Source organism: Mytilus trossulus, chromosome 8 (assembly GCF_036588685.1).
Source record: "Mytilus trossulus isolate FHL-02 chromosome 8, PNRI_Mtr1.1.1.hap1, whole genome shotgun sequence".
Taxonomy (NCBI): Eukaryota; Metazoa; Mollusca; class Bivalvia; order Mytilida; family Mytilidae; genus Mytilus; species Mytilus trossulus.
The window spans coordinates 50,455,160-50,556,882 of NC_086380.1; the positions used below are offsets into that span (position 1 = coordinate 50,455,160).

The 101,723-nt window shown below is 32.5% G+C and overlaps 3 protein-coding genes across 3 annotated transcripts in view; 1 reads left to right on the forward strand and 2 right to left on the reverse strand.

The window, feature by feature from the left end:
• The window catches only part of LOC134681964 (uncharacterized), a 9,754-nt gene extending 6,719 nt beyond the window's left edge, over positions 1–3,035 (reverse strand). The window contains exons 1-2 of the mRNA XM_063541593.1: positions 2,292–3,035; positions 1,238–1,268 (exon numbers count right to left, since the gene is read on the reverse strand). Of these exons, the coding sequence (XP_063397663.1) occupies positions 1,238–1,268; positions 2,292–3,032 (772 nt within the window). The 5' untranslated portion in view covers positions 3,033–3,035. The remainder of the gene's footprint in view (positions 1–1,237; positions 1,269–2,291) is intronic.
• Positions 3,036–45,482: 42,447 nt separating this feature from the next.
• LOC134727739 (probable serine/threonine-protein kinase pats1) lies at positions 45,483–75,876 on the reverse strand. Its single transcript, XM_063592126.1, has 8 exons — positions 75,795–75,876; positions 67,552–67,809; positions 59,188–59,418; positions 57,736–57,845; positions 57,174–57,366; positions 51,386–51,519; positions 48,458–49,630; positions 45,483–45,524 (listed from the first exon to the last, which is right to left on the reverse strand). The coding sequence occupies exons 1-8, from the start codon at positions 75,874–75,876 to the stop codon at positions 45,483–45,485; spliced, it is 2,223 nt and encodes a 740-aa protein (XP_063448196.1).
• Positions 75,877–78,691: 2,815 nt separating this feature from the next.
• LOC134681965 (uncharacterized) lies at positions 78,692–80,211 on the forward strand. The gene is made up of 2 exons (XM_063541594.1): positions 78,692–78,887; positions 79,112–80,211. The coding sequence occupies exons 1-2, from the start codon at positions 78,779–78,781 to the stop codon at positions 79,309–79,311; spliced, it is 309 nt and encodes a 102-aa protein (XP_063397664.1). The 5' UTR covers positions 78,692–78,778; the 3' UTR covers positions 79,312–80,211.
• Positions 80,212–101,723: the final 21,512 nt, after the last annotated feature.

Genomic DNA, 101,723 nt, shown 5'->3' on the forward strand with positions numbered 1-101,723 from the left:
ATTGGTTTTAGTGATGCTCGACATATTTGAAAATAAAAGTCGAACAAAGCAACTTAAACAGTGATGGTAATATCCAATCATATGAATTAATTGTTTCCCCAATGAGTTAGTTAACCTTTTTTTTACCACATTCGATGGATATCTGCACGTATAAACATATAAACAAGTGACAATTCTACGACAGATCCATTCATTGGATCACCAGTGAAGGTGATACATGGCTTAAAACACATATTATATTCATAAGTACTCCAAATATCAACATAAGAGTGTTCAATATGCAAACTTGCGGAAGCGAATTTGTGTTCTTCTCTCGCCGGGATTCGATCATATGCTATAGGGATATCGAGACAACACCGCCTGCACTGTGTCCAACACTCAAGATCACTCGGCCACATAGACCGAACAAAACAGTCAGCTTTCGGAGTCCTAGTATTACCTTTCCTCGTCAGTAGAATCTAGAGTTGTAACACAGTATATGTAGATGGACTTGATTGCAGATTTTGCATTGTTGTGCTGATCTTTAGAGCAATTATAAATATAATATGTGTTTTAAGCCGTGTATCACCTTCACTGGTGATCCAATGAATGGATCTGTCGTAAAGTTCAGACGTATTCCATAAATATAACTATTCCTGTGACTGCATCTTACGATCCTTTACGATAGATAAATAGCCAACAGCTTTGATTCGAGTTCAAATGATGAGTCTCATGAAGAGGAAACAGGACCGGGTCGCGCGTACTTTTTACTTGTAAGTCTTATCTCGCCCAGAATATGCTTAAAATAAACTCTTTATATAGCGAAGTTAGTTAAAACTAGAATATAACACCGCAACAGCTACTAAGTATAGAAGTCTGATATCCTTAAGTAGCGCATAAGATTTAATTTCGATTTTATGCTCTGTTTCCTATGTGTAGGCCTCTGATGATTAACATATCTTTTTTTGTAACTTATGCATGCTATGGCTACTGTCGTTTTCAACTTATGATGTTTAAGTTGTTGCCGTCTTTCTTGTTACTAATAAAAAATGAACAACTTTGCTTCTAAATGTATGTACGATTTGAAATAACAGTAAGTTCAGTTTTCGAATAATTTTCATAAATAGTCAAATTTACTTCAGGTACTTTTAAAGTCTTAGAAGTAAAGATACCAAAATGTTCGTCTGATCTGTTCATCAATTAGATTGGAACATATGTTAACTATGTTACTACCGTTGTCTTTATTTAAATTTTTTACCTGTACAATTTGATTGACATTCTTTCTGTGCCTGAAACGAAAATGCACTCAAAATGGTTTGGTATCATATTTCGCATATCATTAACATGTAAATAACCCATCACAGCTCAAACACTATCTTAAAGCGTAACCATCAGTTGCTTCAAGAACATTTTAATTGCTCAAGTTTTTTTTTTTCATTCAAGTCTTATGGGGGTTTGTGGTAAAAAAGGGAGGACTGTACTATATTCAAGAACTTATCTTAAGAAATGCACTGTTGCTATTTTAGAAAGGTATCTCAAACTCAATCGTCTTCAACCTCCTTCTTTTGATTTTTTTTAGCTTTTTTTATTACTACTTATGCTCACATATTCAAATCACAAGCCCAATATCATATTCAACTCCATAGAAATTATTCTTTTATGTTTACAAAATATTTTTAGAGAAGGTACACCATTTGTTCTGTATAAATACTATTCGCTTAAAAGAGGCTTTGTATCGGGAGTAGAGTCCGATAAGGTTTACATTATCAGCACCATTTGTCATAAGAATTTACATTTTATTAAAATATAAAGGAAGCTACTATTATCAACATATATAGAGATTCTTACATTGATACCAGTGGATTATCGGATTTATCCAATCGAGATAGTTAAATTATCAATTTTAAAGTCCGGGCCGCCTCGATAATCCACGAGTAACTATGTAAGAATCTGTTTCTTTAATGATTTAAAAGACATTTTCTTTTTGTATTAACCGAAAACCCCCTTCGAGTGCCTTTCACATTGCACGAAGTTGTCAATTTCATTAACACTTGTTAGCATATTTTGATTCATCCAGTTAGCTAAAAAGGTCACGACCCTTAAAACCATCCAATGATCTATTGAGATCACCAGTAACCACACGTTGATTAAATTTTTTTTATACAATGGGTTCGGAAAGGTATAAATTTCCATAGAATTAGAGAAACATATATATCAATAATCTGAACTGGTGGAAAGACGTCTATACAACAGAACCAAACGATATAGTTAGACATATATTTGTATTAAATGACACCAAAGATGTAACTCACCTTGTCGAAGAACCATAGCCGAGAACATTTGGTATCATGATTAATTCCTTTGTCACAGACCCAGTTTAAAGCGTTAACTGCCTTTGAAATGGACACTACACATGGAGATCGATCACAAATCTCTCCAATTTCAATCTGAAAGAGGTTTGATACATTCATTTTTCGGTAGCTCTTTCCAACACTGCTAAGATAGATTGTCAAAACAGCCACTAAAGTCAAGGTCAAACATTCTTGGATACTCGCAGCAATATCGAGAGAGATGAAATGCTTAGACAATTCGTGTGTGAGGTAGATGATGACTCTCTTATCCTCTACTATTATTCGTAATTCGGTTTGTCCATCAACACATAAGACGGCTGAGCAGTGGTACAATAATGGACAGTCGTTCAGTTCCTTGATGGGCCAGATACCACTTATCGCACCAATAAGTTTAAAGGACAATGCTGAGGGTATGGACGATTGATGTAATCGATAGACCAAAGATATTGTCCTGTTTGAAAACGATTTGTCATCCAGAAATGACATCTGCATCTTCTCTTTGACTGTGCATGGAACCAAAAAATAATCTAAGTGTACATTACTCTTGCCTGAGTATCGTTTTGGAAGAACCAACACATCTAGATGTATGAGAACTTGAATTACGAACTCTTTGAAGTCGTCATCGGGTATGTCAGTATGGAAACTTTTTTGCTGCCACAGTTTCAGGAGATCTTCTTTGTATATCTTTCCAGTATCCGTCATGTTTCTAAGGATTTTTCTAAGAGTTTCATCCGCGGGCCAAAACATTTCATCCGTGACAAATGACCTCAGGATGTTGACCAATGCAGGAGGATAAAGAATGATGAAATTGTTAAGTTCTGGTTGATTAAAATACATGATTTTTCCCAACGCGTGTTGTGTTAAGAGAAAATCGTCAAGTTGTTTGTCAGACAGCGCAAGATCTCCATTCATCTTGTTTGCCTCAGCTAAATGTGATTTAAATATAATATTGACATTATCTTTTTTCATATTGGAGATCAAAAGCTCGAGAGGAACCCAGATCATAGGCCGTCGTAGTCCCCAAGATGGCTGATTCTGGGCAATACTGACAAGTTGGTTTTTCAAATTCTGAATTTCCTGGTCGTTTTGGTCTGTACCGTTGATGAAGAAAACTGGATCGAAGACAAAGTGTGTCTTCCTTTCATGGGTACCAAACATGTCTGTGACTTTCTTTGCAAACTCTTTTTTCATTTTCTCCTGTAAAGTCTGGAAGTAATATATAATACTAAAGGGAAACGTGAAGTGATAACGTTAACTTTATTGTACTGAGAAAGATGCTGGCGGATGCGGGTGCATGTTAAGAAGTAATTTATCAATTATCAATTTGTCAAATCGTTTATAAGTAATATAATAAAATACAGAAGCTGCGACAGACCATCAATCATTTACATTCATCTGAGGACTTTCAAAATGCTGCTATTAATAGGAAATGAAGACTTTACTTTTCTATTATCAACGAGATTGCATCCAGTGTCGTACACGTACTTAGCATACACACGCTTGCATTTCAAAGTATCGACAAACCAACTTACAGACCTGAATAATGTGAGTAGAATTTATCACTACAAATCTGTGGACTAGATATTAAGTTCTTCTGTTCAGTAGAAATAGCTGAGAAATATATCATGATATTTTAAGTTAATTCAACAATTTGAAACATTCCAATAGCGGCAAACAGAAAAAAGGTGACCTACGGATCCAAAATCCACTCGCGTTATAGTAGGGTGCCCAATATCGAAAAAGGCGATTAGTTAACGAGTTTAAGTTAACGGATAACACACGGCTATATTTATATGCAAACGATTGGAAAATCATTATATTTTTTTATCATGAATGTCGTCGTATGCTCCCGTGGTCACGTTTTTCAAAATTTTGTGGTTTCGTAGAGTACTCTAAATTCGAGTGAACAAAAATTTGTTGTTATTATATTGCAATATTGCTGTCCATTGTCATGATTGTATTATACAATGAATCCTGACATTAAAAAGAAGGCTGATTTACTATGCGGGTATATAGATTTACAATTTAAAGTGAACATATGGTCAGTTTTGGTGGATGCGGTCAAATAATTTTGTTGTACAAGTCAACTGGAGGCATCAAAACTACTTAAATTTTGTTACGTATCAGTATTTTAAGTAAAAAGAGGACAAAAAATTCATGCTGGCACCCTTAATTTAGGCGAACAAAAATTTGTTGTTATTATATTGCAATATTGCTGTCCATTGTCATGATTGTATTATACATTGAATCCTGACATCAAAAAGAAGGCTGATTTACTATGCTGGTATATAGATTTACAATTTAAAGTTCACATATGGTCAGTTTTGGTAATGTGGTCAAAAATTTTGTTGTACAAGTCAGCTGGAGGTATCAAAACTACTGAAATTTTGTTATGTATCAATGTTTTGAATAAAATGAGAACATGCTGGTATCCTAAATTTATGCGAACAAAAATTTTTTGTTATTATATTGCAATATTGCTATCCATTGTCATGATTGTATTATACATTGAATCCTGACATAAAAAATATGGCTGATTTACTATGTGGGTATTTAGATTTATAAATTAAAGTGCATATATGGTCAGTTTTTGGTGGATGCGGTCAAATAATTTTGTTGTACAAGTCAACTGGAGGCATCAAAACTACTGAAATTTTGTTACGTATCAGTATTTTGAGTAAAAGGAGGACATGCTGGCACCCTTAATTTAGGCGAACAAAAATTTGTTGTTATTATATTGCAATATTGCTGTCCATTGTCATGATTGTATTATACATTGAATCCTGACATTAAAAAGAAGGCTGATTTACTATGCTGGTATATAGATTTACAATTTAAAGTTCACATATGGTCAGTTTTGGTAATGTGGTCAACTAATTTTGTTGTAAAGTCAGCTGGAGGAATCAAAACTACTGAAATTTTGTTATGTATCAATATTTTGAATAAAATGAGGACATGCTGGTATCCTAAATGTATGCGAACCAAATTTTTTTGTTATTATATTGCAATTTTGCTGTCCATTGTCATGATTGTATTATACATTGAATCCTGACATAAAAAAATATGGCTGATTTACTATGCGGGTATATAGATTTACAAATTAAAGTGCATATATGGTCAGTTTTGGTGGATGCGGTCAAAAAATTTTGTTGTACAAGTCAACTGGAGGCATCAAAACTACTGAAATTTTGTTACGTATTAGTATTTTGAGTAAAAAGAGTACATGCGGGCACCCTTAATTTAGGCGAACAAAAATTTGAAGTCATTATTTGAATGAATTAAACTATTGCTGATTGTGGCTGCATAGTTCAAGGATGTATAACTAACAAGGACGTATACACCTAACATCAAATATACTTCTTTTCAAAAATATACATTATATGATTGAATTTGATCTCGGAATATATATATTCAGTGCCTGTTATCATTGTAACCGATATTGTTTTTATAATAGATAGATTGTCAGATAACAGATAAATTTGTGTTACGTTCTGTGCGTACTTATTTTCAAATATTTGTATTTAATCCTGTTCATAAAACGGAAGTATTAATTTTCAAATTGCTTTATTTTCGATGTTTTTACTACGAAACAAAGATATTAAAAATATTATTTTTTTAAATCAACGAAGAGCGGTCCTGATTACAAGTTAACTTAGTGTTGAGCAGACCAGTCAAAAGTTAACTTGGGAACAGGTCTGGTTTTGATCGGATTTGTCCAAGCAGAAGTTAACTTTGTGGCAGGACCGGTTTCCAAGTTAACTTATGTTAACTTTATGACAGGACTGGTTCCAAAGTTAACTTATGTTAACTTATGACAGGACTGGTTCGAAGTTTACTTATATCAATAGCGGACCTGTTTCCAAGTTAACTTTTTGGCAGACATAAAAACAGTCCTAGGACCAAGTCCGCTTTTCAAGTTAACTAGATTTTGGTCCTAGGACTGGTCAGAGCAGTCCTATATTCGGTCACAGGTTAACTTTGACCAGTCCAAATGACTGGTTATCAAGTTAACTTGCTGTACAGGTTAGGAGTGCACCCATCTGTACCTCATCATACAGACCATCTTCATCACGTAAAATAAAATTATTGCTTTCTGTTTTATTTGTTAAAATGATACTTATCCTTTAGCTTAAAAATCAAATTTATCATATAACGAAAGCTGAAAAGATTTATATAATTTAAGTATTTCATGATTTTAGTAACTTAAGGCTATTTTTTTAGCTGAAATTTACCACATTTTGAACAAAGGAAAATTTATTACATGTTACTTTCACGGGATGTTTACTCTGAATACATCAATAACACATGGTTCATATATGTGCCAAATATTTTTTGTGTAATGTTAATCGGTGAGAAGAAAATAGCAATTTAAAACACACTAATTTTTTAAAAGTCATTAACTTCATTTCTATTTTTTGCTTGTTGTATGGTCAAATTGTATATTTGGAATAGTCCAGTTAGTTTGAAGATCGTTGTTTTGTAATTGGAAATATTTTTTGTTGGTTTTTATAACTTTAATTGTGTTTTTTTTATTGATAGTTTTGTTATAATTGTAATATACAAATCAAATCCGTCGGTCCCGTTTCAGACCCGGAATATGGCACATATTGAACTATGCCCATCAAGCCAGAAACGAAGTAGGCATAAAATACAATTGGATAAGTGTGTTATTATATGTCAGGTTCTTCTGCTGAATTGCTTATTAATAAGCGAGAAATAAGCTTACACAAAAGCTTTATCGAGGCTATGGGAACACGGACAATTTTAAATTTATTGAATGATGCTTCAGACCTAGACCATTTTCGAACTGATGATTACAAAATATTGAAGCATCATTCTTGCTTCTATGTTTCAGGACATATATAGAAGGTCGTCAAATTCCTGCCTGGATAAAGTGTCTTTGAGTCAGTGAGATCAAGCAGGCCTTAATCAGATTTCTTGGGGAATCGATTGTTCAGCATCATGATAGATCAACAGTTACTATGATACATGAGGAGGTCATAATTATTCTAGCTAGAACTTCCAAGGACCCTAAATCAGCTCAGAAAGAGTATTTAGATTTAAGAATTATTTAGTACGCCCGATTACGTAGATACTCGCATGATTTTACATATGCATGCTATTCATGTAGACAAAGAGATAGGTGTGAAAGGAATCAAGGGTATGATAATAACAAAGTCACAAAATACAGATGTTCTAATCTTATGCGTTTCTAACATCCACTACATGCAGCATACACATGAGCTATGGTTTCAAACAGACGCTATAACTTGTATACAAGATTTTCGTATCTATATAGATATAGGAAGGTGTTGTTTGAATGCCAATGAGACAACTCTCCATCCAAATAACAATTTAAAAAAGTAAACCACTGTAGGTCAATGTACGGCCTTCAACACGGAGCCTTGGCTCACACCGAACAACAAGCTATAAAGGGCCCCAAAATTACTAGTGTAAAACCATTCAAACGTTAAGACCAACGGTATAATCGATATAAAAAACCGAGGAACAAGAAACACGTTTAAATTATATAAATAAACGACAACTACATGTACTGTATACCTGTCCACGAAATATGTAAAAGTCTCGGGTTTGTCATTTGTAACTTTCTACCATGCTGTTACATGATGCGATACAACGTATTGGACCCTGTTTAGGATCAGTAAGCGCACTTTTTTTTAGTCTTGAAGGACACCCCAGATGATTTTACCGATTTGTCAAACCTTTCTAATTGTGACATCGCTGACCCTAAAGATGAAGATCGTGATCTTGTTGTCAGGTTGAATAATCTCAAGTCAAAACTAAAAATGGATCACTGTGATCTAAACATTTTGAGCGTAAAATTGGCTACAATTTACAATTTATCCCTTGACAAACTTCCTCCTTGTGAATCTACTTTTAAACAATATGTAATAATAGTTTCACTCCAGACGTAAATTTGATGTCTTCCCATATAGAAGAACTACATTAACATTCTCCTCTTCAAAATGGGCATTGATTTGTTCCTTTCTATCTCGAAGGTCATATGTCATCCTAATTTCTGCAATATTTAGTTTCTACTTCTAAGTGGAACTCTGTGTTTTCAAAGGGTTGCATTTGCTTCGAACAAAATATATCATGTATAGATGTATGCCCTTGTCAGGCAAATGACATATATCAAAACGTAAATACTCGTGTGGTTGTAGTTAGACACATTGATGACGACCAAGATGACGATGTATATAGATTTCATTTTGCTGTATTTGCCTTATAAATCATTGTTTGCTATCGATCGAAAATAACGCAGTCCATAATGTTTTCTAAACAATAAATAAAACATCTACTCAATTTTGAAATCGTGGGAAATAAAGTAATGATCTATCTAGTGGGGAAAGATATGTTAAAAAAATAATAATAAATAAACCTGCTTTATGTTCTTTGACGTTGGCCGGGGAACTACAGGAGACCATAGAATGTAGTGTAGGTAATACTAGCCTCGATCATAATTTTCTGTTTGCATTTGTTTTTCTTTTTCGTGTTTTGCCACGCTGAAGTCTGCTTGTCTTTAGATTATAAGTTTTTAATGTGCCTTTGGTTTCTCGCGCCTATTTTGTTTGCAATTGTTTGTAAAATACATTGGTGCTGTACATAACCCTCTTCCTTATTATATTTTTGGAATACTTGTAATCCTTATATCCAATTGTTGCTCATTTATTCATCTATTCATGCAGGATAGGGTGTTTTACCTGTTTCTAATACATGTTTTGTTTTCAAAACTTTTACCCCTCCCCTTTTTTCTCTGTTTGCAGTAATTTTTAATTCTGTAAAGCAAAGCTATACACAGTTCTTTTAAATTCAACCAAATTCGATGTTAATTTCGAAACAAATCATTTATATATAATCGTTAACACCCAATAACAGAACTTTTATTTTTACCTAGTAATTGACGAACACCTTACTATCAAAAGACGTGAAAATCACATTTTTTCTTCTTCGACAAATGACTTAAGTTAAGATCTAAAAAACATCTTTAGATCGTACTTGTACCGAACTTAATACAAAAAAAATAAATTTAGAAATTGAAATAGGTCAAGGTCACTGTTATTTTTAAATATAACAGTGACCTTGACCTATTTCAATTTCTAAATTTGATTTTTTTTGTATTAAGTTCGGTATCTTAAAGTCATTGTTGGCGATAAAAATATAAAATAAGTTCTAAATGTAGATACAAAAGATATTTTTCTATAAATTGGTTGTTTTTATTTTGCTCAAAACGCATATATGTAGGAGAAACAAGCTATCTAAATGTGACTGTGCATTTTTCTTGATTTTTTGCTTTGACCTTTGACCCTGATTTAAAAAAAAAACGTGACCACGGCAGACAAAGACGACAACGCTATTTCGACGAGGCTATTCTCCTCTTTCCAACGATGTAAACTATAGCCGTGTGTTATTCCGTTCAGGCAAATCGATAACATTTGTTGATTGGGCACCCTACAATTATTTCTCACCACTAAAAAGCAGCTGACTTAATACTAGGTATGATCTATAGTACCTCAGGAAGGCATTATAGCAATATAAGTTGAACTAACGGATGAACCAAAAACGAACAAGGTGAATGTGACATACGGATTTCTAGTTTATAAAGAGCACATCGTATAATGTTTTTAGAAACGACATGAATAATGCAAAACATTAAACGTAATCATCAGCATTTTTTTAGTAACCACCAATTATGTACTGCTTTAAGAATGATTTTTTAAAAAATATATAAAGGTATTTGTGAGTGTATCTTTTTTCTCTGTAATACAATAGATTCGATAACAATCACTTATTACTACATGTTCACAAATAAATGCTTACCTCCGGAAGCAGGTCGCTATGGGTTGCAGCGAACAAGATCATAGGCATAACATCATTATCATCAACACAGTAGGTAAGTATTGAATTGACCCAATGCCTCACAATAGCTAGAACAAAAACATGAACACTAAAATTAATATAATTGATATAGGAAGATGTGGTATGAGTGTCAATGAGACAACTCTCCATCCAAGTCATAATTTACAAAAATAAACCATTACAAGTCAAGGTACGGGCTTCAACATGGAGCTTAGGCTCACCCGAACAGCAAGCTATAGAGGGCTCCAAAAATTGCTAGTGTAAAACCATTTAAACAGGAAAACCAACGGTCTAATCTATATAAAAAACATAACAAACGACAACCACTGAACATTAGATTCCTGACTTAGCACAGGTGCAGACAATTGCAGCGGGATTTAACTTTTTAATGGTACAAACCTTCTCCGTTTTCTGAAACAGTAGTCTAACATCACAAAATAGAAAGACAAACTATAAAATATCAATTGGAATGACTTAACTCAATCACAAAACGAAGTGACACTAATAAACACACAATGAACGAATAAATTTGATCTGTGATACAATTTAAACACAGAGTGAATAAAAAAATAAGAGATAAATTATAAAAGTAAAAGTATAAAACAGATGTGAAATGTTACATAATTTTAGTAATCATTAAATTTAAAATCAAATACGTCATATAATACACAGGTAAATGAAAATAATTTTGTTGTTAAGTATACTTCTTCTTCTGTCTAAATAACCTTCCGTTTATGAATACCAAGAAATTATGTAAATAAAACTAATCTAAAATTTGGTAAATGTGAGGTGAATATAAACAAAAAAAACACAATTGGTGATCGATAAAAACTTGTGTTCTTCATGCACAGGTTCCGGAACATTATTTAAGGAGAAAGGACATTTACATTTGTTTTTATTATTGAAACGATAATAACGAGGTCAATTACCACGTGTTTTCGTGACATCTTCACGAGCAGCAAGATTATTGCCACCCCTTAAAGCATGTATGTACGATTTATGGAACAAAACAACAACACAACAAGATTTGATCTTTTTTGCATTTTATTATGTCTTGTATTCTTTAATACTTGTAGTCCTTTGTTACTGTATGTATCATTGTCATTTTGCTTTGCTTATTTTGTACCCTTCTCTGACATGGGACTCGAACTTATTTTAAACTAAGTTTGCCTGTGCGTATTGATGTATTTTTGTTTATTAAATCGGTTAAATGTATAGGGAGGGGATTGAGATCTCACAAAATATGTTTAACCCTAACGCATTTTTGCACCTCTGTTAGTGTTGTATGCTTTCTATTTTTAGTTCATATCTATGTGTTAGAGTTTAATGTGATTTTTAAAGAACTGGTACATAATTTTGCCAAGGGGCGAGCTGAAGCCCGCATCCAGGTGCGGGATTTTATTGTAGAACGTGGCGAAGACCAATTGATGGCTTCGGCTGTTCTCTAATCTTTGGTCGGGTTGTTGCCTCTTTGATACAGTTCCCTTTTTCATTCTGAATTTTAACTTGGAAATAAATTGACAAATTAAACATAACATTCAAAGACGCATGACTTTAATTGTAAAGGTGTAACCTTCCAACATTGTTCAATATACAATTAAACACCTGAAATTTATATGCAATGGCTATCTAGTATTTTTAAATTCCGTGAAGTTATTTAATTCATTTACAGTTTAACACCTTTTAATCTGTTACCAAAACAATCAATCTATATGTTTTTATTACCAGTGTTTGGTGTGTTGATTTATAACTCCGGTAAACTTTTAATGGCAATTTATATAAAGGCAGTCTAAATTCTTTTTGGCATATTTTTTAGTCACACATAAATACCATCTTTCAAAAACATCAAATGCAACGTATACAATACATACGAACCAATAGTGGCATTAGTCTCCCCAATCAATTTATTCCAAGAAAAACTTTTTAGTGAAGAGACAAAAATACTTAACGGAATAGTCAGAAATTGATATACAAGAAGCTCATGTAATGTATTTTTTCTTTAAGAAAATGATAAAAACAAAAAACATGTCTTGCTTCATAACCAATTGTGAAGGCTACATCAATATGATGTCTAGTTCTGCAAACAAATGCTCCAAAAAATATGGGGTGGGCGTGCAAATTTATATTTCTTTATTTGAAAGAGTTTTTTAGTCGAATGTACTACAAGTGAACGAGTGGTATACTTTTCTTTTTTTTAGAATAAGAAGTTGTACAATTTATGTATATGGTAATACCTAGGTTACTATAAAAAAGACATGATAAGCTATAATGCATTTTCAATTTGTTTGACTTATTGGTGGTTTACTCTATCGGACTTTATTGTCTGAATGTGGTTTAGGTTAATTTGTTTCAATTTTTCGTTTAACTTTGTCTGTAAACTCTTTTTGTATGAATCTTTATATATATATTTAGGAGGCATAGCAACCACTGCCATCTTTATTTTGTATCTTATGAAACATTTTCGTCATGCATATCATATATATTTTCATGACACTCGTCTATAGAGTAATGTAATAGTTTTACACCGAGGGATAGGTGTGTCTGTTTAAGAAACCTCGTCGTCCGGAAGCCGGGGGGGTTTCTTATCCAGACACGACGTATCCCGAGTGTATAAATAACTTACACCCCATTCTTAACACTATATTATAATAATCTTTATTTGTCATATAAGTAACATTATACTTGTGACATAAACAAAAGTAACAACAACAATAAAATAACTGAGTTGAACACACACATATCTATATATATACAAGTAAAACTAACTAAGAGTCCCCTGTCCTCAGCTCTAAAGACTGTTTTATAAAGGAACCTGTTTTTTTCACTTGGTTTATATTAGAAGGATTTATTAGAATTACTAGTTTTTGTGTATCAGATAGATTTGGAAACATAGGATTATCTATTGCCATGTCATTAAAAAGTTTTATACGTAAAACGTTATTAATTTGACAGTGGAGGAGAAAGTGATTTTCATCTTCTAAGGTTTTACAAGTTGGACATGTTCTATTGTCTCGAGGTATTTTTAGATATCTGCCCTTTTCAATGAGCAAATTATGGTCACTAACTCTGATTTTTGTAAATAAACGTCTAGTTTCAAAATTTTGATATTTAAGATAAAATTCTTGGTCTTGTTTGACTTTAATATTTATGAAAAAAAACCGATAGCATATTTATTGAAAATATCAAACCATGATTAATAAGATGTTTTATTACATGAAACCCCACTAGTAGCCTTTCTTTGGTTATCTTCGTTCAAACTTTGACAAGTGAGTATATTTTACAAATTTCAAAGTTGTTTTACATATTCCCGTTTAATCCATGTGCTAATATGGATCAGTAGGTAAGGTTGACTGTTTCGTGTATTCTTATTACAAACAAAAAATGCATCACGCTCCTTGTATACAGTTGTCAATATAGACGGGTATAAGACTGACGACATTTTGTGACAAGCGTTAGATTTGGTAAAAGAGACTAAAGATAAAGGCATTATTATAATTCAAATTACTTACGTGTATCAGATTAATAAAGGTAATCATAACTGTATTTTATATCTTACGGTTTAATAAAAGAAAATCTCAAACACATTATAGGAATTGATAACAACTGTCATATTCCTGACTTGGAACAAGGATTTTCTTATGTAGTATAGGCTTTTTATAGTGAGTGATTTTGTCAATTTTTACATAAAAATAAAAGTGTATCGAGTCCCTATTCTAATTTTTTCTCGCCCCTACTCATGTTATGATGTCTTTTCATTTTAAATATAACGGTTAATTTAGTAGTACACATTTTGTTGATGTCTTCTCAATTGATACAATTATAGTGAATTGTTCATTCAATATTTCTTCTCTGTCATTGTTGTTTCCTGTCTGTAGACCTGCTTTAGTCTTCAGTGGTGGCATACTTTCAGAGTTCTTTTTTATCTGAACTGGCCCTACCAATGAAATTTTTCTTGTCATTTGGCGTCCGTCGTCCGTTTTCGTCTTTGTTAACTTTTTCAAAAATCTTCTCTGAAACTACTGGGCTAAATGTTACCGAACACATGTCTTTAAGGAAGTCGCCTGACAGATTTGGTTAAACTTGGCAAAATCATCTTTGGTATTTCTAGTTTAAAAGTCTTTTTTTTTTGTGGTTGCTATCTGTTGGATAAGTCTGCCTGCCAGCCAAGATAGCCAACATGGCTAAAATTAAAACAGAGGGATAAAATCCAAATTGGTTCATGAAAACCGCTATAAATATATAATACTAGAACACACTCGTGTAATCGCGGGTCCGTGACTGAATTAAAGTACATAACTATGCGTAAGCCTTATTTTAGTATTGATATTGTCATCTGTTAAAGTCGTGCCGATTATAAGATACACAGTTTTCTCTGCTTTCAAAGCTTACTGTTTGAACCCGTCGACCTAAAACTTTTCAATTATTGGTAATATTCAGGTCCTGGAATTGAGTATATTTTAATCAACAGCATTGTCCAATAACGTTAAATTATTTGATTCACTGTGTTACGTCATGCCAACTTACAAATTGAAAACTGTACCTATACGCCTTATTTTAAGCCCAAATTTTTAGTATTCGTATTGTTATCTTAGAAAGTCTTAATAATTAAAAAAAAAACTACAATAGGGAACAATGTGACAATGATTGAATTTAAATGTGTCGACCCTCTGATTATGACCCGTGTATATAGCAAAATAAAAAACAACGTTTGTTGGTGCGCCTATCAGATGCGGAACGTACAGATAAGTTAATAGGTAACAGGTGAATATACTGTTGGTATCGGTATCGGATTTGACACGGAACTGGTTATTTATTGGCAATTTTAATTATGTGGAAAACAGAAGGGTCTGGAGTGGTGTAATTTTTTACTAAACCATTGTCCTGTATAAGCTATATATAAAGTTAAATTCTTTGATTTGTCGTTTTTACCCGATGCCGGCTGATAAATTGGACCTCGTTATTTTAGTATTATAGATATAGCGAAAACCTGAAGTGAAAAACATGTTTAGAATATTGAGTTCTACCCTTATATGATGAATTTTACCACTTTCCATGTTTGCCTATTATTTGAAATAAACAATGAATAGATAAAACTTTTAATAGCAAAATTTACCATCAAGACAAGATCTACCAGGAGGTCAAAATGTCCGGCGAAATCGTTAGTCGACTCGTTATTGGAGTTTTCGCTCTTAATGATTAGCCAATCATTGGTGTGTTTGCCAGTTATCTTGAAAACTATAAGCCATAGCTAGAATCTTTTAAAACAAAAACGGTCAGCAAGACCAGATCTACAAACGAGGCAACATTTCCGTTGTAGTAAGAAGACTGTTTAAAGTAATGATTATACTTAAATGACGACTTATTTTTTATCCTCTCTTGTGTTTTGGATAAAAAAAAAAACTAAAGAAGATAGAGATATTTTAGTCTTGAACTTTTCAAGTCTATAATGTTGTAGAGTTCCCATTGTTTAAGATACACATAGACATACATAAATGGCACGTTCTCGCTATAGTCTCTTGTTTTTTTTTATTGCTGTTATGTATTCATGTATCCTTTGAAATTTTGCAAACATCCCATAGAGCAAATGACATGGATGATTAATATTGACCATTTGGTATATAGTTGTATTCTGAGCTACACGTACATGCAGGTCTTAAATCAATTTGTTGAATGAAATCAAATCTTTAACTACTAATGGTAGCCGTAGGAGTTTCACCGAAAATTTTAGCGAGGATTTCTTGGCATACAAAAACTGTTTGCTATTTTCTTTCATGTCTAGCTTCTATCCTATTGTCAACATAATTGTTGTGTGATTTCGTTACTTCAGTCGTTATTGATTTTCATAGTTGTTTCCATTTTTTTCCTTATAGTCCGGGAGTTAGAATCCCCGTTTTTCAATGCTTTAGAATAGAGACATATGTCACATACATGTATGACTGGGATAAACAAAAATACATTCAAGCAAAGGAGTATATAAAGGATTATTTTTGTATTCAAAATAGATGCTTAATTTTTTTTTCGCTTTTGGAAATTCCTAAAAATGTTTTTTTTTTAATATCTTGAAACAATTTGTAGTGAAAATTATTTTTAATTTCATATGTCAGACATACACATCAATGAATGTGTTTGGAGATAGATGTTTTTGTGTTCTGTTAAATTGTTCCTTTTAAAATTGTTATACGATGATGACTGATGTACACATATTTTAACTATTTTATTTAATGTGTGTGTTTAGTTAACGCATCAATGTAAATATAACGGAGTTTGATGAGACTGTCATCAAAGTGACAGGTTTAGCGCTTTAAAACCAGGTTTAATCCACCATTTTCTACATTTGAAAATGCCTGTACCAAGTCAGGAATATGACAGTTCTTGTCCATTCGTTTTTGATGCGTATTGTTATATGATTTTGCCATGTGATTATGGACTTTCTGAATTGATTTTTCTCTAAGTTCAGTATTTTTGTGATTTTACTTTTTTCATATGCTCATGATATTTAAAAATTCTCAATTTCTATTATTATGAATAAAAAATTACTCTGTTTGCGGGATGTAGAAGCAGAGGTTTCCATAAACTCCGCTCGTCACACCCTGTGGTCAAAATTCATTGTTATTCGTAACAATAGATCTATTCAATTTACACTTGTTTCAGAAATAGAAACTATGAAGTATAACAATAGAGCTGGGTGTAAGGTTTAATGAAAGCTATTCTAGGGTTTTACAACAGGAATTAGTTAGGTTAATAATAAAATTAAAATATTTGTATGTATCCAAACAAATGTTCATGAAAGATAATTAAATATAAGGTTTCATTATATGGTATTGATTGTTCATTTACTACTTGACATCCAGTTAGAACTATTCATCCATATCAAGAATCAAATCAATAAGTGAAGTGAACATTATTTGCTTTGTACAAAAACAATGTCTTGAGCATTATAGTTATATTGCTATATATCACGGGTGTTAAACTGATCACCGTAATTGCAGTTACGGTGATCCAAACATGGCAGAGCCCAAAACAGGTAAAATCGTCTTTTTGTAATTTCTCCGTGTTCACGCGTTGTTCTGAAGAACTACCCAGCCGCGAGGTTGATGTATATGATATTGTTGTATGTTTGTGTTCTTAATATTATTTGTGACCTTGTTACCGAAATAATAGCCATTGAAAGTTTACGAAAGATCACCTTAACTCCAAAACAAGATAGTCGTAACTTGTGGACAAATAAATTGAGAGTTAATTGTAACTATATAAAATATGTCTATGATCATAGTACTTGATTTTGTTAGAACCCGCTGCTAACGGAATATTTAATTTAAAAAAATTGTGTAAAGATAACAACAAACGCGTAAACAACATTCGTGATTGAAATATTTTTTCAACTTAAAAACACCATTTGCTTAAGTTTACAATTTATCTATATTATAATTAAGCAGAACAATCAGATATCTAGTTTAATTTTTAACTGTGAATTTTCGTTGTTATAAAGTCAATCTATAACCTTGATATATAAAAACGCTAGAATCTGAAGCGAGATGATGTATCAAATATTTTTGCTTTATATGTTTTTAAGACAAAATATTTATCTCAAACACGCCCTTACATAAAAAGGTGCACTCGGTTTTCTCTTTTTGATGCAATTGTTGCCCATTTTTTTTTTTTCTTGAGTCACATGATGAAATGGCAGCAACGAAAATTAAGGAATACATAGATTGCTATGTTCTCCGTTGTCTTATTTTTCTTTTTTTTAAATCGGAACTTATGGATGTTTTAAGGTCCAGCTGACACCTATATTGTCGACTTGCTATATACTTGTTCTGCTTAATTATGTTATATATCAATTGAAAACTTATGCAAATTGTGTTTGTACAATAAAACATTTCGATATTTAATAGAAAAGTTGTCATTTTATTTGTTTCTATTAACTCTTAAAATGTTTGTTCAATGTGTTAATATAGTTAAAAATGTAGTAAGTATTATCGCCTTCTCTACCAAAAACCATCGATTCCTTTGTTCTATTTCAACTGGGTTTTTGCCTGTTCTGCATTTTCAAAATTTTTACATGACAACCGATCAGACAATAGTTTCAAAGTGACTGAATGCAGACAAGTACATTAAGTAATGTTCATTAATAAGCTAGTAGATACATTTGTCTTTTAAAATACAACTGGCATATAAGGATCGAAATGGTGCTTTGTGGATAAATTTATCTGTTTACAAGAGCTAAATTGTCAGCGCGCCATCCCTACAATGGCTTTCATTTTAACGATTGTTAAAATGAACAGGCATAATGCCTAAAATGGGGAAATAATTTTTACGAAATAGAATCCTGACGGTTAAGGTTTATGACCCCTTCTGTAGCCATGTGAATTATAAAATTTTCAATCAGCAATAGTATCAATCAAGCAAGGATAAGGAATAATAAAGATGTGTCATTTTGTACATATACCAAGGGGAAACTCCGTGCTAAGCTTTATTTTTAAATTGTTTCATTGCATTTTTTAGCAAAGGGGAATTGAGGCAAATAAAACCAAGCTTTTTGTAGAAAATTCACAGCCTTTCCCCTTGTACTCTCGTATTTGGCAATTCGGTGCTTGATGAATAGAATTTTATTGCATGCAATGCTAGCAATGTTTTCATCAAAACAAGTTTATAAACTAAGTTATTAGCTAAAACAAATATAAAGATGGACAAATTCAACTACAACTTCTAGGTTGCGTTCGACAAACAAACAAACAACAATGCTAGCAAATTATAGAAAAACAAGTGAGTAATCTATATTAAAAATATTATAGCTAATATTTCTTTATTAAAGTCTGTTGATTTTTGACAAAATTCCTGATTTTATTTGCCACAAAATCCCCTGTTTCTATTAAATGCAATGAAACTATACAAAATAAAGCTTTGCACGAAGTTTCCTCCAAGTATATGTACAAATTGGCACATTTCTATTGTTCATTATCTTTGCTGTTTTGATACTATCGCAATTTGAAAAAAAAAAATTCACATCGCCACAGAAACGGTCATAAAACCATTATACACCACTTTTCAAGTTTACATACAACGTTTTAGAAGCATACTTTTCAAACAACTGAGATTGGCAATTGTGTAACATGTCTTATTTCAAATGTTTTGATTGGTCTATAAACTGTATGCTATTTTGGAATATCAAAGATTTCCTCCCGCCAAGACGATTTGTGTCAAAAAGTAATTTTAGTAAAAAAAGCCCAGCGACTATATAGAGAAAGTTACGATCATCATTAACAAGTTACTATGATCATGGCCAAGTTACGACTATCTTATAACCCAGTTACGGCTTTCATAACAAACAAAATTCTTGGAGTTACGATGATCTTCCGTTAATTTTCAAAGGCTTTCATTTCGGTAACAAGGTCGCATATAATTTAACTCATCATAGATATAAGGATTAAAATTCTATATTTACGCCAAACGCGCGTTTCGTCTTCAAAAGACTCATCAGTGACGCTCGAATAAGCAAATATTAAAAAGGCCAAATAAAGTACGAAGTTGAAGAACATTGAGGACCAAAAATATCACATTAAGAACACACATATACAACAATACCGTACATATCAGCTGAGTATTTTTTTAAAACAACGCGTTTACACGGAAAAATTACAAATAGACGATTTGTGGGCTCCGCCATGTTGGGATCACCGTAACTGCAATAACGGTGATCAGTTTAACACCAGTGATACATGAAGATCCCTAGAACATTATTAAGACTGACAAATATGTATCAAATCTTGTCGATATTTAGCTTAGTATCAAGCTAGGGGAGAGTACACGTCAGTCTTATACATTTAGGAGTCGATGAATCATATACACACCAATTTTTATGATGAAAATGTCAATCCCAATACCATTATCATGGTCTTGTTGGTTCTCGTTAAATTTCTTTTAAATACGAAGAGTTCTGCTTGCTTGTCGAACGCTTAACATGGAGACATGAGGTTTTATGATAATAAAATCAAATATTTCCGTGATTTTTTTAAAAGTTCATGGGAATTACAATTCATTTCACCAACTATAGATAGGTGGCTATGTCTTTTAAAACAACAATCAGAGTTGAAGATAGTTGTTGTCATCTAACTGTTGTGTTAATTTTGAAATCCTAGAAAAGGTCTTCGGTGTATTTCATGACTACTTGTCTACGGCAATAAACTGAAACAACTGCATATTGGCATCTCGGTGGTTAACCTTTTATTTACCACATGTTGGTTTGCACTCGATGTGACTATTATGTGCAATAGTAAAGCGTCTATGTGAGAGAAAAAAATCAAGGAACACTTTATTTTTAGAGCGTCATGTGCGCAACTCATTAGCGGAAGTGTTCGTTTTTGTATATGTGGAAAGGTCAATGTTTCCATAACAGGAACGGGAAAATCCATAAAATTAGATTCAAATTTGTTGTAGATTAATTACTATTTGAAGATTAATCCCCCAAAACATATCTTTTTTACATTTTTCATCAATGCAAAGATATTCCTTCATTGTGAAGAAACAATTAACCTTTACAAAAACATGCTAGTCTGAGTAAAAATGATAGTATTAGTCCTTAAAGTTCGAAAGTTGTTAACGAAACATGACGAAACTGATGCAATCAAGAATGGAACTCTGTTATTCCTATATAAATGTCTAGTGAATAAATATACATATTCTCTACCAACAAAAAGCTAAAAGTCAAGTCTTTTTTTTAAATTATTTCGTCTGGTTTTACGAAAATATGGTGCGTTTAATGTGCAGATAACAACGTTTTTTGATAAAGGAAAGAAGGGCTTTATATATGAACCAATATATTTGTGATCCGTGTAATCTCAAGGACCCTTTAAACACAATTATTAGTAAAGGTTATCTTATTAATTTTGCAATAAGATCTTCTGCATGTTATTTTCATTGGCACAAATATCGATTATGTCATTCTCAAATTAATACAAAACTAACTTTTTATTCTTTTCGAATGGTTACTAGTACTTGGATGTATAAATATACATACACGTTCTGCAACAGCTTACTTTCGTGATTATTTGACTAGTTATTCCATGTTTGCTTATTTTATGTTATTTTTTGTTTCAATATTTTTAATGTGTACCACCTTTGATAAGAACTTTGTATGACGATAAATTTTCACGGCTGTTTTTACATACTATAAACAATAAATTTATATATTTGTAAAATATATATTTGTATTCCTGTCACAAACTTATTCTATTCAGGCCTGTGTAAGTTATTATATTAATGCCCTTTTTTCGAAAGTTATAGTTAAAATCTATGCGTTCATTGTATGATTACTTGTTTTTCTGAATATTTTTTTTTAAAGTGAAGCTAGGTTACGGTGATGGTTAGCGCGGGTTTAAAACGTTGAAACCCGCTACATTTTTTTTTGCATCTATCCGAAGTCAGGAACCTGTGTCAGTGATTGTTGTTTGATGACGGGGTTCTTACGTGTTTCTCATTCTCATTTTCCTTTTGTTTTACACTAGTCAGTTTCCGGTCCTTCATAGTTGGCTGTACGGTGTGAGTCATGGCTTATTGATGAAGGCCGTACTTTGACCTATAATTGTTTTCTTTTTACATATTGTGACTTGGATAGAAAGATTTCTAATTTGCAATCATATCACATTTTCATATTTCTAATGAATCATTATGCTAGAAAAGTAGTAAAAATAAGTAAAAACAAGTATAATATCTAGCCAAGCAATGAAAGCACCAAGCAATTTATAGATAAAAGGGGTTAACTTTCTGTACTCGGTCATTGCATGTAATCTTGATTTTTCTTCTTAACCGGTTTATGAGATTTAAACATCAGTAAACTAGTATTTCCATGTACTGTATTTTTTTCAAAACAAAGTTTTGTAAACATTGTGTGCTGTTTGTTGTAGCTGTTTAACCTTACAGATATCAACTTCTAGATAATTTAAAGTAAAAAAAAATGCATATTGTCTTTGTATGTAAATCGTATTACTACGAATGTCTTGTAAAAGAATTAGGTAAAAATAAGCACTTAGGTAATCCCACATACAAAGACATATCATTTGACAAGAATGAGATTTTAGCAAATCATAAGTCCTTCATGGCTTCAATGAACAATACATTGAACACCCAATCGGAGGACTCACTTCGTTAGTATTGAGGGAGAGGACAGGGGGTACCCTTCTCCCTTCTCCTACCCCTCTTCTCCTTTCTCCTACCCCTCTCCTCCTTATTTTATTATTTTTAATTTACCGGACAAAAGAGATATTTTATTTTTTCATATTTTTTTCCCCCCAACTTTTTCTCCTTTCTCCTACCCCCTTTCTCCCTGTCTCCCTTACCCTTGTCCTCCCTCTCAGTATTGGATACCTAATCTTCATAAAATGCCGTACACACAACGGTATATAGCTGGCTCATCTTCATGTTCCACTAAAAAAATGTCCATTAGATTGACTAAAATTCTGTCCGCAGTGAAAGAGGGTCTTCATAAATACTGTGAAACTGTTTACTCGCGTTTTGGTATTAACCATATGTAGTTTATTAAAAATTCTAAAGAAATTCTAGATAATTTAAAATCTCGGTTTTTTTTCTGAAATTTGTTCATCAAAACTTTTGATTTTTCAACCCTGTATACCACAATTCCCCAAGCATAAAAGAAATAATCCACAATGCATTTCAACATAAAAATGGTAGCATACGATATAAATTTATTACTTTGGGATATCATAAGGCATATTTTGTTAATAGTGAAAAACAAAAAGGTGAAACATGCTACACAGAAGAACAAGTAATCAGTATGCTGGAGTTTCTTATCGACAACATATGTGTTGAGGTTGGAGGTAGACTTTTTCAACAAATTGTCGGCATTCCTATAGGAATAAACTGTGCCCCTCTCCTGGCCGACCTCTTCTTATTTGCATATGAATCTGAGTTCTTTCAGACACTCGTCAAAAACAAGAGGACCAAAGAAGCCAGATTATTTAATTTCCATAAACAATCCGAACTTTTCTGATTGGGTTCCATTAATTTATCCCCCAGATATGGGCACGGCTTCCTCCGTCTCATTTTTAGACTTGTATTTCGAATTTGACTTACACAGTCATCTCAGTATCAGAATCTATGACAAATGAGACGATTTTAATTTTTTTAAATTATAAATTTCCCCAACCTTAGTAGCAATATACCAACTTCACCTGCATATACTATATAATTCCCCAACTTTTTCGATATTCAAGAGCTTGCAGCTCCTACTCAGACTTTGTAAAACGACATTAGTGTCTGAGCAAAATTGATGAATCAGGGGTACGTAAAAGAACGTCTCGTAATTTTCTTAAAAAGTTCATCGGAAGGTACCAAGACCTTGTTTATAAATATTGCGTATCAACTTCACAAATAATACATGGTGGTCTTGATGTATAGATTCTGCGTACTGACGATGTTAATCATCTTAACAACGTGTTATATTGTTCTTTCATTTGTCTTTGTTCTATTATTAATTTAACTTTTACTGTTGGATTGTTTTCTGTGATATACATTTAACGTGGCTCGGTACTTATGCATCCCGTTAATGTGTTTGTGTTATCTTTCATTTTTGCTGGTGTGTTTTGTAAATGCGACTTTTTGTCTTTCTGTGGTTCTAATAAAGTGACTCTGTACTTTTAAAGATCCTGTCAGTATGTTATTGCTTCATAAAATGATATTATGTTATATTTCTATTATAAATTGGGGAAAAACCGTTGGACCACAAACGTCAAAATTATTCAATCAGTGGAATTATTTGTGGATTTTCTATAAATTCTATAGAAATTTAGCACTATTTTAAATATCGGACTATTTCTTAAAATATTTCTTACATACTTTTGATGTTTTAACCCTGTATGATAACACATTTGCCCACGTGAAAATTTCAAATTGCTTGTATAAACATTGAACGACAAAAATGTGTGACGTATACATTTTCTGACATCAGACATAGTAATGAATGTGTTTTTAATTTGATAGATGCTTTTGTGTTCTGTCAAATTGTTTCTTTTAAAATTGTAACACGATGATGACTGCTGTACCCATATTTCAGACACAGCAATGAATGTGTTTTAATTTGATAGATGCTTTTGTGTTCTGTTAAATTGTTCCTTTTAAAAATGTAACACGATGATGACTGATGTACCAATATTTTGACTATTTTATTTATCATGTCTGATTAATTCACGCATCATTGTAAACATAACGGAATTTGATGACACTGTCGTACAAAGTGAGAGGTTTAGCGCTATAAAACCAGGTTTAACCCACCATTTTTTACATTTGAAAATGCCTGTACCAAGTCAGGAATATGACAGTTGTTGTCCATTCGTTTTTTTATGTGTTTTGTCATTTGATTTTGCTATGATTGGGGACTTTCCGATTTGATTTTCCTCTGAGTTCAGTATTTTTGTGATTTAACTTTTTAATCAGTGTTTACTGACATCGTTTGAACTGTCAAAAATTTTAAACAAACTTATTACGCGGGAAAAAAACTTCTGTAGAAAATGTTTAAGACAGACAGGTGTGTACTATCAAACTTCCGGGAACAAGTATGCTATTATATGCAAAAAAGGTGTGTTGATTTTTTTCAGCACAAGTCAGGATAAGGTACAGTTTGACATGAAATAACTGCCACTACTTTGAACTTCAGACTTGTAGCCATTAATGCTTGAAATTGCAGAATTTAACATAGAAAGCAAAGGGGCTATGAATGAGTGGTTACAGTTATACAAAAAGAGACCACAGTTCATATCTTTCCTATGATTCAAATGTGAACGGATACTGGTTGTATTGTAAATCGGGGATGGTGCATGCTGTAGTGGCATATGAAATACATGTAATGAAATATGGAAGACCGTGCATGGAGAAAGTGGGAAGTTTTAACTATTTTATATCTAAAATTTATTGTTTACTTTAAAAATACATTCTTAACATATCGCTTGGTTTACGTGTATGATCTCTCTATTTGTTGTTCATCTCAAGACATTTCAGAGGATTATACATATATTAATAAATTTGATACACATTAGAGTGCATGATTTTGATTATTGTATGTTATTGTTAATTTAAATATTTTACATTGCTATAATGTTATACTTACATTCATTAGAAATATCTCCAGTAGGATATTCCTTCAGTGGTTCATGAAAATCTTTACTACCGTCAAACATAATGACAAATGTCCCACCGTGCTGAACAAATAACTGATGGGTCATATCATACGACCGTTGACCACCAAAGTCAACAATATCTGAAGGGGCAATCTTAATTTTGTATTGACCACTCTTAACTTCTTTCAAAATCTCTTCATGTACAGCGTATGCTTCAATTTTCTTCATATTTGGCAGACTAATTGATGGCGGTTTTTTTATTTTAGATCTGACGGTATTTGTACTCGGTAAATCTTGAGATTTTGTTAAACAAGCATCGGATAGTTGAGAAACTTTGGAACTGTAACTGGCTTCGTTCCTTATAGCCATTGAATTTAGATTATCAGTTTCAGTTGGTGATTGCGCAATGTGCTGGTCCAGGTGGGCATCAGAATTTTGACATGTGCTAGTTTCACGAGTTGGCTTACCGATTATAACTTTCGTCAGTACATTTTGACCTCTGTCTTCTACAAAATAGTTACTTTCTTATATAGAAAATTAGTAAACATATTTGAACATTTATCTGAGAAAACCACATGTATAACGAGTAAAAAATCAAAAATAAATCGAGGCAGACTATCAACAAAGGACCTGTCAAGGATATCAACAGATGGATGTAGGTAAGCAACACTTAGCAAGCCTTTTATGTATCATATTTTAAAAGTTTTTATAGTCTTTAACTCACATAATACAATTAGTAAATTGTTTTTAATAGAGACTCGTTTTCAGCATTCAGTACGCTTGGAGAAGACAATTGTTATAGTAAAAAAGTAGTAAATAAATTGAGTGAACCCAAAATTGTTTCCTTCCTATACAGACTGAAAAAAGTACTTTACCGTAAGATTTTATTTTCCATATGGACCATCAACTAGACAGGAAAACATCATGTGAGACACATTCTCATCATATAATTGTATTGGACACCTCTTCATTTTTTTTAATTCACATCTTTTTATGTGGTTTCATTTACCACAGCATGGATATCGCCATTGCTTTATTTAAGAGAGGGACGAAAGACACCAGAGGGGTAGTCAAACTCATAGATTGAAAATAAACTGACAACGCCATGGCTAAAAATAAAAAGTATACCAAGTTTAATAGCAAATCATCCTTTGATCATTTTAAATTGACTGAATCTCTCTTCAAAATCTCAACCACAGTATGCAATTGAGTACTTCTTTTTATTTTCAGTATAATTATATTCGAGGTTTCCTTTCGCATATCATTTGCTTGTTTATATTTACATGTATATCTGCCTCATTAACACCTAATAAGAATGTGATGAAATGTCCTCAGAATCTTACTTCAATGCCAAAGTGCACGTTTGAGTTTGTCTTTTTGCAGGTTTCCGTACCAAAACATGAATTTTGCGAAGTGTAAGTTTCAAAACTCACAGTTCCTCTTGTTATAGACATGGTCGTTTATAAAATACAATTAATTTATCAATTTTCGACTCAGTTTTGATTATTTAAACGATGAGTGCAGCATGATAAGTAGGAACTGCTTCACTTCTCGAAGCACTAGAATTTAACCCGGTTTTTAGTCATTTGTCGTTTTTTCAATTTTTTGCCCACATTGTGTCGACTTTATTACTACAACTGTTTGATTGCCTTTTTGGTATAATACATATTTATTCAATCATTGTCAGTTTGATAAATTGTACAACTATTTTTTTTATCGACAATTATTATACAGTTATTAAATTAATGTTTGTTAACACAGTTTGAATACAGTCCAACTACTTAATGTTTTCTTTAAGTATGACACATGCTTGCAATATAATTAATTGTATGGATGGTCAATAATTACGGTTTACAATTTTCAAACTAAATTACCTCCAAGTAAAGGAACCATCTCAAACGTTTCCAAGTTGATTCCGTTACGTCCAAAGTGCATGACTAATCCATCTGTTGATTTCCATGTAAGTGGTATTGGATTTCCAATGAGAACACTTGCTAGAGTGGACTTTCCACATGCACAACTCCCACAAAGGAATACTCTATTTTCAAACGATTCATATGTTCCAGTAGATAGAAGTTTCAGAAATTCTTCAGAGGTGCCGGCAAAGGGAAATATATTATCTAGGTTTACAAAAAGTAAAACAATATTTACTAAAAGGATTCAATTAGACGTATCGTCATTTAATTAAGTCTAAAATCACAATACAAAATTTCATACTATAGTATATAGAAATGAAAGGGTTGCCTGAAGATTAAACCGAGCGTCACTGATGAGCTGTTCGTAGATCAAACGCGCATTTGTCGTACAAAATTAAAAGCCTGTTATCTATGATGGGTGTTTTTTTATTAACATGGTTGCGGAATCGAGTGCGATATATTTGAGAATTATTGGAGAATTTCAGTCGCGATCCAGTTAAGTTTTATCCCCTTTTCAACGCTTGCATAAGATATCATATAGAATGGCCTAGAGCATTACCATGCAACATGGATTCTCGAAATGTCCATATTTTATTGTAAAATTGGAAACGCTAATGTTATGACACAAATCAAAGTTTAAAAAATCAAATTCTTTCCTTATTATCATATGATATTCACTGTATTTATTATATAAAGGCTACTTTTCAGATTTGATTCTGGCCAAATGAATGCATCAGTTTGTTTAAGTTATTCTTCTGTTTATTGCGTTACGGCTCAGAGTACTTGTCCTGTGAATACCAACTAAAGTAAGTTGTGTAATCTACAATTTTGTTTTTTAAATGACTCGAATCAAAACCATAAAAAGGGAGCAAAAGATGCAGATGGACAGTCTAACTCATCGATTGAAAATTAACTAAACAACGCCATGGCATAAAAGGAAAACGACAAACAGACACATACTAGTTTACAAGACACAACATAGAAAACTAAAGACTAAGTAACACGGACCCCACAAAAAATGGGGGTGATCGCAAGTGCTTCGAAAGGGCTAGCAGATCCTGGTCCGCATGTGACACCCGTCGTGTTGCTAATGGTATTAACCCGGTAAATAGTCTTATTCGGTAGATCACATTCGTAAAAAGGAAGATGGTTGTAGTAACGATATACGGAACATATCCGATATCATCTGTTAAACTTTTAATCCATACCGGTCAACCAACTAGTGATGGCGTCCGAAAAAATTTATGAAGGGATGATTGCAACTTCATCATTTGGAACTCTTGGTTTAATAGCTTCCTTATGAGGAGCAACCCTCTATCAAGGGAATCATGATAGGAAATACAAGCCCGGTTATATCGTGTCAATTGGGTAAAATATACTCTGTATGAAGGCGCTGCTGGAATTTTGCTACATAGACAATAACAATCAAAACCAAGGAGTAAACAAAGACTCACAAAACCAAAGGACATTTACATCAACAGTTATAAATAATAATTAAGAAGCAACACGAACTCCACTAAGAATCGGGAGTGAAATAAGGTGCTCCGGAAGGGTAAGCATTTCCTGCACTGTATACGGCACCCGTCGTGTTATTTCTTTGTTCAGGTCGGTAATGATGAAAGGTTTTTATGACTGAGGAAGAATATAAGATATTATTTCTGACACACTTTTGCAAAAATGGCCAATCAGCTCATGATGGCCACCGTAAAATGTCTTGAGTGAAGACCTTAATTTGATTGATTCAAAGCAAATTTTGAGAAAGTAGTTTTCCTCGTTCAACAAAATCAACGTACTTTGAGCTAGCTCTAGAGTAACGTATCAATTGAGACACATATACTCCATATGCTCCTGCCGCTGGGTGTTGCTACGAAGAAATGGAAAGTTGACTATAGGTAAATTAAATTCATCGCGTTTGTTCAACCTACCATCAATAGTCATTTTGATCAAAGGTCCAAATATGAAGCAGATTAATCTGTGTCGGTAGTATCTTTAATTTCAAGTTCACTTGGATATATTAAATGTAAGTGATCACTGATTCTATTATTATTTAGAAACAGTACATCATCAATATACCGAAATGTGAAATTAAAAGACTGGGCTAATTTCTTTTCTCATTTCTGTACAAGCCCTTGGATAAAAGATGATTCATGGAAACATAAAAACAAATATGCTAGTAAAGGAGCGCAATAGTCTGTTGGAAGACCAAACCTCCAAATCAAACAAATATGTTTCAATCAAACAGTCCAGCATGGCAGTGATATCCTCGTCTGTATATTTTTTCCTTGACTCTGTATGATTTTTCACAAAAAAAAAGTAAAAGCTGAATTCCCAAAACTAGATATTTAAAACGTCTAGTGCACTTTTTTTTAAGAAACAATAGCTGACGAGTTCTTTCAGTCGAATTTTAAGTTTAGTATGTGGAATAGTGGTATAAAGAGTTGAAAAATCAAAGGTTTTAATATTGGTACAATGTTTTAATGATTGAGATTTTAAATTCACCAATGACTCTTTTGAATTTTTCAGTATCTACATCTGATTAACACCACTTCTTGAATATGCCGTTCTGGAATATTTCTGAATTTCTGAACTCCTTCTTTGACTGCAGGGAGTATGACAGTAAGAACTTTAGAAAGGGGTTTAGTGGAACACTTGGAAGAACCTGCAATATACATTTCCTTATAAGGATTCTTGTGAAGCTTAGGATTCCAATATAAGAATGGAAGATCCTGGTCTTCATCCTTTGGATTAACACTACAAGAGATGAGAACCGATTTGTGGTTTCCCAGGATCTCCTGCTTCGTAGGCGTACTTAGTGTATATGTAGCAATGGATAGTTCACAATTTGGAATCTGAAATGATCTCTTTTGTCGTAAAGTTTTGATTTCAACCGACCGTTATTGTCAATTTTTAGATTTAGGTCAAGATATGAGGCAGAATAAAATATATCTCTGATATCCTTTATCTTTAGTTCGATGTGATAAATGCGTTCAATTTAATCACCAAATTTTTAAATATTTAGTGACAGAACATCATCTTTATAGTGGAAAGTGAAGTAAAAGGATATTGTTATTTTTGTCTTTTTCTTCCTAAGAAGTTCCTGTTTGAAATCAGCCTCAGAATAACAAAATCAAAGTCGGCAAGAAGAGGGGGACAATCGGTTCCTATTGGAATGCCGACAGTCTGTTGCAAAACACGTCCTCCAAACGTAACAAAAATATTGTCAAGCATCTTGATAATGTCAGTTTCAGAGAAATATTTATTGAATCAGAGTGATTCTTTACAAAGAAGTAGTTATCCCTAAATAAGACAAGATACTGGTATCTACGTTGGTCATTATTTTTTAATGAAAAAGCAAAAACCAACTCTTTCAATTTGTCTTTTAGTTTGGAATCAGGAATACTAACGTAAAGTGTAGAATGGTAAGGGTTAGGGTTAGCGTTTGACTCCGATCTACTTGTTTATAAAGAAAGTCCGATTTATTGCGTGCCATTTTCCATTTGCCTTCAATATTGTTCAGTGTTATTATTAGTTCGGCCCAAGTAAACGACGTTTTTTGTATTAGTTTATAGTATAAATGTTCAGAGAATTTAACCAAGGATGTCACTGGTTATTATACTGTTCACGGGCTCGAATCAACGCTAACAGGACCATATTTTGCTTTTGTTGGAATCCAGCAATGCGCCTATTCAGCAGGGCCAAACGTATCCGTTCCTATGGAATAGCTATCCTCTTTAAATGGCAGACGGTATGTTTTTCCAAACTTTCATTCCCGCCGAATTGTTTTCTTCTAAATAGAACGAAAATATGTTGCATGAAGTACCACTGTCGTACGACAGACAATCAATGTTGTTCATGCATCGCACTAAATTTGGTATTCGTGCGACAGTGGTACGATTATTTTTATTAAAATTGTTTATGTTGGAACCCATGTGTTTATCGCACGACAATCGAACGACTGTGGGAAGACACTCTCACGACAGCCACAAGACAGTGACACGACAAAAAATCGTAGAGCAAAAAAGGTGCATGTTCAATTTTCGTTCCACGACACACAACGGCGCCACGATGCTCAAAATATCATGGTATTGTCGTACGATGATCACAGATGACCCACGATTTTACCAAATTTCATGTCGTGGCACTGCAAAGATGTGCCGTGGACTCGTTAGGACCAGGGATTAAGTGTCATGAGGGTATATGCTGATTTTCAAAGTGAATTCTCAAAACGTAATTCAATTATCAAGCAGTAATGAGATTTACAGACAAATACGATGTTTTCTTGCCTTTATCTGCGGAGACAACAACATATCTGTAAAGACAACAATAAGACAGCTTAATTACACTGAAACACAAGGGTGTGTTGAGCTACTCCACATGTTTTTCATGATTAATTTATAGAAATGAACATGTCAATGATCGTCATGTCACCACAAATGTTTATCTATACTAGTATTATAAGACTTGAATATAAGATACAACAGGTACAGCTAGGTCTGCTTTATATACTGACAGTTATCTTACAATTGACTATGATGACGCTCATTTACTTTTTACGACAAAAGATATTATTTCAGCTTCCCAATTGTGAAATTCCAATTTATATGTAGCAACATTCCAGCAGCGCCTGCATATGAAGTATATATCAATGTTGATACTATACTTAAGGGCTTGTATTTCATTTTACAGCAAAACATTGTTAAAATCGTTAATTTTTATTAATTATAACTGTCTGTGAAAGATCGTCATGTTCGGGAAATGGACACGGATCCACAACAAATTCCACAGTATATGGCGGAAATGTAGTGATGGAAGAGAAACCTCACAGAGAGTGAAGGCGATAAATTTCGAGAGATCCTGCTGGAGTATAGAGACTTTTTCTACGATCAGACACGAGAGCAAGAAAAGGCAAGAATTGGTAGGCAAAATATCAAATTGAAAGACTGAATTCCAGTGAAAGAACCTCCAAGACGAAAACCTCTTTATATACGTCAGGCGATGGAAGATGTAATTAATAAATTGGAGTATATTAAACTAAATGAAAAGTCTAATGACCTGTGGTCTTCATGCTCAGTATTAGTGCAAAAGAAAGATATGTAGTGGCATTTGTGTGATGTTTACAGGAAATTTAATGATAAGAACTTTAAAGATGCCTAACAAATCTCTAGAATAGAGGATACTGTAGAAGCACTCAGGAGAGTCAAGTGGATGTCAGTTTTTTACCCGAGTATGGCTTATAATCAGGTGCCAATGAATCCAGCAAAAACATACTGCATGCTCTATACCCAGTGGAAAGGGGGGGTGTTATACCAAAATGTCACGATGCTATTTGGATTATGGACTGCAGGAGCTGAGTTTCAACGAATTATTAAGACATCAATGCGAAAATTGCAGTGGAATGTTCTTGTGTTGTACTTAGATAATAAAACAGTGTTTAGGGAAACATTTGATGAACATTTGGTTAATTAGCTGAAAGTCTTTCAGAGATTATCGATTGATGGATTAAAGCTCAAGACTGCCAAGTTTCCTTTTTATTCAACACGAGGTAATTATCTCGGACGTATTGTGTCAAAAGAAAGGGTGCGGACTAATCCTTCTTAGGAACATGCAATAGTCTAGATGGAGTTCCCGCAAAATGTTTCAATATTAAGATCTTCCATTGGGCCAGAAGATTTTTCTAGAACGTTTAAAAATTTGCTAAGTGTCTTTTTCTAATGCAGTTAAAAGCTCCCTGGGAATTGACACATGACTGTCAATCAACTTTCCGGTTATTGAAAGAAATTGTGTTGAGCTCTCCTGTATTTGCATATCCAGAATTAAACGGAGAAGAGTTAGTATTAGATACAGAAAAGAGTCATATTGGAACTTAAGCATTTTGGTGTTAAGTTCTAGAAGGACAAAAAAGATTTATAAGTTACGCAAGAAGATCGTTAAACAAACCTGAACGGAATTAATGTGTAACACGGAAAGAACTGTTAGCAGTATTATACTTCATTAAATTTTTTAGACAGTACTTACTTGTGTATAATTTTAGATTTAATTCGGTAATGATATCGTTTGTTTGTGGAATAGGAATTCCAAAGTACTGGAAAGGGGGAATTTTAGCGTATTTTTGTTGTTGTACATCTGGTCAGAGCCAAAGTGATTCGCCTAAAGATCCGCCACTGGATCCAACCAGGACTTGTATATTAAGCCGGGAAGACGGAACCTTATGAGAGGGAAGAAATAGTGATATGCCATTTCGGTGTGCTTTGTTTTGAACCGTTTGTAATAATTCTCTTTTGACAGTGACATTCAATAGTTAAATGGATACTAGACTCTAGTTGATTCTTATTTGTTTATTTGTATGTTGGGTTGCCCTTAAATATTCTCGTTATAATGAAAATGAGAAAACAAATTAAAGTCAAACGTTATTGCGAGTTAAAAACAAATCTGCATAACATGCAATTTTTAAGACAGGTAAAATGGTAAAATATCGTTTACTCTATCAGTATGCGAATTTTGATCTGAGAAGTTAGTCGGTCCATTAAACTCATACGATAAGCTAGTTTTTCTTTTTTTTACTCTACTGTTAAGAATTTAAGTTATGGTCAGTCTTACAAAAGATATCCCCAGATTGTTAAGTCTGTGTTCACAAAGAATGAAATTGTTTTTCATTATTCTTCGTTCATTGTTGCGCATAAAGAGTCTGTACAAAATTTTAAAACAGACAACCCATACTTGTATATGAAATAAGAAGCAATCACCCCAGTCGAACATAGCAAAACCATACATGAAATACATATGTTTAGATTTTTTAAATCATTTTACGCATTTAAACAAAATCATGAACCCATCCATCTTTGTTTTGTCTTCTAGCTTTTAAATGTGGAAGCTTATTTGAAGACATACAACAAAGACATGATCTGGCTATAACTCATGATCAAGTAAGAACACTGCCAGACATACTAAACATTAAAAAACAATTGCAATCTTAACTTATCCTTACGTGTAAAAATATGCAAAAAGCGTTTCTGTAATTACTATCAATATAGGATATTTTTACCTTAAAAATGAACACTCCCAATTACGTAAAATGATCAGTACTGAATTCAACGTAAGCATATAACTAGTTCTGAAAAAAGTTGTCAATGGAAACAGTAGATGCACAAGTTCAATGTGTGTTTATACTGTCCGTGTATGTTAAAGTTTGGTTGTTGAAAACTGCAGTAGGCGTTAATTTCACTAAATTGAAAATTGTTGTGGAAAACATAAATTCTCATTTATTGGGAAAACGTGGGAAGTTCTAGCAACAAATCCATAATCAGATATTATTTTGCTTATTAATCTTTCTATGAAATATACCAGAATTGATAATGGAAAGTTTGGTTCACAATATATACGTTAGTTTCCCTGCCATCTTGCTGGACATCACGATACAACATATATAAGCCAATATTGCACTTCGTGCAATTTAAAATATACCTTTAATTTCCTTCTCTTCTCTTCTCTTCTCTTCTTTTTCTCGTTTTTTCTTCTCTTCTTTTTCTCGTTTTTTCTTCTCAATCTTTTAAAAATATGAAGGAAGATGTTAATTCAGCTGAATGTATATGTGTAAAAATGATCAAACTAGATCATATGATATGATGTTTCAATGATAAGGAATACAAATGTTAAAAGTACAGAAAAATCTTGACATTTAAAAAAAAAAAATTGATTAGTAGGATATAACTGTATTTAATCTGAAAGATATTTACAAGTATTTATACAAAATTCTGTGGATTAAACAGTTATATTCAGAAAATATCGAAGCATACCAATAAAAAAAATCCCAAAGATACTGAACATGTCATTCAACGTCCACTACTGGAAGGATATTCGATGAGTATTCATTTGTAAGTGACAAATATTTAATTATTATAGATGACTAGTAGATCTTACGATTTAAATTGGTAAACATCTGTTACCGAGCCATTCATTATGGAATCGAGGTTTTTTATTTTCTTTTTGGAAAACGATCAGTTCAAGCCATCCAAAGAACCACAACTTTCTTGTTTTCTACTTTGTTATATAATGTTCAACTACGTTACGTGTAATACATATTAAATTAAAAAGACTGTTAAGCCAAAACTAGATAATGGCTAATTATTGTATCAATTTAACATCTCTTAATGTAAATGGCTTTGGAAACGATTTTAAACGCAAATCCATGTTTCTTTGGTTGAAAAAATTTCAGAGCGACGTCATTTTCTTACAAGAAACACACAGCATTGAATCCTATGAAACTATATGGAAAAAAGAATGGGGTGGAGGTCGTAATTACGTCGCTGTGAAATCGTAGCGCAGTCTCTCCGAATAGAATCACGCTTTGGATACGCTCTTGCTCCGATAGTACAGCGATCTTAAAGATCTTACTTCGACCTTCGTGCGCTCTCACTATGCTTCTACTACGACCTGATTTCGCCAAGACCGCACCACGATTGTTTTGAACATGTTCAAAGTTGGCCACGTTCATCACGATCTGAAAGACCTCACCACGACCGAGATACGACCTTACTGCGATCTACACGATCGTACTACGATCATCAAAATTTACATTTTTTTCAAAAATCGTACTGAGATCGTGGCCTAGTGGGACTGCGGTATTTAGCTGTCCTGAAACGGCGGAATGGAGGTGTGGTCTACCAACAACAAAGATAACTTGCTTGCCTGCTTTAAATATTCAAGTTAACTTCTTATAATACAGCCAACAAGTCTGCTCATAGTTTACTTTTGTACAGATAAGGACCGCACCAATCTGAATATCACTTCTGCAAACTTTAACAATAGGCAAACCCGATAACGTATATGCAGCTTTTGGCTAATAAGGCCACACCAATTTAATTTCTTGTTCTACGGATTTTTGGACTTCAAAAATTGGGGCGAGCGAGCGATTTGAAAATTTTAATAAAAAAATATTTAATTTGCAAATTTTTGAGGCGAAGCTTAAAAAGTAGAGGCGAGCGATTATATTTTTTTTTTGTAAACATAAAATAGTAGGTTTTGACTATATTAAAACTTGATTTATCACTTGTACCTTGACATTTCTTTAATTTATGAAATATTTTTCCCCTGTTCATGCTGTTCAACAAGAAATAATTGAATAATTAAATCTGGTCTATGTATGTGTGACTGACAATGAGACAATTCTTCATCCAAGTCATAATCAGGTTCAGAACAACCCCTTAATGTTATGAATATCCCTTTTATGAGGGGTCATTATATAAGTTATAATATATTTTTTTTGTAAAAACACTTTAAGTACAAAAGGGCTAATATTTCCCCAAAGAACTATAATATTTGGTATTAAATGGTCAAAACGTGCCCAAGAATTTTGTAATATTCCTGGACTTTAACCACGTTAACACATTTACTTTAACAGTTTAATATTATTCAAAATATGTGGACCCATCCCTCTTTTAGAAAAGTTGTTTAAAATATAATGTATTTCTCCTCTTTTTGAGTAAAACATTCTAAGTTGTCAAAGGTTTTGTATAGTAGCACTATACAAATCCTTAGTATTTCGATTTTCTTTTCTACTTCAGTAAACATGGTAAAATGACCCCTTCAAGGCCCCTTGTCTGAGGGAAGGTTGTTCCCAACCTGATAATAACAAACATATGTCAAAGTACGGCCTTTTACACAGAGCTTTTATCCCGACCAGTCAGCAACCTTTAAGGGACCACAACTTAGTTTTGTACACAATTCGAACAGGAAAACCAACGATCTAATTTATATTTCCAAACGGTAAAATACCAATGAACCACATCAACAAACGATAACGGCTGAACGACAGGTCCTTGAATAAACCTGGACAGGTGCACAAACCTGCAGCGGGTATGATCGTCACCATACATTATAATTGCAGTTGAAGGCAAATCCTTCAGAAGTTCTTTGTACTTTATTTTAACAACGAACATTTTTTCTAGGGAATACAAGTTAGGGGGAAAGAAACTAACGTTTTGTTCTGTACTGGTATTTCCGGTTATATATTTATATCGGAGCACTCCAGGTGAAATAAATTGGTTTCATGCTGAAACAAATATTCTCGCAGATATTTACAGTGTTGTGGGGGTACTGATAGGTTTAAAATCGTTATATAAAGGCTAGACTGTGATTTTATAAACAAATGTTGCGATCTTTTTATAATATTTACAAAAAAACGGTGCGGGAAATGGACATGATTTAATTTCCGGATGCGGGGAGCGGGAATATAATAAAAATAAAAAAATTCTGTTTTGAAAAAAATAGGTGCGGGCGGGTCCGTCGAACAAGGAATCAAATTGGTGTGGCCTAACTGATATAATCTGGGAATATTTAATAACTAATTATCTTTACTTAGCATAATAGATCCAGATATAATCGGGAAATAAATGATATTTTGAGCTAAAAAAAACATCTGTTGCATGTTTTTTTAAAAACTTTTTCACTTAATGGGTATATATGGGGGGAGGGGGGTCTCATATACACTTTCAAGATTTTGCAGTAAAAATAGTATCATTTTCCCCAGTTTCCTGTCCCTTGTCCCGTTTGGTGATAAAATCTAAAGAAAAAACAATTTTGCCTTGTTTTCTTTTTCGAAATTCTGACCAATATAGCGAAACAAGTAAAGTATTTACAAGTTCATGCGTATTAAGCATATTTTTACGAACAACAGCAGTTCATAATTGAAATTTAGATTCATTTCATATACATGCGTAGCTATTTTCTTTTAAAAGAATAATTTTAAGCAATTTGTCTTTGTTCGATGTAATGCTTTATTTAGATCCTTGATTCATATGATAATATAGTGTAAAATAAAAGCTAATACTAACAATGACCACTGCCCTTTCCTCGATCTTGATATCTATATTATTAACGGGAAGCTTTAGCCAAAAATATGATAAAAGAGATGATTTTTCATTTCCTATCGCTAATTATCCATTTTTAGATGGTGACGTTCTCTTGTCACCATCTTATGGTGTTTACATATATCAACTTGTACGATTCGCTCGTGTATGTAACAACATATTAGATTTTAGCTGGAGAAATTAATGAATTACTGAAAAATTATTACACCAGGGTTTTCGATATCACAAACTAGTCAAAACATTTACAAAATTCTATCATCGTTATAAGGAAATAATTCGTAAATATAACACAACATGCAGAAATATTATACGTTCAGGTTTTTCACATCCAATCTTTTACGGTTCTATTCTTTACAAAGCAGAAAAATGATTGCTTATTTTGGCTTCAAACTTGATTCAGTTATAGGGTCTTTGCATCGGAAATAAACACATTTATTTGTAAAAAAAAACGAATGTTGGCATGACACGGGTTATGTTCTTCTTATATATGTTGTGAAAGTATGATACTAAACCCCTAACGGGAGGGATTGTGCCTGGTATTCATATGATGAAGACATAACCTTTCAATCAGTTTAATTGAGGTCTGGAGCTGGCATGTCAGTGAACTGCTAGTAGTCTGTTGTTATTTATGTATTATTGTCATCTTATTTATTTTCTTTTGTTACATCTTCTGACATCGGACTCGGACTTCTCTTGAACTGAATTTTATTGTGGGTATTGTTATGTGTTTACTTTTCTTCATTGGCTAGAGGTATAAGAGAAGGGTTGAGATCTCATAAACATGTAAAACACCGCCGCAACTTTGCGCCTGTCCCAAAACAGGAGCCTCAGGCCTTTGTAAGTCTTGTATGATTTTTAATTTGAGTTTCTGGTGTATAATTCGGAGTTAAGTATGACGTCCATTATCACTATACTAGTATACCTTCTTTAAGGGGCCAGCTGAAGGACGCATACAAGTGCGGGAGTTTCTCGCTACATTGAAGACCCATTGGTGGCCTTTGGCTGTTGTCTGCTTTATGGTCGGGTTGTTGTCGCGTTGACACATTCCCAATTTCCATTCTCAATTTTAACTGTAGGACAAAATAAGTACCAAGACTTACTTGTCATGGTCACGATGTTAAGAATCTACAAATATGTAGTAGGTCAAGTCAGAGGCAGGACAGAACCCTGTACCCAGATTCTCTCGGACGCAGTGATATGTATATTTTTACTAGCCCGTCATGGCTGTTTTATTTCCGATGTAAAAAACACCTGAACTCTAAAAATTAATTGTTTGAAATTATAAATATGTGCAGAAATACACAGTTGTAATTATTATACAATATTCTTACATGCTAAACGAATTTGGTAATTGTTACTTTTGTTACTTTTTGCTTTGGATATATGTAGTTTATTGGTATTTAACTGCTTAATTCGGTGAATATCGGCTTACTATGCAGTTACAGATAAAGATCTAATGATACCTATCATTCATGTTAAAGGCTGTATGAACAAAATGATATTTTACTAGTATAAATGATTTTAACATGCAAACTGAAGAACTATACGCAACAATGAGTGCCTAGTATTTTTACAGAGATCGAACACGAATTCACGTGACAATGGGACATTAATGATACCATTTTTCAAACAGAAGTAAAAAAAAAGTTATATATCTATTTTCGATCATGAATGTATCTTTCTATAAGAAAATTTGCTATAGTTTTTATGAATGCGGTAGAGAACATTTGACATATAAAATGCACAAATCGTTCTTTGGCTTTATTCAAAATCACAGGAGCTAAAATCGTACAAACACGTTATCTGCAAAGTTTGCACGCCGCACCTAGGCTGTCTTCAAACCTCTAATATCAACTTTACAAATACAAGAAACACTGTAATAGTTTTAAACCAAAAAATATTCAAATTATAGACAATAACGTCTAATTTTGTATTTACATGGTCATGGGGTCGAAAGACATGTGTGTAAATTCTATATTGTAATTCGGCACTTATATACATTTAGCTTATATGTCTATTTTTGCCGTGGCGCAATGTGTTTTCCACCAGTAGTTTGATTTATCCCTTTGGTAACTTACTCCGCCAGTTTAATCATGTTTACATGCTCTGAAGATGATCAGATTTTGGAATAAACTATCTGAATATAGATAAAGGCAACAGTAGTTCAAAATTCATAAACCGATTGAGAGAAAACAAATCTAAGATACAAACTGAAACCGAGGGAACAGGAAATCAACGAAACAACGAAAACACTAAAGTGCAACCAAAAACAGAACACAATGCAACAAACAGAGAAACGAACTACAAATGTATATGATAACAAATAGCATTTTCCTGATTTGGTTGAGGACATTTTAAGAAAAAAACGGTGGGTAGAACCTGGTTTTGTGGTTAGTCAAGCCTCGCGCTTTCATGACAAAGTAAAATATGATACTAAAATGACAACATTACATGACAGGACTACAGTACAAATAAGTGTAAGAACATTCAGGACAGAGAAATACACACACAAACAATGCAGTAGAACATACAGATATGATTATAGCTATCATAGGTACCATGCTTATAATCTAATATGTCAGAGGCGTGTTTCGTCTACATAAGACTTATCAGTAACGCTCATGTAGAATAAAGCAAAATGGGTATTCTTGTGGCTAGCCGGACAATTTCAATAATGCCTTTTTTCCAGGCCGACCAGAAGAAAAGCTTTCTCTTATAAGTATATAAAAGCTATATTATGGGATTAAATTCTTCAAGTACGATATTATCTATACTGGTTGTTCTATTGAATACGCTGATTCCCCGTAAATATAAAAAGTTTGTCAAATGAAATATAAATAAAAGATCAGAAGAATGTCGACTTGTTTGTACTTTCTAATTAAAGTCACTTATCATTTTTACATAACATTGAAGGAAAGGTGATTTGAGGGGGTGTTCAAATGTTCCCCCTTTTTTCTATTTATGAATTTACTCAAAAAATAAGTAGTTATCAAATGTACCAGGATTATAGATTAATACGCTAGACGAGCGTACATTATGTCTTCAATGGACATCTATGAAGATCCTTAACATATAGTTTCCTTGAAGTTTTAATCCAATGAAGTCGTCGAATGATTTTGCACAACTTTTGTTTGTTCCATTATGATTTATGATTATTATTTTATCACATAGAAAATAAGAGAAAAGGGTAGACACATTTGATAATGATTTCCAACTAAAAGTAAAACGGTGTTCGCAATAGCAAAAACGTAAAAATAAATGTTAAGATAATAAATAAAATTAACATGGAGTTTTAAGCTACCCTAAAATGATATTCCCTGTCCTGAAATATCAGTGCATATTTATATAGATCTCCATTGTACTAAAACTAAGAAATAGTTCATCCAAGTGTATTTGATTTAATAGTTTTCATATGAAGTGTTGTAATGCATTTTTGCTCCATTGATATTGAATCCATTGTAACGGTAGTAGAATAAATCAGCGGTTTCTGTTTGATTTCGTGCTCTATTCCACCCAGTTTACGTACACACGCTATTGTTCTTGGATGTTGTGTTTCTTAAGTATTCACGTTCTTTCTCATTTTCTTTAGGAAATATTTACACGATCTGCAATTCTCAAAACGTTCATAGCATACACGCGTTTGGAATCCGACACTTTATCCGTGACACTTTCCGTGCCACATGACACTACTGTTGATTTAAAAAAATTGCGCATCTTGCTAGCCGGAATTATAGATACGCCATGGAGAAAACGTATCTAAATTCGTATAATGTTATAAGGGTCTTGATTTGGTGTAGGGAATTCTCATTTTTGTATAGATATATTAAATAGGACCTAATTTCCTTTTTGGAAATTTGGCGCACAAGTTATATTTCGACAGCAAGAAGGTAATGTCCTTCAGCTCAAAACACATTGAAAATTGTAAATGTAAATGTTTGTAAATGTAGCTAGGCTATAATCTATTTTTGTATTACGGGGACAATAACAATCAAAACCAAGGAGTAATCAAAGACTCACAAAACCAAAGGACATTTACCTCAACAGTTATAAATAAGGAATAAGAAAACAACACGAACTTCAGCGAAAACCAGGAGTGAAATTAGGTGCTCCGGAAGTGTACTCCATTCATGCTTAACGGATAAAAAACAATGAAATTTGATCAAATATACTTGCAACTGGAAAACATATACATTTTTAAATATACGACTGTTTCAACACAATTTTTTGAATCCAGGATCGGAGTGCTCTTGATTTCATAATTGTAGATTTTTAAATTTGTTATCATTTCGATAGATGTCACACTGTATTGAAAGTGATATTGTTCGCTGAACGTTAAAAGAGTCACGACAGTCATAATCAGATTAACTCTATTGCAAACGTCACGAATGACAATTGGAAAATGAAAACAAAATGAAAAATAATTTTAGAGTCATCCATTAAGTAATCGGACTATTGTGTCACTAGCCTGTCGCATTTTGTACTTGGCAGGACCTCCGACTCCAATCTTAATTGATTAGAATTATCAGTTTTTCTGTTCTCTCCGATCATTCCGGGTCCCTCCCCCAATGAAAAAAAAAAACCGTTACTGTATTGAACAATAGGCGTTAAACACCAACAATCAATCAATCAATCAATCAGTGTTATGTGATCAATCAATTGAGATTGTTTTGAAACAAACGAAAAGTTTTCTGCTTTTATTAAAACCGATTGGCTTTATGGTCTTTACAGATGGGTGCAGTCCTAACCTCTACACAAGTTAACTTAAAGTAGTCCTTACGACCTTATCTTATGGCTTTTACGACACGAAAAGCTTATTTCAAGATTACATTGACTTGTATGTATAGCTTAAAAATACTTTAAAAGTACATTAAAAATGAGAATTTGTATAATACACAAAATGTACTTTTTATGCTCTATTTATGCGCATTATGTTTGATGGTCTGTGCGTGCGTCCGTCCGTTTCTTCGTCCGTTCGACCGTTCGTCTATTTGTCCCGCTTCAGGTTAAAGTTTTTAATAAAGTTGAAGTCCAATCAACTTGAAACTTAGAAAACATGTTCCCTATGATATGATATATAATAGACGATAAAGGAGTCATTTCTCAAAAAATCTTAGATACACTAAAAAGATATGATATTTCTACTTTTAGTGCTAAATTAGAGATTTTATCCTATTTTCACGATCCACTGAACATAGAAAATTATAGTGCGGCATCCGTGTACTTTGGACACATTCTTGTTTGTTATTGATTTGGAATTAAGAACAATAACTCTCTTCATTACCAATCTAAAAAATGTAATCACTCTCGTTAAATCTTGTCCGATTATGTTTTTTAAAATTTCGTAGTTGATCATATCAAGTTTTCTAACTTTTAATAAAAAAATCTTTTTTTTATATATATATTTATTAAATAAGTCATCCAAATTAGTGTAACCGTTAATGGCTGCATTTAATCGCGATCTTTAAAAAACGGGACAGAATGGAACAAACTCGATGTTAAATTCGACATCAATTTTTATTTGTTTACATAAACATGATAAACAAGAATAAAGACATGTTGTTAAAAATTGTATTTAAAATTTTATTGTACCACGGAAATAGCAGAAAATTTAACGAACATGTTATCTTTAACCTGATTGTATTTTTTTATTACGGAATTCAACAGCTCACATCTGCCGCACTTCATAAAAAATATTAATTATAGATATAGGATGGTTTTTGTCAGTTATCCTATGCAAATGGTTCGGTCTCGGTTGAATTGGCACGTCTACATTCACCTCTTATGTCAATATTTGATTGATTTGTATTACGTAAATTTGATTGCAAAACCTGTATTGATTTACATAGTCTTAAAAATTCCCTTAGTATTCTTATATTACGGCAATGTTGTTTACTTTTCCACGGACTATTAGGTGTAATGCCACCAGTGATTTTCCCCTATTAGTCTTTTTTAAATTTGCACTTTTTCAAAAAATTTGTCTTTGTTTCAAGTAAAAAAATACTTGGCATTTGGGAAGTTTTATCCTGTCAAGTACTATAGAAAATTTTCACATAACATTTCATTGCATTTAAGAAAATAACCATCACTGAAAGTTAAACAATCAAATTTCTCCCCTTATTTAATCTGTGTTCAAGATTTAGTAACCATGCAACCTCAAGATTACAAAATATTCTATACATGCTATAGAAACCCCAAATAAAAAAAAATAAGGGTGCTTTGAAATACCCATGACATATGTTTATGATAAAGAAATGTTGTACTGCAATAAAATGTAGGATTTATTACCGAAAACTGTCAAATTCAAGGGAATATTTTTTCGACCTATTTTTGTATACAACCGGATGTTACGTACCATGATTTGGTAGTAATACACCTTATATAGTTTAGTTTAGTTTAGAAACGAAGGCTCAGCCGCAGAAGACTGCGTAACAGGAGCATATTATACACTATTAATTACAACATAGTTCATAATACAAACAGTATACATTGTTGACTTATACAGAAATAAGTCTATGTTTATTACAGTTTTACCTTTTGAATAAAATTTGACAGCTTAGATAGCGCATTACTATCAAAATATTTCAGCATGCCTAGTACTTTTTTAATTTGGATATTTTAAATAACATGGAGGAATAAACTTCCACTGTAAATTGTTAAATTCACAATTGGTACATTTACATATATAGTGGTATACATCCCCAAGACCAGCTTTCCAAAGTGGACAAATTCTCTCATTTCATTGTACATTTCTCCATCTTACTGTTTCGATTGGAAACTGTGTATTACATACCCTTAATTAATATATCTTTACTCTATGACCCCGCCTTAACAGATGAGGTTATAAGCAAAACTCTTCTTTGAAGGGTAAATATAATCCCCCCTTGATGAAATGTATATATCAGAGAACCATTATTGAATTAACTGGTCCTGGAGACGCTGCATTACATTAATTTTGATATAATTATAATCAACTTGACCCGGAATATTATATAGTTCACAAAAGTCACAATCATAAAACACAGATTTTACATACTAGTTAAACAACTTTAAATTATAACCTTCATGCTCATGCATGTACCAACGTAATTTATACAGGTTCTCGATAGTTTTTTTTATCATTTGTTGCTACATTTACATTTTGTAGCTTGTGCCAAAAACATACTATTTTTAACTTGATCTGCCGTTCAGGTAGAAATCTTCTAAGTTCCCCGAACGCCATCAAATTTGGCGTAGATGATCGCACCACCAAACTTCGCTTACAAAACTGTAGATGTAATTTTTCAGTATTATTTTTATTTTCAAACCCCCATATTTCCGAGGAATAGGTCAAAATAAAATCAGTTTAATGATCTTTCATCTTGATTAATGTGACACTTTATATGGTACATGGGTTGCACAGTAGACCTGCAATAACATTTACAAGTTTATCAAAATAATGTAATACCTTTAAGCAGTGTCTAATCTAAATATAGAACAGAAGTTTATAGCTTGATCTTGTGAGAAACAACTTTATGTATTGGTCAGTTAGATTGAAGTAGTAGCTTGAAGCAACACGTTGCATTATATATTACAATGAAGTTACATGTCTTATAGAGTTGGAATAAAGTAACGTTTTGTATTGGCATTAATAATTGTGAACCTATGAATATTTTATATATATACATGTACTTGTATATATGACGCGGAATTAGGGTCATGAACATCGAATTCAGCATACGCTTAAATCATTTAAGCATATCCTAAATTATAATATAGCATATGCTAAAATGATTTAAGCGATATGAAATTCCGCATCACATGTATACGATTAAACATGTGAACATTCATTAGACTTAGTTATACATGCAGTTCGAATAGTAACTTTATAGTGAGTGAAAAATATGCGATAGCTAGTTCCCTATTTTAACGGGCATCAAGATGGGGCACGATCCCGGATTCGCATAGAGTCCGAAACAATGAGCACTTTCCATACGTTCAGCTTTTCACATGTGTCGCTGAAATACAATAAATTCACACGTATATCACATTGGTAGCCTGCTGTGACTGGGTTGTATTCGCGATACACGTGCTTTAATATTAACTAATGGGGTTGAGTAAGTGCCTTTGAAGTGACTTTGAAGTGCCTTTGAAGTGGAGGGGACTGTATCGTAAACCTTGCCTATCGAAGATGAGAAATATAGAAAGAATGAAAGAATAAAATAAAAGTAATAAAATAAATGAATAAAGTGAAATAAAATAAAGATTCAAATATAATAATAAATAAATAAATAACAATTTATTTCAATAAATTGGTGTGGAAGGCATATAAAAAAAAATCCAATCCGTTATGTGTTTGTAAAGTTTTGTATCAAAGGACCTAACTATATATAAACCAATAAATATATATATTTGCCAAAGAGATATAAAAATATACTGCTTACACCGAAACTTTGAGTTTTTACTTATTAAAGCTATTCCAATGTTTGTAATAACTACTCAAAATTGCGGGTTTCCTTGGCCTGTTTATCGGTCAATTACCATCACGTGCCATTGATCTCAATCTTTAAAAACAGAACATACTAATATAGTAAGAAGGATTGGAGTCTCGTGGGTTATCGTTTTATCTTACTATATAGATCATTGATAAATTGTTATTAATATGCGTACTGAAAAATAAATAAGGAATACATTTGTTTAACTATCCGGTGGTACATGTATTTTATTTATAATTTTAATATTATCTCATCACGGGCTAAGCGCAGTTTTTGAGGTTAATGCACATGGGCGGACTTGGCACAACTGTGTGATGTGAATCATTGTTAAGAAATATATTGTACGATGCAAGGTAAGAAAATAGAAACTTGTTCTAGTTTTTAAAAGTAAACCGCACGAAAGAAACAAGTTTGATAAAACCTCTACAGAAAATTTCCAGTTTTGATACGAGGAAATTATCAACAGATAACGAATTTTAGCACCTGACATATAACATATTAAATATGGGATAATTTAATTGGTAACGTTCACTTTACTTGACATGTTCTCTCATTGGCAATTAAACCACATCTCCTTTAATTTATATTTTTAAGTTTAGTGAAGTTATTTTCTTTTCAAAAACAAAAATCAGTATCCGTACACATTTTATTTGGGATAACGACGATATAACGATGTATACAAAAAAAAATCCCAAATACACGCAATTGCCGTCTATTTCAAATCTGTTTTAATACGGTAAATTCTGAGGGTAACTTTAATAATCCTTTGTTAATTTACATGAACAAATACAATATCTTTAAATACAGGTTTCAGCAAGTATGGTAAACTTTTATTAAATAAATTAATAAATAACAGTGATTTGAAAAATAAAACCAACGGCATTTATAGACAAACAATTTTTAAGTCTTCAACAAAACAAAAACCGAAATAAATATTCGAGAGATTATTACCATTATTTATTTATTCAAAATCTTTGCTTTTAATTCTAGCAAATATTTCTCAATTTAAAATGTAAAATGAGTCTGAAAAAGTCTTGATGTTTTTCTCTAGCGGTAAATCCAGTTGATTAAGACATGATCAGACAAAAATGACCGTTTCAGACTGAAATCTTGCTATTAGTGTGCTTACTTCAAAAAAATAATCGAGATGGTCTTTGGTTATATATTTAAGATAGGTGCGTAACTTTTACTTTGTACTTTATAATAAGTTCACCGTGAATTATCTTAGTGCTATTATGTTTTTAATGGTCGTATGATTTTGATGTGACTCAGTACTTATGCATCCCACCATTTTTTATTTTATGTTTTATCTTGGGGCGTTCTGGTGCAGATTCTTTATAATTTCATACCTTCCCATGTTACTATAGTTTCCCGTGAATTGTCTCAGTGCTATTTTTGTGAGCGTATAACTTTTGACGTGACTCGGTATTTATGCGTCCGGATTATTGAAGTTGTTTTTCGCTTGTTTAGATGATAAATAGCGTTTGATTTTTATTAGTTTTTATGGGGAATATCCCTTTTGAATATGTCTTGGAGCTCGGTATTGTTTTACACATGTTTTTCAATCATGCGTTTGAAAGACTTATTAACCTTTAAATCGTAGATTTTTGGATTGAGCGTTTTGGATTGTTTTAAGAATCCGCATCTGCCTGACATCACTAATGGATTTCACATGTTTTGTAAATGTAATATTATACTGTAGATTGAACAGAATCATATATGTCAATCATATAGACCAAAGTTAATATATCGTTCATCGCAGGGATATAACTTGATAATAAAAAAATCTTATGAGCCTCATTATACTTTTTTTAGATTTGCAGCCAATTGCATTCAAAATATAGAAATCAAGCAATCAATACTTACATCAGGAACATGTGTCAACCATATATTTTCTAAGTCTGTATTTTTGTGGTTGCAGTTATGCTCTTTGCAAAGATATTCTCCTCCTTCACATTTTGTAGTTAGTTCTTCGAAGCTAATTCTATCATTCAAACTTGAATAATCCCCATTACTGCATTTTGCTTTTATTTTGTAATCTAGTTTATGGAATAATTTCCCATCTAACACTTCAACTTTTTTACAAAGCTCTTCTATGATGTTTCGGTACATATCCTGACCTACATCTTTCCGTTTCCATATCTGTAAGGATATAGCATTCTTTGAGAAGCAGATAACTAACTGTCTGAAATCCGTTTGATCTAAATATACAACTGCTTTCCCTGCGTATAAAGCTGGCCGTCCGTCCACAATATATTTTCTGATGTAATTGACAAGAATATAATTAAAGTAGGCTATAGGAAGAAACTTAAATTCAAGTACCAACCAAGGAGTACAATAAGTATTGTCAACATTTAATGTTTCTTTAATATGTTTGATAGTGGATGATTCTGTTACCATGCATGGCATATAGTATGAAATGGTATTTTCTTGTTTAACTATAATGTCAAACTCTTCCATTACGTCCAGTATATGATGTTTGTATTTATCAAACTGTAATTCAGGCACTTTTCGAAATAGCTTATTAATAATTTCCATTGATATAATTCCGTTGTGTTTTAGCTCGAACAATTCTGTCGCATTACAAGGATTTTTTTTATCGTCACATACAAGGCATCTGAAACAGTCGACTAACCACTTTGGGTGAAGAATGATATAATCACGTTTATTTTCGAAAAATATCATGTTCCCAATTTTGTGCTGGTATTTCAGGAATTGAAGGAGTTCATTATTTTCTATTGAAACCTCTTGAGCTAATTCCACTATATCTTCCCATTTTTCGCAATATACCTTCTCTTTTTCCTTCAATTCTTTTAAAACAACTAATGTGTTTTCTAGCTGTATCCATTTTGTTGGAAGCTTCTCAGCAAAATAGTTCGTCTCCAGAGCAATATCTGATATGTGTCGTTTCAAATTTTCAAAATCTTTTTCATGAGATTTTAAGTTGGAAATAAAATGGATCTCGCCCCTTATGTGACTGCCTTTTTCCTGACATCCAAACGAAGCAATAAAGTTATCTGTATATGCTTTTTTCTTAGCCTACAACAAATAATTGTCGTGTTATAAATCTTGATTGGATATTTTTGGGGGAAATTAAGAAAGAGTTATGCGTTACAACTCTTTAAATATGCAAAGACTTATGCATCACTGTATATTTCATTTGGCGTATTTGTTTGTACGATCTCAAAATAAAATAATATCATAACAAGGTGAAAATCACAGGAATTTGATTTTGAAAAGTCTTATAAGTAACACAAAGGTGAATTTTGTTTGTTAATTTCATTTACCTCTCTTTCGAGTTATCTTTGCAGTCAAGTAGTTGACAGTAAAACAAAACCCAACAAATTGTATAGGTTAAGGTAATCTTTTACATCTGATTTCATACATACGTAATTATATAACAATATATTTTTCTAATATGAAAAAACAAAGGCGATCTTGATTGGTAATATCCTAAATTGTATTGTAGGATTTATTCTTTTTTTTTTTTAATATCCTGTAGGTAGAAGTTAGGAAACATATGCACTCTTTATTTTCTGTGCATTCGGATTTTGTTTTCAATTAATCAATGTTTTGACAGACAAATCGTTAATGCTGAAATATGAACAACTTGCTTTCTTTTGCATTTTTATTTTACAAGTATAATAGTTTGTGTACGCTGCAATACGGCTGCTTTTGTGTGTGTCTTGTCCATTGTTCTACTATTCATCACTTCAGCTGCATTGTATACTGTATATTTTTTTTTTGTGTTTCTCTAAGGGCGGGTTAGGGATCCTTGAAGGGGTAACATTTACGTTTAACGATGATATTCCGTCGGAAGGGGACAATAAATGGCTGACTGGTGATAAGAGAGAGCCATATATCTTGCACGCAAATAAACTCATCATAGATACCAGGATTAAATTTTGTATTTAAGCCAGATGCGCGTTATGTCTACAAAAGACTCATCAGTGACGCTCAAATACAAAAACTTTAATTTTTTTTTAAGAAAGAAGGCCAATTAAAGTACGAAGTTGTAGAGCATTTAGGACCATATATCCTCATTTTTGTTGCTAAAAAAATACACCCTTGTAGATTTCGAAATAGAGCAGGCTAATGCCGCTACAAGCATCAATCGCACCTGCAGAGTAGAAAGGGATTAATATAAGTTGCAATAACTTGTTTCCCAATCCACTATAAATTGAGAGTTAAGACAATTTAAAAGCAGAGTAAGGGAGGTAATTCAAAAACAGTTAACATACAATGTTTGGTATGTTCGAATTTACCTCCCTTACATTTCTTGTAAGTAATGTATAAAGAAATGCCTAGTTTTAAACTTATTGCAAAAAAAGGGGGTGGTAGTAGTGTAATTTTTTTTCTCCAAATTTCTCAAATTCCAAATTTGGGAAATGTTTGAAGGAGAAATCTTTAATTGCACAATGTTGCATAATAGATTTGTAAGATCTTGACATTTTTTTGTGTCAGAAACTCATATTATGTCTAGAATTTGATTACAATCCAAATTGAGCGGTGCATCAAGCTTGAATGTTGTGTCCACACTTGCCCCAACTGTTCTGGGTTCGACTTATGGGGTCGTGTAAAGCTGCGCCCTGAGGAGCACCTGGTTTTTGGTTCTATATACGTTCACAAGATGGTAGGTATTGCATGTCTAATAAGTTTACAACAGAAAAACTTTACTTTTATCTGTATATATCGAATCAAACAAAAGAGAAGTATATGTATGTTAGAAAAAAAGCACATATTAACAAGTATTACATTTGTTTCCTAAAAATAATCACTTATGTCTTATTTTACCTCTTTATCTTTATCTTTAACTTTGTCAATACCAGTGCAAACCATTATAACAGGTGGGCATGGTTGTTTTGTTGTACTTTCTTTGATATCTTCACGAAAACAATGAATACTGTCCAGCCAGAAGTCAATGTATTCTAATAAGAAATATTGTACTATTAGGGTTTAAACTTACAGTCTCTAATCAATTAATTTTAGGTCAATCTTCAATATTGACGGCTCCGCTATATTTCGTTTCTTTACTCCGCGTTTTCAAGTGAAATCGCGTTGGAATTTGATGCGACTGTCGTACAAGTGAGAGGTTGAGCGCTATAAAACCAGGTTTAATCCAGCATTTTCTACATAAGGAGATGTCTGTACCAAGTCACGAATATGTTGTTATCCATTCGTTCGATGTGTTTGAGCTTTTGATTTTGCAATTTGATAAGGACTTATATCTAGAAATTGACTATGAGGGTCGGTTAAAAAAAATAAACGACAAAAGAGATGATTTCAATTTCCTCATTTTAACCGTTTCATTTTTAAACCAAGAGATTCAAATGGTGAATATGATGATTTCGGATATGTTCCTTATGTCGTCACTACATCTCCCCTTCCCTTTTCACGAATGTGACTTACCGATTAAGACTATTTACCGGCTTTTTAACATCATGAGCAACGCGAAGGATGCCATATTTGGAGCAGGGTCTGCCTCCCTACCGTAGCACCTGAAATCATCCCTATTTTTTGGTGGGGTCAGCGTTGTTTTTGTACCCCTATTTGTGACATTTTGTTTATGCTTTATTATCAATATAATGAAAAATTATGCGACTGTTTTACAAGTGAGAGGTTTAGCGCTTTAAAACCAGGTTTAATTCATCATTTGAAAATGCCTGTACCAAATCAGGAATATGACAGTTGTTGTCCATTCGTTTGTTGTGTTTTGTCATTTGATTTTGCCATTTGATTAGGGACTTTCCGTCTTGGATGTTCCTCGAGTTGAATATTTTTGTGATTTTACTTTTTACAATAATCACTTTAACGCGTTCACTTTGTGTCCGTTTATCAAGATAAATGGTTGAGAGTTGTCCCATTGGCACTCATACCACATCTTCTTATATCTATTGACATGTGATAGTTGTCTTTCAAACTTGTCGGAGTTGTCCTAAAAACCTTTCCAAGTTTTCTTCTTAAGTTGTCCGGATTGTCCTTAAAATTCCGATTTTGTCTTCAAAAGCGGTCCAAGTTGCCTTTTGTTCAAATTGACCTACTTTATGTAACAATATAGTTGAGTTTCAAAGGCAAAAAGAGTATATAGATGACGACATCAAAAATGATCAGCACGAAAATTAAATTATTTCCCTTTTCATCAAAAATAAACCATCCTAAGATATCAAAAGAACTGAATAACAATACAATACATATCTTTGTATGGAAATCAGTAGCGTTATGCTGAAGCCGAGTGTAAAATTAAGAGAGCGTGATGCTGAATTAAATCATCAAATTGCAAACTTTAAATAATAAAATGCTATGTTGACTGAGTCGAAAAGGACGTCTAAGCATTATCCAGTAGCAAGTTAACATCTTGTAATGTCAACTTAACAATATATAGTTTAAACTCTATGTTACCTGTCATAATCATGTCATCATAACGCCGCAGCTTACCACGATGCGTTCACAACATCAACACTTGCAGTGACAAGTCAACAAACGCAGATTCAACTTAGCATTTTATTAATTAAAGTTTGCACTGTGATTTAAAAAAAAATAGCATTTGTTATACCAAAATTCTACGTAAACGTAGACGTATATAGCCCAAAATTGATGTGACTTATCTACAAGTACCAAAAGACCAGAATTGTAATCCTTGGTACATGTTTAAAAACACATATTGTAGTATCGTTAATTAAAGGATCTTGGTTTAGACAAATATCCCAAAAGTCTCTGACATGTGACTGTTCCCACTCAGAAGTATATTTTACTTATAATAAAAAGTAAAATAACAAAAATACTGAATTCAAAGGGAAATTGAAAACGGAGAGTCCTTTCTGATATGGTAAAAATCAAAAGCCGAAACACATCTAACGAATGGAAAACAAATTCACATTCCGTACTTGGTACAGACATTTCCTTATGTCAAAAAGGATGGATAAAGCTTATGAAAGCTGTCTAAATCACTAACTTGTATTGCAGTCGAAAATAATTTGTGAACAAAACAAAAACAACAAACATATTAGGTTAAACAAAATAGGGGTACAGCAGTCAACATTGTGTTGTAATTTGAATCACTATAAAAACAAACAGACTGTTAACAAAGAAAAACCAAAATACCATATAGACAAAGGACTTAATAAAAAATGAATGATAAGAATATGAATTATGACCACAGCACATCAACATATTGGCGGGATGCATAAGTTCACAGCCATGCCAAAAGGATATTACCAAAAATGGACTTAACGTTAAAGATAATAACTTACGAAGCCTAAAAAAGAACACTATAACAACTTTTTTTGATGGAAAACAAGTACCTAGAATATATACTTCATAGCCATCATGTACAGTACTACTTTTTCATGGTGGCCATACACAAATATGTCCACCATGATGACCCTATATGTCCATCATCATACTCCCTGTTGCTTGATTAATACACAAGGTAATAATCAATAACTAGTCAAGCATAAAGAATATCCTGACTTCATTGAAGTGTTAAAATTATATAACTTACAGGTCTAGTTTCTCTTGTAAAATATACATGTATGTGTTTGTCATATTTAATAACTGTAATTATGACAAGAAACAAATCAAAATAAAATGAAATAATAAAACTAGTTGAACAAATAGTTATAATTAGCTATCAAAAATTCCAGGATTATAGTTTAATACGTCAGACACGCGTTTCGTCTACATAAGACTAATCAATAACGGTCAGATCAAAACAGTTAAACACCTTGTTTTAAATTGACTGCTTGTTATAAGTTGATATTGTACCTTTTAAGTTATTTTTTATCATATTTGAAATATACTATTTTTAATAAGGTACAGCCAAATGTAATAATCAAATCTTTGTTTCTTTGAAAGATTTTAGTAAAAGTTTTAAGTAATTTATGGTATTGAAATCACTGACACAATAATTTCCCAGTGATGCATTGATTACGATCGTTAAATTCTATGGCATCAGAACACACATGGGCATACCGAACGAATTGGATATATAAACACGGTATGATGGAGCCACACGAGCATACCGAACGAATTGGGATATATAAACACGGGATAAAAAAAGAAATTTTATCACACTCCAGCAAAATAGCATAATTTACTTTTAGGTATCTGACCCAGTTTGCATAATACTTGATGTCTACCATTATTCTTTATTATCGATAACAGATCAGCAAGATATTAATTTATACGATGTTTAATACGTTGATTACGGTTTTTGCGTTTACTATGAACACTGTTATTTCTAAGTTGTTGGTCAACAATATTAATGACATCGATAGAAGCTTTAGATATGTTTCCTTGCCCTTATATTTTGTCATTGAGACCGATATAAGCTGTTTGAAGTCTTTTTTATCCAAAACTATTCGCGAACTTCGAGTGATTGTAAACAGCTTGTGTGATTCTCCTGGCTGTTTCTGAACGCAAGCACGGGGACACATTCAGGCAGTTTCGACAGTATAATATACACAGAACAAATGTGATTTAATCAAAGACCATAAAATTTAAAGTGTCACAATCTACAGAAGTGGTTTTTTTTTCATTTTTCCGGAGACAAATTTAGGCTGTTAACTGACAGAAATAGCATCACTGAAGATAACATATCTAATAAGTTTACAGTTGTTTCAAAAAGCGAGACAATTTTTTTCTTTAAATAATTTCTTTTCAAAAGATTCACTTTATTCAGAGATACAACATTTTGCATTATGATGATAAAAAAGAGGATGTGGTATGATTGCCGATGAGACCACTGTCCACAAGAGACCAACATGACACAGACATTAACAACAATAGGTCACCGTAATCAGCAATTATCAAAATTTGATGATAACTAGGTCATGGCATTTGGAAAATTAAAGTCTCTTCAGTGGTCCTTCATACACAACTCCTTTTTTTGAGATTTGAAAAAAAGAAAGATAAACAACAACCGTTTTTTTCCTAAACCTGCTAAAATTTCTGATATTTGTATGATAATAAAATCTGTTTTAAAAGGATTGCTATTTATCATAAAATTTTGTTAAGAAACTACAATGTATCTGGTTAAATTACTTGCTTTATTGTCTCTTTAAAGAAATAATATAATTTGCATGATCTTAAGTAATTGTGTATAACAATTCATTATTTCTGCAAATGAACAATTGAATATAATGTACATTATGTAAATGTTCATTATGTACATTGATTCTTTTTTACTTAAACAAAAAATATCCTCTGTTTTGTTTTCAAATGGTCGAACATGCAAGCGGGTGGACATAATTAAGAGGAAGTCACAGTACCTTAACGATATCGCAAAGTAGACAATGTCAATGCGAGAGTGTACAAGATTGTTGATATCGTTCATACTCTTGTCTACATCGTGCACATTGCCTATATCGCCAACACGTTACTCGCCATGTTGACAAAAAGAGGGACGGTGAAGACAATGTCGTCATGATTTTGTCAACATCGCGATATTGGCGATGTCAACGATGTAGACAATATCATCACGATGTTGGCGATGTCAACGATGTAGACAGGGAAAGGGGACGATGTAGACGATGTCGTTACAATGTTGTCAACATCACGATGTCAGCGATGTCAACGATGTAGACAGGAAAGGGGGACGATGTTATCAACATCACGATGTCGGATATGTCAACGATGTGGACAGGAAAGGAGACAATGTTTAAAATCATGAACGAAGTTGACAATATTGGACTTCATCGTGCACTGGACAGATCTCATAAAAAGATGACGTTCCGCAAAAAAGTCTACGTTTCAAGAAATAAATGCCTTACTTTTCTTAAAAAATATTATAGATTCCGGAAAAAATAAATTATTACTTTTTCGAGAACATATTTAAGGAGTACCTTGAACTTTGTTCTAAATGAAACCTGCAACAACTTATTGTAGCAGTATGCATTGCACATTCACAGTCAATATGATCTTCCTCGGGCTGGAGAGTTAGTCTTCGGGTAGTTCACACATCAATAATCAGATCCCACATTTTGATAAAAAGTGAAAAGAACGAAAACGCAAGAGAAATTTATTTACAATTATACATTAATATATCGAATAATTAACTGTGCCATCTATGGAAATATCATTTATTTCATAACATAGACGATCATAGACATTTCAAGTTGGTGAAATATAAATTATAACGATTCCGACATCATCATCTTTCACTAAGTTGAAACTTATTTTTTTTAATGTCTAGTATATTGTAGATATAAGATCAGAACCTTTTCTGTAAAAGGATATGATATAAATAATTTATCTAAAGTATATTCAAAAATTAATAATTTACTTCCAGATAAATTTACGGAAAAGTTATAAATACAATTTCTGGACACGTATACTGAAAGTTACCCGGAAACGTAGAAGTGGAACTTTGAAAAATTAGCAGAAACGAAATACGCCCGTTTTACGCACAAGGTACAATGCATTATTAATTATTAATACAGGTGACTTAAGTTCGTTGCTATTTCACCTAGGTTTTTCTCATTGTTGGGGCACTAACAATGACACATAATTGCTCTATACCTCAATTCCATTCATATTTGGCAATCATACCACATCTCATTTTTTTATAGTTATGAAACCTCACCTCCATTAGAATCAAAATTTAACTGTTCATCATACGGAATAGGTGTAATATCTTCTGTAATATCTGCAACAAGGACATATATAGCTTGTGTAGTAAAAAATGTCTGGTGTGTGGCATAATAGTCCCTCTGGCCAGCAAAATCCCATATGCCACATTCTACAAGTTCCTCTGATATCAGTTTGTTTTGTTTATTCTTCACGTATGAAAGAATATCATCCATGCTACTAATCACCGCGTTGGTTATTTTGTCAGTTTTTTCTGAATTTTCGGGTTTTGCATTCTGCGGAATATCTGTTGTTTCAGGTTGTTTTAGTTTTTGTTCGAGTTCTTTTGAATTTACAGTGTCTTTTACATTATTTTTCTCATATTGGCGATTGTTTAAGATTTTAGATTCAATATGATTTTCTGTAGATGACAATAAGTTATCAAATGTTCCTGTTCGATCTTTAAATTGATTGGGTTTTATTTGATCAAATTCAAGTGATTTATTTCCTTCTGCTGAATGAAAACTATCTTCATATGAATTTCGCTTCTGGCTATTTGATGTGTTTTCGTTTATTACTACAACATGTTCAGATAAACGTCTGTCATCAAAAACTGGTTCATAACCTTCTTTTTGTATTTTGACCACATGCAGTATTCTCTCTTTAATCTTATCCATTTCTTCTTCAACTACAAGAAAGTGATATGAAAAATCAGTCAACATACCATGTTAATAGGGATATTCACTAAGTTTTTCTTTGTTATAGTGAGTTGTCGTTTCGGAAATGATTTGTAAATTACTTGCGCCCTTCAAGGTATTTATATGAAACATAATTAAACATTATGTGATGCTGAAATTAACGGTATATGACAACGTATGCCTCTTGTGAAATTGTGGAAAGTCAGCGAACTGTCTTTACAACAAACTTGCACATTGCAGAGAAAAATAAAAAAAAAAGTATCAGTATGTAAACAAAAATACATATTCGTAAAGTAAAATGAATAAGGAATTGAATGATTTAGGATTTATCTACATTTCAAATAGGTATTTTATAATTTGGAGGAAGACATTTCCGCTTGAAGTCAGTGTCGGCAAACTATATGCTTTCTATTGAATCCAACTGCAGAAAAGAGGCATGTAAAGACTGTCATTCTTCAGAACAGCTCGGACTACGGTTAACTTTAGCCTGCTTCTGATTTTTGAGAGTTTGTCCGAGCTTTACCTGCTTACTCAGAAATAAAAATACAGATAAGGCATTGAAGTTAATTATGTATTTTAATGATCATTTATGCTTTTACGGCGTATTGCTATATATCATGTTTATCATAAAAAAAATGCTTGCTAAGAAGGCGCCCAAGATGTTTTATTCCGCTATGGTATGGCAAAACACATACGTATGAACCGTCAAATAATGTTGATCTAAATTCCGGAAAGGTCAATTTTGAAATTTAGGTGATCCATCAGATTTTCATCATCAACACCAAAAACATATTTGAAACTGGACATCCTAAGGATAATTATGATTAATTTCATTTTCAATTGGTTTTGGGAATTTGAAGAAATTTTTTCTAAACACGTACATATGACAATATCATCATCGACAGACGCCAAATAATGACGAAAATTTACAATAGAGTCGGTCATCTATGTCTTATGTTCCCTCAGTATCGTTGTTGATTAGTTGGTTAAGTTTCACTGATGGATGTCGTTTATGACGTTGACAACTTGACACAATTTAAAGTATATAACCGCGCGTTTATTGCCATATCCTGAGATTGGACAAAATATAAGGTATGATATGCAGCTAATGAAAATGAAAACTTTGATCAATGTTTTGATTTGCAGGTGTTGGTCTTATTAAATCTTATTAAAGTTGAGCAATTGAAAATTTTGCATTTATTCAATTTATAAATTAGATGCATTATTTATAATTTTCAAGAGATATTGGATTTACTGAATTGCAGAAGTTGACAACAACGACTTTTATTAGTTCTATCCGATTTGCAATAGGAATAAGGAAATGTTACTTACCTTCACTAACAATCCATTCACCATCACTTTTTCTAATTTGACATGTTTTATCAATATCAATTCCATCAGTACTTGTTCCATCATACATTCCTTTCCCTAGTAATCTACGTACAAGACTTGTCTTTCCAACTCTGTCTTTCCCAATAACCTGAATTCTTACATATTGTCTGACCTCTTTTCCATTTTTTATTGCTTTCATGTATGATATTTTGTCGATGATACTCGGCATTTCTAAAATAGAACAAATGTTTTTCAAAAAAAGAATGATTATTTAAAATTAAAGTTTTTTTTATATTCCCCAGCTAGTTTAAAATTCATGGTAAATTTTAAACACTTGCTATCATACATTTGAAGTGCTAGATTTACCATGATATAAATTCATTTGATGGAACTCGTTGGGAGCATACTATCACAAATATTCATTTATTTATCGTCCGCATTAGACAAACTGTGTGGTTATCTTTCAAGACGCATAAATATTGGAATCAGATAGACCTCTGGTTTATAATTGGACGTCCAATATGACGTCTATGTTTCTAAATCGACGACGATTATTTGTCCCTTAACTTTGTTTTTTTAATGCCCCATCGACAATAGTAGAGAGGCATTATGTTTTCTGGTCTATGCGTCCGTTCGTCTGTTCGTCAGTGCGTTTGCCCGTCCGTCTGTCCCGCTTCCGGTTAAAGTTTTTGGTCAATGTAGTTTTTGATGAAGTTGAAGTCCAATCAACTTGAAACTTAGTAAACATTTTCTCTATGATTTGACCAGTCTACTTTGTATGCAAAATTGTAGATTTGACCCCAATTTCACGGTGCACTCAACATAGAAACTGGTATTGCGAGTTTCAGGTTAAAATTTTTTGGTCAGTTTTTTATGAAGTTTAAATCTAATCAACTTGAACCTTAGTTCACATGTTTCCTATGATATGTGATCTTCTTAATTTCAATGCAAAATTATTATTTTTTACCACAATTTCACGGTTCACTGAACTTAGAAAATGATTGTGCGAATTATTTGAAACTAATTAAAGTTTATTCAGTAAAAAAAATCATTTCATAATATTTTCATCGTTGTCAACAGGTTATGGTTTCAAAATTAATGAAAAGTAGTATTTCTTAAATGTTCATCTAATATACTTTTTTTATTTATCTGACACTGTTACCTACACAGTCTGTTCATTATCACTGCGGTAAAATACCAGTCTAGATCTGCTTATCTGACCAAAATGGTATATTTTATCTTAACTGAACTTTTTAGGCTTGAAAATCATATTTATAAAAAATAGTTTCTTAACAATTGTCATTGACATCGTTATTTAATAAACTTTCGATTTTAATATGCATTTCTTTACGGCTTAGGTGTCATTTCTAAGCACTTTAATATTTTTCGGCCGATGACAGAGTATTAAATTTAAAACTGAAGGGTTTCCTGTATAGGACACCATTCCTTGCTTGCACTATTTTCTGTCAATGTTCAGTGAATTTTACAATATGAGTTAAAATCCTATTATCTGGCATAAAGTTTGGAAAGTGTGCCTGCAAAACAACTGTGTATTAAGTTTAAATAAGCTACAGTTTATTGCATGGTAAACTTCATTTACCGAAAACTTTCACATGACATTGCATTTATTTCACTCTATCGTTAATCTCTGTGTGTGAAAACTAAAGTCGAGTCAAAACCGTTGTATAATGAATATAACGGATGGACAGACACATGCATATACCAAAAAGCACAACCCTCCTTGTTTTTATTACCGTGCGCGGGGCATCAAGATAAACAAAAATGTCTGATTGATTAAATTTTTTTTTTCTAGAGAGCTTTAACTTGGCTGTTGACTTTACATTAGAGTTTAAGTATTTAATCCTTTAAGAAACATTTTGAAATTGTAAAAAAAAGTCAATTATGACTGATATTTCTGAGAGTTTTGGGGACATTGGTGAATCCAGTAAGATTGTCAAATCAGTCTACATATTGCCTTCAAGGTATTTATATGAAACATAATTAAACATTATGTGATGCTGAAATTAACGGTATATGACAACGTATGCCTCTTGTGAAATTGTGGAAAGTCAGCGAACTGTCTTTACAACAAACTTGCACATTGCAGAGAAAAATAAAAAAAAAAGTATCAGTATGTAAACAAAAATACATATTCGTAAAGTAAAATGAATAAGGAATTGAATGATTTAGGATTTATCTACATTTCAAATAGGTATTTTATAATTTGGAGGAAGACATTTCCGCTTGAAGTCAGTGTCGGCAAACTATATGCTTTCTATTGAATCCAACTGCAGAAAAGAGGCATGTAAAGACTGTCATTCTTCAGAACAGCTCGGACTACGGTTAACTTTAGCCTGCTTCTGATTTTTGAGAGTTTGTCCGAGCTTTACCTGCTTACTCAGAAATAAAAATACAGATAAGGCATTGAAGTTAATTATGTATTTTAATGATCATTTATGCTTTTACGGCGTATTGCTATATATCATGTTTATCATAAAAAAAATGCTTGCTAAGAAGGCGCCCAAGATGTTTTATTCCGCTATGGTATGGCAAAACACATACGTATGAACCGTCAAATAATGTTGATCTAAATTCCGGAAAGGTCAATTTTGAAATTTAGGTGATCCATCAGATTTTCATCATCAACACCAAAAACATATTTGAAACTGGACATCCTAAGGATAATTATGATTAATTTCATTTTCAATTGGTTTTGGGAATTTGAAGAAAATTTTTCTAAACACGTACATATGACAATATCATCATCGACAGACGCCAAATAATGACGAAAATTTACAATAGAGTCGGTCATCTATGTCTTATGTTCCCTCAGTATCGTTGTTGATTAGTTGGTTAAGTTTCACTGATGGATGTCGTTTATGACGTTGACAACTTGACACAATTTAAAGTATATAACCGCGCGTTTATTGCCATATCCTGAGATTGGACAAAATATAAGGTATGATATGCAGCTAATGAAAATGAAAACTTTGATCAATGTTTTGATTTGCAGGTGTTGGTCTTATTAAATCTTATCTAGGTGTCATTTCTAAGCACTTTAATATTTTTCGGCCGATGACAGAGTATTAAATTTAAAACTGAAGGGTTTCCTGTATAGGACACCATTCCTTGCTTGCACTATTTTCTGTCAATGTTCAGTGAATTTTACAATATGAGTTAAAATCCTATTATCTGGCATAAAGTTTGGAAAGTGTGCCTGCAAAACAACTGTGTATTAAGTTTAAATAAGCTACAGTTTATTGCATGGTAAACTTCATTTACCGAAAACTTTCACATGACATTGCATTTATTTCACTCTATCGTTAATCTCTGTGTGTGAAAACTAAAGTCGAGTCAAAACCGTTGTATAATGAATATAACGGATGGACAGACACATGCATATACCAAAAAGCACAACCCTCCTTGTTTTTATTACCGTGCGCGGGGCATCAAGATAAACAAAAATGTCTGATTGATTAAATTTTTTTTTTCTAGAGAGCTTTAACTTGGCTGTTGACTTTACATTAGAGTTTAAGTATTTAATCCTTTAAGAAACATTTTGAAATTGTAAAAAAAAGTCAATTATGACTGATATTTCTGAGAGTTTTGGGGACATTGGTGAATCCAGTAAGATTGTCAAATCAGTCTACATATTGCCTTTTTGGGTTGTGGTGAAGTCATATGATACAGGTTGAGTTAGGAAACAAAAGATAGAATAAAAAAGTTGATGCATGTATCCTTTTTTATTCTAAATATTTCAGGAATCTAGGGATCTAGTTATCCCGTTCATTTCATTCAAACCTATGTCTTAAACTGTTTGCAAGTACAGAAAAAAAATATTTTTTGTTTTGTTTGCAATATTGAATAAAAAAAAACATATAATATTATACTTTATTCATGCATTATTTGTTATAACATACATTAAACTAGTGAATGAGTCATTTCAAATATCTCTTAATTTAATTAATAACAATTATTTTAAACAATTCAATTTATCACCGATTGACAAAAGACTTAGAAAAGATCAGATACCATATTTTAAAAAAGAGTCATGCTTTGTGAAATACATCTATTTTTAATTCAGCAAAATAAGGGGCCATTAGCAGCTGATTGTACCTTGTCCGTTAATGGATAATTATTGGTATGGGTATTTTATTTAATTAACTGTTTTTTAATTGTTCAGAATACTCAGAATTGATTCCCCATGAAAGATTATCAGACCAACAAAAAATTCAAAACACTTTGTTCTCAATGCTCTTCATCTTCGTAACGTATATAGTTATTTAGCATTTTAACTATTTGATTCGAGCGTCACTCATGAGTCTTTTGTGGACGAAACGCACGTATAGCAACACAACTACAATATTGGTATTTTTAATGAGTTGTTTTATTAATCTGTTCGTATACAACTTAACATTGAATGACATCTTCAACCAACATTTCAAAATAAAAACATAGCTATAATATGGTTAGTTTGTTCAATTTAGAGCTCACGAATAATAAAAAAAGTTTGCAACTTAGATCGAACAGATAAACGCCATCAAAGCAAAATATAAATGTCGATATAAAAAAATATAATCATGTAACTACCGTTAAAAAGTAAATCAGCTTCTCAACTCCATATTGCTTTTGGCTGCATTTCAACTGTTACATCTGATCCATTTGGAGATTTCAATTATCCGGAAATTCAGGCATTTTAATTTGAGTATTACGCTTTTAATCCGAGCATTAATATAGTATTTATGTATGGACTTTTTCATATTGGCCCTGTAACATGCCCGAGGTATTAATAATGGCCAAGGATGGTTGTAATGGCCCTGAGGCAACGCCGAGGGCCATTACAACTGTCCGGGGCCATTATTAATATCAAGGGCATGCTACAGGGCCAATATAAAAAAATCCATATATTGATACTTTTATTAACCAACTAAGGCAACTTCTTTCAAGAACCATGAGAACAGTCTTCCAGTCTCGGATCCAAAAGTATACAGCTATCCACAAACTACAACAGGACCAATACAGAAAAAGCCCGTTTTATAACCTTTTTATTAAATTGTTTTAATTCTTCGATTAAACCAAGAGTAAGAAACTTACCGTGAGAAAGATACAGGAATTTCATAGCTGAACTTCAACTTGGGCCTTGCTTTTCGCATTCAATTTCGCATGGATTTTTTGTCAACATTGTGACTGTCAGATGTAATTTCTGATTTCTCATCCAAGTACTTAATTTTATGCTATTAAAATTCATTTCATCTAGCAAATATAAAGTAGCTGGGAAGAAAAAATCAGACAGTTAAAGTCAGCATTCTGATGATTGAACAACGGAAATGAAACAGTGTTAATAATTGAAAGTCGTACTAGAAAAAGGCTGTGAAATATTCCCGTTTCAAGTCGGTACAAAACAATGAACATCATTTAAACTTGTTTTTATGATATTAAGTTTAAGAAAAAGTAAAAAAATGTCACCCTTATTTAAAGAAATAAACGACATTTTGATTTAATCGATGTCCCGTTTCATCTGTTCATAATGCATGACTGTGATTTCGTAATGCACGGGTGTGATTTCGTAATGCATGTCTGAGATTTCGTAATGACTGGCTGTAGCAATTACTCCGTTCATAATGACCAGATGTCGAAATTTTCCTTTTATAAAGCATGGGCATTTCTATACATATTGTAGTAAGTTGGTTAATAATGGTTTTTAATGCACAGGAATAGTATCATATATTTACATAATACTATTTGCTTTGTTTGCATGACATTTCTTCAACATATTTGCATCAACAGAACGACATGACTATCACATTATTACTAGATGTATTTTTTTCTGTCTGGGATCATAAGTCGAAGAAGATAATAGACTGAAACAAAATTATGATGCTTTATCTTTACAAAGTATAATTTGTGAGATTTTACTGTTCATGAATATGTTGGTTTGTACATACGAATATGTATACACCGATTGCACCTTCAAAAAAACATATTATAGAAAAAATTAAGTAGTATACCGCTGTTCCAAATTCATATTTAGATTGAGAAAAAAAAACAAATTCGGATTACAAACCAAAACTGGGGGAAATACATCAAATATAAGAGGATAACTTCGACACAGCAGATACACAACTCTAACATGTCACCATACAGAAACGAACTATAATATAACAATGGCTATTTTCCGGACTTGCTGGAAATGGTAGGTTGAACCTAGTTTTCCGGCTAGCCAAACCTCGCGTGTTTATGGCAATGTTAAATATAACATTAAAATGACAACATTACATGACAGGACTGCGTTTGCAAATAAATTCAAGAACATTCAGGACAAAGAAATATACAAAAAAAAAATTACAATAGTACATTTCGACATAGTTATCAAAGGTACTAGGGGCATAATTTAATACATTAACGTACGTTTCGTCTACATAAGACTCACCAGTGACGCTCAGATCAAAATAGTAAAGAAAGCCAAACAAGTACAAAGTTGAAGATCATTGGTGACCCAAAATTCTAAAAAGTGGTGCCAAATAAGGCTGAGGTTAACTTTGCCTTGGATAAGAAAATCCTTAGTTTTTAGAATATTTCTGACTTTGGCATACAGTAAATTTATAAAAATGACCATATAATTGATGTTCATGTCAACACTGAAGTGGTGACTTATCATAGAATAAAAACAAACACGTAAAAAAAAATACATCCAAGTACATAAAACAGTAAAACATAACCTTACATTGTCACTAACAGAATAACGTTACGATTCAAAATGACGTCTCAGGTAAAAGTGAAGTGACGATAATTTTCGAAAAGTTTCATATAGTTCAAAACAAGGTTTGTAATTATGGCAATTAATGTATAATACAACAATTACAATTTAATTAATATAAAAATGTGTTAGCAACTAGATAATTAATGGTATTACTTAGCTAGCTAGGTATTAATTTTAAGAGTAGGGGCGATATGGCCCTTATTTGGCCCAAAAATTACTACAAATTTAAAAGATATCATATGTATTCTTAAATAACTGAAATCCGTACTACAGTACAAGGTACTCAGAGAAACAAAACAAGTTTGACATTGAACAAGTTTCCATGGCAACAATTCATTATTTATTTTGCATATTTTGTAAAATTTCGTGATTTTCCTTGTTATTCATCAAATGTTATACATATTTTAGATTGAAGAAGTATGTGCGCACCCAAGAAACGACTTTATATTTGGTGGGATCATGTCAATAGTAATAATAAAGCTACTGTTAAATTATTTTGTTGTTTCTTGCCTGCGCACAATGTTTCCATAACAGAAATATAGATGGAAAACTGCATAAAGCCTGTTTTTTTCAATCGTTTTCTTTTAATTGGTACATATTATGACGTAATTGTGACGTATCAGGTAAAAATCTTGATGTTTTTCTTTTTATATTTCTTGAACCTATGCATTTCTAAACATAATGTGCCAATTTGAAATAGATATCAAACATTTAATTGTTGTGGGCCAAATCCAGGCCTTAATGCCCCTACCGTATACGTTAATTTGCCCTAAACTAAAATATTATAAATGAACAAGATGATCAATTATCTTTACTTTTACATACGAATAGAATATTAAAAAATTAAATCCTCAACTAGAAACAACAACCCATTTAACAATATCCGATCAGAATAAATAAAAACATTAATTTTGGATAGCAAAGTACCCTGACACGTTTTTAGTCTTACAAAATCACTCAGCAGTCAAATTTGGGACCAGGTCACGTTTTGGTACTTAAAAACAAGACGACGTTAATGGTTAACAACAATCTAAGACGTGGTAAAATGTCCATAGTTAGTTCAGTCAGACACACATCGTATGGATCAAACAATACGTGATGCTGTCCATAAATGTTGCGGAGTTTCAATTTAATCGTTCCTCCTCATAGCTAATTTGCGGGAGCAGTTTCTGCGTAAGGAGCACACTTCTAAATATGAAATCCGTATAGTATGAACATACACGAGCATAACGTATTAACTGAGATATGTAAACACCATACGAAGAGGCAGACGGTATGTTACTGCTGACGAATGGGAAATTGATAATTGAGAAGTTGTTATCGTCCCGTTTGTCAAAGATTTTAGTGTGAAGTCGTCCATCAGTGTCAATATTTAGAAAAAAGTTGAAGGTATGAAGCAGTCATTCTAGTATCAGTAGTATTCTTAATTTCATCTTCACTGGGGTATATGAGATATAAGTATTGGCTGGAATATAGGTTATTCAATGATAGGACATCATCAATATATCGGAAAGTAAAATTCAAGAATTTCGCAGGATGCTTTTTTCTTTTTGTCGTTTATCATTTATTTTATTTTATTTTAAATTTCTTAAAGACTTATATACCTATAACTGTTAGCTGTAGTTTTTTAGAACCCTTTCCAACTTCCACACAGTATTCTCCGCTGTCACTTAAATCAACGTTCTTAAGTATGAGCTTGTGTTCTATACCATCATTAGACATCTTATATTTTTCATTTGGAGTTAATACATTCCCACCTTTATACCATTTTACAGATGGACTCTCAGAGCGTATTTTACAGGTTAACATTGCATCTTTTCCCTGTGTGCACTCGATATTGGAAGGGTCTTCAAGAAAATATTCTGTAAAGAAATTTATTAAAAAATGTGTATTTAATATTCTTTTCCATTTAATCACAACTGTACAAGAGCATACTACGAGCTGAAATGGCTTTTTTTTAAGACTTTTTCGGTTATAACATATCGTTGGCATGCAATCATTCGACTGGGGGCGATCCTAATGGAGGAATGAAGGTTATCCGGAAAAGAGCTTCGGACGTTAAATATAAGAAACTGCTGTTTTATTTTATTTTTAACAATTGGTCAGTTCCTCTGCAGATGGATTATCACAAAATGAGGTTTCGACGCTCTCGGGCATAGTTGACATAAGATGGATTTGGGTATAAATTAAAAATCCCCTTCGGTCATATCGCTCTTATTTTTCGGTTTTTATGTTTCCTTGGCTTTCAAATATTCGGCTAAGAGTGTTCATGTTGAACGTTAATAAAAAAAAATATAAAGCGTTGTTTCTATTTTTTAGATGCTTGAATGAGCCGAAACCTAAATCCATAAATTTGAAACACAAAGTTAACCCACTGATGGAATTAGTCAAGGATTTAGAAAGGCATCGTTTATTTCTGTGTCATTTAGTCTCTTTTGAAGAGTTGTCTAATATGCAATCATACCACATCTTCTTTCTATTATATTGGGATAAACGCGAAAAAGGAGACGTAAATACTCTTTCTGGATACGTAACGACTGTGTAGCTTTGATTTTGAAATAGTATATATTGAATAATCTGTTGACACAAAGGCATAACATTGAAAATTTCTTATTAATTCAAAGTAACTGGACCATGTCGGACGTCCTTTTGGGGAACGAGGCTCAAAGTAGTCATTTACATAATATGCACTGAGAGTAATGCAACTGCATACAAAGTATCAATAAATTTTCATAATAAGTTCCTGTCAAACTAACGTAGTAAGCAATCCACAGTTAAAAATAAGATTAAAATTGAACAACTAAATGTGTAATCATCTTTTATTTCTGGCTTTCTGATACACATGTGCATGTATGTAATCAGTATCTTTTATAGATTTGCTTTTAAAAAGTATCCATGGCAATAGTTTGCATGTATTTACAATAAAATATTGCAGAAAAAGAGTTAGAATGACACATATTCCCCACAAAGTTGGTTCAAACTATAATTTGAATGCCTTTGAGTATTTCATTTCGAACTGTTGACATTAATCTACCAAATGATCAAATAAAAAAATGGGTGTCTTTCGCCTCATACTTGTTAGATTTAATCACAAAGTTCGTTTGACGAAAAGTTGGAAAAAACATGACAATAATTGCCGAACCAATGTTTGGCATGGATATGAAAATACGGTCTGTCATAAAGAAATACAGATTACATACACAACATAAACTTTATGTACCTATTAACCCACCATGAAGAATTTTTAATCTCCAGCTATTAAAGAACGGCACAATAGGTATCATGTTTATAATTTAACACAGGGGCCTAAATGCGAAATTACATACATTAAGCAGCAAACTAAGCAGTTGTGTTGTTGGAGCCGGAGTCGGGACCGCCGTCGCCGGAAAAGCAATGTCTCGTTTTCCGCGATTTGTGACGCAGGCGAGATAAAAAAAGATGGTACGAATCTTTGAGTACACCGAGTACAACGATCTTTAGAGCTCCAAATGTTGCTCAAGATCTGTCCAACCTGAATTTCAAATACGGTGTTGTGTTTGCATATCAATCTCAAAAAACATAAACAGATTCATAAAGGAATTAAGTATTGTCAATTTATTTGGAAATTCACATGAACCCATAAGACACTTTCAAAGGAGGTTATCCTAATTTGTCATAGTTATGTTCTATATATGTTCTGTTTATATTTAGATCACAGATGGAGAACTGGATCTTTCTTCACTGTATTGGAATGCCTATATTACATAAGTGTAAAAAAATATATAATTGCTGGATCTTCCAAATTATCCCCGATACCTCATTGTTAAGTAACATGAAATTTATCATATCTCAAGACCAGGCTTCAAAGTATGTTCATACGAAGCTAAATTTATATAAGAGAATTTAAAATACCACCAGCAGAAGCTAGCAATATCCATTTAAATTCCCGTTCAAGTACCGCTATAAAGATGATATCCTCTCACTGAATACATCTAAGTTGGTGACTATGGTGAACGCATCTATCCCACCGAACTTGAAATAAGTTTACAGTCTGTTCATTATAATTGCGGTCAAATATCGGTCTGCTTATGTGACCGGAAGGTATATTTTATCATAACTAAACTTTAAAGACTTGAAAATCATATTTATAAAAAAAAGAGATTGTTAACAACTATCAGTACCATTGATATATAATGAACACATTTTTTGCCTTATGCCGATAACCACTGAATTACCGGCTCCTGACTTGGGACAGGCATATTCATACAGAATGTGGCGGGATTAAACGGAACACGTTTTTTGCCTTATGGAGATATTACTTTACCGCTTATGTGTCAATTATAAGCTCTTTAAAAATTTTCGGCCAAAGACAGAGTATTAAATTTTAAAACTTAAAAGTGTTTCCTGCTTTTTGAATTAGCTATCTGAACTCTATTTCGTATATGTGTGGTATATTAATAAATAATTCTTAAATAATTTTCATAACTTTTACATAAAAATACTTAAATGGTATTCGGTAGTGAGAGATTTTTTTTTTCGATTAAACTGCATAAGACCATATTGCCGAGACTACCTTTTAACCAATGTAAACACTGTCGTTTTTACTTCACGTTACGAACGAATGAAATCTAGACGATTATTGATACTAAATCAAAATAAGAATGTGTGTCCATATGACACCACTCTTTGCTAGCATGTTCATTGAAACATGCAATCCTATTATCTGGCATAAAGCTTGGAAAGTCTGTCTGCAAAACAACTGTGAACTACATTTAAATAAACAACAGTTTTAAAGTAGGGTAAACTACATTTGCCGAAGCCTTTTACATGATATTGTACAGCTTCCATGAAAGCATAAAAGTGCATACGTCGAGCTGAAATGGCATACTTAAACTGTTACTAGGTGGACGAGTGGTCTACGGCGCTGGCCATGGTGCAGGCGGTGATGCCACGATGTGGCCAACACAAGAGTTCGAATCTCACTGAAGATCTAACAAAGTTGGTCTAAATTTGGAACGAATTAACTATTGATCATAGTGTAAGCCCTGTATAACCACGTGATATCCGATGGAGAATGTCTGTCATAAAGTTGTCACACGTTTAAACGTGTATAATAGATTTTTAATATTATTTGTCGGTATGGTAATTGATCCTTTACTGCAGATACAAATAGCTTATCTAAAACATGTAAAAGGTAGACTATCTTCTTGTCACTACACACCATGTACTCTGTTCGAGTCATACATGCCGACATGAAAATGTAAAACATCGATAATCAGAGTTATATTTTTATGTATCATGGTGGTCGAGTGGTCTAGAATGATAGACATGGTGCATGTGGTGTTGCCGGATGAACAAGTACTCGTCCACGTCCACTTGTATTTTGGCCATCTGATGAGTTAAGCGTTTTTCAACTGATTTTTATAGCTCGTTCTTATTTTGTTATGTTTGACACTGCCACAAGTATAAAAGGGGGTACCGCTAGCATGTTTAACCTCGCCAAATGTATGTATGAGCCTATCCCATCCCAGCACGTAATTCAGGGGTTGTCGTTGCATATTTTTTTTGTTCAATTTTAACATAAATCAGGTCGATAGTTTTCTCGTTTGAAATGTTTTACATTGTCATTTTGGGGCCTTTTATAGATGACTATGCTGTATGGGCTTTGCTCATTGCTGAAGGACGTACGGTGACCACTTGTGACGGTGACCTATAACTGTTAATTTCTTTGTTATTTATGGTCTCTTATGGAGAGTTGTCTCATTGGCAATCACATCACATCTCCTTTTTATATATATATATAATGCTTTTTTTTCCTGATGACTATTATATTTGTTGGATGATACATTAACAATTGCACCGCAAAGCGTTATAAAATATGAAATATGAATATACGTTTTACATTTCCATAATTGCTTGTTGCTTTGCCAGTGGGTTCCTCCTTGACAAAAGAAACCCTAGAAACTTTTACATACCTGTTCATAAATAACATTCAAAGATACTTATAATTTCTAATTTGTAAAATAGTCCCAATGAATGTAACCGGATTTTCACTCGTAGGTAAAATCTTACGCTTAACGTAAGTTTAATCGTAAACGTTAATCGTACAATTCTTTGTGAAACGATAGCCTGATTTTAAAGGTACACCATATATTTGCCACTATACATCATATATTGTGTTACAACCGTAGACGACGAAAAAAGGCATTACATAGACCACCGTAAGCTAAAGGAGTAGGTCCGGTAAGAGCTCTTTTTGGCCTCAAAATATAGCAGTTTTACAAAATTGTTAAAATGTTAACTTTTAGTTATTTATTGAACAGTAGAGTGCTTCAGCTTCATAAATATGGGCTATTTTTGACTATACAATCTGATGTACAGTAGTTGTCGTTTGTTTATGTAATATATACGTGTTTCTCGTTTCTCGTTTCTCGTTTTGTTTATATAGATTAGACCGTTGGTTTTCCCGTTTGAATGGTTTTACACTAGTAATTTTGGGGCCCTTTATAGCTTGTTGCTCGGTGTGAGCCAAGGCTCCGTGTTGAAGGCCGTACTTTAACCTATAATGGTTTAATTTTTAAATTGTTATTTGGATGGAGAGTTGTCTCATTTGCACTCACACCACATCTTCCTATATCAATGAACATATATCGGGTACTGGCACCTTAAAGTCATGATAAATTACTGAATTCTTCAAAATTCTAGCATTTTAGTTAAATTCTAGACGGTTTTCGTGTAAAACGAAAGTGGCCGCATTCGTGTTCATCCTTAATATTGAAAAGGAAGTTGTATTTTATGATAATACATAACATATATAAAGGTTGAGGATGAACACGGATGCGGCCACTTTAATTTTTGACAAAAACCATCCGAAAAGTGACATTTTTCGGCATATTTTATTGATTTTTCATATTTGAGCTTGAATCGGATCGTTTTTAATGACCTACTCCTTTGTAATTAGCTTAGGTTGTCTAGTGGTTAAGGGGGCTAGACACAGTGCAAACATAGTTGCCACCATGTCATAGAATCCGGGATTCGATTACAACTGAGGGAAGAACAACAATGTTTTCAATATATAACATAGTTTGGCTAAATGTGAGATGTAATACCACGTGTTATCCGATTCAGAATACTGTCATAAAGATGTCACATGTTTAGACGTGTATAATCAAATTCGAATTTGATATTGCAGCATGGTAATTGACGTTATTATCCTTTACGGCAAACAAAAATATCTGATCTTAAATGTACACCATATATTTGCCACCTCATGTACTGTGTTACAACCCTAAATAAAGCTGACGAAAAAAGACGTCACATCGACCATCGAAAACTTTATTTTTATGTAACCTAGGTGGTTGGGTGTTCTAAGCCGCTGGAAATTGTGCACTCTATCTGTATCGTGCCATTATTGTGTTGTATTGTATTGTGTCTTTCCCCTTGTGATTACATCTATTTCATAGCTAGTCACTTTAGTTTTGATATTGTATTCCAAGTCAATACCTTTGTGTTTTCATCTTCCATATCATAGCCTTTGAGTTTTATACAAAAGCGAGTAAAAATCGTGTTAAAGAGTATACCAAGCATATACTTGTGTGTTTAGATCGTTCGCATCGTAGAAATCGCGTGGTTAACTTTAGCGTGTCAACATTATTAATATTGTATACCGAGTCAACACCTTTGTGTTGACATTGTTGACAACGTGAACGTCGCGACTTAAACACGATGACGTAATCACATTATATACATCGCGATGTTTATGATGTCAACAAGGTAAACATTTCATTAGAGTTCTTACAGTGTCATGTTGACATGATATCGCAATGTCGACAATAGCGGATCAGCATCATGTTTATGTTGTATAACAATTATATACCTTTGTGTATACATAGTCACATATTATACATCGCGGTGTTGACAATGTCGTGTCAGCATCGTATATACAAAACTTTACGACAAAAGAGATGATTTTAGCTTTCCAATTGTGAACTTTCCTTTTCTAAGTAGCAACATTCCAGCGGCACCTGCATACGGGGTATATATCTCCCAATTGATACGATATTCCCGTACTTGCAGTTCCTATCATGATTTTCTTGATAGAGGGTTACTGCCCACAAGTAAGCTATTAAACCAAGAGTTCCAAATGGTGAAGTTGAAATCATCCCTTCGTAAATTTTACGGACGCCATCATGAGTTGGTTGACCGTTATGGAATAACCGTTTCACAAATGATATCGGATATGTTCCTTACGTCGTAACTACAATCCCCTTCCCTTTCATGAATTTGATCTACCGAATTAGACTATTTACCGGATTTGTAATCACATAAGCAACACGACGGGTGCCGCATGTGGGGCAGGATCTGCTTACCTTTTTCGGAGCACCTTAGATCACCCCTAGTCTTTGGTGGGGTTCGTGTTGTTTATTCTTTAGTTTTCTATGTTGTGTCATGTGTACTATTTTTTTTCTGTTTGTCTTTTTCATTTTTAGCCATGGCGTTGTCAGTTTGTTTTAGATTTATGAGTTTGACTGTCCCTTTGGTATCTTTCGTCCCTCTTCTCTTGTTTACAGAATCTATACTTTTGTTTTTACATCGTTCACATCGTCAAAATTGCGATGTTAATGCTGTAAACACTATATCGTTATAACATTTTAAACGATTTTAATTATGTAAACAATATATCAAATATCTTAAAATTTTGACAATATTAACACGATGTCGATAATATTGCTTTCACATTGTGCACTGGACAAGATCGTGCATAACCACATATTTTTTTATGGAGATAGTTTGCCATAAAAGTTTCACATGTTAAGAATTAAGAAATAATGCATGAAGAAAACCGAAGCGAGGTTAGGTATGCCTTGTGTGTGGCTGTTTTGTTTTACTCCCTGTTAGATGAAACTCAAAAATTATAATAAATCTGTAGATTGCATGAATTATTATATGAATAACCGCTAGATAAACATCTGTTCATTTCCTTTAATTCTCGAACCTAACATTTGTCATTTTCAATTTACATGTTTTTCTCGTAAGCTATCGTCAAATGCAATGTTGACACTCCGTAACTAAGGAGCCGCTATGTTGACTTTTTGAAATCAGTAAATATGCGAATAATTCAATAGAATAGAAAATAAAACTTCACCTACTTAAAAAAAAAGCATGTTAATATAATACGAATTTCGCTGGTTTGCGAAATAAAAAAAAATCAGCTTTAGCGTTTTTATTTGTATGACGTGTCATGTTTGGAAAAATAATAAATGAGCCAAACGCATAAATGCACGTTCGCGTAATTTTATTTTATTTAATGCCTACTAGTATATGTGTTTGTACTTTGCAATTCAACTTCATCATTGGTGAGTATACAAGAGCTAAATTGCTTTTTTAAGATTATTATATCACCTGGATCACGATTATCATGTTGAAAACCCAAATATATGTCAATAATTTTTATGTTTCCTATCAAAACAATATTTTCGTAAGTTATTAAACTTTGAAACTCCCTTTTTGTCTGCAGGCGCAGATATGAGGTATAAGAGAAACAATAAAGAAAAACTGGTTTAAAACATTATGACCAATGTTGACATATCTCCTTTTTTTAGGCATTATAAAGCTATGCATGGTAAATATAAACGTAATTGGGTATTTTTAATTTTGAGTTTTATACATCTGTATGTGTTTCTTATTAACTACACATCATTCAAATACTAAGGTGCCGACAACATTCAACAGTTATGCAAACACGGATCTATAAAAACAATGTGAACAAATACAGAAAAACGTCGAGTCTGGAGAAAACCACTGCCCTAAGTTGTAAAACAATTATTATAAATAAGAACATTATTGATAAAGACTATGTATGGTATACCTGATTTCTCCTGACTCTTTGCACTTAAATTCAATTCCAATCGTTGAAATACTCCTCTTAAATACTCTTCAATCGCAGCCATATCTGTATTAAAAAAGAACAGAAGTCTTCTTCATGATGAGAAAAATGAGAAAAGAAAATTAAGTTTTACGAAAAAGATGTGCATGCATTGTACAATTGTATTTCCCTCTTTTAGAAGATTTAGCAATGCTTAGCAAAAGGATCATGTCATTATATTTTCGCAAAATTTACTTACTACCCAAGCTAAACCAAATATCATTTGCTTTGTATAGATCTACAAATATACCCTTTCAGAGTCAATTTATGAGTGTGACTGTCCCTCTGGTATCATTCGTCCCTCTTTCATAGTAAACTGTATTGCAGCGTGGCTTAAGGGGAAAATAACAACACATTCTAAACATATCAATTTCATTCTAAATTTGATGCTTATTATATTGATGTATGTGAGATTTAACTTTGTATTACAGGTTTTTTATATGTCAAATAAGACTGTTTATATGATATTTATATGTTTTATATACGGTCTAAAGCGTCTTATAACTTGTGTTGTATATTTGTACTAATGCAGAATACAAAAAAAGATTTCTTATCTTATCTTATCATAACCTAAAGTACAAGTCCCGATTCACGAATTAAACAAGGACGAATAACATCCTAACAGTATCACATTGATATACAATAACGAAAATGTTATGATTGATCATTTGCAGGGTGATTTCACCCTGGATTAATATAATGACTTGCTTCTTTAACTTCACTGCGAAACTACACTGCTTTGATAGTCATATAAATAGAGGCTAGAGGCAATGCAACATGCATTTAGTTACGCGCTAGTATAGTTTTTATAGATTTATATGATTAATCCTGGACGAATTCCCAATTCAACAGGAGTAAATATAAATAATGTTTGTGACCCTTAGATGTCGTTATAATGAGTGTCACGGTGAGTTTCCTATTCAACCAAGCCCAACTTGAACCTGAAAGACAAACACATATGGTCCGATAAGAAAACACATGACCGGACTCGGGACACTTATTTACAGAACCATATATAATAGTTATATCAACCAGTACTCCCAAAATAAAAAAAATAATCATACTGCATCTCATAGGTTCATAAATAAAGTATACACTGCTGAGATATCGACAGAACTGTCTTGTTTTCGCAATAATCCAGTAATACACTTACAGGAAATTATCCAATCAAACTCAAGACCCCCAAAATATCATAACACTTGCACAATGGAAGAAAATCAAATTATTTCACTCGAGTCATAAAAATATTCTGCTATGACATGTTGTCCGGTAAAAACGAACAAATTTACACAAACTTGTGGGATTTTGGTATACTTTACATATATCACTCTTAACCCCGTCTGTTTCTAGAATGATTTTTGTTTTTATTTTTATGTATAAAGAGGCTTTTCTGAAGAGTTGACTGATGGATAAACTCAACAAACAATAACCTTTCAATTCAAGTCCAAAGGATGAATGTTATGATTGGGACGAGACAGTTCATAATTCCATGTTTTCACCTCTGCAATATGATGTGTCTATCACAATCTTATATAAAACTCAGGCTATACAGGACTTTGATGATGGTATCACTAAATGAGAAACATCACAGGAAATTATAGAATATGAATACGAAAATCTGAGATATAAAACAGACTATTAAAGGATACGATGTATCGCAATCTAAATTACATCAAACGTTATTAAGAATTTTGATGTAGGTGTCACATACTTAGATATTGCGATCTGAGATACACCACAGACTATAAACGGATATGGTGTAGGTATCACAATCTGAAATACTTCACAAACAATTAAGAATGTTGATGCAGGTATCACAATCACAAATATTCCACTGACTATTGACGAATATCAGGTACTTATCATAACATGAGATAAACTATTGACTAGTAAACAATATGATGTAGGTATCCCAATCTCAGATACAGCAAAGGCTGTTTAAGAGTATGAGGTGGGTATTGCAATCTACAATACACCACAAACTATCAAGAATTTCGATTTAGGTATCACAATCTTAAATATATGACATGCGTTTAAAGAATATGATGCCGGTAGTACAACCTGGAAAAAAACCTGGCTTTTAAGGAATATTAGGTATCATAATCTAACGTACACCACGGACTATTGAAGGATGCAATGAATTTTCACAATCTTAATTACCACAAACTATCAAGAATTTCGATTTAGGTATCACAATCTTCAGGGTTTCCGCTGGCGGTCGAAAAAAATATAATTGTGGCGAAAAAAAATCATCATTTGCGAAAAACTTTGGCGAAAGAATAATACAAATGTTTGAAATCGTCCATCTTGTTTTTTCTCTCGGACTTCTCGGATTTTTTCTCTAAACAGTCAACACTCGGATTTTTACCTTGAACTCGTCACGCGATACGATTTTGACAGAAAACCAATAATCAGCTAATTGTAAATAAGTACAAACAGAAGATAGCTATTGGCAATAAACTTATCAATAAAAAGGCGTTAATTATATTGTTTTATTGAATTGTGTGGTCGAATGGCTTCATATGTCCCTTAAGTGAGTTGTTTTAAGATCTTTTAACAACTTTTATAAAAATTATAGTTACGAAGTTTTATCTTTACAATCGTTTTAGCACTCCTGTTTTAAAGATATTTTTTACGTTTTATCTTTACATTTTCACGATTGGCCGAAAAAGGAAACTTTTTTTTGAAGAAACACCTACAAAGATACGAAAAATCTCGGATTTTTTTCAGAGTCCTTCAACCATGTCTAAACGGAACTCTATACCAGAACATGTAAAACTGTTGGAAGACGAAATCAGACCAGCTGATGGTGTACATACAATTACAGACCATCATCAAAATCAACAAAAAAGGTTGCTGTTAGAAATTTTAAGGAACAGTGGTGCCACAATAGACCTTGGTTGAAATACCATCCAGAAACAAAGAGCATGTACTGTACTATTTGTCAACGTGCCCAGGCTAAAAATGTGTTTTCTGTCGAACCAGGATGTACTGTCTTAAAGTTGGAAAATATTAACAAGCCCGAAGCAGGAAAAGGTAAATGTTGTTGTTAATCTGAATTTACTTGTTCTTATATGTTTTTCCCTTCCTCTTCGACATAAATTTATAAAAATATTAACAGAGATGTGATAATGCAGTATGATTGCAAATGAGACAAATATCCAATAGATATAATATTTGTCACAGTACGGTCTTCAACAATGAATAAATCCTATACCATATACGCTATACAAAGGCTATAATATTTTATCTTATTTCAGGTGAAAACAGCCATACTGCTTCAGAAAAAGTTCTAAATGCAGGTCAACAGTTCCAGACTGCACAGATAAAGCTATTAGAAAAGTCTGAGGCATCAGTAACGGCAGCTATGCGTAACATCTACTTTATGGCACAATTCAACTTATCTAACCACATATTTGCAGATTTCAATAAACATTGTATTAATCAGGTACGTAGTTAACAGTGCTAGTAGACTTTAATAGTAGACTTTAACTGTATCAATAAATATCCATAGAAATTATGTAAGAATTGCACCAGAAATCTGAATTAATCAAAAAATATTATTTTTATCTTTTAACAATGTTAATCATCAAAAAAATCATTTAAAACAAATAAACTAAAATTTTAATTATTTGTAGGGCTGTAGTAACCTCATAGGCTTGAAGGTGGACAAAAACACAACTTATGAACACAGCAACAGTATTCATGACTTCCAACATGCCATATCCACAGTCATTATTGAAGACATTATTAAAAGTCTAGACAATAAACCGTAAAACATTATGATTGATGAATCAACTGATTAGTGTGGATCAAAATTTGTTGATTTATATATGATTCTTAAATCAATCATTAGGTAAATTTGAACCAAAGTCATGCTTACTTGGTGTTAGAAAATTACGAGATGGAGCCACTGCTGACAAAATAACACAAGAAATATTTGAATCCTTAAATGATTTTAATATAAATGTATCCAATATGTGTGGAATAGTAACAGATGGGGCTGCAGTTATGGTAGGGAGACACAGTGGTGTAGTCACTAGAATAAAAGAAACTGTGCCCGGATTACTTTCTTCTCACTGTATAGCCCATAGGTTGGTATAAGCTAGTGGTGCAGCTGCAGATTCTGTACAATATTTGGTCAAATTCCAAGAAATAATTAGTTCTATTTATAAATATTTTTCTAAGTCTCCTAAAAATATGAGCAAGTTAGATAAAATTTTTGATGTTGTGAAAAAATCTGAATGTGAAGCACATGCTACAAGATTTAAACAGGTATTTCATACAAGATGGTTGAGTTTTGATGGAAGTGTATCTGCTATTTGTGAAATTTTTCATCTTTATTATCTGTTTTGTCTGAAGACAAGGTATATTGAAAAGTGTGTCAAGTTATAAATTTTTACACTGTTCATTTTTCATGTCTGATATTTTGAAAGACTTGAGTATATTATGTAAGGCTTATCAGTCTTCTACTATAGCATATACAGTTGTTCATCCTTGATTGTCTGTAACTGTTGACAAAATCAACGGACATTTTGAGAATGAAGATGGTTTTATGTTTACAAAGTTTTTAGATGATGTACCCAGTGTTTTTGACTGTGAAACATTTAATTTTAAAGGGCACGATACAAGGGATAGTGGCAAATATAGAGATGAAGCAAAATCTGCTTGTAGAAATTTTGTGTCTAATTTGTTAGAAAATTTAAATAAAAGATTTTCATTTGAAGGTGATTCTGAAGTGCTATCTTCAATGTGTAATATATTTAATCCTATTTTATATAGCAATGATTGCAAAGATAAATTTTTGAAAAGTGCAAAACAAGTTGTACAACATTTTTCTGATTGTAAGTTAACTGATTTTGAAAGTGAAGAAATGTTAGACCAAATTGTTACATTTTCACATGTTGTGAAGTCATCTTATTCACATTGTTCAAACAGTATTAATGATGTATGTCAAGTAGCTCTTAAGCATAAAGAAGTCTACCCTTATGTATACAAAGCAGCAGACAAATTATTAACTGTTCCCGTATCATCTGTGAAGTGTGAACGGGGGTTCAGTAGATAAAACATTATAAAAACTAAGCTTAGACATATACTAAGTACTGATTAGTGTTTCATCTTATGATGATTTCTTTAGAAGGGCCTTCTTAAGATATATTTGATTTTAATAGAGCTTTTAAAAGATGGGCAGAACAAAGAAATAGAAGAATTTGTACTGATTTTAAATGATTATACATGTATGTTTTAATGTGACTGGATCTTTTTACTTTTAACATTTGTCTGGTTTTAAATATAATTGTATTGCCTTTGGAATGTATTTTAACTGTATCTATATAAGCAGATAAATGATTAATAAAATATATAAGTCTAATTTGGTGTTCATTTATTGAAATATATATTTTTAAAGAAAGATGTAGGGTAAATGTACATGAGACAACAATGCAGCACATTGAACTTTATCCTCAACCTAGTAAAGAAATTCAGTCGGCGAATACATTTTAAAAGTGGAGAAAAAATATTAAAAGTGGCGAACAAATATTTAAAGTAGCGAAAGAGGTGGCGAAAAATAATATTGACCCAGGGGAAACACTGACAATCTTAAATATATGACATGCGTTTAAAGAATATGATGCCGGTAGTACAACCTGGAAAAAAACCTGGCTTTTAAGGAATATTAGGTATCATAATCTAACATACACCACGGACTATTAAAGGATGCAATGGAGGTTTGATAATCTAAAATACACCATATGTAAGTTACCAAAGCAGGTAACCAGTAAATAACAGTGTAAAAATTGGGTTGTTTACTTCCGGTGATAGTTACTTTCTTATATGCAATGAAATAAAGTGTGAAATGTTCACTGTAGCACTGAAAAGGATTAAACTTTATACATGCAAAGTATTTCTTTGGTTGAAATAAAGGTAAATACTGTACATTTTTTTTAAAAGTGCAAATTTAACAAAGACTAATAGGGGAAAATCAATGGTGGTATTACACCTTAAAGCATATGATGTAGGTATAACAATCTGAAATATGCTAAAGGTTATTTCAGAATATAATTCATGTATCACTATCAGAGATACACAACGGTTTATTACAGAATATGATATAGGTTCCACAATCTAAGATACACAATAGACTTTTACAGAATATAATGTAAGTATCGCAATCTAAGATACACAACAGACTATATTGCAAAATATGATGTACGTATCACAATCTAAGATACACAAAAGACTATAACATAATATGATATAGGTACCACAATCTAAGATACACAACATACTATTACAGAATATCATGTACGTATCACAATCTAAGATACTCAACAGATATATTAAAGGATATGATTTAGGTATCACAATCTTAGATACACAACAGACTATAACAAAATATGATGTAAGTATCCCAATTTGAGATACACAACAGACTATTACAGAACATGATTTAGGTATCACAATCTGAGATACACAACAGACTATTAAAACATTTGATAAAGGTATCTCAATCGAAGATACACAACAGATCTATTAAAGCATATGATGTAGGTATCACAATCTGAAATATTCTACAGGTCATTGCAGAATATAATTCATGTATCACTATCAGAGATACACAACGGTTTATTACAGAATATGATATAGGTTCCACAATCTAAGATACACAATAGACTATTACAGAATATGATGTAGGTATCACAATCTAAGATACACCACAGAATATTACAGAATATGATGTAAGTATCGCAATCTAAGATACTCAACAGATATATTAAAGGATATGATTTAGGTATCACAATCTAAGATACACAATAGACTGTTTCAGAATATGATGTAGGTACCACAATCTAAGATACACAACAGACTATAACAAAATATGATGTAAGTATCCCAATTTGAGATACACAACAGTCTATTACAGAATATGATTTAGGTATCACAATCTAAGATACACAACAGACTATTAAAACATTTGATAAAGGTATCTCAACCGAAGATACACAACAGATCTATTCCAGCATATGAGGTAGGTATCACAATCTGAAATATTCTACAGGTCATTGCAGAATATAATTCATTTATCACTGTCAGAGATACACAACGGTTTATAAAAGGATAAGATAAACTATTAACGATTATGATATATTTATCACAATTTGAGATACACAACAGACTATAAAAGGATTGAATGTATGTGTTACAATCAGAGATACACCACATGCTCTTTCAGAAGATGATGTAGGTATCAGTATCTCAGAAACAATATAAACTAATCAAGAATAGGATGTTCGTATCATTATCTCAGATACACTATATGTTATTAAATAATATGAGATACACTACAAACAATTAAATAATTTTATATAGGTATACAATCTGAAATACACCTCTGGCTATTACAAAATATGATCTAGTCATCGGTATTCAAAATACACCACACGATAATCAAAATATTCGTGTAGGTACCACAATCTGAGATACACCACTTACTAGGGAAGTATATGATGTACATGTAGGTATCAAAATATGCAATACACTACAGGCTATTAAAGAATACGATTAAAGTATCATAATCTGAAATATTCTACAGGCCATTGAAAATATGAAGCAGGTATCACAACCTGATAAACACCACAGACTACTGAAGGACGATATAAATGGAATCACTATAAAAGATACACCCGGGACAATAAAAGGATAAGATGTAGATATCACAATCTAAGATACACCACAGACTATTGATGAATATGATGTACGTATTAGAATCTGAGTTGTACAACACGCTATAACCATTCTTAGTTTAATGATTATTATCTGACTGTGTAGGTCAGACATTTAAAGTATATTTAAAAAAGCTGAAATACCTTTCAGCATTAGTGTATTTTAAAAATTGTCAAGAAGTTGATTACGTTAATACATTATGATTATCCTGTATACGACAACATTCTCGTTTTGTTAGTAGTGTTTTGATGTTTGTAACGAATGCTTGCTTGGAAAATAGAAATATTTAAAGCTAAGAAATATGAAGTCTTACCAGTGATTCCCAAATCCTTTGTTATTGGCTTGTCAAACGATATACCTTTAACATGCATGGAAATCTGCGGCAGTGAATGAACATCAACTGAAAAATAACCATTGAGAGTAGGACATTTGAAATGCGTGCAATTGGTTAATGCTATCTACACAGTCATATAGTTATATATGCAAAGACGTCCATCAGACGGCATTGGAGTCTCAATTAAAGATAATAAAATTTTGTTCATACTTTGCAAAAACGTAGTATATAATAATATATGTTCAAAATTATAATAATAATGATAGGTCACAATCCATTTTCTCAAGCTACAGGTTTTGAACAAATGCCACATTGTGTATGAATGATACAGGAAAAACAGCATAATGTGATTAGAAGCGAAACTAAACAATAGATATGGAAACTAAAATAAAAAAGGAGAAGATAGCTTTTAGCAAATGCTTTGAGAATATCAAAAGAAAAGATAGGGGCAACATGCGTTCTTCCACCTAAAATACGAAATTGCAAAATTCCAGGTAGATTCCTTTACAAAATGGACTATTCAAGAGTTCTCTTCCCTAAAAATGCCGTTTTAAAAACATTAAAAATCAAGCAAAACAAATCTATGCTTGTAAAAGTATAAACATTTATAAGTTATAATCTTATAAATGTGTTCTTTTAAATGCAAATTCACATAAGTTATCTGCATTCCTGCATCAAATTTTGCTAACTTGATTGATACTCTTGACCATAGATTATCTGCTTTATACAACTCAAGATGGCGAAAGACACCGTTACCACCTTAAATGTACATACAGCCCTCTTTGTCAAGTTAACTGATCTGATGAGGGAAAAAAGATAAAAGGCCACTACATAGCAAATATTACATGACTCTCGTATGAATTTGACCTCAAACGAACTTATACGAGAAAATAAAATGAACAGATGTACGTGAATTCCATGTGAGGTTTACCCCCCGCCCCCAACCTAAATCCTACCTCCGACCCCAAAAAAGGTGTTTTTTTACAATTTAATATAATTTCACAGTAGATTTGTATTAAAAATTTCACACGAGTTTCACATATCAGTTCGTTTGAGGTAACATTCACGTGAATCTCAATGCATTAAACATTTAAATGGATGAAATTTCCCTGTGTAGCTTTGAAACTTTCCATTATTTGTATGCATTCAATGTTTGTACGTGCCTTGAGTATCTAGCAAATAGTTCAACATACAGCAAAACGACAACGTTAAATTCCAGAAAACATTTTCGTTTTACAAAGCCGTCAATCAACCTTTCAAGTATTGATTATATTCCATTTAAAAATGTACGAACAAAAAGGAGAAATAATTATTGGGTGTGAATTTTTTGCACGAAAAGAAGAACAAAAACACAGAAGATACATAACATTCCTAGATAGAAAATGCCAAAGTCAACATTTTGTCACATAACACAAAATACACTTTCCGTTGATGATTAAACCAAAATCATCAATTTTTTATATGTAGATGTTCTAATATCTTATTACAGAAAAAGTATATCAGTTTATAATGATATTGAGCACACATAGTAAATAATGTTGGGTATATTTTTGTTTTAATAGAAGTATAAATCAAAATATTTGGAACACCCAACCAATAGTGTCTACCAAGCAGTTGATATACTTAGATGATATTTGTTGTATTAGGTATCTTAAATAATATGGAGCCGACTCGGCCCTGCTGTGGTTCGATTAATTCCTCTTGTCACGATTTAGGGCATAAACCGTCTTTTTTGTCTAAGTTTTTTTTCTAATATTTCCCCTTATTTCCCCTTATTTGACATGTTCTTGGTCTTGTTCATACAATCCTTAAAATGACACTGCTTTATTTATCAATTCCCGCTACTCTAATGCTGGAAGAGAAAAGCACAGAGGGACAAATAGATATAGGAAGATGTGGTGTGAGTGTCAATGAGACAACTCTCCATCCAAAGAACAATTAATAAAAGTAAACCATTATAAGTGAATATACGGCCTTCAACAGTATGTATTTAAAATACAAATATCCACCATTTTCTAAATATTTAAATGCCTGTACCAAGTTAGGGATATGACAAATGCTTTCCATTCGTTTTCTGTGTTTGATTATTTTGCTATTTAAACAAAAAAAATTAAACATGAACAGAAGGAGAATAAGAATATGGGAAAAGGGGCTGGGGTGGGAGGTGGGGTCCATCATGCTATGGCGCCTGTGAACGCGATAAAAAAGACGACCAGGAATTAAGTTGTAACAAAGACGGAAATGGGTATAAACACACTTTAATGTACGTTAACATTTAAACCAGTGTACTTAGTTAAAGAGTATATTTGAGCATACGTTAGTTGTTGTTGTTTGACTTTATTTGTAAGTTTGTATTGTATTCGGAAGAGTCGGTTGTTTGGGTTAATGTAGTCAGTTCTGCTGTCAAATGTTACTTGTGATTCCTTTTTTTTCTTTGAAGATATTGTTTTACTTACTGTTGTAGTCGATACCAAGAGTATCTGCAATTTCAGCATGTCCTGCGTCCGCTAAAAACTTGGCAAGGTATAGTTTAACATTCCAACCAAGATTAGATATAACATCACACCATTCAGCAATCATCGTAAAATTCCTCCATTTTGGTTGTCTTGGATAAACTTCTTCTAGATGACTAAGCATAACTTGAGTGTAGCCGAATTTTATTCCTATATCCATCCAGTCATGTCCTATTTTACCGGCTATATCTAATATTTCTGAAATATTTTTTATTACATTTTAATAGATATCATTGTTAATCTAAGTTCGTTATAGGGGCTTAGTTTTGGTTAAAAATTATGCACGCCAAAAGTTTTAGAAATATGTAACCTTAAAATACCATTAGCGCAAACGTGTTATTTGAACATAATTATAAATACTGTTAATATTCGAATATCCGTTTTTGAATACAATTCTGACATCATTAATAGGATCCATGATAATCCCATTTGTAGATTAAACAAATAAACTATAACTACTCGCAAAGCGGTGTGTATTCGTACCGGCAGACAAGGCAGCCAATAATGTAGTGGTGGTGTGACACATATACTAAATGAAAACGAAATTATTAATTCCTCTACATCCAGGTACATGTACGTACGCACCAATGAGAGTCAAATTGTTAACAAGCATATCACTGCCACTACACACCTTTAAACCTCTTCCGAACATTTGAAGGTCCCTACTATGTACAGAAAATACAATTCAAATTGCGTTTAATCTCCGCTTCTAGTAAGTGTTCTACTACTAATCTAACAGTACTTCTAACTTCCTCCCTAACTACCATCAATGAACTTGTGATAAACTTTTGTAATAAGGTTTATGAAAAAAATGGTATTGATTATTTTTGGAGTGTTAAAATTCTTAAGATGTTTTAGATAAATTCATTTTTATTCTGTTGACGGTTTAGATTTTTCTAATCTCTACAATACACTTTTACACAATCTAATCAAGAAAAAGTTTCCATATTTGATAGAGTGGTCTTTTGAAATATCTCATTGCAAAATTCGTTTTTGTAGGTTCAAAGTAGGTCGGCTGCTGAACGGTAATATTTCGGTTGCCTGGTCCAAAGGAAGCATAATTTATACCGATTATGCATATGACTGATGTTGTCCATATGAGAGAAGCTTTAATAAATGTATTATGTCGTATATTACTTACACTGTGCTGACATATAGCAACAAATTTCCATGCGGTGTCCATGATGTAAACAAAAACGAAAGTAAGTAAATGGGAGACAACTCCAAATATTCAAGTAATTCACAGTACGGTCAGCACGTTTAACAACGGAGACAGGACAAGCAGTATAGGTCATGTAAACCAGTTTTAGCTATGGACCCACTTCGAAATTCGAAATGATGTGGAAAGGGGGCCATTGTAAAAATGGCGGTCGTTTGATTTAAAAAAAATACTTAAAAAATTCTTAAAACATTATATTGATAAAGATATTGACATGAAACCTGGTAAAATAAGTGACAGTGCTCACATCAATTCCCTTTTTGGACAAAATGTTACACATATAGAATTGCGGCCATCTTGAAAAATATTGAAATTCAAAGTTGAGCCAAAATTGATAGATCTCCAAAAAACTCAAAATTGATGAAAATAAATCATTTGGTTCATACAGTTTATGTGAAGACCTCTCTGGCAGAAAAAAAAGTATCATATCATGCAAATAATGTCATAAGAAGATCATCAACTCACATGTTCTTGATTGACGTAAACAATATAACATAAATCAATACATGGTCTGTCAAACCATATAATAGCTGCCCCGTTCTATTATGTCAATTCAATTCACAATTTAGATAGAGTAGTACAACCTCATATTCTTTTTTTAAATATTTGCATGGTCCTTTGCAACCTTTTTAACTTGTACGTTCAAATTTAATTTATTTAACCCAGAACTCGTACACTTGCTACATCGATGCCCCGAGGGGTTCCCATATAGGACAGTTGTTTACAAAAAATTGATAAAAATATTGCTCTACAATTTTTTGAGTCGTTTAAAAGAAAATTATAAAAATATTGCTCTAAAAATTTTTGTAACACATGCTATATTCATCACAAATGATCAATACTATTAGTTGAGGATCTCAGGTATTGAAGTACTGGTAGCCATCTTGAATGGTGGCGATTTGTTACAAGAATTTCCAACAAATCTTATATACTATTTTTATTTATTTGTTATTTTCATTTATTCTTAACGTTGAAACGCATTTACAACTAATTTAGCAAAACCATTGTAATACATGGTATATGACTGTTGCTATTGAAATTGGATACTAATCAAGTGGCCAAATAAGGCATGCACATGTTTACTAAAAAGGGATACGAAAATGAGGTATATGATTCCAAATTTCTTTAACCTAAACAGGATTGGCTAAGTGACTTTTACCACAGAAATTACAGTGCATATATAATAACATATTTTTATAACACTTTTTTGACAGGATTTAAATTTAAATATCGAAAAGACGTTGACTGAATAACTTAATAAATAAATAAACTGGAAACAATGTATGGGATGCCATGAGAGGACACGTAAGGATTTACAATGCCAAGTTGACACAAAGAGAACAGACATAATCATTTGAGTTGGTAATCTGTCCTTTCATGCTAGCATACAAAAATATAACGCTTAATTTTGAAACATTTAAATGCACGCTATGATATGGAAATGCAGAAACAATCCAGAGGCTCAAGGCAAATTTGCACACATACTATTCAAACACATTTTTAGATCTTACAACATTTCATCAGAAAAACCGAAAACATACATCTAAAGTTAAAGATTTATAAGTAAAATAACCAGTCATAGAATAAAAATAAGAATAAGAATACTTTATACATCCAATTATGGACCCTTGCGGGTTTCAAATTTCATACAATGATTACAATGATTTGTGTTATAACAAAATAATAAAATGAAATACATCACAATAGAACATTGAACAGTTATTGCATGCACATGGAATAGACGGTAATATGGGAGACAACTGATAAGTTATAAGGGTATTTTTCTCCATGTACACACAGCAACCAATTACTAGATATGTATGGATATAATTATTTTGTTTTAAATATAATTACAAGAATACGATAAGCACCTTAGAGATTTGTCTGTAGTTTATTAATGCATATATAAGCCTTTAAATATTAATAGATGAAATATGCATAAACATAGATAGAAAAATGTGTATCTGAATTTATTTTTTTGAATTTAAAATATATATATGAATAAACTGAAAGAGATTTAGCCATTTACAGAATTTGTGGGTCTCAATTTAAAACTCTGAATAAGAAAAAAACTTAACTTTTTAAGTATATGGTTATCTTTAGTGGTCATTAACCATACAAATTTTGATTTGCAGTCTAAGTTATTAAATTTTGACAGTATATATAAAAAAGAAGATGTGGTATGATTGCCAATGAGACAACTATCCACAAAAGACCAAAATGACACAAACATAAACAACTATAGATCACCGTACGGCCTTCAACAATGAGCAAAGCCCATACCGTATAGTCAGATATAAAAGGCCCCGATAAGACAATGTAAAACAATTCAAACGAGAAAGGTAACGGCCTCATTTATGTAAAAATAAATAAATGAACGAAAAACAAATATGTAACACATACACAAACGACAACCACTGAATTACAGGCTCCTGACTTGGGACAGGCACATACATAAATGATGTGGCGGGGTTAAACATGTTAGCGGGGTCCCAACCCTCCCCTAACCTGGAACAATTGTATATCAGTACAACAAAATAACGAACTATAAAAATCAATTGAAAAAAGGCTTAACTCATCAGATAAAAAAAAATACAAGTGGACGTGGCCGGGTACTTATACATCCCGACACAAAAAGACACAATGAACAGAGCAGTGCTCATTAGCTTGTACAAACAATGATTCCCAACATCTATTATACAATGGACAGTTTATTAAAAAATGAAACTCATCTTCTATATCACTATGAAAACAAAAATTACAAGTCCTTTGTGACCTTTCTATAGGTTTGTTCTTATGTCGCTCTTTTTCTACTCGTAATTGGTGGGCACTTATGCGAAATTTACATAATATTTGTCTTGATTGAATATCAAGATATCTTTCCATTTGGAAATTCCTTTTATGAGAAAAATATATCTAGCTTTCCACTAACATGGGAAAGTTGTGCTGGATTAACAAGAGCAATGCCTGCAATGTATATTTTTTGTGGTCATTCATCCGACGATCTTCACGATGCATCGTCATTTATGATATACAAAAGAGTATACAACTGTACCATAAGACACGGTTCTTTTAGCCAAACAAAATTCTAGAGATGTAATATCACAGGACGTCAATTATCCTGCATTATTTGTGATAAAACTTGACAGTATTACAAGCAGGCAAAACTTAAAGAGACAGAAAGCACGCCAGTAATCTGTTATGCATGGAATTGTGCTTGCCGAAATAGAAGAATACATGTACTTCGACGGCACATCGTCAATCTTCAAGCTTGCCGATCGCTATTGTAGATCTCAGGCGAACACGCAAGGTAGATTCGTTTTCCTGATTTTGAACGACGGTGTTGGTGAGGCTCTGAAACAGACACCATCTCAAAAGCTTGAAAATAAAAGCATCATCATAATCATAGCAATTAAAATAGTTCGACCAGATATAACTGGTATTAAGAATAGTTTTTCAGGAACATAAAATAACAGCTGTCAACATGAATCAATTCCACAAACATTAATTCCACAAACCGTTTCGCAGATATAACAATCCAATTGTGCAACTAGTCATGGAAGGGATACAAATCCAATTTATTACGTCTCAGATAGAGAGCCACCTTTCTCGTTGTTTGTGGAATTGATTCATGTTAAAAGCCTTCATTGGATGTGTATGTAAAACTACCCTTAGTATTAATCATATCTCTTCAAACTTTACTAGCTACTTTGGTCATTATGAGACATTTATCGTCACGACTTTAAGACATAGCCTGTTGCAGAACGAACCCAACATGCATGCTCGTTGAAAAACCTTTCCAGGTGTGCTTGTATATCTTCTATGGCAGCTAGTATCCAATTTTTCAAAAGCGTTGTATTAATCACCTTTCCATGACAACTCCATGTTGCTCAAGGTGTTTACTGTTCAATTAAGCGATAACAGCAAGTTCATAGATTGTCACAGCATCTGTTCATCTATGATATGTTTATTTCAAGAATGTGAGCCGTCGATGTATTACATTAATTCGACAAGTAAAATTCTATGAATGACAGATTCCTTAACTTTTTATCTAGGTCTTTAGATTCTGTCTTATTGCCTTGCTGTGCATATTCAACAAGAATTTGTCGGAACGTCATGACGATTGTAACAAACATCATCACATAAAACACTACAGTTATTGTTCTTGTTGATTCACTACAACTGTGTCTGGCTATTTCACTGGTGTTTTCAATTGGTGACTCAGCCTTAGTCTCTGATGCATGATTTTTTACTATTAATTGGTTTTGGCTTTTAACTAGCTGTCAGTAACTGCGAGTACTCTCAAATCGTATTTTCTTGTTAATTCGACCTGTTGATACTGTTTATAATGCTTTTTTGTCATTTTTTATTTATATGGATCTTGGCTGTATACCAGCTTTGATTATTTGTAATATCTTCAATTTTTCACTTATTCTTACAACATTTGTATAAACTTCAAGATTATAAAAAAACGTTTTTTTTTCTAAAGTGAACATTGATTGGTTAAATATTTCTCAGTGTGTTTGAATTTGTTTGATAGCCTTTTGGTCATGACTGTTTGTCTCTAATATTTAATTAACTGTGCATTTGTATTCAGATATCGCAGATCAAATTTATTCGTTCTTTGTGTAATCATACGTTTTTTGATTGAGTTAAGTCTGCTAATTGATATTTTATCGTATGTTTTTATATGTTGTGAGTTATGCTATTGTTTCAGAAAAAGGGAGAAGGTTTGGGCCCATTAAAACGTTTAATCCCGCTGCAAATGTTTGCACCTGTCCTAAGTCAGGAATCTGATGTACAGTAGTTGTCGTTTGTTTATGTAATATATACGTGTTTCTCGTTTCTCGTTTTGTTTATATAGATTAGACCGTTGGTTTTCCCGTTTGAATGGTTTTACACTAGTAATTTTGGGGCCCTTTATAGCTTGTTGTTCGGTGTGAGCCAAGGCTCCGTGTTGAAGGCCGTACTTTAACCTATAATGGTTTAATTTTAAATTGTTATTTGGATGGAGAGTTGTCTCATTGGCACTCACACCACATCTTCCTATATCTATTAACTTCAAAAATAGGTTTCTGAACTGACGAAATATTTTGGGATCTTAAATTTGTTTTAACAGCATTAAAGTGCTATTTTGCCTTGTAATGCTGGATTGTTTCTGTAATTTAATTGCCTCATTTCAACTGTTCAAAGTCGAATGAGTCCAAAAACTAATTCAACGTTGTTCAGTGTGCAACATCTTTGTATGCTAGCATCAAAGAACTTATAATACGCTGTGGTAAATAGTTACTTTGACAAACTTGGTGAATATCCATTATATATAGCAGCAGTCGTATTAAAATCATTTGCAAATCGAGTTGTAAATACTTCAAAACATTATTAAATGCAAACAAGAAATTTCAAATTCAAATTTCTAAAGATTCGATCAGCTTTTATCCTTATTTTAATTCTTTAATGTCAGTTTGACCAGACGAGTCTAGGCATGATGAAGACAAATAAAAAGCCTCCTGATGAGTTCAATTGCAATGATCATTTTTCAAACAGTGTAAATGGGATAAAACTCACAAGCTAAAAATAGACCTTAGATATATTTATTGCTTTTTTAGGATTATTATCAAAAGTGTTCACTGATATTTCAATATTGATAGTTTTATCTTGCATTCGATTCATAAATCAAAAGTTAGATCACATTTTATTTTCATTCATTTAATTTAAATTTCAGGTTGGTCTTGGAAGTCAATGCCTGAAATAATTAATTACTAAGGGCAAAATATTTGCAGAACCACATCGATATCAGTCATGGTCATTTTCAAGTGTTTGTTCTCAAAGATTTCGTTCACTACTATTGTTTTGTGACTTCATGGAGTATATGTATTGCAATTTATATATGATAAAAGTATCCACAACCACCCACAAGGCAAACCCAAATCGTCATTTTTTAATACATTTTGAAATACTGATAACTGGAATGTTTATTCGTGAATATAAGAGCTGGCAGAGAATTTGTGACAATCTGTAAAGACCTAACTGTGAGAAAAACATAGATACGCTGTATTGTTGACACGGATACCTACATATTTGATTATTCTATCATTTATAACTTCAAATGAACCATATTTTAAAATAAAAACATAAATCCAAAACAATTATCGGCAAATGTTCACGGTATAGAAAACGTAGATAAATATACTCTTTTCATTGTCAAGCATTGGACTTACAAGAGGGGTCCCTAATACCACTTCCCTCCCAACTCCTGCATCCTTCCCCCAACTTCCAATTCCCTCAAGGAAGGATATTTGGACCATGTGTCTTTTGTTGTTGTGTTTGGTTGTATCTAAGTTGTTCGAAAGACTTGTGTGTTGGTTGTTGACGTGGTCTATTGTACTACGCAGTATGTTTGGCAATATCTGTAAAATCCTATTATGAATCATACGAATAATGTTTTTAAGGCCCCAAAACTTGTACACAACTGCTTTCGTGAGACTATAGTTCCGTTGGAATACTGAATACATCGTATGAAGCAGTTTCATATTTGCAGTAATATATAGATATATTTTGACTGTAAATATCGAGTAAAAAAAAATTTTTTGTCGTTTCAAATGGGATAGAAGGTAAAGTAATTACCCTTTTTATGAATTAGGACATCCTGGGAAAAGACTATGAATGGTATAATTGTGTTTGATAAATACCTGACTGTGTTTGCCACTCAATAGATCCTATATGTTTTCTCTGCTCCAATGATTCATTTAAATTCAGTTCAAACCGTTCTCCTAAAAATAATACTGTTCATGTACAGCTATATTGGTTGAAAAAAGTCTTTGTCTTGATATTACTAGTGAGAAGTTTTAAAGTTTTAAGAAAATCTAAATTTTTTTGTCTCGTTAGAAGATTTGGCAAATCTTAGCAAACGGATTAATTAATGGAACTTTGGCTAAATGAACAAGGGGCACAAGCGAAACCAAAAAACGCTTGTCCTTTAACCATGTTCAGAAAATACACTTGCAGAGAGAGTATTTTCGTATTAAAATGTGTTGTAACGTGGCCGTGGAGAAACCGACGACACATACAACTGACATAGCTATAGTTTGGCACGACGAGGTATTCTTTAGTTAATGCCATGACACGATAAAGAATATCAAATAATTCAGTAGTCACGATTACGGGTGGTTTTGGGCCATTAACCCCCTTATTCTTTTACCTATTTGATGTGTTCTTAATCTTATTTATATCATCCCTACAATAACTGTGGTTTAATTTTATTCCCCACTATTCTAATCGCTGGAATAGCGAAAAGAGGGACAGCACGTATATGTACAACTGTTATTATAATTTCGTATATATCATGTATATAAGACAGTGAACTCAATCAATAAAGGATAATATACAAACAAAAAAACACAAAAAAAAACAGGGTGTCAATGGAGCCTGATGACGCGATTAAAACCCAGAGTAGCAATACTATATAACAAAGACGGAATTGGGTCTTAACAAAATTCAATATTGTGTTATATTAATATTAGAAAAGAAATTGACCATATGTTGTTCGTTTTTGTTTGACTTTATTTTTACGCCTTTTCCTCCGAAAAGTCGTATGTTGGAGTTGGTGTAGTCCGTTCTAATGACAAATGTTGTTTAAGGTGATACTTGTTTTCTTTTGTATTGGATGTTTTCACTTATGTTGTAATCAGTACCAAGAGTATCTGCAATGTCGGCATGTCCTGCGTCCGCTAAACACTTGGCGAGGTATTGTTTAACATTCCAACCAAGATGTGATATAACATTACACCATATATAAATCATCATAAAGTTCCTCCGTCTTGGTTGTCCTTGGTAAACTTCTTCTAGAAAACTAACCATATCTCTAGTGTAGCCGAGTTTTATTCCGATAACCATCCAGTCATCTCCTATTTCACCGGCTACACTATGTATTTCTGAAATATTTTCTTTTCTTTTTAGTAGATATTTTTGTTAATCTAAGTTCCTTCAAGGAAAGTAGTAGGGGATTTAATAATATGCACGCAAAAAAAATTATGATAATGACACAAAATAAATCACTTTAAACGCGTTTAACAGAAAAAAGGAAATAATGAAAATTATAGAACATTTTGAACGTTGCATCAATATTTTTTAAAAGTCTGTATTTTTGGCCTTAGCAACCACGAATGATTTGTTGCGATTTGATTTAAATACAAATTTAGTGTTACTTGCTTACCATCACCATACACTTATAGTTTAATAAGACCATGTTCATATTGAACTAAATTCGGTGTTGTGTTAGTGTAACTCACACGTAAACTAAACACATTTGCGTTCCCATTGATAACACTCAATGTTTACATGTAGTTTAAATCATGTTTTATCTACACACAGTCGATAGTCAATGTAGGCCTTGTGTAGGTTAAGTCACACAAAACTAGACATTTATGACATTAGTTTTACCGTGTATATATATATTTAAGGAAAAAACTATTTTTAAGTAAAATCGATATTTTTGATAATTGTCATGATTATTAGAAAAATTCTTTACAGAAATTGTAAAAAAAAAAATAACGTACTTTATTAACCCCTGAACTCAAAGCAGCATCATTGCCGAGCCCATAAGGCAACAAGCAATTGGTTTTCGGGGGGGGGGGGGGGGGCTATTATAGGTGAGTATAAAACATAAAGGCAGGGGGTGGGGGTGAGCTATGGATTTTGTTTTGGAAAAAAAATGTTTCCAGTTTTTGGCCCTGAAAAAAAATTTGTTTGTTTTAACCTCAACTGGCACTATAATGCTAAAATTGATTTCGACTTGTCATCATCATTTTTCTATAAAAATTTATAACTCAAGCCCCCTCCCCCTCCCCCCCCCCCCCCCCCCCCCCAAAAAAAAATGAATAAAATAGTTGCTGCCTAATTCATTTGAAAAGGTCTTCCCGAATCGACTTGACGTACACAGAAATATTCGCCACTCGTCTTTACTCAAACAACGAATCACGCATAAATGCATGACTACAAAAAGTGTGAGGTAAATGATATGTTGGTTTAGTATATCAGATCCGCTAAATAACACTTAAAATTAAAAAAAAAACCGTTACCCTATTCCTTTACCAAATACTCCTTGGAGAAAAAATACCATTTGAAACAATCAGAAAAGATAAAAAATATACTTGATCCCTAATATCTCAATCCTTTGTTTCGTCAGTAAGCAAGCGGCTGCAGCTAGCGTTTTCTAATGCGTAATCGAGACATCTCTAGTATATTCAAAATACTGCAAATTATAAAAATGGCTTTCATAAAGTAGCAACCACTGACTTTAAAAAAGGGGGAGGGTTATTTTTTTTTATCTGAGTCAGATTTTGTTTCGCACGTACGTTTTTATTCCGTTTTTTTTTCAATGCTGGTGATCAAATACTTTTTTTCAATATTTAACACCATAATGTATGGGGAAACTCTTGATTCAGAATGTTATTTTTATCATCTGTATGACCAGATTTTTTTTAATCAAATTTGGGGTCAGAATATTTCCATTCCCCCCTTTTTTGAAGTCAAATGGTCGTTCCCTTACTGCTAGAAAAATTGTCCGAAAACTTTGAATTCAGTTCTACGTTATGAACATTTAAATGACATATAGTTTACAAGTGTGAACAAATCTGATATACAGGTAATAAAACAAGGTGTATAGATGTGAACAAATTAAATGTGAAACCAGTGTCCATTACATTAAACTAATTGTAAACATGTTTACTGTACACGTCGTTTGGTGTGAACACGGCCTAAGACTTATTTGATAGATAATTTGTTATTTGCAGTATCACTGATGCGGAGAAAATAAAATCTGTCATTTCTATGAACTAAAATTGCCAGTAAAAAGTAAAATCACAAAAATACTGAACTCCGAGGAAAATTAAAAAAAGGAAAGTCCCCAATCAAATGGCAAAATCAAAATTTCAAACACATCAAACGAATTGCTAATAACTGTCATATTCCTGACTTGTAAAACTGATTTCTTTCTATTTCATAGCAAAACTATCTTTATTTTTCATAATGTCTACTGTTCCATTCTCTCTAATGGGTTTTTGTTTTAAGTAACGTTTGTGATATCAGTATATATGGGAGGGTTGAGGCTATCTGTTCATTGGGCAAACAATAATGCATTTAAATAATCAACCGTTTTATTTTTTTTCCCATTTTTATTTTATTTCCTTTACAAAAAATCAACTTGGTTAGAACATTTACTTCTGTTTAAATGATTGCAAAAAATCCAAAACGAACATCGAGAATCACTCAACTTATGATTAAAAATTGACAAAATATCTATCAAAATGAATGTTTCCCCCATAGCATATAATATGGTTGTTTATAATACAACGCATGTTGAATAACATATGCATGTGGTTGTCAAGAGTCTTAAAAACATCTCACCTCTTTGTTGCATTATGTTTAGCCAAAGGTTTTACTATCTGTTCAAGAAATGTGTCTAGCGAGTTTGGAACTTTACCTTTCATAGAGAATTATGCCTTAGATCTAGTTCTTATATTAGTTTTTTATTGTCTTTCACTATCGCAATTATACTCCCTATATATTCAATGTTTGTCATATTTATGTGGCCAAAACGTCTATAATGCCTGTCACTTAATGATAACATTAATGTTGTACTTTGAAGTTTTTTTTTAAGTTTCCAACAGACCATGACGAAATATCGTGTGTGCGTCGTATATGGAGCGAGTCACCTGGTATCATTATTTTTTTTTGTATCTGAGACCAAGATGTGCACATAACTTCTAAAAATATCAACAAATAGAACCAGAAAGAAGGACACATTTTTGTTTTCTCGTGGCACGGCGTTCATTCCAAAATGTTGTTTATAGAATCGAACAACAAATGCATTTAATTTATTATTTGACAAAAAAACACAACCAATAATTAAAAGTACACAGGAAGATAAAAAAAATAGCCACATCTACATGTAGTTTCGAAAGACTTAGCTAGGCTTCTAAATAACACTGCTAAATCTGTAAATAGCTATTACAGTAATGGTTAACATTGCTAGATGTTATGTGATCTTTAAATTTAGGCATCTAATGAATATGTATGTCTTGTTCAGTCATCAGAATCCTGATTTATTCTGCGTTTTATTTCTTGCATTTGAGACTGATATACAACAATTACTGTGAAAATACACTGTAAATCTTAAACGTGGTGCAATTTGGTATAAACTTATCTCTACAATGACTTAACCTTTAATGGTTACAATTTAAAAATAATTGAATAACATCAACATTGAATACAGATTATTTTTATTTCAAAATACAGTCACACTTAGTTATATGACAGTTGTTTTCCATTCGTTTGATGTGTTTGGGCTTTTGATTTTTCTTGCCAATTCGTAAGGGGTTTCTGTTTTGAATTTTTCCAGGTAATTTTTTTTTTTTTTGCTTTTTACAGATATCTTGTAAGCCTCAAGTGTCAGTCAAATTTCGCCGCTTTGAACTTAAATGCCATAAAAAGTAGGGATCTTGGTACACAGGTCGAACTTATTATAACCCGGCGTTTAGTATACCGTAAACAGGAATACAATTGATCAATGTAAACATGCATCACACGGTATAGCATGTTTATTCACATGAAGCCTACTAACACATTTCAAAAAGCTTTAATATGTTATTCCAGAAGGAAATACGACAAAGTTATACATGGTCATTACGTGTGCGATAATTTATCAATAACAAACTTAAAAGTTTTTTTGTTTTAAATATTTGTTAACGCAGGTTTCCACTCAAGGTTATTTTGTTTGGTATGATCTTTTAACCCAGGTAACAACATATCTGAACCTACTTTATATATATTTTTTTGATATTCGGTTTTAAGTAACAAACCCTTGACGTTTATTTTCTATCTTTGTTTTATTAGTCGTTGTCGTATATATTTTTTAGTAACAAACCTTTATATACCTAGATGGAGTTATTTCTTTTTAGGACGACATGTTATTGTTTTAAAGAACCAACCTGGACTATACCAAATTACAATGACACGTGCTTCAAAGAATAAAATAATCACGTGCGTCAGGTCATTGTTTACTCTGATACAAATGCAAACTGGAGAGTACTTAAACATTTAATTCGTGTGTTCTTGTCAATTGGAGTTTTACTGTACAAATTTCTGTTTTTTTTTGGCCCAAACAATCTTTCCCTCCGTTTATTAGCTGACATATTACTACATTAAATGACAATAAATGCCTTTTTTCTTGATAGTCACGTTCTTAAAAAGGAGGGGGTGATATTTGATCCTGATTCTTATTTTATTCAAAAATAATATTGTATTTCTAGGTAAAAATGCGAAAACCGAAAAAAATGTGCATTTCCGTATACAATTGTCATGATATATAAAGAGAACAAAAATTCACCCCTTTATATAGCTTATATGATACATAACTGACAAAGTAACTTCTATTTTTCATCATCTTACAATTTGTTTGCTTATTACTTCATGCACTGATTGTAACATGTATATTGTAACAGAATAGTTATTTCTGACATTTATATCTATATTGATTATTAGAGATTTATCTAAAATTAAAAAGGAGCAGTAGGGTGTTTTTATACATAAACGTTGAAGAAAAAAATATCCGACTTGAATCACCTCAAATTGATCGGTAAAAGAGAATAAATTCCTTTTTTTTTTTTAAATAATATTGATGACGGTTTATAAGGCAGACAATGCATTTTGTAAGTTTCCGCAGTCGGTCTTTCATTTGATCAATCCTTACACCCCTCGGTGTGTTATAAATAAGAAAATGCTCAAAATATGTAGTATCAATAACTTTTTTATATCAATATGTTTTTAGGAATAACAAAGTCTGTTCCATTTTCTTTTTGTAGTCATTTCCCTTTTTACAGAAGAGTAAATGGCAAATAATGACGATAATTTATATGAAGAATGTTTTTACAAGGTTGATTGTTTACTATTTCGTAATGTACAGCAGGTAATAGTTGTATAGATATCGTAAAAAAAACTATCTTATACCCCGAGGGTATCACCAGCCCTGTAGTCAGCACTTTTGTGATACATGAATTATCATTGAATTTTTGAAATGCTAAGGCTTTTCTACCTCAGACATAGAATACCTTAGTTTTAGGAATTTTGATCCTTCATGCTCTTCACCTTCATTCTTTATTTGGCCCTTTTAACTTTTTGGATTCGAGAGAAACTGATGAGTCTTTTGTAGACGAAACGCGCGTCTGGCGTATTTACAAAATTTAGTCCTGATATCTATGATGAGTTTATATACTATGTTACAATTAAAAAAATATACTTTTGATAACCAGTATGTTACTAGAATTCAATAATAGAATGCATTTATCCATGCTGTATGTTTCGAGGGGTTTTAGAAAACGAAATCATTCAGACAAACCTATTGAAATGATTGTCATCACCAATGGAAAATTGTTTTCAATTCACTGCCTCCACTCATTATGAATATTCTAAAACGTTTACTACCGTCTGTGAATGCAAATCTTATATTTATATCAGGTTCCGTAAATCTGAAATTGATTGGTTATTTTTTTTTTTTATGTTTTTCAGCATTATCGGCTAGTTCATGTTGTCAGTTTTTATTGATAGAAGGAGCTGAAAAATCCTTGTCAATCAAGAAGCAACTCGTATGTCGCTATCTTTGGTTTTATGATATATAAGACAGCAACATTAGTTCTAAAATTAACAGAGGTAAAGTTGATGCCAATGGTATGTACACCAAAGGACAAGGTACAATAAGGCTCATTTCTGACCCCCCTTTCTTCTCATTTTTCAAAGATTGTTTTGGAAAGCTACAAAATATTCCCTCATGTATGAAATTTGTTTTGATGAACTTCTCAACCATTGATTCCAGCAAATGGGTAAGGTTGGGGAGGGGGGGGGGGGGGGGGGTAAATGGCACCAAACACGCCAAAAGAGGGAAACACTACGACTTTTGGCCATGATTTCCTAAAATTTAATAGCGTGGGCCTACGTGACCCGGAGAATATTATGGCAATTTATATAGCAAACACAGTTCTCATGACATTGTAATAAAAAAAATCCTGGGTCACGTTGACGCAGGCACTCAA

Excerpts from the sequence above, each read along its gene's own strand:
- LOC134727739 (XM_063592126.1), bottom strand. The coding sequence starts at position 75,876 with ATGGCTGCGATTGAAGAGTATTTAAGAGGAGTATTTCAACGATTGGAA. Across the intron at positions 57,846-59,187 it reads TGAATGGATTGTTAGTGAAG|TTGAAGAAGAAATGGATAAG; the intron begins GTAAGTAACATT and ends ACTTTCTTGTAG. Across the intron at positions 57,367-57,735 it reads GTTTATCTGAACATGTTGTA|AATAAACAAAACAAACTGAT; the intron begins GTAATAAACGAA and ends TCATACGTGAAG.
- LOC134681965 (XM_063541594.1), top strand. The coding sequence starts at position 78,779 with ATGTACTGTACTATTTGTCAACGTGCCCAGGCTAAAAATGTGTTTTCT. Across the intron at positions 78,888-79,111 it reads CAAGCCCGAAGCAGGAAAAG|GTGAAAACAGCCATACTGCT; the intron begins GTAAATGTTGTT and ends ATCTTATTTCAG.